Source organism: Oryctolagus cuniculus, chromosome 21 (assembly GCF_964237555.1).
Source record: "Oryctolagus cuniculus chromosome 21, mOryCun1.1, whole genome shotgun sequence".
In the NCBI taxonomy this organism is placed as follows: domain Eukaryota; kingdom Metazoa; phylum Chordata; class Mammalia; order Lagomorpha; family Leporidae; genus Oryctolagus; species Oryctolagus cuniculus.
In genome coordinates this window covers 28,620,519-28,764,697 of record NC_091452.1, presented here as the reverse complement: position 1 = coordinate 28,764,697, position 144,179 = coordinate 28,620,519, and the positions used below count along the sequence as shown (strand labels likewise).

At 47.3% G+C, this 144,179-nt stretch overlaps 1 protein-coding gene and 2 pseudogenes across 1 annotated transcript in view; 1 reads left to right on the top strand and 2 right to left on the bottom strand.

The window, feature by feature from the left end:
- Window positions 1-35,922: 35,922 nt before the first annotated feature.
- On the bottom strand, window positions 35,923-36,721 carry LOC127485152 (GPI transamidase component PIG-T pseudogene; annotated as a pseudogene).
- On the bottom strand, window positions 36,587-135,181 carry LOC127485151 (protein APCDD1 pseudogene; annotated as a pseudogene).
- Window positions 135,182-143,323: 8,142 nt separating this feature from the next.
- LOC138843033 (amyloid beta A4 precursor protein-binding family B member 1-interacting protein-like) overlaps window positions 143,324-144,179 on the top strand; it is a 1,996-nt gene continuing 1,140 nt past the window's right edge. Inside the window, exons 1-2 of the mRNA XM_070065901.1 lie at window positions 143,324-143,693; window positions 144,165-144,179. The exon at window positions 144,165-144,179 is cut by the window's right edge and continues 56 nt beyond it. Of these exons, the coding sequence (XP_069922002.1) occupies window positions 143,465-143,693; window positions 144,165-144,179 (244 nt within the window). The 5' untranslated portion in view covers window positions 143,324-143,464. The remainder of the gene's footprint in view (window positions 143,694-144,164) is intronic.

Sequence of the window (144,179 nt, the reverse complement as noted above, 5' to 3'; positions counted from 1 at the left end):
GTGCACCGCCCCAGCGTCTACGCCAAGCGCTTCTTCAAGTTCATGAGCAACACGGTCTTCCGGAAGAACTCCCTCAAGTCCTCGCGTCCAAGAAGGGGTGCGGCGCGTTGCTGGCCATGAAGCCCGTGGGCCCCACGGCCGCCTTCTTGGCCAGCCAGATCCCCAGCGAGCGGGAGGATGCGCAGTACGACCTGCGGCGGCCCGCAGCTACCCCAAGCTGGAGGTCGAAGGCCGGCCCGACCTCCTGCCCTGCACGCCAACTGGAAGAAGCCACGACGGCCTCCATCGCCACGACCCTGTCGTCCACCTCGCTGTCCATCTCGGAGCAGTCCCCGTCGGAGACATCGGAGCAACCGCGCGGTACAGGCGGCGCACGCAGTCCTCGGGGCACGACGGCCAGCCCCAGGAGGACCCACAGCAGGTCACCGTGCAGGTGGAACCCGCGTGCAGCGTGGAGATCATCGTCCCCAAGGAGGCGGCCGCGGGGGTGGAGGCCGCCTCGGATCCCGCCAGCCAGGCCTCGGACGAGGAGGACACGCCAGCCGCCGACATCTACTTTTAACTTCTATGCACTCCCAGACCCGGAGCCCAGCGCCCGCCGCCGACCGGAGGCGCTGCCCGGCCCCTGGACGGACGCGGACGGCCGAGCCTCCCAGCGCCCACCACCGCCGAGCGCCGACCCGCGTACCCGCTGCTCTGGGTCCTCGCGGAGCGCACGGAGATCTCCACACTGCTGGCCCGCCCCCGCCCCATCAGCACCAGCCCGCCTGGGCCAGGTCCCCGGGGGCGGGGGCGGGGGCAGGGGGACCACAGGGACCAGGGAGGCCGCGTCCGCAGCCTGGCGTCCTCCAGACCCTCCGTCCAGGGACGCCCCCGGCGGCAGACGCTGAGACCCTCTGGGGACCTTGTCTGAGGCTACAGAGCGAGGCCGGTGGGGCGGGGCCTGCCGCCGGGGGCGGGGCCTTTCCAGCGGGGCGTGGTCCGCCGTCTAGGGACGGTCCTGTCGTCTAGAGGCGGGGCTTCTCTGTCGGGGGCGGCTGAGCCGGCTCCTGGTAGGCAACCCGAAGACCCCACTCCCAGATCTGCAAACTCCTTGGTGACACCCCCCGCTCGCTCCTCCCCGTGGCTGCTAGCACGAGCGGTGGGCGGCGCCCGCACTCCTGTGCTGTACAACCTGGGCGAGCTGGGAACTCCCCGCGCCCCGCGCCCCGCGCCCCTGCGCCCCCGCACCTGGCTCAGTGCAATACCCAGTCCCCAGGACCCTGCCACGGTAGTGTCGCCGCAGCCCCTCACCCCCGCCCGCCCCGGCCCCTCTGCTGGTTCAAGTGCATCGCCCGCGCCCACCCTGTCCGAAACCGCAGACCGCCTGCGTCTTGCACATCCTCAGCCCCCGCAGTCTGGGGCGGGACAATGCAGAGCGCGGCTTCCTGGCGGCCGCCCACTCCCCGGCCCTCTTTTTATGCTGAGATGTAATAAACTGGGTATCACCGTCAAAAAAAAAAAAAAGCCTAAGGGCCTTTGCTCTTTTTTTTCAAGTCAAGAACTTTTTTGTTAAAGAGTTATTTATTTATTCCAAAGGCTGAGTTACAGAGAGAGTCTTCCATCCCTGGTTCACTCCCCAAATGGCTGCAACAGCCAGGGCTGGGCCAGGCCAAAGATAGGAGGCAGGAGCTTCTTCCAGGTCTCCCACGCCATTGCAGGGGCCCAAGGACATCGGCCATCTTCCACTGCTTTCCCAGGCCATAGCAGAGAGCTGGATCAGAAGTGGAGAAGTGGAGCAGCCAGGACACAAACCAGCACCCATATGGGATGCTGGCGCTGTAGGCAGTGGCTTACCTGGCTTTAGCACATCATTATCCCCTGAATGGTGACTTTTTAACTGGCATTTTCATTTAATAATATATGGAGACTGTCTTTCCACACCTATATAAACATAGACAGACACAGGTATTTTATACTTATATGCATAGTATTAAATTATGTAGACATTCCACTATTTATGAACTTATTAGGCAATTTAGATCATATGTAATTTTGTTCTATGACAAATATAGCAAGCATTCTTTTTTTATTTATTTATTTTGAGAGTCATAGTTACAGAAAGAAGGGAAGACACACAGAAATCTTTCATCTGCTGGTTCATTCCCCAGATGGCTGCAATGCCCAGGGCCTGAAGCTAGGAGCCTGGAATTTCTTCCAGGTTTCCCATGAGGTCACAGGGGACAAACACTTGGGCCAGCTTCCACTGCTTTCCCAGGTGCATTAACAGGGAGCTTGATGGAAAATGCAGCAGCTGGGACATGAATCGGAACCCATATAGGATGCCAGTGTCACTTTCCCGGGACACCACCACACTGGCTCCTAACAGACATTCTTAATAGTATAAATAACTACCATTCTTCACTTATTAATATGCCTCCTCTAAGGCTTTTGCTTTGTTTGTTGCCTTATATTTTCCCCCGCTAAGGTGTTTGATACATTCATATTCTTTTTTTTTTTTTGACAGGCAGAGTGGACAGTGAGAGAGAGAGACAGAGAGAAAGGTCTTCCTTTGCCGTTGGTTCACCCTCCAATGGCCGCTGCGGCCGGCACGCTGCGGCCGGCGCACCGCGCTGATCCGATGGCAGGAGCCAGGAGCCAGGTGCTTTTCCTGGTCTCCCATGGGGTGCAGGGCCCAAGCACCTGGGCCATCCTCCACTGCATTCCCTGGCCACAGCAGAGGGCTGGCCTGGAAGAGGGGCAACCGGGACAGAATCCGGCGCCCTGACCGGGACTAGAACCCGGTGTGCCGGCGCCGCAAGGCGGAGGATTAGCCTAGTGAGCCCTGGCGCCGGCCACCTATTGCTATAAACTTGCCTCTCAATACTGCTTTTGCTGTATCCCATAAGTTTTGATATGTTGTGTTCTTGTCTTCATTTACTTCCAGAAAGTTTTTGATTTCTCTTTTGATTTCTTGAATGACCCAGTGTTCATTCAGGAGCATGTTGTTCAGTCTCCATGTGTTTGCATACTTTCTGGGTTTTCCTGAGTTGCTAATTTCCAGCTTCATTCCACTGTGGTCTGAGAAGCTGCATGGTATGATTCTAATTCTTTTAAATTTGCTGAGACTTGCTTTATGGCCTAGTATGTGGTCAATCCTAGAGAAGGTTCCATGCACTGCTGAGAAGAATGTGAAGTCTGTAGATGTAGGATTGAAAGTTCTGTAGATATCTGTTAGATCCATTTGGGCAATAGTGTCAATTAAATCTGCTGTTTCCTTGTTGATCTTCTGTCCGGATGATCTGTCTATTTCTGAGAGTGGAGTATTGAAGTCCCCCAGTACTATTGTATTGGAATCTAAATCTCCCTTTAAGTCCCTTAACATATCTTTTAAATAGACTGGTGCCCTGTAATTAGGTGCATATACATTTATAATAGTTACATCTTCCTGTTGAATTGAACCCTTAATCATTATATAGTGCCCCTCTTTGTCTCTCTTAACAGTTTTTATATTAAAGTTTATTTTGTCTGATATTAATATGGCTACACCTGCTTTTTTTGGTTTCTGTTGGCATGGAATATCTTTTTCCAACCTTTCACTTTCAGTCTGCATGCCTCTTTGTTAGAGAGATGTGTTTCTTGTAGGCCATAAATAGTTGGGTTGTGTTCTTTGAGCCAGTCAGCCAAACGGTGTCTTTTAACTGAAGAATTCAGACCATTAATGTTTAATGTGACTATTGATACATAGTGACTTTGCCCTGCCATTTTCCCGGAAATATTTTCGAGTATATGCTTTGAGCTTCCCATGCTCTTTTACTGGTAGGTGTTCTTCCTTTCCCTTCTTTCATATTGATGGCCGTGTTTCTGTGTTTCTGAGTGTAGCACATCTTTAAGTATCTTGCAGGGCCGGATGAGTGGCGGCAAACTCTTTCAATTTCTGTTTGCTGTGAAAGGTCTTTATTTCACCTTCATTCACAAATGAGAGCTTGGCAGGATATAATATTCTGGGCTGGCAATTTTTCTCTCTTAGCACCTGTGCTATGTCTCGCCATTCCCTCCTAGCCTGTAGTGTTTCTGCTGAGAAGTCTGCTGTGAGTCTGATTGGAGATCCTCTGAGAGTAATCTGACGTTTCTCTCTTGCACATTTTAGGATCTTTTCTTTATGTTTCACTGTGGTAAGTTTAATTACCACGTGTTGTGGTGAGGATCTCTTTTGGTCTTGTTTACTGGGGCTTCTATGAGCTTCCTGTACTAGGATGTCTCTGTCCTTCTCTAAACCTGGAAAGTTCTCTGCTAGTATCTCACTAAAAAGGCCTTCTAATCCTTTCTCTCTCTCCATGCCTTCAGGAACTCCTAGAACTCGAATGTTGGTTTTTTTTAATAGTATCCTGTAGATTCCCAACAATATTTTTTAGATTTCTAATTTCCTCTTCTTTTCTTTGGTTTGACTGTATGTTTTCCTGTGCTCTATCTTCTAAGTCCGATATTCTCTCTTCTGCTTCACCCATTCTGTTTTTAAGGCTTTCTAATGTGTTTGTCATTTGATCTATTGAGCTCTTCATTTCATTTTGATTTCTCTTCACTATCACACTTTCCTGTTCTACTAGTTTCTGCGTTTCATTTTGATTCTTCCTTAAAATTTCATTTTCACGAGAGAGATTTTCAATCTTGTCCAATAAGGATTTCTGTAGTTCAAGGATTTGCTTTTGAAAACTTCTAAATGTTCTTATCATAAATTTTTTGAAATCCGTATCTTGCATTTCTTCTATCTCATCATCTTCATACTCTTGGTTTGGGGTGTTTTGTTTATTTGGAGGCATCATAGTGTCATCGTTGATCTTGTTCCCTCGATTGCTGTGTTTGTTACTTGGCATAGTTAATTCTTCTTTCGTCACTGTGCGTTTTTTTTTTAATTTTATACTATGTCCGTGTTAAGTGGACTGCCTGCTGTTGGAGGAGCCTTGGAGGCTTGAGATGGGTGCGGCCTGAGAGCTCTGCTTGGTTCTTCCTGGTTAAGGGTGTGCAAATGTGACACCCTCAGGTTATGCGTGGTAAATCTCTATTTATTTATTTATTTATTTATTTATTTTATTTATTCAGGGGGTAAGTAACACCGCATGGCACAGCTGTGCAGAATTGATGTTATTTAGCTTCCAGTCTCTGGATTCTACCCACAGAGTCTGTTTAGGCTCCTCTGGACTCCCACTGGGTTGCCTAGGCTACTGAATTGTAGTGACTCAGTTCCTTAGCTCTCCCCCGTTGATACGTAAATCCAGAGAGGGGGCCTGCTCTTTGTCTCTTGCGAATTCTTCAAGCCTTGCAGCCTTGCAACCTTTGCAAGGTTAGGGGAAAGAGAAACCCCCAAGCTTTTTTTTTTTTCCTTCTTTCCGGTAGTGAGTTTGCTGCACTTTCCGGCCCCCCTCTAGATTCTGACCCCCGTTTCCCCACTAATGTCTCGGGTTATTGAGCTCACCTCCCCTTCCAGCGCCAATGTGTGGACTCAGAGCCCTGGACGTCCCAAGTCTCCCCGCTGTTGTCTGTGTGGCGTGCACTCCCCTTCGAGCACTGGCGCGCAGACCCTGTGGCTTCCGCGGCTCGGTCCCGCGGCTTGGCTTCCGCGCGGTGGGCGACCTTGTTCTCCCAGTAGGTCCTCCGATTCACAGCCACTCGATCCAGAAGAGTTTCCTCTGCAATGTTTTCCTGGTTCTTTTTTCTGAGGCTACCGTAACTCCCCTTTTATTAAACTAAATTTTCCCGGACTATCGGTGTGCGCCCTCACTATTCCGCCATCTTGGCTCCGCCCCACATGTCCTAATTCTTTATCATTTATGTTCAGAAATGCAAATTCTTTAAAGATTTATTTATTTATTTGAAAGAGTTACACAGAGAGAGGAAAGGCAGAGACAGAGGTCTTCCATCCAGCGGTTCACTCCCCAATGGCTGCAATAGCCAGAGCTGTGCTGATCTGAAGCCAGGAGCCAGAAGCTTCTTCTGGGTCTCCCACATGGGTGCAGGGACCCAAGGTCTTGGGCCATCTTCTACTGCTTTCCCAGGCAATAGCAGAGAGTGGGATGGGAAGTAGAGCAGCTGGGTTTCAAACTGGCGCCCATATGGGATAACGGCGCTTCAGACCAGGGCGTTAACCCACTGCACCACAGTGCCAGGAATGCAAATTTAAATTTCTTCTTTTGTCAGCTACCTAGATACTAGCATTAATACTAAAAACTTTAGGCTGGCGCCGCAGCTCAATAGGCTAATCCTCTGCCTGCGGCACCAGCTCCCTGTGTTCTAGTCCCGGTTGGGGCACCGGATTCTTTCCCGGTTGCCTCTCTTCCAGTCCAGCTCTCTGCTGTGGCCTGGGTGTGCAGTGGAAGATGGCCCAAGTGCTTAGGCCCTGCACCCCTTGGGAGACCAGGAGAAGCACCTGGCTCCTGCCTTCGGATCAGCATGGTGTGCTGGCCACAGTGCGCCAGCCACAGCAGCCATTGGAGAGTGAACCAACAGCAAAACGGAAGACCTTGCTCTAGTTTCTCTCTCACTGTTCACTCTGCCTCTTAAAAAAAGAAAAAATACTAAGAACTTTATATAAATTTTAATTTACATAGTATATCATCTATGAATAAAGAAAAGCTGAATCTTTGTTTCTCTCCTTGAGCCTTTAGCTTCTTTGTCTTTTCTCACGGTGCCAGCTTGGACATCCACATGTAACAACATTAGCTGTAGTCAGAGATGTCAGTACTTCCTCTGGAAGCAACCATGACAGAAAAGTCAGAGCCCTCCAGAATCCAAGCGGTGCAACTAACAGGCTAGGTTATACAGTGATATCAATTTGTGTATCTTAGTTGTATAAAATTTTCTATACCAAGCAAACAAAATATTAACATTCTTTTCAAGCACATTTACATTTTAAAAAATTGGCCATAATTAGGCTATAAAAGAGGTTTTAGATTACTAATCAGTGGGTAGATACCAAACACTGTTCAGACTAATGAAAATTAGAAAGTAAAAGCTAAAGAACAGTTTCTAAAATCGCTTGAATCTGAAAATTAAGTAGCATGTTATTAAGTAGCTTGGGGACTGGAAAATCAAAAGATCACATTTAGAACTGAATGGCAATGAAAACACTGCGTGTCAACTTTTTTTTAAAAAAAAGATTCATTTATTTGAAAGTCAGAGCTACACAGAGAGAGAAGGGGGAGAGAGAGAGAGTGAGAGAGAGAGAGAGAGAGAAAGTCTTCCATCCTCTGGTTCACTCTCCAATTGGCCACAGCAGCCAGAGTTGCTCTGATCTGAAGCCAGGATCCAGGAGGTTCTTCCAGGTCTCCCATGCGGGTGCAGGGGCCCAAGGACTTGGGCCATCTTCTACTGCTTTCCCAGGCCATAGCAGAGAGCTGGATGGGAAGTGGAGCAGCTGGGTCTCGAACCAGTGCCCATATGGGATGCTCACACTGCAGGTGGTGGCGTTACCTGCTACGCCACAGAGCCAGCCCCTGCATGTCAACTTTTAGGGCATATTGCAAACAGTACATTAAATGTACATTTTGGGAGATGTGAAAAGTTAGCTGTAATACGCTAAACATTGAAATCCAGAAATTGCATAAAGAGCGGTAGACCAAAAAAGATTAACAAGAAGACAGATATATAAGGAGAAATAAAATAATAAAGACGATTAGTCAGCTTCTGTTACTGTAATGAAATGCCCAAGGCAAACTAACTGTATGAAGTAAGCAGGTTTATTTAGCTCACAGGTTTGGAGGCTAAAAGCCCAAACAGCATAACCTGACTCTGGTGAGGGCTCCACGGCACATGGGTTGTGGAAGAAGGGATCACATCTCAACAGTGGGAGCCAGAACAAGATGGAGCTTCACAGTCCCTTCTGAGAGTAGTGCCCCCATCTGACCTCGGGACTTCCTACTGGGCCTCGCCTCTTAAAGGTCCTACCTCCCAAACATGCCACAGTGCGGGCCAAGCCTCCGACACATTAATGAACCTAAGGCTGGACGGGGCGGTGGCAGGGGTGGGGATAGTGATAGAGATCAGCAAAGTGCACAGTGAAAAAGTACAGATGGTCAGGAAACCAAGACCTGGTTCTTTCGAGACTGATGAGGTAGACATCTTCTAAGAGAATGGGAGAAAAATGAGATGCTTAAAATACCAAACAGAAAGCAGGGAGCAAAAGCAAAGAATCTTTTAGAAATTACTTTTAAATATTATGAATACATGTGTATTGATACATTTCTTTTAAAAAAAAAGATTTATTTATTTGAAAGGCAGAGTTACAGAGAGAGGCAGAGGCAGAGAGAGACAGAGAGAGAAAAGTCTTCCACCCGCTGGTTCACTCTCCAAACAGCCACAACAGCTGGAGCTGTGCTGATCCAAAGCCAGGAGCCAGGAGCTTCCTCTGGGTCTCCCACCTGGGTGCAGGGCCTGAAGACTTGGGCATCCTCTACTGCTTTCCCAGGCCACAGCAGAGAGCTGGATCTGATGTAGAGCAGCTGGGACTCAAACCAGCGCCCATATGGGATGCTGGCACCACAGGCGGCAGCTTTATGTGCTACACCACAGTTGCGGCCCTTTGATACATTTCTAAACCTATCTTCAATGCATAAATTCCTGGGAAATTATGTATTGGCATTTTGGGCAAAAGAAGAAATTTTGGATGCAAAAATAAAGCAACTAATGGCTAGAAAATAGTAATCAAAGCATCTCTCCCAGAGCTCTAAGCCAGATAGCTTTGCTAATAAAGTCTACTAAATGTCTAATCTTTTACAAGGTGTTCCAGAAAATAAATAAAAGCAAAAACTGCCCATATCATTTCGTGATTCCGGGGTAATCTTGATTCCAAAGCTGTGAGGAAAATACAAGACAGCAAGCCCGGGGGAAACCTCCTGAGCAGGGATCCCCATTCTCTCAGCCTGTGAAAAGCGGCTTTCAATCCATTCACGTCTCCAAATTTCTTAGTTTTGTCCGCTACCTTTAGCAAATGCTCCATTATTTATTTTCTCCTGACAGACGGATAAATAGAGATCTTGCACGCACTGGGGTCCCGGCCCCCACTGAACAGGGAGTCGCCTGCACCGAGGTAGCCGCAGCCCGGCACGGGCCGTGCAAGCAGAGGCACTGGTGAGCGGACTGCAGGCCACTGCTGGGGTCTGGCAAGGGTCCAGTCCAAAAGGCAAGGCCAACAGAGCCTGGGAGGACAGAGGTCAGGTGGGGAGGGTGCTTGCGGAGCCCTGGTGCAGGGAACCTGGGAGAGAGATGGGGACCTGCCTGCCGGGGCTCCCCGGGCAGGCGGGGTCCGGGTCAGCAGCGGCTCCTCAGGGCGCTCGCGGGCAGGGCCGTCACGGGCAGCCGGGGCTGCTCCCTTCTCCCCGGGCGCCGGCTGCAGGCACCGCTGCTGTCAGCGCCCGGCTTCTGGGGCAGCCGGGAGGGGCCGGACACTCAGGCTTCCTGGGCCGGCAGCCGCCGGGTCGCAGGAGCGCCCTCTTCAGGCAGGGAGCTGTGGTGCCGTGCTCCCGCTGCCCCGCATCACTGCGCAGGCGCAGAGAACAACCCGCGCCACTTCTGGATGCTCAGCAGCCGTGGAGCGGCTTGGGGACCGCCCCCAGGGCTGGCCGCCTTTGCGCAGTCGCAAGCGGTCCTTTCTGATTGGTTGGTGCCTTCCACAGTACCCAATGGAAGTGAACCTCTCAGGAGCCCGCATTTGAATAGCGGGGCTATAAAAGCTCTGTCCGGGGCTGCGTCAGCCGTCTTGTTGTGGTTATTTTCTGAGGCGGAGGGTTGTCGCCTGCAGGATGTCCAGCGCGCCCGGCTTGACCTTCAGGACCGGAAGACGCTGTGGAGAGGCCCGAGGGAAGAAAGGGCCGGCACAGGGACACGAGGGCTCCAGGTGCCGGGCGGGTCCGCCTCCCGCCTGGAGAACGTCCCGGTGCCCGGTGCCCGGTGCCGCACGTCGCGTCGCCATCCCCGCGCTGCCCCTGAGGCCCGGTGAGTCCTGTGGTCAGCGTCTGAGGGGGCGTCGCGGGGTGGGGGTCGTGACCGGAGGCCCGGGGCGCTCTCCCGGGGGTGGGAGCCGGGAGGAAGCCTCCAGGACGCTGGGAGTGTGCGTGTCGGGGACTCGGTGCTGCTCGGGGGGCGGCTGGTCTGCTGGGTGTCCTGCTGCGGGTGCTGCCGGGGCGGTGAGGTCCTGAAGTTGGAATAGAGGGAGGAGTTTGTTTTTTTTTTTTTTTTTTGTCGTTGGTCATGGTTAAATTCCACGTGAGAATTACAACCTGCGCTGTTTTCATTAAGATTGTGTGTGTGTGTGCGTGTGTATGTGTGCGTGTGTGTGGTGTGTTGTGTAAGGTTTCTTGCAACGCTTCTGTTTCTCATGGTTTGGGTTTCTCGTTGGGGAAGTTTTGGGTGCAGAATCATGTTAAGTCCTGGGAGATGGTTTTTAGGGTGAATAGCATTCATATTTAGGGCGTGTTCTTGCGGTGTTGGTTTGTATAACTGCGTGGCTACTGAAGGGCGTCCTGTAACTTGGTCCTGTAACTTGCAGTATTTTTCTGTGTTTAGCTTATTTCACTCAACATGATGTCCTCCAGTTGCAGTCTTTTTTAAAAAAAAGTATTTATTTGAAATACAGAGTTGGGGCTGGGGGAGAGAGGCAAACAGACAGACACAGATCTTCTGTCTGCTGGTTCACTCCCCAAATGGCCACAATGCCCAGGACTGGGCCAGTCCAAAATCAGGACCAGGCCCTTCACCTGACTCTCCCATGTGGGTGCAGGATCCCAAGCGCCTGGGCCATCCTCTGCTGCTTTCCTAGGTGCATTAGCAGGTTCTAGACTGAACGTGGAGTACCTGGGACCTGAACCAGTACCCATATGGCATGCCGATGTTGCAGACAGCAACTGTGCTGCTCTACTATGCTACAACGTTGGCCCAACTGCTTTTGCTTTATCCATTTGTCTGATGATGGACACCTTGGTCCATTGGGTATTTTGGCTATTGTGAACACTGTTATACACATGGTGGACACGGCTTTCACACAGTGTGCTTATATCTTTTGGGTATGTACCCAGTTGTGGGATTGCTGGATCATATGGCAAATGCATTTCTGGTTTTTTTTTTAAAGAAATATCTATAAGGCCGGCGCCACGGCTCACTAGGCTAATCCTCCGCCTTGCAGCGCTGGCACACTGGGTTCTAGTCCCTGTCAGGGCGCCAGATTCTGTCCCGGTTGCTCCTCTTCCAGGCCAGCTCTCTGCTGTGGCCAGGGAGTGCAGTGGAGGATGGCCCAAGTGCTTGGGCCCTGCACCCCTTGGGAGACCAGGAGAAGCACCTGGCTCCTGCCTTCGGATCAGCATGGTGCGCTGGCCGCGGCGGCCATTGGAGGGTGAACCAATGGCAAAAGGAAGACCTTTCTCTCTGTCTCTCTCACTGTCCACTCTGCCTGTCCAAAAAAAAAATATCTATAGTGTTTTTCCACAGTGGTTGCTCTAATTTACATTCACACTAACGGTATGTAGGAGTTCCCCTTTCTCCATTGTCTTGCCAGCATTTGTTGCTCTTTTGGATAATAGCCATCTGACAGGAGTGAGGTGATATCTTATCATAGCTGTTGTTGTTGTTTTGAAAGATGTATTTATTTGAAAGGGTTACAGAGAGGCAGTGAGAGAGAGGTCTTCTATCCGATGGTTCACCCCCCAGATGGCGGCAAAGGTCGGAGCTGTGCTGATCTAAAGCCAGGTGCTTCTTCCTGAACTTTCACGCGGGTGCAGGTGCCCAAGGACTTGGGCCATCTTCTGATGCTTTCCCAGGCCCTAGCAGAAAGCTGGATCTGAGATGGAGCATCCGGGAGTTGAACCGGTGCCGCTTTAGCAGCCATGGCACAGAGCCGGCCCCTTATGATAATTTTGGTTTGTTCTCCTGCGAGGCCCGCAGTGCTGGGATGATGGAGCGACAGCATTCTTCAAGAAGCACCGGAGACAAGTTTCGGTGAACTTGTCTGTTTACTGACAACCAATCTCAAGCTTTTAAAGGGCAGGCAGAGGTGGCGTAGCTAATTCAGGGCAACACTGATTCTGTAGGGTAAAGCTGATGTGATATAAGGTAAAGCTGTGCTTCTCCAATCAGCTTGAAAGTCATGTTGCCTTTGTAGACTCCCAGGTGGTCCTGATGGGCCTGGGCCACACCAGGGAGCTGCTTACCTGATTGGCAATTACAAGGCCCTTGAACAGGAAGTGTGGGGTGGGGGAATGTGCCTGGGGCTCCTGCCCCCTGCCAGCAGTCAGGTCATAGGGTCCTTCCTGGGAGGCATGGTGTGCCACGCCCTCTTAACCTCCTGCATGGGCTAGGCAGGCAGTCTCCCAGCCAGGCACAGGGTCACACTGCTAATGATATTGAGCATTGTTTTCATATATTTTTGGCTATTTGTATTTTTTATTTTAAGAACTATCTGTCCAGGTCCTCTGCTCATTCCTTAACTGAAATGGTTATTATTCTGTTGTTCAGTCTTTCATTGTTGTTATCTTTATTGTTACTGAAATTATCTGGGGAATTAGATGGCTACTTATGTGGTTAACAAGGGAAATTAGGAAAGAAGAAATATTGTTCAACAGATTTTTTTAGAATCTTTATTTGAAAGTGGGAAATATTTGGGAGTCACTTTCTCCAGTCAGATTATATACAATAAAAGTGATTTTAGGCTTGTTGAGAGGTTGAAATGTGATAGGTAGTGCATAATTTTCGGGAAGAACTGCACATAATTAGAGAACATGAATGCATGAGAGTAAGATTTGTTTTTGGGAATGTTGATTTGTTGTATTGCTGTGGTCCTAAAATGCTTATGATGGGAGCTGATAGTTTTGCGTAAAATGTTAAGTTATTTGGTAGATGGCTACAGGAGTGATATTGTGGGAGATGAGGAAGCCTGCAGAAAACCCTCCCAATTGCAAGGCATCTGACTGAGTTAATTAGGAACAGGTCATTATAAATAAATTGGATCTGAGAATCAGGGATGTGTCAACAATGCATAGAAAGTGCTGTGAGTGCTGTGGACAGCTGGTCAGGAGGGGGCAATGCGTGTGATTAAGAAGCTTCAGGCGGTGGTTTAGGATGTGTTTGTGGGTTGAATGATTGAGTCTTTAGAGTAGAAGCCATTCAGGAGAGGAATGCCTGTTAGTGCAAGGCTATCAATAATAAGAGATGAATTATTTCTGTGTTTCAGATATCCTGTTCATTGTTAAGGTTGTGGGTCTTATCTCTGGAGCTTATAAATAATACAGCTTTGAGGAATGGGTGTGTACAGATCTGTAGAAATGATAGGCATGACTGGTTACATGCCAGTGGTAACTATTTTTAAACTCAGATGTTTCAATTTTATTCACTTACCACATATATTAACGATTAACTGGAACCACCTGGAAATATGTAGCTACAGTGTGTTCTTGCAGAGTATTAGAAATAGAAGCTGTGAAAGCAAGCTGATCTGGGTTAGAATCCTAACTTTGATTTTCTAGCGTCAGGTCTTAAGCTTGGGCGAGGCAATTAACCACAGAGAATTCTAGAACTGTTAGAGGAGCATGACTCCTAAATGTAATTATAGCTGTTGTGGGGCTAATGAATGTTAAGACTAATGTGGCTAAACCAAGAAGGTGTAAGAATAAGTGGGCCACTGTAATACTGACTGTTAACTAGATGGCTAAGATTGTGGGTTGAAAAAATAGACTAATACAGGAATAAGTGGGACTGGTGTGCCCTGAGGGAATAAATGGGCTGTTGATGCTTTTGTTTTATGGCAGAAGCCAGTAAAGTCTGCTCCTGCTCATGGTGGTATAGCTGTTTCTAAATTTATTGATAACTAGGTTTGGGTGTAAATGATGGAGGTAACAGTGTTGGTAGACTTGTTGAAGCAATGAATATAGTGAGTGAGTAGTACTAGAGGTCCGATTCATCTTTAATGTTGTGTATTGTCTTTAAGAATGAGTTGCATTAGTTACTGTTGAATGGAGACTGATTGCTCTATAGGAGGTTGGGGGAGGGGAATAAAATATTAGGGAATAAGATATTGAGAATTACAAGGGCTAATATTGTTGGGGTAATGAAAGGGGCAAATAAGTTTTGCTTGTCCTAATGGGATTTCATGTTATGATGATGCAATCACTTTTGTTGTGGACTTAATGGTGTAGGTATTTGGAGAACTTCAGTTGGAATAAAATGAATATTGCTACCTACAATCATTGGGATAATAGGGAGAGAGCATGTTGATATATCTAATTGTGGCATTTCATTTTGGAGGTTATTCTCGATCTTTAGCTTAAAACATTAATGCTAACTAGCTACATAATGATGATATGACAAAGGTATTGATCAGTTTTCAAAGTGCTTTTGTGGTACTGAATGTACAATAGGCATGATGTTGCAGTTGGACCCACAAATTAGGGGATGCCGGCCCTAAAGTAGACTGGATGTAGTGAATGGGAGGGTTCCTTGATTGAAATATACTGGAATGGCATCTGTTTTTAGGTTTAATAATGGATGGCTGGTGAGTGCAAAACATCCTTGGTTGAAATTAGTATACAGATTGGCATTTCTTTATTTTTTTTTTGACAGAGTGGACAGTGAGAGAGAGAGAAAGGTCTTCCTTTTTTGCTGTTGGTTCACCCTCCAATGGCCGCTGCGGCCGGCGCACTGCACTGATCCGAAGGCAGGAGCCAGGTACTTATCCTGGTCTCCCATGGGGTGCAGGACCCAAGCACTTGGGCCATCCTCCACTGCACTCCCTGGCCACAGCAGAGAGCTGGCCTGGAAGAGGGGCAACCGGGACAGAATCCGGCGCCCCGACTGGGACTAGAACCCAGTGTGCCGGCGCCGCAAGGCGGAGGATTAGCCTAGTGAGCCACGGCGCCGGCCAGATTGGCATTTCTGTACATAGAACTACTCAATTATCTTAAGCATAGTTCTGATTTTAAATCTGTTTTGGGAATTACAGGAGGCAGAGTTTATCTTCACAGCTTCAGTAACACTGATGTCCTGCAGATTTCATAGTTAGGGAGGGGTTGTTAATTTTATCTGTTATGTATAGAGCTCATGAGGATGGAAGGGCAAATTAAGATTAGTGTAATAACTGGTGAAATGTTCTCGGCTGTTTCTACTTGGGCATTTATGGGACTTGTGTTGTTTACTTTATGTGGGGAGCAGCTGAGACTAGACTAAATTACTGGAACTGCTAAGACTAACTGTGCATCTGATCTCCCATCATATGGCGCTGAGAGAGAGTAAACAACTTCCACACAGCTGCCTCACCAATTCGACTAACAAGCTGCAGGAGCTGATCCTGCCCCTGATTGGAGGAGAGCAGCGTGCTCGGCATGTGGGTAGCAGAGTTGGGATTGGTGGAAGAGGACTATAAAGGAGGAGAGAGACAACATGCAGGAGGAACATCTGAGGAACCCCTGAGAGCCGGCTGGCGGTGTACTGCTCCTCCGTGGAGGAGGAGCCGGGAAAGCGGCGGGGGTGCTGCCCCTCCGTGGAGGCGGGGTGGGGGGGGGCGGGTGAAGTGGCAGCAAACCCGGGAAGGGCCGGGCAAAGAGAACAGCGCAGGATCCGGTGTCGTTCCTCCACGAGTGGGGGAGCGACAACTTTAGTTATTAATATATTGAAATAATGTAAAGAACTAAATTAATTGAGAGATTGTTATTGTGTGATTATGAAATAGAGTAGTTCTGCAATAAGTGATGTAGCATCTCAAAGTCTAGTTGGAATTGGTGTGTCATAAAGAGATAAATGAATTCAAGGTGGGTTAACCTTGGCAAATTTGTATAACATTTTTACTTGCAGCTTTATTGAGAAAGTCACAGTGATATATGGCCAGATTCCAATCAGTTGTAGGGGGTTTGGTTCCTTCCTTATTTTAGGATTCTACATAAATATCTCTTCAAGTACATGATATGGTATTGGGCACTATGTGAAATCATTCAAGGTTCGTGGTTGAGATCAGGAATGGACGCTTCTCATTTTGAGGCAAAACTTTCTCAAATAACAAAAATTAAGACTACCATGGCTGTTAATAAAGGAGCCCATTGTTGATATGGTATTTCATTTTGTATATGCATCAAGATTGTCTTCTGCCTATAATCCCAGAAAATGTTTGGAAAAAATATTTGCAACTACAAATATAACTGCAAAGTGAATTTTAGCTCAGGTAGAATTGAGTGTACATTCTGAAAATGATAGGAATCTGAGTGAATCCTCCTTTGATTGCAAATAGAGCTTCTGTTGGAAAGATGCAATAGAGCTGTGCGTCATGAAGAACAGTACTTAACAGCTGGCTAGCACAATTCCTGTGAACACCTCTGACTGTAAGTAGGAAGATGAAATCCAGGGTTCATAATGTGCCTGGGCTCTTTTGATACTGCCTCCATATATGGTTGCTAGTGAAATAAATGCTTTTATTTCCGTGGGAGTAGCGATAATTATGGTACTTGTGTGAAATATGCTCTGGTGTTAATGTCTGTTCCTACTGTAAGTATATGGGGAGCTAGGAAGTCAGTCTTTAAAAACCAATATTGGGGCCGGCGCTGCGGCTCACTAGGCTAATCCTCTGCCTGCAGCGCTGACACTCTGGGTTCTACTCCCAGTTGGGGTGCCGGTTCTGTCCTGGTTGCTCCTCTTCCAGTCCAGCTCTCTGCTGTGGCCCGGGAGTGCAGTGGAGGATGGCCCAAGTGCTTGGGCCCTGCATCTGCATGGGAGACCAGGAGGAAGTGCTTGGCTCCTGGCTTCAGATCGGCACAGCACGCCGGCCGTGGCGGCCATTTGGGGGGTGAACCAATGGAAGGAAGACCTTTCTCTCTCTCTCTCACTATCTAACTCTCTCTGTCAAAAAAAGAGGCAATATTGGAGCCATTGCTGTGGTGCAGTAGATTAATCCTCTGCCTGCAGGGCCGGTATCCCATATGGACACCAGTTCTAGTCCCAGCTGCTCCTCTTCCAAGCCATCTCTTTTATATGGCCTGGAAAAGCAGTAGAAAATGGCCCAAATTCTTGGGCCCTTGCACCCACGAGGGAAACCTGGAAGAAACTCCTGGCTTTAGATCAGTGCAGCTCCAGCCATTGTGGCCATCTGGGGAGTGAACCAGTAGAAGGAAGACCTTTCTCTCTGTCAGTCCCTCTCACTGCCTGTAACTCAACCTCTTAAATAAGTAAATAAAATTAAAAAAAAAACAATGTTCATTCAAGCTCATACTCTTATTCCCTCAGAACAACAGATTCCAGAGGGTTAAATTATTCCAGAAACAGGTCAGATCAGAGTATATACTTTGGGTTGGCCAAAGAATAAGAATATGTGTTGGTATAAACTTGGGTATTCTCCTCTAGCCATGTCAAAGTATGTGGTGTCTAGGTTCCAGTATGTTGTAATCACTGCTACTCATATAGAAAGAATAGTAGGAGATTGCTGTAATTCATACTGGTCATACAAAGAGTGGTGTTTGATATTGGGATAGCACAGGTGGTTACATTTAATAATTGTGATGATGCAGTTAATGGTTTCAGGAATTGATACGACACCTGCCAGCTGAAGTGAAAAGATGGTTCAGTCTATGGGAGCACCCGCATGTTCAGGATTACAGGCCAGGGGTGGGGAGCTGTCCCTCCTGCTCCCAACCCAGCTTCTGCTATAGGGGAATTGAGTAGGGAAAATGTGTTGTGTGTAATAATCAAAACCTCATGTTATTTATTCAATGAAGAATTATACTTTGGACTCTGATTATAATATCTACTAGAAAGAAAAGGTTGGTGACTGCATTCCCCAAGGGCTGAGAAGGAGGCTTTGTGTGCCTTCTCCAGGACAGTTCTTAGAAATAGCACAGAGGCTTTCATTTTCTCACTCAAAGTTTTAGGAAATTTTACAAACACACTCAGCGGGAAGAATATGCAGAGTGTCGGGATCTTGGCAGTCCTGCACTGGAGCAGGCCAGTGCTCTTGGGACCCAGCCGCAGCGTGAGCTACTGTAACCCTGCCTTCTTTCATTGAAGTTGTTCATTTCCCCTACAGTGTTGAGATAGCTACAGACATCTTTCCAAGCAGGTGTCTTAAAACTCACAACATTATTTGAAATTTGCACTACCAGTATGAACAGTGGTTTTTAACTTTTGACGTTACTGGAATTAGAGAAGGTGAGCTTTTTAAAAAGTAGTACAAGTCATTAGGATGACTCTCCTGCGTGCCTCCTTTCCATGAGGGACAATGACTGTGTGTCACTGATCCTCTTGGCTACAAGAATCAGGCTTCTTGTCCTCATAGGAGGGCAACTTTGAGGGTGGAGTGAATTCAGAAACCATGTGGTTTCCAGAGGCTCCTGAACTCACTCACTGCAGCAAAACCTGCAGACTCTTGAATCCTCCCAGTGTCTGCCTCCTTGATATTTCCTATCATACACAGTATGAAGTATCATAGGTCATTGATACTGCACACAGCCTCAGAGCCATCCATAGCTCAAACCCATTTAACAACAATACCTTCAAAATTATGTGATATAATTACTCTAAAAGGACAAAATCCAAAGTGGGGAGACTGGGCAAAATCCTGGTGGTTGCTGTTAGAGGTTTTTGGGCATGTGACACAGGATGAGGAGCACTGTGATTTCTTTGAGTGATTCAGAAAATTAGAGGGAAAAGTTTGCTAAAGATCTCATAACTAGATTGTCTTGATTGGCTTCAAGTTAGCCAGGGTCTGTCCCTTGTACTGTAGACTGATGTGGTCATGAACTTCATAATGAAGGAGTTCATATACTTGTGATTCTAGAGAGAAAGTGTGAAGGTCTGAGCTCATGAGTGTGCTGACTGCAAAATCATTAGAGAACCAGCCACAGAAGTTTTTCATCTGCTTTGGTTCTTTTGGTTACAGGAGGAAAATTCGTCTGGGAAGATTCAAGCTCCTTTAGTTTGTGATTTCCTTTTAGATCTGCAGATGATTATTAAATCTTAATGCCACCACAGGTAGCAGGCTATTCAGAAGACAGTGGGTTGTTGTTGTGCGCATTGACTTTCTGTGGGTTTATAATTTCCATGACCATTCGAAGGGAAACTTATCTCATGGGTCTGGAGATAACTGTGTTGCAGTTATTCTGTTGGAATATGAGCAAGAGAAAAATAAGCAAACAAGTCAATAAATGCTTTGTGAAATATCAAGACTGAAAGGTTCCAATAAAGACAAGAGAGAAAGGATGGGAGTCTTAGACTGGCAGCATTTTGAGGAAGGGGTCTCTGAGGGATTGACACTGAACCAGACACCAGCATAGTATATTTGGGGTGGGAGTAGGTTGTGGTCATCAGGGTGGAAGTGAATCCCAATGTTAGTTCTCAGTATGAAGAAAACACCCCTTGGTTGTGTTAGTGATGTTCTCAGGGGTTGTGTCACTCATGAATTCCTGGATGTCTGGCGGAGCAGCTATGAAAGACTGGGCGACTGGGGGATGCATTCGTATTTGGGAGAGAAAGTGATGTCTTGGTTTTGTGCTGTAGGAGAATACCTCAAATATTTTGTAAAAGGAATAGATATTGGATGCAGTGGTTAAAATGCCAGTTGGGACTCCCTCACACATCGCAATGCCTAGATTTGATTCCTGGATCTGCTCCAGATTGCAGCTTCATGCTAATAACACCCTGGGAGGCAGCAGGTAACTGATGGCTCAAGAAGTTGAGTTTCTGCCACTCAGATGAGAGAACTGGATTGAGTTCCTGATCCTGGCTTTAGCCTGGCCCAGCCCCAGCTATTGCAAGTTTTGGGGAATAAACCAGCACATGGGAGGGCTCTCTTTTTATGTCTGTTTCTGTGTCTCTGCCTGTGAAAAAAACCCACAATAATTGAAAAAATACACATTGAATACATTTAATTGTAGGGCAGTAGCTGTTCTTATGATAGAAGAGTTAAGCCATTTTAAGGGGGAAATCGCTTTTGATCCTTGTAAGTCAAAACTCGAGGGGAATGTAACTTTTCGGTTTCATTATGAAGGGAAAGACATAGATTACAGTACTGGAGCCTTGGAAATTATTTACGTAGGAGATTTTCTTTCTAGCTAAAGGATGCTTAGTGAGTTGAAGTGATGAGAGCTTGCCTGCTGATGTGATGGAGAAGTTGGTTGTTATTGGTATCAGAAATTCTGAAAAATTTAAAGATAAATGGATAAATTACTTCTAAAACTCTAGAAGGGAGTTACCTAGGATAGATGTGACCTTTCAGATACAATAATGAGTGAAAATTGCAAGTTCATGAAAGACTATTTGAAGGCGGAGCCAAGATGGCGGAATAGTGGGGACGTGCACTGATAGTCCGGGAAAAGATAGGTTGATAAAAGAGGAATTACAGTAATCACAGGGAAAGGCTCGGGGGGGGGAATGCAGAGGAAACTCTTCTGGATCTAGTGGATGTGACGCAGACAATCAGCGGGGAGAGCAGGGACGCCCATGGCTCCGAGACCACACATCGGCACTGGAAGGGGAGGTAAGCTCAGTAACTGAGACATTGGCGGGGGAAACGGTGGTGGACAGAGCCCAGAGGGAACTGGGCTTGAGGCCCCACTGGGGAAAGTTCACCAGACTGACTACAGGAGAGAAGAGAAGGAAAAAAGAGGGGGGGGGACTGGTACGGACGAGTTTGTCTCTCTGCCGACCTTGCAGAGGCGAGCAAGAGACAAAGAGCAGGCGCCATTCTGGATATACGTAACAGGTGTGTGACCTCAGTGCTGTGAGTGACCTCAGGACTGTGAGCAACCTCAGAGCTATGCGTGACATCAGAGCTGTGCGCGACCTCAGGGCTGTGTACAAACTCAGAGCTCAATGTGACAGACCTGTGCCTGCCCTCAGTCAAACGGAAAAACCTGAGTCTGAGGGGGTGAAATATCAGGAGGTTAGGATTTAGTGAAAGGGTATAGCTAATGAACTGAGGCGGGGGGTAGGGAAGGGTGATAGAACTCACGGAGGTCACGTGAGTGCTCTCCAGAGATGCTACAGTTTGGTAACCTAGGCAACCTGGTGGGAGACTGCAGGAGAAATTGAGCCCACACTGAGGGCAAAACAGATTCTTTGGGTGGTCTGTGGGAAAAAGCAGACGAATGATATACACATAGAAGCCAGAGATCAGAAGCTAAATACCATCAATTCTGCTCAGCTGTGCGGTATTACTTCCCTCCAGAATAATAAACAAATAAATAAAAGAGAATTACCACGCCTAACCTGAGTGTGTCACCTTTGGCACACCCTTAACCCTGAAGAACTAAGCAGAGCTCTCTGGCCACACCCATCTCAAGCCTCCAAGGGTCCTCCAACAGCAGGCAGTCCACTTAACACAGACATAGTATAAAAAAAAATAAAACACCACAGTGAGAGAAAAGGAATTCACAATGCCAAGCAACAAACACAAAAACTGAGGGAAAGGATCAATGAAGACACTATGACACCTCCAAATGAACAAAACACCCCAAGCCAAGATTATGAAGATGATGAGATAGAAGAAATGCAAGATACGAATCTCAAAAAATGTATGATAAGAACATTTAGAAGTTTTCAAAAGCAAATTCTTGAACTACAGAAATCCTTATAGGACAGGATAGAAAATCTCGTGAAAATGAAATCTTAAGGAGGAATCAAAATGAAATGCAGAAACTAGTAGAACAGGAAAGTGTGATAGTGAAGAGAAATCAAAATGAAATGAAGAACTCAATAGATCAAATGACAAACACATTAGAGAGTCTAAACAGTCAGTGAAACAGAAGAGAGAATATCGGACTTACAAGATAGAGCACAGGAAAACATACAGTCAAACCAAAGAAAAGAAGAGGAAATTAGAAATCTAAAAAATATTGTTGGGAATCTACAGGATACTATTAAAAAACCCAACATTCGAGTTCTAGGAGTTCCTGAAGGCATGGAGAGAGAGAAAGGATTAGAAGGCCTTTTTAGTGAGATACTAGCAGAGAACTTCCTGGGTTTGGAGAAGGACAGAGACATCCTAGTACAGGAAGCTCATAGAACCCCTAGTAAACATGACCAATAGAGATCCTCACCATGACACATTGTGATTAAACTCACCACAGTGAAGCATAAAGAAAAGATCCTAAAATGTGCAAGAGAGAAACGTCAGATTACTCTCAGAGGATCTCCAATCAGACTCACAGCTGACTTCTCATCAGAAACCCTACAAGCTAGGAGTGAATGGCGAGATATAGCTCAGGTACTAAGAGAAAAACTGCCAGCCCAGAATATTATATCCTGCTAAGCTCTCATTTAGGAATGAAGGTGAAATAAAGATCTTTCATAGCAAACAGAAAGTGAAAGAGTTTGCCGCCACTCGTCCGGCCCTGCAAAAGAAGCTTAAAGATGTGTTACACTCAGAAACACAGAAACACGGCCATCAGTATGAAAGAAGGTAAAGGATAGGTAAAGGCATAGGATGATCAAAGCATATACTAGAAAATATCTTTGGGAAAATGGCAGGGCAAAGTCACCACTTATCAATAGTCACATTGAACATTAATGGACTTAACTCTCCAGTTAAAAGGTACAGATTGGCTGAATGGATTAGGGAACAAAACCCATCTATTTGCTGCCTACAAGAAACACATCTTTCTTTTTTCTTTTTCTCTTTTTCTTTTTTCTTTTTTTTTCCTGCTTGGGACACCTGCATTCCATATTAGAGTGCCTGGTTTGAGCCTTGACTATTCCATACATCTGATCCAGCCTTCTGCTAATGTGCCTGAGAGGCAGTAGGTGATGGCTTAAATGTTGAGTTTCTGCTACCCATGTGAGGAGACCCAGATGGAGTTCTTGGCTCCTGGCCTTTGGCGTGGTCTAGCCCTGGTTATTTTTTTTAACTTTTATTTAATGAATATAAATTTCCAAAGTACAGAATATGGATTACAATGGCTTCCCCCCATAACGTCCCTCCAACCCGCAACCCTCCCCTTATCCACTCCCTCTCCCCTTCCATTCACATCAAGATTCATTTTCGATTCTCTTTATATACAGAAGATCAGTTTAGCATACATTAAGTAAAGATTTCAACAGTTTGCTCCCACACAGAAACATAAAGTGTAAAATACTGTTTGAGTACTAGTTATAGCATTGAATCTCAATGTACAGCACACTAAGGACAAAGATCCTACATGAGGAGTAAGTGCACAGTGACTCCTGTTGGTGACTTAACAAATTGACACTCTTGTTTATGGCCTCAGTAATCACCCTAGGCTCTTGTCATGAGCTGCCAAGGCTATGGAAGCCCCCTGGGTTCACTGACTCTGATCATTTTTAGACAAGGCCATGTTCAAAGTGGAAGTTCTGTCCTCCCTTCAGAGAAAGGTACCTCCTTCTTTGACCCATTCTTTCCACTGGGATCTCACTCGTGGAGATCTTTCATTTAGGTTTTTTCTTTCCCCCAGAGTGTCTTGACTTTCCATGCCTGAAATACTTTTCATGGGCATTTCAGCCAGATCTGAATGCCTTAAGGGCTGATTCTGAGGCCAGAGTGCTGTTTAGGACATTTGCCATTCTATGGGTCTGCTGTGTATCTCACTTCCCATGTTGGATCATTCTCTCCCTTTTTGATTCTATCAGCTAGTATTTGCAGACATTATTGTTGTTTATGAAGAAACACATCTTTCTAACATAGATGCATGCAGACTGAAAGTGCCGGCAACACGGCTCACTAGGCTAATCCTCCAACTTGTGGCGCCGACACACCGGGTTCGAGTCCCAGTCGGGGCGCCGGATTCTGTCCTGGTTGCCCCTCTTCCAGCCCAGCTCTCTGCTGTGGCCCAGGAGTGCAGTGGAGGATGGCCCAAGTGCTTGGGCCCTGCACCCCATGGGAGACCAGGAGAAGCACCTGGCTCCTGCCATCGGATCAGCGCGGTGCGCTGGCTGCAGCGTGCCGGCCACGGCGGCCATTGGAGAGTGAACCAACGGCAAAAGGAAGACCTTTCTCTCTGTCTCTGTCTCTCACTGTCCACTCTGCCTGTCAAAAATAAAAAAAAATAAATAAATAAATAAGAAATAAATTGAACTGTGAAGACATGGAAAACCTAAATAGACCCATAACTGAGACAGAAATTGAAACAGTAATAAAGGCCCTCCCAACAAAGAAAAGCCCAGGACTAGATGGATTCACTGCTGAATTCTACCAAACATTTAAAGAAGAACTAATTCCATTTCTTAAACTATTCAGAACAATTGAAAATGATGGAATCCTCCCAAATTCTTTCCATGAAGCCAGCATCACCTTAATCCCTAAGCCAGAGAAAGATGCAGCATTGAAAGAGAATTACAGACCAATATCCCTGATGAACATAGACGCAAAAATCCTCAATAAAATTCTCGCCAATAGAATACAACACATCTGAAAAATCATTCACCCAGACGAAGTGGGATTTATCCCTGGTATGCAGGGATGGTTCAATGTTCCCAAATCAATGTGGTACACCACATTAACAAACTGCAGAAGAAAAACCATATGATTATCTCAATAGATGCCCAGAAAGCATTGGATAAAATTCAACACCCTTTTGTGGGGCTCCATGGGATGCGCAGCCATGGAGCCCCCACGTCATGCTCAGTCTGATAGCTGTTGCTGTGTCTTTATCACAAGGCGAATGTTGCTAGTTTTGGTTAGGGCAATGCTTTCCCACGGTCGGGACTTTCCAGAGGAGTTGAGAATGTTGTAAACAACAAGATGGCGCCGAGGACCGTGCGGTGAGCCTGCCTGCTGTGTGACACCTCATCTGATTGGCCCAAGGACGCGTGCACACTGCGTGAACAGAGGGCGGATTGGAGTGTTCCGTGCATGGACTTGAGCCCGCTTGCAATTGGCCGGATTTTGTATATAAGCTGTGTGCTGAGGAAGGAGGGGGCTTTTCTTTCCACTCTCCTCCCTTCATTCTTTCTCTGTCGCTGTTATTTTCTTATTAAAAGTCTACTGAAGACCAATAAGCTGCGAACAGTGTCGTTCCTTTGCGGGCAAGGGAGCAACACCTTTCATAATGAAAACTCTAAGCAATGGGTATAGAAGCAACATTCTTCAATACAAGCAAGGCAATTTATGAAAAACCCACTGCCAGCATCCTATTGAATGGGGAAAAGTTGGAAGCATTTCCACTGAGATCTGGCACCAGACAGGGATGCCCACTCTCACCACTGCTATTTAACATAGTTCTGGAAGTTTTAGCCAGAGCCATCAGGCAAGAAAAAGAAATTAAAGGGATACAAATTGAGAAGGAAGAAGTCAAACTATCCCTCTTTGCAGACGATATGATTCTTTATTTAGGGGATCCAAAGAACTCTACTAAGAGACTATTGGAACTCATAGAAGAGTTTGGAAAAGTGGCAGGATATAAAATCAATGCACAAAAATCAACAGCCTTTATATACACAAGTGATGCCACAGCTGAGAAAGAACTGCCGAGATCAATCCCATTCACAGTAGCTACAAAGGGCCGGTGCCACGGCTCAATAGGCTAATCCTCCGCCTGTGGCGCGGGCACACCGGGTTCTAGTCCTGGTCGGGGCGCTGGATTCTGTCCCGGTTGCCCCTCTTCCATGCCAGCTCTCTGCTGTGGCCCGGGAGTGCAGTGGAGGATGGCCCAAGTGCTTGGGCCCTGCACCCGCATGGGAGACCAGGAGAAGCACCTGGCTCCTGCCTTCGGATCAGTGCAGTGCGCTGGCCGCAGCGGCCATTGGAGGGTGAACCAATGGTAAAAGGAAGACCTTTCTCTCTGTCTGTCTCTCTCTCTCACTGTCCACTCTGCCTGTCAAAATATTTAAAAAAAAAGAGAGAACGCATCTGGTACAGTGTTTAAGATGCCACGTGGGGTCGGGATGCCTGCATCCCATGTCAGAGTGCCTGGGTTCAAGAGCCAGCTCCACAATAGCTACAAAAACAATCAAATACCTTGGAATAAACTTAACCAAGGACGTTAAAGATCTCTACGATGAGAATTACAAAATCTTAAAGAAAGAAATAGAAGAGGATACCAAAAAATGGAAAAACCTTCCATGCTCATGGACTGGAAGAATCAACATCATCAAAATGTCCATTCTCCCAAAAGCAATTTATAGATTCAATGCGATGCCAATCAAGATACCAAAGACATTCTTCTCAGATCTAGAAAAAATGATGCTTAAATTCATATGGAGACACAGGAAACCTCGAATAGCTAAAACAATCTTGTACAACAAAAAGTTGGAGGCATCACAATACTAGGTTTCAGGACATACTACAGGGCAGTTGTAATCAAAACAGCATGGTACTGGTACAGAAACAGATGGATAGACCAATGGAACAGAATAGAAACACCAGAAATCAACCCAAACATCTACAGCCAACTTATATTTGATCAAGGATCTAAAACCAATTCCTGGAGCAAGGACAGTCTATTCAATAAATGGTGCTGGGAAAACTGGATTTCCAGCATGAAGCAAGACCCCTACCTTACACCTTACACAAAAATCCACTCAACATGGATTAAAGACCTAAATCTACGACCCGACACCATCAAGTTATTAGAGAACATTGGAGAAACCCTTCAAGATATTGGCACAGGCAAAGACTTCCTGGAAAAGACCCGGGAGGCGCAGGCAGTCAAAGCCAAAATTAACTATTGGGATTGCATCAAATTGAGAAGTTTCTGTACTGCAAAAGAGACAGTCAGGAGAGTGAAGAGGCAACCGACAGAATGGGAAAAAATATTTGCAAACTATGCAACAGATAAAGGGTTAATAACCAGAATCTACAAAGAGATCAAGAAACTCCACAAAAACAAAACAAACAACCCACTTAAGAGATGGGCCAAGGACCTCAATAGACATTTTTCAAAAGAGGAAATCCAAATGGCCAACAGGCACATGAAAAAATGTTCAAGATCACTAGCAATCAGGGAAATGCAAATTAAAACCACAATGAGGTTTCACCTCACCCCGGTTAGAATGGCTCACATACAGAAATCTACCAACAACAGCTGCTGGCGAGGATGTGGGGAAAAAGGGACACTAACCCACTGTTGGTGGGAAGGCAAACTGGTCAAGCCACTATAGAAGTTAGTCTGGATATTCCTCAGATACCTGAAGATAACCCTACCGTTCGACCCAGCCATCCCACTCCTTGGAATTTACCCAAAGGAATTTAAATTGACAAACAAAAAAGCGGTCTGCACCCTAATGTTTATTGCAGCACAATTCACAATAGCCAAGACCTGGAACCAACCTAAATGCCCATCAACAGTAGACTGGATAAAGAAATTATGGGATATATACTCTATAGAATACTATACAGCAGTAAAAAACAGTGAAATCTGGTCATTTGCAACAAAATGGAGGAATCTGGAACACATCATGCTGAGTGGAATAAGCCAGTCCCAAAGGGACAAATATCATATGTTCTCCCTGATTGGTGACAACTGACTGAGCACCAAAAAGGAAACCTGATGAAGTGAAATGGACACTATGAGAAACGGTGACTCAATCAGCCATTACCCTGACTATTGATGAACAACTTAATATGTTATCCCTCTCAGTATTTTGTCTATTCTACTTAATACTATTGGTTTAGTTCTGTAATTAATACAGTTATTCTTAAGTATTGAAACTTAACTGAAAAGTGATCCCTGTTAAATATAAGAGAGGGAATAAGAGAGGGAAGGGATGTATAATTTGGGACTTGCTCAAGCCGACTTGCCCCAAACGGTAGAGTTAGAAACATACCAGGGGATTCCAATTTCATCCCGTCAAGGTGGCATGTACCAATGCCATCTCACTAGTCCAAGTGATCAATTTCAGTTCACAATTGATCATAATGATAGGACTAAGAATCAGAGAGATCACATAATGAAGACTAGTGTCTGAAAATACTAACAGATAGAACAAAAAAGGGAGAGAATGATCCAACATGGGAAGTGGGATGCACAGCAGACTCATAGAATGGCAAATGTCCTAAACAGCACTCTGGCCTCAGAATCAGCCCTAACAGCATTCGGATCCGCCTGAAAAGCCCATGAGAGTATTTCAGGCATGGAAAGCCAAGACACTCTGTCAAAAAAAAAATACACTAAATGAAAGATCTCCACGAGAGAGATCCCAGTGGAAAGAACGGGTCATCAAGGAAGGAGGTGCCTTTCTCTGAAGGGAGGAAAAAACTTCCACTTTGACTATGACCTTGTCTAAATAAGGTAAGAGTCAGTGAACTCAAAAGGCTTCCATAGCCTTGGAAGCTCATGACTGGAGCATAGGGAAATTACTGAGGCCATAAACAAGAGTGTCAATTTGTTAAGTCAACAACAGGAGTCACTGTGCCCTTACTCCACATGTAGGATCTCTGTCCTTAATGTGCTGTACATTGTGACTTAAGGCTATAACTAGTACTCAATCAGTATTTTTCACTTTGTGTTTGTATGTGGGTGCAAACTGTTGAAATCTTTACTTAATATATACTAAACAGATCTTCTGTATATAACGAGAATTGAAAATGAATCTTGATGTGAATGGAAGGGGGGAGGGAGCAGGAAAGGAGAGGGTTGCAGGTGGGAGGGAAGTTTTGGGGGAGGGAAGCCATTGTAATACATAAGCTGTTCTTTGGAAATTTATATTCATTAAATAAAAGTTTTAAAAAAGACCTTGTCTAAATAAGGTAAGAGTCAGTGAACTCAAAAGGCTTCCATAGCCTTGGAAACTCATGACTGGCGCATAGGGAGACTACTGATGCCATAGACAGGAGTGTCAATTGGTAAAGTCAACAACAGGAGTCACTGTGCACTTACTCCTCATGCAGGATCTCTGTCCTTAGCGTGCTGTACATTGAGACTTAATGCTATAACAATTACTCAAACAGTATATTTCACTCTGTGTTTCTATGGGGGTGCAAACTGTTGAAATCTTTATGTATACTAAACTGATCCTCTGTAAAAAAAAAAAAAAGAAATTATCAACTCCCAACTTGAATCTCACTGGGATTAAACATGACAATAGGTCTGATCTGATTTCATCATCATTTAAAAAATCATCTATTATTTTTCACTTTATGTTTCTGGGAGCAAACTGTTGAAATCCTTACTTAATGTATACTAAGCTGATCTTCTGTATATTAAGATAATCGAAAATTAATCTTGATGTGAATGGAAGGGGAGAGGGAGTGGGAAAGGGGAGGGTAGTGGGTGGGAGGGACGGTATGTGGGGGAAGCCATTGTAATCCATAAATCGTACTTTGGAAATTTATATTCATTAAATAAAAGTTAAAAAAAGATAAAGTTACAAAAATGCACAAAAAAAGACTATTTGAAAATATGGCATGACTTAGAGGTATTTTTTTTGACAGGCAGAGTGGACAGTGAGAGAGAGAGAGACAGAGAGAAAGGTCTTCCTTTGCTGTTGGTTCACCCTCCAGTGGCTGCCACGGCCAGTGCGCTGCAGCCAGCATACTATGCCTGTCCGATGGCAGGAGCCAGGTGCTTCTCCTGTTCTCCCATGGGGTGCAGGGCCCAAGCACTTGGGCCATCCTCCACTGCACTCCCGGGCCACAGCAGAGAGCTGGCTTGGAAGAGGGGCAACCGGGACAGAATCCAGTGCCCCGACCGGGACTAGAACCCGGTGTGCTGGTGCCGCAAAGCGGAGGATTAGCCTAGTGAGCCGTGGCGCTGGCTCTCTATCTGGGTCTCTTACATGGTGCAGAAACCCACATACTTATCATCACTGTCCCCCAGAGTGTGCCTTAGCAGGTAGCTGGAATCAAAAGCGAGAGCCGGAACCCAGCCCACCCTGGGCGCTGCAGTATGGGATGTGGCATCCCAGGTAGTGTTACCTGCCAGATGCCTGCCACTCCAATAGGAATCATAGACTGCGGTTTGGCTCATTTTATATTTGTGTTAGAACAAACACCTTGTTTTCTTGCAAAGCTCTTCAGAAGCAGCCAACCCTGTTTCAGTCTGGAGGTGCAGTAGGACATGATGGAGGTTGTTCAGCCTCATGGCTGAGTTTACCTTTCCCCATCTTTCAGTGAGTGTCCAACCCTCTGTCCTTCCAGGAAGGGAGCCACGTGTCCAGCCTGATGCCCAGTCCCCTAATTAAGCCTCTAGTTACTCCTCACAGAAACCACAACTAGGCTAAGTGAGGGAAGGCCAGTTTGTCACTGGGTTTCTCTTCAGTGTGAGTTCTCTGATGGTATGTACTTCTGTGGCAAGACGTGGCATTTTTTGCATTTGTATGGATACAGTTTCTTTCCAGGATGAATTTGCTGGTACTGGGTTATGTGGTGTGTTCCATCACAAAGCTTTTCCACATTGGTCACATTCTGCAGTATAGATCCTTCCTCTTCTGTTGAATAAAGGATTGTCTGTGGGTGTCGGTTTCCCTACATTCCACAGCTGCATAGGGCTTTCCTCCAGTGCGTGGTCTCAGGTGGTAAGAAGATGAATGCTGGGGTAAAGACTTCTGCACATTCTTCACACTCAGATGGTTTTCTCCAGTGTGAATCCTCTAGTTCCAAACATCTGACACTGACTGAAGTCTGGACTAGCTCCACCACCACTATTTTGGCGTTGAGTGAAAACTAAACCGCAGCTAAGCTATTGTCCACACTTCTCACAACTGGCATGGGGTTTCAGTCACATACATTTTCTGATAATTCTCTAGGCTACATGAAAAGCTCTTGTCATCATTGTCTTCTTTATGTACTATTCTCTCTAAAGGAAATTTGTTTTGAGTCACGAAATTTGACTGCAACCCTTATGTTCACAAATATTCTCTCAAGTCAAACTTTTCTTCCAGGTAACTGCCCATTGTGCTAAAATAGCTTTCTACACGGCTAAGAGCTTTGGGACTTTTTTCGTGGAGTAGAAGATTCCACTCCTTTTACCTCTGTTATTCTTTGAGAACACTCTTTAGACATCACTCACGTCAAATTTGACAAGATTCTGACTTGCAGATCTGGTCTTCCGGTCTGAACAAAATAAAAAAATGGAGGTTATCTGATCAGATCAGTTAGAGAGATGAGATGTGTGAGGCAGCCCAAGTCACATGCAATATGCTACTATTGCTAAATTCTTTTGTTTATAAAAATTCTTTTTGAAAGAATTAGAGATCAGACATCTGCTGGTTCACTCCCTAAATGGCCATGGGGACTGTGCCAAGCTGAAGCCAGGATCCAGGAGCTTCTTCCAGGACTTCCATGTGGGTGCAGGGCATCAGGCACTTGGGTCATTCTCCACTGCTTTCCTAGGCACATTGGCAGGGAGCTCCATTGGAAGTGGAATAGCTGGAACTCGAACTGACGCCCATTTGGGAGGCCTGTGTCACAGGCAGAGGCCTAACCTGCTATGCCACAATGCCAGTCCCACTTCTATTACTTTTACAGTGGCAGGATTTCAACGGATTTTAAAAAATTGAACTAAAACTACCTCAACTAAAAATTGAGGTAATTTAGGCTTCCATGCAGTTGTAAGAAATATAACCCATGTTCCCCTTTTCTACTTTATTCCATTTGTAGCATCTTACAAAATGAAAGAACAATGTCAAAACCAGGATATTATCATGGAGAGAGTCAAGATATGGAATTTCCCATCTCCAGAAGATTCTTCAAATTCAGGTTTTACAGGGACACCCATCTCCCTTCTACCTCCACTTCCTACGTAAGTGTTGGAAACCCTCAGCCTGTTCTCCATCTCCATTCTTTGCCACTTAAGGACTGATATCTCAGCAGACATTACAGAGTATATAATCTGAGATCGGCTTTCTTCACTCTGTAGTTTAAACTCCTCCCCCCCCACTTATCATCAATCCATCCCTTTTATTCCTGAGTAGTATAAGGGTGCTTTGAAAAGTTCCTGGAAAATGGAATTAAAAGGTAAGTTTATTTTGGTGCAAAAGTTTTTGAAATCCATGCATTCTGATACTCCATACTATAAGTGTCCACACAGTTTATTTAACTGTTCAACTGCTGACACATATCTAGACTGCTCAGGGTTTTCACTATAAAAAAAGCAGCTACATATATCAATGTGCTGGATTAGAATAAATTAACAGGGGCCGGCACTGTGGCATGGCGGGTAGAGCTGCCAACTGTGATGATGGCATCCCATATGGACCGGTTAGGGTCCTGACTACTCCACTTCCAATCCAACTCCCTGCTGGTGTGCCTGGGAAAGCAGTGGAGAATGGCTCAAGTCCTTGGAAACCCTGTGCCCACATGGGAGACTTAAAGGAGGCTCCTGGCTTCAGCCTGGCCCAGCCCTGACTGTTGTAGCTATTTTGGGAGTGAACAAGCAGAAGGAAGATCTCTCTCTCTCCCTCCTTCTGTCTTTCTCTGTAACTCTTTCAAATAAATCTTAAAAATGAAACAGGTTTGCTGGCGCTGCGGCTCACTAGGCTAATCCTCTGCCTTGCGGCGCTAGCACACCAGGTTCTAGTCCCGGTCAGGGCACCAGATTCTGTCCCGGTTGCCCCTCTTCCAGGCCAGCTCTCTGCTGTGGCCTGGGAGTGCAGTGGAGGATGGCCCAAGTACTTGGGCCCTGCACCCCATGGGAGACCAGGATAAGTACCTGGCTCCTGCCCTCAGATCAGCGTGGTGCGCCAGCCGCAGTGCGCCGGCCGCGGCGGCCATTGGAGGGTGAACCAACAGCAAAGGAAGACCTCTCTCTCGGTCTCTCTCACTGTCCACTCTGCCTGTCAAAAAAATAAAATAAAATAAATAAAACAGGTTTGTTGAGATATAATTCCCACCCCTCACAATTTATCCATTTAAAGTGCACAACTCTTTTTAGTATATTCATGGAGTTGTAAAAAAAAAACCATAAACAATTTAGTACAGTTTTTTGATTCATTTTGTATTTAATCCCTAAGTTATAAGAGAAACAGGCAATTTTGTAGAAATCAGAAGACACCAGTATCCTTGTGATCCCATCTCAGATGTTTCTGTGGTCATCTGGACTCACTCTACAATAGAAAGGGTGCACTTTTGAACTCCCAGAATAATTTTGAAAACCCAGAATAATTGTGTGGGTGCATAGTTACACATATTGCTTCACTGAATCATGCCATGTGTATGACCACACACCCCTCATTTCCCACGTGATGATCATTGTCGTGAATCCCTTGTGATTTTAATATCCCTCTTTTCAAGCATTATATGCGTATGTATATAATGTCTATGAGAAAAGTGATATGGCAAAATGTTAAAACTTGTTGCATCTTAAAACTGAAAAAAAATTCATAGAAAAGAAAGGAAAGCAGCAGGTAAGCAGTGGGCCTGTCTGTTTTGGATGTGTCGGCAGCAAATAGGCAGGCTTTGGTCCAGGAAGACTTTGTCATAGAAAGGGGGATGGTGCCATTCACATCCCATTCTGCCTGCTTATGCTCTTGAAGCTTTCACAGTGACCATCTTCAGTGGCCTGCTCACTATCAGGACGCTTAGGTCAGGTGGTTCAGAGGAGACCTCCTGGGGCTCTGGCTGCTAGTTCACTCCCCAAGTGGTGACTACAGTCAGGACTGGGCCTGGACAAAGCCAGGAGCTTCTTCCCAATCTCTCACATGGGTACAGGGGCCCAAGTTCTTGGGCTATCTTCTGCTGCTTTCCCAGGTACCTTGGCAGGGAACTGGAAGTGGAGCAGCCGGGGCACAAACCAGCATCCATATGGGATGCCGGCATCACAGGCAGAGGCTTAACTTGCTATGCTACAACACCAGCCCCGTTCTGAACCATTTTTAAACTTGATTTTTATTGACTTAAATGGGCGAGGGCGAGGGCGAGGGCGAAGGAGAGAGAGGGAGGGAGGGGGAGGGGGAGGGAGGAAAGGGAGATGAAGAACAAGGGTGAGCAAGTGAGCAAATGAATGAATGAATGAATGAATATCTTCCATTTGCTGGATCATTCCTCAAAGGCCCACAGTAGCCAGAGATGGCACAGGCTGAAGCCAGGAGCCCAGAAGTATATCTGTTTACCATGTGGGTGACAGGAATCAACTACAGGAGTCAACTACCCTGCCTCCTAGGGTGCGCATCAGCAGGAAGCCAGAATTGTGAGGGGAGCCGAGTTCCTGATAAGAGATGTAGGCATCCTTGGCTGGCACCATGGCTCAGTAGGCTAATCCTCTGCCTGCGGCGCCAGTACTCTGGACTCTAGTCCCAGTTGGGGCACTGGTTCTGTCCTGGCTGCTCCTCTTCCAGTACAGCTCTCTGTTGTGGTCCAGGAAGGCAGTGGAGGATGGCCCAAGTGCTTGGGCCCTGCACCCGCATGGGAGACCAGGAGAAAGCACCTGGCTCCTGGCTTTGGAACGGCGCAGCGCACCAGCCGTAGCAGCCATTTGGGGGGTGAACCAACATAAGGAAGACCTTTCTCTTTCACTGTTTAACTCTGCCAGTCAAAAAAAAAAAGATATGTAGGCATCCTAAGCAGCCTGCCTCCATATGCATATAAAAAGTCATCAGCGGGGCTGGTGCCATGGCTCACTTGGTTAATCCTCCACCTGCAGTGATGGCATCCCATATTGGCACCAGGTTCTAGTCCCAGTTGCTCCACTTCCAGTCCAGCTCTCTGTTGTCACCCAGGAGGGCAGTGGAGGATGGCCCAAGTGCTTGAGCTCCTGCACCCACATGGGAGACCAGGAGGAGGCAACTGGCTCCTGGCTTCGGATCGGCACAGTGCTGGCTGTAGCGGCCACTTGGGGGGTGAACCAACGGAAGGAAGACCCTTCTCTCTGTCTCTCTCTCACTGTCTGTAACTCTACCTGTCAAATAAATTTTTAAAAAAGTCATCAGAAAGTTCATGAAAAAATGTGGTTTTATGAAAAAAAAAAACTACATGCACGTATTTAAAAATATTTTGCACCAAAGTAAACCTTTAAATAATCATTTATTTAAAATGCAGAAAGCTACACATAGACAGAACTCTTCCATCACTGGGTACTTCTCTAAATGCCCACAAAGGCCAGGGCTGGACCAAGCCAAAGTTGGCAGCCAGGACCTTAGTCTACCCAAATGAGGATGGACTGGGTCCGAGGAAAGGTAAGTGCACCACTCACCTGTTCCCCAGCCTCCCGATCCTGGAGACAGACACAGAGGGAAGTCAAGTCAAGCAAGAACTTGTTTATTGCACGCATAACAAAGCCTTTTGAAGCACAAAACTGCAGAGTCATTGGGGCAGGGCATAAGGACCAACCAATCACTTAAAAGGTCAGTTTACAGGCCGTTTTTTTATAGGACTAGCCATATGTCTATACACTCATCATCAGTTGTCGTCACTTCCCCTGATGTTGTGTAGCCAATTAGCTTTGGTGGTAAACAACTTTGGGTTCCGCCCACCTTACTTCCTTTGGGTGCCATCTTTGAATTGCCTCATGTGTCTAATTTCCCCGCAGGTCCCTCCTTTTTTGTTTCAGCCGATCGCCCACCTCGTTTGAGGTTCGAGCATATGGACACCTCCATTAGGAAGTACGTCCTGGCTACACAGAGGTTTTATTATTATTATTATTATTAATTTTGTCATACTGACCTGTACTTCCTGGAGCCCCTCCTTTTTTGTTTTATTAAAAATGAAGCTCCTACGCCAACCCCTGTGGCACCCAAACCTATGAGTGTGGTTACTGCCACAGCGGTCATAACCTCTCATTGCTGACGCCGGTGTAGGCACACTGCCACTTCTTCATTTGGGTGATACAGTACGTGGGGGATGAGGATCATTAGCATGCAGGAATCATTGCTGTGTACCAATACCCCTGTCAAAATACAAAGTGTGAGTCCTGTAGCCCTGCATGGCCAAAACATCCCTCCCTTCTGGGGTGCCACCCATTGGCCTAAGGTCTCATTAACAATTTGACATCCGTTCCAGATATTTTCCTGAGACCCTTCTGACTAATCCAGTGACCCATCCCTGTAGTCTCACACCCCCATTGAGATGGGGGCTGGTCCCCCCTTTTTGTTTTAAAAGTTTTTCATTTAGGCCAGCCTCTTGGCCAGGCTGCCGGTGCTAGGCTCCTCAATGTGGAAGGTTCTGGTGAGGAGGTTGTAGAAGGAGCCGTAGCACACAGCCACCACAGTGCATGTGAGGCATATCACATTGTAGGGCATGCTGAAGTCCGGCGTTGGCAGGCTCACCAGCAGTGGCTCCATGTACAGTGTCGCACAAAGTAGCTGGGGCCATTGAAGACCGGGAATAGGGTACTGAAGAGGGGGCTCTCTTCCCAGTCCACTGGTGTGGCTGCCACCAAACTGGGCACAATGGCACTGAGGATGGGTGGGCTGACAGAGAAGCCGTGGTTGGGGTCTGGAGTGTACTCGGTCCACGTGAGCAAGGCTCACTCAAACTGGATGGAGATCTTGGTGACTGAGCTGGCGGGCAGCTGAATGAGCATCTCCAGGAGGTGGGGCTGCAGGCAGTCCTGGGCAGGCTGGTAGTGGATGTAACTTGGTTTGTTCTCCTTGCCCTTGGATGTGATGGTGAGCGTGTGCACGTAGAGCCGCAGGTACCAGGGCACAGTGTCCAGCAGCAGCACGGGGAAAACGCGGTATGGGTGGGTGTTGTACAGCAGGGTACTCAGCTGCCCCTTCTGCAGCCCGTAGCCACTCACATAGTGCTGGGCGTGCAGGAAGGGCACCGGTGGGGCCTTGCTCTCTGGGGTCTCTTCCACTTGAGCTGGAGGCTGAGAGAGCTGTTGATCAGGGCTGTGTCGAGCAGGTAGACTGCATAGGTCTTTCAGCTGTCCCGGATGACATCCTGGTACGTGGTAGTGGGTAATGGTGTGCATCAGCGGTGTGATCAGGGCCTCAGCCTGCAGGTGGAAGTGGTCCAGTGTGGCCCATGCTAGGGTGGTGGCGCACAGTGGCAAAGGGAGATTTGGCTCCATGGAGGAGCAAACAAGGCCAACAGCGGGGTAGGTGTGGTGCTAAGGGTGAGGCCCTGAGATGACAGGGGCAGCCAGTTTCCAAAGGTGGGGTCCCAAGCTCAGCTCCTACAGGGGAAGCCCTCCAAGGGGACACGGGGTCTGGGCTGACTTTTAAGAGGCAGCGGGCTAAGAAAAAGACCACCTGGGAGTCTGAAAGAGAAAGGGGAGGAAGATGATGCGACGGGCTGTGCAGGCATGGTCGTGGTTCTTAGCATTCTGCAGCAGAGGCTGGTAACTGGATGGCCAGTAGAACATTCACTGGGCGGTATCGGTGTGGATATGGCCAAGAAAGAGCTCCTCCACCAGGTGGTCCAGGTTGTGGTGCAGGTACTGCTTCTCCACCCAGACCAGCTGCAGCTCGTGCATGTGAAGTTCAAGGCTTTGGTGTACTCTCAGCCATTCTCCTCCCACCACAGGTTGTAAGCCACGTCCTGCACCCAGGGGTCCCCGTGGCCAGGAAGCCCGGGCATGTGTGGTTCATGCACTGGCTGAGCTGCTCAGTGACTGCCTCCAAGTGGCAGATGACCTGCATGGTGTGCAGCTGGCAGTCAGCTTCGCTGCCACCACGGATGATCCAGGAGGCCTGGCGGAGGTGGATCTTGCCTCAGATGATGAGGGTGTAGGTGGGGTTTGTTGCTGCCATAATAAAACTGGTAGACCTGAAAGTTGTTGTTGTCGTAGAATCTGTAAGACTGGGTGATGAACTCTGGACCCGATTTGACTTCGGGTCTGACTCCACCTGGCCCATGGAGACCCAGTGGCCCTCAGTGGTGGGTGGCATCTGCACGGTGATGTGCACGCCATTGTGCAGATGTTTCAGCATGTGATGGCACTGGGATTCCTTGAAAGCCCTCCAGGCGCTCTTGTCCAAGGACCTAGGATGGGTCCTGCTGTCTAGATGAGGGAGAGCAGAACCCTCTCCCAGCCTGTGCAGCAGGAGGGCCGGGAACAGGTATCTGAACAGGAGGCGACACGGCCAGGACATCTCCAGTGCTCCTCGGGGCGCGCCCGCTCGCCACGCTCCAAACTGGTGCTTGTGCAGCCCCGCAACTCGGCGCGCACCACCCTCCGCCTCCAGCTGGGTCCAGGAGTGCTCAGGCATGGGGCGTGTGCCGACACCACTCCTCGGCTGTAGCCTGCAGGCAGCCAGAATAGACCCTGGCCTCAGGCGGCTGCAGAGCACCCCATACCCAGTGGGCACAGTGCAGTGGTGCGAGGCGCACACTTGCTCGGCACTGTCAGGCCAGGGTCCATGGCCGGCCCGCGTCCACATCATGGCCTCTTGGCGAGCCACCCCGGCCTCTCCTCGCCCGGCCCTGCGTCCCCTGCTTTGTTCGGCAGTGGAGAGAGGGGCCCGGAGCTGCAGCCCTCCCCTTCCCCCGCCCAAGCTGCCAGCCCCAGCACTTACTGCCATCATCCTCTGGGTCCGCGCTGCCGCTCGACCCAGCAGGTGGCAGCTGTCGGCCCCATGCCGAGGCCACTGCTGGCCCGGGGCCACCCCTACCACTGCCACTCCAGCTCCTGTGGTCCCCACTGGGCTCCATGCGTGGTGATCCTCCCGCACAGTGTCGTGTGGGGACTCTGCCTGGCCCCAGCCGCCTGGCCCCAGGGTCAGCAGCACCAGCAGAGAAAGTGGCATAGCTGCTGCCATGCCAGTGGCTGCTCCCACATAGGTCCTCTCATTTCTCCTCCCTCCTCCTGAGCAATCGCAAGGGTCCAGATCACGTAGCTCCCTCCGTGGCTCTACATAGGGGGAGGCCACCTCTGCCCCCGGGAGGTATGGGGGGGGGTTCCGGTCCCTCTGGGGCAGATGGGTTAGGTGGAGTGACTTTTACTTTCGTTTTTGCTTCCTGATTACTCTTAGCCCATTCTCTTTCCCTGCCATCTTCCTCTGAGTCTTTGGGCTCTCCCAAGTCCTGTAAGGCCTTTAAGGTCTTGTCCTCTTTGGATGAAACTGCATTACCCATACTGAGGGTTTCACTTACCCTGGGAGACTGCTTAGCCTCAGCCGAAAAGTTACGGTTCGAGCCCCACGTTGGGTGCCAGATGCAGGGTCTTAGTTCACCCGAACAAGGATGGACTGGGTCCGAGGAAAGGTAAGTGCGCTGCTTGCCCGTTCCACAGCCTTCTGATCCCGGAGACAATCAGATGAAGAGGGGCGTCAAGTCAAGCAAGAACTCGTTTATTGCACGCATAACAAAGGCTTTTAAAGCACAAAACTGCAGAGTCATTGGGGCAGGGCATAAGGACCAACCAATCACTTAAAAGGTCAGTTTATGGGGCAGTTTTTTATAGGACTAGCCATATGTCTATACACTCATCATCAGTTGTTATCACTTCCCCTGATGTTGTGTGGCCAATTAGCTTTGGGTTCCACCCACTTTACTTCCTTTGGGCACCATCTTTGAATTGCCTCGTGTGCCTAATTACCCGCACATAGACAGAACTCTTCCATCCACTGGTTCCCTCTCTAGATGCCCACAAAGGCCAGGGCTGGACCAAGCAAAGCTGGCAGCCAGGAACTCAATGCAGGCCTCCCATATGGGTGGTAGGCACCCAACTACTTGAGCCATTTAACCTGCTGACTCTCAGGTGTGCATTAGCAAGAATGCTGGAATTAGAAGCAGAGCTGAGACTCAAAACCAAGTGCTCTGATACGTGAGGCAGTGATTCCAAGAGACATCCTAACTGCTATGCCAAATACCTGTCCCTAAATTTATCTTTTTTTAAAAAAGATTTATTTACTTGAAATAGTTAGGCAGAGAGAGAGAAAAGTCTCCCATCTGTTTGTTCACTCCCCATTTGGCCACAATGGCCTGTACTATGCCGATCTGAAGCTAGGAGCCAGGAGCTTCCTCTGGGTCTCCCATGTTGGTGCAGGGTCTCAAGGACTTGGGCCATCTTCCACTGCTTTCCCAGGCCAGAGCAGAGAGCTGGATCAGAAGTGTAGCAGCCGGGACTTGAATTGGTGGCCATATGGGATGGCGGCACTGCAGGTGGATGCTTTACCCGCTACGCCACAGCACTGGCCCCCGCATTGATATCTGAGGTTGATAACACACCCTGTTATCAAACAGTTTTGTCATCTACCTGTTCCTTAGCCCCTACCTTCAACTCCTGACTTGCAGCCCAACCTGCTCTTTTGCACTTCTTAAGACCTCCAGACCACCCCTTGGAGGATACTGCTACCCTCCTCATCCACTGGTAGATAATTAAACTTGCTCTTTCTTTCATCCTCCAGCTTTGTCCTCGTTAATCTGTCACTGTTGATGAGGACTTAGGTTTCAGTAACACTTCCACTAATGAGAGTCCATGCTCCACATGTTTAGACTTCTCTCAGCCAGACAGGACAGACCTGATGTCAAAGCTCACACACGAGGAAGAACAGGGAAAGAACACTCAAGGCTGCCTGGTGCCCAGGCTTTAATTCTAGGATGCCACTTATTCCTATTTTTCAAAAATTGAACTCTTCCTGGTACATCACTTCCCTTTTGTTCAGGAAAAGGGATGATAAGAGACCACCTGCTGGTGAAACAAGCAAACCTAAATTTCCATTATTTAAAACAAAAAGGACAAATAGATTTCCAGGATGTGGGCCAATGTAGGAAACATGGGGCTTGGCACTCACAGCTTCAAAACAAGAGAAAAGCTTAACAAACTGAAAATTAACTTTCCTTGGATACATGAGAGATGAGGTCACAGACAAAACATTCCTCCGAAAACGGATGTGACTGGCAGATCAAAGAATCACAGCTTTACCCAGGCAGAGGCCCCTGCTGGAGGTAGAACATGGGTGGGAAATCACAAATGGTAATAGGTGAATCCTGGGGGTCAATGTGGACTAGCTTAAGTGTTGAAAACTCCTGGGGCTGGCATTGTGTGTAGTGGGTAAAGCTGCTGCCTGCGATACCAGCATCCCATATGGGCACCGCTTTAAGTCCCAGTTGTTCCACTTCTTCTCCAGCTCTCTGCTAGTGTGCCTGGGAAGGCAGCAGAGGATGGCCCAAGTCTTTGGGCTCCTGTGCACACCCACATGGGAGACCCAGAAGAAGCTCCTGGCTCCTGGCTTCAGATTGGCCTAGTTCCAGCCGTTGTGGCCATTTGGGGAGTGAACCAGTGGATGGAAGACCTCTCTCTCTGTCTCTCTCTCTAACTCTGCCTTTAAAATCAATAAATTGCATGTGCAAAGGAAGTAAAATCACCCCTAGATGAGGTATTTGCAGTCCCAGGTTCATTGACATGTTAGTCACCATTGCCCAGCCAGAACAATTAGAGAAGAAAAAGAAACTAAAGGACCCCAGCTGGAAAGGAAGATGTGAAATTATGTTTGCATTAGGTGTGATCATGTATGCATAAATTTTTAAAATGAATGATCTACTTGCCTATTTGAAAAAGAGAAAGAGGGAGGGAGAGACAGAATCTTCCATCTGCTGGTTCACTCCCCAAATGTCTACAACAGCCAGATCTAGGCCAGGCCAAAGCCAGGGGCCAGGAACTCCATCTAGGTCTCCCACATGGGTGCAGGGGCCCAAGCACTTGGACCATCTTCCACTGCTTTCCCAAGACCCTTATTAGCAGGAAGCTGGATTGGAAGTGGAGCAGCTGGGATTCCAACCAGTGCTCTTAACCCACTTTATCCACTGCACCACAACACCTGCTCCACAAAAACTGAAGCCTCAACAAAAGTACTAGATAGGCTCAGGGCCAGCGCTGTGGTGCAGTGGGTTAAAGCCCTGGCCTGCAGTGCTGGCATCCCATATGGGCACCGGTTCAAGACCCAGCAGTCGAAGATGGCCCAAGCATTTGATCCCCACACCCACTTGGGTGACCTGGAGGAAGTTCCTGGCTTCACATCTGCCTAGCTCCAGCCATTGTGGCTATTTGGGGAGTGAACCAGCGGATGGAAGATGTCTCTGTCTCTCTCTTTTTCTCTTTCTGTAACTCTTTCCTTCAAATAAACAAATCTGAAAAAAGCTATCATATTTCTACACACAACAATGAACTGTCCAAAAAGTAAATTAAGAGAATCTCACTCAAAATAGTGTCATCGAAAATAAAATTTTTTAAGATTTAATTATTTATTTTAAAGTCAGAGTTAGAGAAAGAGAAGGAGAGACAGAGACAGAGAGACAGAGAGAGGGGGGGGGTCTTCCACCCACTGGTTCACTTCCCAGATGGCCCCAATGGCCAGAGATGCGCCGATCTGTAACCAGGAGCCAGGAGCTTCCTCCAGGTCTCCCACATGGGTGCAAGGGCCCCAGGACATGGGCCATCTCCCACTGCTCTCCCAGGCCACAGCAGAGAGCTGGATCGGAAGTGGCAGCCGGGACTTGAACCGGCGCCCATATGGGATGCTGGCACTGCAGGCAGTGGCTTTACCCACTATGGCATAGTGCCAGCCTCGAATAAAATTCTTAAGAATAAGCTTAACCACAGAGATGAAGAGTTGCACATGGATAACAATTCAGAAACAAAGAAGATCTAAGTAGACAGAAAATAACCCCAAGATCAGGGATTGAAAGGCTATTAAGGAGACACTATTACCTGTCTCCTAACTCCCAGCACTTGTGAAGGTGGCATCATTTGGAAATAGTCTTTGTGCATATAAGTAAGACCAGGTCATAGTTGATTGTGATGGCCCATAATATAGGACTGGTGTCTTTTAATAAATTGATTTATTGATATATAGCCAAGATGGCGGAATAGTGAGGGCGCGCACCGATAGTCTGGGAAAATTTAGTTGAATAAAAGGGGAATTACGGTAGCCTCAGAAAAAAGAACCAGGAAAATATTGCAGACAAAACTCTTCTGGATCCAGTGGGCGTGAATCGGAGGACCTACTGGGAGAACAAGGTCGCCCACCGCGCGCGAAAGCCGAACCGCAGGACCGAGCCGCGGGACTGAGCCGCGGAAGCCGAGCAGCGGGACTGAGCTGCGCAAGCTGCAGGGTCTGCCCGCAAGTGCTCGAAGGGGAGTGCAACAGCGGGGAGACTTGGGAAGTCCAGGGCTCCGAGTCCACACATCGGCGCTGGAAGGGGAGCAGACCTGCGTGGAGAGCGTGGGAGCCCACAGTTCGGGACATCAGCGGCAGACTCAACACACCAGCGCTGGAACGCGAGGTGAGCCGAACCTCAATAACCCGAGACACCGGCAGGCAAGCGGAGAGAGGAGACTAGAGGGAACGACCCCCGGGGCGGGGGGGACTTCACCAAGCTAACTGGAAGAGAGAGAGGGGGAAAAAAAAAGGTGACTGGTATGGACACGGGTTTCTCTCTCTCCGCTCACCTCTCAAGGGCGAGCAAGACAAAGAGCAGGCGCCATCTTGGACATACGTCATAAGCAGAGCGACCTCAGGTCTGCACCGGCCCTGAGCCTAGCAGAAAAACCTGACTCTGGGTGGGGTGAATTAACAGGAGATTAGGACTTAGTAAATTTATGGTGCTACTGAACTGAGACTGTGGAAAAAGAGACGGTGGGGGAGAGAACTCACGGAATTCACGTGAGCACTCTCCAGAGACGCTACAATTCCGTAACTTTGGCAACCCAGTGGGAGACTGAAGGAGAATTTGAGCCCACTCTAAGGGCCGAACAGATTCCCTGTGTGGTCCTTGGGAAAGAGCTTCTGATCTCTGGCTCCTGTGGGTATATCATTCGCCTGCTAACTACCTCCAACTTTGTTCAGCTGTGCAGAATAACTTCCCTGTTGAATCAAAAAAAAAAAAAAAAGAGAGAGAGAGAGGTTTACCACGCCTAACCTGGGAGTGTCACCTTAGGCACACCAAACAGAGCTCTCAGGCCACACCCATCTCAAGCCCTAAGGCTCCCTCAAAAACAGATAGTCCACTTAATCTAGAGTCGTAGTATAACAAGAAAAAGCACCACAGTGAAGAAACCAAATATCTCCAATATGACAAATAACAAACGCAAAAACCAAGGTAATAAAAACAAGGAAGTCACCATGAAGCCCTCAAATGAAAAAGACACCCCAATTCAAGATTATGAGGATGATGACATAGAAGAAATGCAAGAAGCAGATCTCAAAAAATTGATAAGAACATTAAGAAGTTCTCAAAAACAAATTCTTGAACTACAGAAATCCTTAATGGACAAGATAGAAAATCTCTCTCGTGAAAATGAAATATTAAGGAGGAATCAAAATGAAACGAAACAACTAGTACAACAGGAAACTGGGATAGTGACTGAAGTGAAGAATTCAATAGATCAAATGAAAAACACAATAGAGAGCCTTACAAACAGAATGGGAGAAGCAGAAGAGAGAATATCGGACTTAGAAGACAGAGAACAGGAAAGGATACAGTCAGACCAAAGAAAAGAAGAGGAAATTAGGAATCTAAAACATATTGTCGGGAATCTTCAGGATACTATTAAAAAACCCAACATTCGGGTTCTAGGAGTTCCTGAAGGCATGGAGAGGGAGAAAGGATTAGAAGGCCTTTTTAGTGAGATATTAGCAGAAAATTTCCCAGGTTTGGAGAAGGACAGAGAAATCCTAGTACAGGAAGCTCACAGAACCCCTAATAAACACGACCAAAAGAGACCCTCACCACGGCACGTTGTAATTAAACTCTCCACAGTGAAACATAAAGAAAAGATCCTAAAATGTGCAAGAGAGAAACGTCAGATTACTCTCAGAGGATCTCCAATCAGACTCACAGCTGACTTCTCATCAGAAACTCTACAAGCTAGGAGGGAATGGCAAGATATAGCCCAGGTACTAAGAGAGAACAACTGCCAGCCCAGAATATTATATCCTGCCAAGCTCTCATTTGTGAATGAAGGTGAAATAAAGACTTTTCATAACAAACAGAAACTGAAAGAATTTGTTGCCACTCGTCCAGCCCTGCAAAAGATGCTTAAAGATGTGTTACACACAGAAACAAAGAAACACGGTCATCAATATGAAAGAAGGTAAAGGAAGGAAACCAAGGAAGGAAAGCTCACAGCTAAAGATCACAGGGAATTCAAAGCATATATTAGAACTTATCTTTGGCAAATGGCAGGGCAAAGTTACCACTTATCATTAGTCACATTGAACGTGAATGGCCTGAACTGTCCAGTTAAAAGACACCGTTTGGCTGATTGGGTTAAAAAACAAAACCCATCTATTTGCTGCTTATAAGAAACACATCTTTCCAACAAAGATCCATACAGACTGAAAGTGAAAGGCTGGAAAAAGATATACCATGCCAACAGAAATGAAAAAAGAGCAGGCGTAGCCATCTTAATATCAGACACCATAAACTTTACCACAAAAACCATTAAGAGAGACAAAGAGGGACACTACATAATGATTAAGGGATCAATTCAACAGGAAGATATAACAATTATCAATGTATATGCACCTAACTACAGGGCACCGGTTTATCTAAAAGATTTGTTAACGGACTTAAAGGGAGACTTAGACCCCAATACAATAGTACTGGGGGACTTCAATACTCCACTCTCAGAAATAGACAGATCAATAGGACAGAAGATCAACAAGGATACAGTAGATTTAAACGACACTATAGCCCAAATGGATCTAACAGATATATACAGAACTTTCAATCCTACAGCTAAAGATTATACATTCTTCTCAGCAGTACATGGAACCTTCTCTAGGATTGACCACATACTAGGCCATAAAGCAAGTCTCAGCAAATTCAAAAGAATTAGAATCATACCATGCAGCTTCTCAGACCATAAAGGAATGAAGTTGGAAATTAGCAACTCAGGAATCCCTAGAGCATACGCAAACACATGGAGATTGAACAACATGCTCCTGAATGAACAATGGGTCATAGAAGAAATCAAAAGAGAAATCAAAAACTTTCTGGAAGTAAATGAGGATAACAGCACAACATACCAAAACTTATGGGACGCAGCAAAAGCAGTGTTAAGAGGAAAGTTTATATCAATAGGTGCCTACATCAAGAAATTGGAAAGGCACCAAATAGATGAGCTTTCTATTCACCTCAAGGATCGAGAAAACCTACAGCAAACCAGACCCAAATCTAGTAGGAGAAGAGAAATAATTAAAATCAGAGAAGAAATTAACAGGATTGAATCAAGAAAAACATTACAAAAAATCAGCCAAACGAGGAGCTGGTTTTTTGAAAAAATAAACAAAATTGACACCCCATTGGCCCAACTAACTAAAAAAAGAAGAGAAAAGACCCAAATCAATAAAATCAGAGATGAAAAAGGAAATGTAACAACAGACACCACAGAAATAAAAAGAATCATCAGAAATTACTACAAGGACTTGTATGCCAGCAAACAGGGAAACCTATCAGAAATGGATAGATTCCTGGACACATGCAACCTACCTAAATTGAACCAGGAAGACATCGAAAACCTAAACAGACCCATAACTGAGACAGAAATTGAAACAGTAATAAAGGCCCTCCCAACAAAGAAAAGCCCAGGACCAGATGGATTCACTGCTGAATTCTACCAGACATTTAAAGAAGAACTAACTCCAATTCTTCTCAAACTATTCAGAACAATTGAAGAAGAGGGAATCCTCCCAAATTCTTTCTATGAAGCCAGCATCACCTTAATTCCTAAGCCGGGAAAAGATGCAGCACTGAAAGAGAATTACAGACCAATATCCCTGATGAACATAGATGCAAAAATCCTCAATAAAATTCTCGCCAATAGAATGCAACAACACATCAGAAAGATCATCCACCCAGACCAAGTGGGATTTATCCCTGGTATGCAGGGATGGTTTAATGTGCGCAAGACAATCAATGTGATACACCACATTAACAGACTGCAGAAGAAAAACCATATGATTCTCTCAATAGATGCCGAGAAAGCATTTGATAAAATACAACACCCTTTCATGATGAAAACTCTAAGCAAACTGGGTTTGGAAGGAACATTCCTCAATACAATCAAAGCAATCTATGAAAAACCCACAGCCAACATCCTATTGAATGGGGAAAAGTTGGAAGCATTTCCACTGAGATCTGGGACCAGACAGGGATGTCCACTCTCACCACTGCTATTCAATATAGTTCTGGAGGTTCTAGCCAGAGCTATTAGGCAAGAAAAAGAAATTAAAGGGATACAAATTGGGAAGGAAGAACTCAAACTATCCCTCTTTGCAGATGACATGATTCTTTATTTAGGGGACCCAAAGAACTCTACCAAGAGACTATTGGAACTCATAGAAGAGTTTGGCAAAGTAGCAGGGTATAAAATCAATGCACAAAAATCAACAGCCTTTGTATACACAGACAATGCCATGGCTGAGGAAGAAATTCTAAGATCAATCCCATTCACAATAGCTACAAAAACAATCAAACACCTTGGAATAAACTTAACCAAGGACGTTAAAGATCTCTACGATGAAAATTACAAAACCTTAAAGAAAGAAATAGAAGAGGATACCAAGAAATGGAAAAATCTTCCATGCTCATGGATTGGAAGAATCAATATCATCAAAATGTCCATTCTCCCAAAAGCAATTTATAGATTCAATGCAATACCAATCAAGATACCGAAGACCTTCTTCTCAGATCTGGAAAAATTGGTGCTGAAATTTATATGGAGGCACAAGAGACCTCGAATAGCTAAAGCAATCTTGTACAACAAAAACAAAGCCGGAGGCATCACAATACCAGATTTCAGGACATACTACAGGGCAGTTGTAATCAAAACAGCATGGTACTGGTACAGAAACAGAAGGATAGACCAATGGAACAGAATTGAAATACAAGAAATCAACCCAAACATCTACAGCCAACTTATATTTGATCAAGGATCTAAAACTAATTCCTTGAGCAAGGACAGTCTATTCAATAAATGGTGCTGGGAAAATTGGATTTCCACGTGCAGAATCATGAAGCAAGACCCCTACCTTACACCTTACACAAAAATCCACTCAACATGGATTAAAGACCTAAATCTACGACCTGACACCATCAAGTTACTAGAGAACATTGGAGAAACCCTTCAAGATATTGGCACAGGCAAAGAGTTTCTGGAAAAGACCCTGGAGGCACAGGCAGTCAAAGCCAAAATTAACTATTGGGATTGCATCAAATTGAGAAGTTTCTGTACTGCAAAAGAAACAGTCAGGAGAGTGAAGAGACAACCGACAGAATGGGAAAAAATATTTGCAAACTATGCAACAGATAAAGGGTTAATAACCAGAATCTACAAAGAGATCAAGAAACTCCACAAAAACAAAACCAACAACCCAATTAAGAGATGGGCCAAGGACATCAATAGACATTTTTCAAAAGAGGAAATCCAAATGGCCAACAGGCACATGAAAAAATGTTCAAGGTCATTAGCAATCAGAGAAATGCAAATCAAAACCACAATGAGGTTCCACCTCACCCCGGTTAGAATGGCTCACATTCAGAAATCTACCAACAACAGATGCTGGCGAGGATGTAGGGAAAAAGGGACACTAACCCACTGTTGGTGGGAATGCAAACTGGTCAAGCCACTATGGAAATCAGTCTGGAGATTCCTCAGAAACCTGAAGATAACCCTACCGTTCGACCCAGCCATCCCACTCCTTGGAATTTACCCAAAGGAATTTAAATTGGCAAACAAAAAAGCGGTCTGCAGCCTAATGTTTATTGCAGCTCAATTCACAATAGCTAAGACCTGGAACCAACCTAAATGCCCATCAACGGTAGACTGGATAAAGAAATTATGGGATATGTACTCTTTAGAATACTATACTGCAGTAAGAAACAACGAAATCCAGTCATTTGCAACAAAATGGAGGAATCTGGAACACATCATGCTGAGTGAAATAAGCCAGTCCCAAAGGGACAAATACCATATGTTCTCCCTGATCGGTGACAACTGACTGAACACCAAAAAGGAAACTTGTTGAAGTGAAAGGGACACTATGGGAAACGGTGACTTGATCAGCATAGCCCTGACTGTTAATGAACAACTTAATACATTATCCCTCTTAGTAGTTTTTTTGTCTGTTCTACTTAATATGACTGATTTAATTCTGTAATTAATACACAGTTATTCTTAAGTGTTGAAATTTAACTGAAATGTGATCCCTGTTAAACATAAGAGTAGGAATAAGAGAGGGAAGAGATATATAATTTGGGACATGCTCAAGCTGACTTGCCCCAAATGGTAGAGTTAGAAACATACCAGGGGACTCCAATTTAATCCCATCAAGGTGGCATGTACCAATGCCATCTCACTAGTCCAAGTGATCAATTTCAGTTCGCAATTGATCATAATGAAAGGACTAAGAGTCAAAGGGAGCACATAAGCAAGTCTAGTACCTGCTAACACTAACCGATAGAATAAATAAAGGGGAGAGTGATCCAACATGGGAAGTGAGATACTCAGCAGACTCATAGAATGGCAGATGCCCTAAATAGCACTCTGGCCTCAGAATCAGCCCTAAAGGCATTCTGATCTGGCTGAAAAGCCCATGAGAGTATTTCAGGCATGGAAAGCCAAGACACTCTGGCAAAAGATCTCTGTGAGTGAGATCTCAGTGAAAAGAACAGGTCTTCAAAGAAGGAGGTACCTTTCTCTGAAGGGAGGAGAGAACCTCCACTTTGACTATGACCTTGTCTAAACAAGATAAGAGTCGGAGAACTCAAGGGGCTTCCATAGCCTTGGAAACTCATGACTGGAGCATAGGGAGATTACTGATGCCATAGACAGGAGTGTCAATTGGTAAAGTCAACAACAGGAGTCACTGTGCACTTACTCCTCATGTAGGATCTCTGTCATTAATGTGCTGTTCATTGAGATTTAATGCTATAACGAGTACTCAAATAATATATTTCACTTTGTGTTTCTATGGGGGTGCAAACTGTTGAAATCTTTACTTAATGCATACTAAACTGATCCTCTGTAAAAAAAAAAAAAAAAAAAAAAGAATAGAAACTATCAACTCCCAACTTGACTCTCACTGGGATTAAACATGACAATAGGTCTGATCTGATTTCATCATCATTAAAAAAAATCATCTATTATTTTTCACTTTATGTTTCTGTGTGGGAGCAAGCTGTTGAAATCCTTACTTAATGTATACTAAGCTGATCTTCTGTATATTAAGATAATCGAAAATGAATCTTGATGTGAATGGAAGGGGAGAGGGAGTGGGAAAGGGGAGGGTTGTGGGTGGGAGGGACGGTATGGGGGGGAAGCCATAGTAATCCATTATTCGTACTTTGGAAACGTATATTCATTAAATAAAAGTTAAAAAAAAATAAATTGATTTATTTAAGGAATTTATTTGAAGGACAGAGAATAGAGGGAAAGGGGGAGAGAGAGTAGAAGGGAAGAGGGAGAGGGAGAGGGAGGGAGAATAGAGGGAGAGGGAGGGAGAATAGAGGCAGAGGGAGCTCTCCCCACCATGGTTCCCCCCTCAGATGCCCACAGTGCTGAGGCTGGACCAGGCTGAAGTCAGGAACCAGGAGCTCCATCCAGGTCTTCCACAGGGGCAGCAGGGACGGAAGCACTCGAGCCATCGCCTGCTCCCTTCCTAGACGTGCGTATGCAGAAAGCTGGGTTGGAGGCAGAGGGGAAACTCGAACCCGTGCACTCTGAGGGGATGTGGGTGACCCGAGGTGGGGACTTGGCCCCTGCACCCCACGCCCACCCATCCAAGCGCGAGTTCAGAACACACGATTTCATCATCATTTAAAAAATCATCTATTTTTCACTTTATGTTTCTGTGTGGGAGCAAACTGTTGAAATATTTACTTAATGTATGCTAAACTGATCTTCTGTATATAAAGAGAATTGAAAATGAATCTTGATGTGAATGGAAGGGGAGAGGGAGTGGGAGAGAGGAGGGTTGCGGGTGGGAGGGACGTTATGGGGGGGGAAGCCATTGTAATCCATAAGTTGTACTTTGGAAATTTATATTCATTAAATAAAAGTTAAAAAAAAGAACACACGTGTCCCCTCGGCTTTGGGGAGCACACCTGCATTTTCCAGGGTCGGCCCTGTGTCTCGGATTCAGTCTCTGGCTTTGAACTTGGACCTCTTCCTTGGAGTTTCTCCTCAAGCCCTGAGCCAGGGACTTTACCTCCTGGAAGGGCAGGTGACACCTGCACAGCAGGTGCTTGGGGGGCAACGTTCTTTTTCCACCACGATGCCAGAAAAAGCCCCTCTGCTGTTTCCGGTGAGCGCGAGAGCCTGCACTGCTGAGGGTTTCCTCTGTCTGCTTCCCTCTCAGAGAAGCCGCATTAGTCTTCTGCCCATGGCTGCTTTGGAGCCAAGAGTCCTTCACGTCCTGGCCATCACCACTGCCTGCAGGGGTCTTCCTGCCTCTCACTCCCACCATGGATTTCCAAGGCCATGCTCCTCATTGGAAATCATGGAAAAGGAGTTTTATTAACCATGTATTTATTTATTTGAAAGGCATAGAGAGAAATAGAGATAGAGACAGAGATACAGAGACAGAGAGAGAGGTCTTCCATCTGGTGGTTCACTCCCCAAATGGCTGCAATGGCTGGAGTTGCACCAGTCTGAAGCCAGGAGCCAGGAGCTTCTTCCAGGGGCCCAAGTACTTGGGCCATCTTCTACTGCTTTCCCAGGCCATAGCAGAGAGCTGCATTGGAAGACGAGCAGCTGGGACTTGAACCGGCGCCCATATGGGATGCTGGCACTGCAGGGAGAGGCTTAGCCCATTATAGCACGGTGCTGGCTTCTGGCCTCTCAGATTCCTTTTCATGACATCGTCTTTCAAGATTGGCTCAGACCCTTCCCCAAGCCCTGTTTCCTGTGCACAATCCACCCCCCCCCACTCCTCACCTTGTTTCTGCCTACTTAAGCTGATGACAACTGATCAAACACCGATTCCCTTGGTGGCCTTCCAACTTCCGCCCAACTGCTTACTTGGAGGAAGGACTTGGTGGTCCTTGGCAGCCACTGACACAGGGTTCCACCATCCTTTCAACCCTCACCTCTTGGGCAAGACCCCGAGAGGGAGCAATGATTGGCTTTCTCTGGTGTGCTAACAGCACATTTTCCTACCTCGATCTAGCCCATCCACCACACCTCTACATCTGTCTAGCAAGACTACACACACACACACCCTTTTGATTGATAGGCAAGTTTGAAACAGGTTAATGCAGAGAACTTTCTGAACTGTAAAGGGGGGAACAGGTGTCAGGAGAGGGGTTCCCAGATTGCCAGGGTCCACCCACTAGCAAAGACCCCTCCAGGTGCCCACAGGGCCTGAACAGGCTGAAGAAGGGCATGGGGGTACTGAGAGTTCCCGCTGTTACCTGGAGGGGGCAGGCAGGGGGTTCCTGGCTCCCGGGCCCAGGTTAGGAAGATGGAGATGAGGCCCACCTGGAAGCCCCTCCTGGTGCCCCCTGTCTGCACACTTGCTCCTGGGATTGTGTGCACCTGCTGCTGCCCTGCCTGCCATGGCCCCGACACCCTACCTCCCTCTTCCCCCGTAGACACTGGGGCTTTTGTTGTGTGTTGACTGTGTCTGGACCCTGGGAAAAACCGATCTGGAGAAAAACAGATCAAAGGTTCTAGATTTTTCTATCTTTTGGTTACTTTGGTTAAAGGTGGTGCATTTTTATAAATGATTGAGACTATATTAGATATAATTACAGACAATAGCTTTAAAAATTCAACACATCTTTTGCATTGTGGCCATTTTTTTAGATTTATTTATTTACTTGAAAGGCAGAGGTCTCCAGAGAGGCAGAGGCAGAGAGAGAGAGAGAGAGAGAGAGAGAGAGAGAGAGAGAGAGAGAGGCTGACTTCCATTCACTGGTTCACTCCCCAATTTGCTGCAATGGCCACAGCTGAGCTGATCTGAAGCCAGGAGCCTGGAGCGTCTTCTGGGTCTCCCATGTGGGTGCAGGGGCCTGAGGACTTGGCCCATTTCCTTCTTCCCTCCCTCCCTCCCTCCCTTCCTCCCTCTCTCTCTCTCTCTCTCTCTTTAGATTTGACTAACTTGGTTTTTAATGATTTACAAAGGCTTTAGGTAGAATTAGTTCTCTTTGAATACAGTAACTTTTAAAAATTACCTCAACTCAAAGCTTAACATTCCCAAAGTTTAAAATAACCTAGTGTGCAATCCAAATTAAAATAAGCTGACCCTTCTCTGCAAACCGGCAGAGGGGTCAGTGTATCCAGAGAAATGCACCATCCATCATGTGTTAGTGTTAGGATAAACACTAACACCAAACAGGTCAATTTTGTATAAGCACTGCGCAAACAGTGCATTTACTTAGCAGTTGGCTGACAACCTTAATTAGCTGGCAGATAGCTGGGAGCAAGGCAGTAAGGACAGATAGACAGAGGTAACAGAGACACAGGAGAGAGCCAGCGAGCGAGCCAAAACCCGGAGTGACAAACAGAACATCAACTAAGAGGCTGCGAGGCCCCACTCAGAGCTTATTTTATAAAATCCAAATAAAGTCATATTTTATCTACTTCTAAAGGAAAGAGTTGAGAAATTTCCTTCAAAGATGGTTAGAAATTTTTTTAAAATATAGGTGGCTTTGGAATGAAATTTTCAGTTATCTAAGAAAACATCTAAAGTGATTTCACCTGTAGTGAAACGTTGGGCCATTTTCCACTACTTTCCCAGGCCATAGCAGAGAGCTGGATCAGAAGTGGAGCAGCTGGGACTCGAACCGGTGCCCATATGGGATGCCGGCACTGCAGGCAGCAGCTTTACCCACTACACCACAGTGCTGGACCCACCTGATTGCATTTAACAATGAAAGTCAGGTGTTTAGTTGTATCGTGTGTATCTAGTCATGTCTTTGGGCTGTCTAAATGACTATAGGCAGGGACAAAGTAAGACTGACTTGAAGGTTTTTAGAGGAACGGTCTGTGTTGTGGTGCAGTGGGTTAAGCCACCGCTTGCAACACCAGCCCCCTATGTTGGAGTGCCGGCTGGAGTCCCAGTTGCTCCACTGCCAATCCAGCTCCCTGCTAACGCACCTGGGAAAGCCAAGGGTAGATGGCTCAAGTAGTTGGGCGCTGTTACCCATGTGGGAGACCTGGATGGAATCCTGGCTCCTGGCTTCTCTAAATCTGTTTTAATAAACCTTAAAAAAATTCAGAGAAGAGACTTGGAGGGGTTGGTGTTCTATGGCCAGAGGGCATTGACAGCAGCCAGAGCAGGGGATGAGGGAAATAAGTGCCTCTCTCTGAAATGTGAATTAAGGAAGAAAAGGGTCTGTGTGTGTGTGTGTGTGTGTGTGTGTGGTTGGGTGGATTTCTGGGGAAAACCTTCCAGAAAAACCACAAAAAGCAAGCACACAAGACAGAATTGTAAAAAGGTGCAGTCATTGGAGGGATTCTGGGAACCGAGTCTGGTGGGAAAACAGACTGACTGCTTTGTTGGCCAAGGCGACATCGACAAACTGGAGATGACACTGTGGATTGAGCCCTGATGTGCAACGTGGGAGACAATTAAAAAAAAAAAAAACAAAAAGGTAGTGCAGGGAGCTACTGGGGGCATTACGTCAGCCCCACACCAGCTCACAGCTGATTGGCCTGGGGGCGGGCACCTACTCAGCGTGACCAATGAGAGGCCTCGGCGGCTCCTTCATAAGCACAGGGAGGTGGTGGCGACAATAGGTGCAGCAGCTTTCCCACCATCCTCTGCTTGGTGCCGGCGTGGCTCAGGGCTCGAGGTGTCATGCTGCAGGGCTGTAGGTAGGTTCTGCTTCTCACCTTTGAGTCCAGGTCTACTTCATCTCAGTCCTTTGTTCTTGCTTGGTTTGCCTGCTTTAAGACTTATTTGAAAGGCAGCATTACAGAGAGGCAGAGAGCTCTTCCATCATGCTGGTTCACTCCCCAAATGGCCCCAATGACTGGGGCTGGGGCTGGGGCTGGGCCAGGCCAGAGCCAGGAACTTCTTCCAGGTCTCCCACATGGGTGCAGAGGCCCAAGCACTTGGGCCATCTTCTACTGCTTTCCCAGGTGCATTAGCAGGGAGCTGGACTGGAAGTGGAGCAGCTGGGACTCAAACCGGCACCTTTGTGGGATGCCAGTACTGCAGGCGGCAGCTTTACCTTGTGCCACAGAGCTGGCCCTGCTTTAGGTTGTTTTTAAACGCTGCTGAGATAAATGTATTCTGACTGGTACTCCAAAGCATGGCCTAAACTGTAACTAGCTTGATAGTCTAAAGCTGGAGATGTTAAAACCCAATTCCTGAAGATTCTGCGTGTTTTCCGCCCTTTGCTTCTACCGCCCATTGTGTGTCCATGCTGTCTCCAGGTTGAAGCTCCGTTCCTCCTGCAGGTACTGCTCACACACCATTAAGGCTGTGATGGAGCACAGGAGTATACTTGGTTCTCCTCACCACTTATTTCCGTGTTATTTGAAAGGCAGACAGACACAGTGAGCGCCTATCCCTGGTTGACTCCCCAAATGCCTGCAACAGCTGAAGCTGGGCCAGGAGCCCCTGACTCCACCTGGGTCTCTGACGTGGGTGGCAGGGACCCAGGGACTTGAGCCATCGCCTGCTGCTTCCCAGGTGCAGGTCCGCAGGACGCTGGAATTGGGAGCGGAGCTGGGACTGAAGCCCAGGTGCTCCCATATGGGATTTGGGGGGTCTATGGAGGCTGCACCAAATACCCACCCCTCTATCACTACTGACTAATAGGCTGTTGCTGGTATGTGCTGGCAGATTCCTTGACCAAACTCCCAACCGGGCTTCCCTGAGCCCTCTTCAACCAGGCCTCCAGCCGACTTGAACAAATGCGAAGGGTTCCTAACAACTGTAGGCTGCAGCCTTCATCTGCCTGCTGAGAAGACTCAAGATGGCCAAGCAGGTTCATGGCTACAGCCAACACCTGGAGGAAGGGCCCCCACCTCCCGGCTTCTGGGAGGGCAGGAGCTGACATCAGTAAGCACCTTAGCTAACACGGATGGGTTTCACGTGGTCCGAAAGTCCCCTTGCTGCTGTTCCTAAGACTACACTTGCTTGGCTGAACTCGGCCATGTTTACCGTCTTCCCCATGCTCTGCTTGAGTGCCTGGATTCCAGAACTAAGTTCCAGATCAAGTGAGGACACAGTGACTCCCTCTCTGAATTGTCCATTGATACACTTTGCTCGTTAGGGGAAAATCCCACTTCTGGGGTATCTTTCTCGTGGTTAATATAATTCTTAATTGTGTTAGTACGTCAACTACAGCCACTGAAAAGGTCTCTTCCTAGCCTGTGGCTCCTCGCCCCCTCTTTTTTTTTTTTTTTAAAGATTTTTTTATTTACATGAAAGAGTTACACAGAAAGGAGAGGCAGAGAGAGGGCTTCCATCTGCTGGTTCACTCCCCAAGTGGCTGCAGTGGCCGGAGCTGCGCCGATCCAAAGCCAGGAGCTTCGTCTAGGTCTCCCATGCAGGTGCAGGGGCCCAAGGACTTGGGCCATCTTCTGCTTTCCCAGGCCATAGCACAGGGTGGGATCAGAAGTGGAGCAGCCGGGACTCGAACTGGTGCCCATGTGGGATGGCAGCACGGCAGGCGGCAGCTTTACCTGCTACACCACAGTGCCAGCCCCTTGTACACTGTTAATGCTAATGAAGATGCTGAGAACCATCTCGGTCAACTAAGCCAGGAGCAAGGGTGTCTTGTGACCAAAAACTGGAGCAGCCAAGAGCTACCGCTTACAGGGCTTGTTTTCAGGGAACTTCTACCTACTCATGAAGTTCTGGGATGGATGACGTCTATTCAAAGGGTGGTGGATGCATATGCCCACGGAGTTATTGAGGTAACACGAGTTTCTCGTTCAGTTGAGGGTGGAGAATGAACAGTGAGGGGCTCGGGCTTCCTGTGTTAGGTGAGTTAGATGAGGCTGCTGCTCGGGCATGGGGTCCTTCAGCCTCAGCTGGGTCCGGCTACTATGGCGCATTCACCGCTAGATGGTCTCGAGCCAACTCATGTCCACATACAAGGACATCAGGTTGGTTTTAACCAGCATCGAAACAGGATTGGGCCACTTATTTTTACAGATGTATTTGAAAGGCTGAGTTAGGGAGAGGTCTGCCATCTGCTGGGTCACTCCCCAAATGTCCGTGAAGGCTGGGCTGTGCCAAGTCAGATCCAGGAGCCTGGAGCTGCTTCTGGGTCTCCCACGTGGGTGGCAGGGGCCCAGGCTTTTGGGCCATCTTCAGCTGTCCTGAGCACTTTAGCAGGGAGCTGGTTCAGAAGTGGAGCAGCTGGGTCTCCAATGGGCGCCTATATGGCATGCAGGCATCACAGGTGGCAGCTTAACCTTCAGTGCCACGATGTCAGCCCCGGGTCATTTTCTTTAAGTAGTGGGCTGTGCTGTTAGTTCCACTTCTTGGCTGCTGATCCCGTGAGGGTAGAAGCTCGCATCCCGATCCTGGGCTCCCAGCTCGGAGCTGACATCCCCTCCCGTCCCGCTCACTCACCCTTGGCCCCTGTTATCTCCAGTCAGCGGTGACTGGTGCACCCTTGCTCCTTGCTTTGTGTTTGGTTGGTGGTCCAGCAAGATGAGATCCTGTCCCGGGGTCTATCTCACTACCTCTCAACAGCCTGTGCTGTGGCAGAAGCAGATGGGCAGTAGGGGGCTGTGTTTTCCTTTTTTATTTTAAAAGCCATGAGTAGTACCGTGGGATAGGATGGTAATGAAAGTAGTCCATCTGCCACCCCCATTCCCACTCCAAGTGGTAGTGGCTTCTTGGCACAAGTTGTTGGTCTTATACTAATTTCTGTGTTACTACCTGGTCTCCACATGATGCACACTGTTAAGTCCATGTTTTCCCCCCTAGGTTTGTCAATTTCCTGCTTTTTCCTGTCCTGAAACAGGATTATCCATTTATTTAAGAGATTTTTTATCTATTTGAAATGCAGAGTTGGGAAGACAAGTCTTCCATCTGCTGGTTCATTCCCCAAATGGCTGCAACAGCCAGGGCTGGTCAGAGTTGGAGCCCGAATCCTGGAACTCTGTCCAGGTCCCTGTGGAGGTGGCAGGAGCCCTAGCACTTGAGCCTCTGTTGCTCTCCTGGGCACAGGAGCAGGGAGCTGGATGGGAAGTGGAGCAGCCAGGACTCAAGCCGGTACCCATATGGGACACTAGTGTCGCAGGCAGCAGCTTAACCCACTATGCCAGTCCCTGGGATTATCCATTTTACCTCTTCATTGACACACCATTCCTCTTACCCTCATATCAGTCCTTTAAGTTGACTAACAGCCACAGTATTTTTCTCTGACTATTTACCATTTGCCTGTCTAAACATCCATCAACATAGAGGGAAGATATTTTGGTCTCCATCCCTGCCTCCTGGCCAGAACCCCTGGAGCCCTTGTGGTTTCCCAAGTGATGAGGGCATACGAGCACCTGTTAAATTTTCATTACCCATCCACCCCCCCCCCCATTGCTGAGGTCATTCAGGCACAAGTAAGGTGAATAGAACCCTTTATTGGCAATAAGCCCCTTTAACCACACCTCAGTCTAGCCTGGTGTGGCCACTGGGAAAGCTGTTGCCAGAGCAACCAGCTACAGGACTAGAGTTCCACCCCCTGACCTCCCGGGGAGCAGGGCGAGGCTGGAAGTGGAGTTTAGTTGCCTGTGGCCAGTGATTCACTCAACTGTGCACATGGAACGTGACCTGAGGGCACTGGGTCTGGAGCACTCCAAGGTGGGGAACGAGCTGGCGGCAGCTTAGCCCACTGCACCGCAAGGCGGCCCCAGCCACGAGGGTGTGCACCTTAGCTCCTTAGCTCCGTGCATTTAAGGCCAGGCAGTGGGAAGGCGGTGCCTAAGCAGTTGCAGATAGCGCTGTAGAGTGTAGCCTTTGTGCCTGGCTGTTCGCTGTGAGAAATCTCCCAAATCGATGCACTTAGGCTCCTGGTCTGTCACCTGGCAGACTCCTGGGCTGAGGGCCATTGTGCTTAGAGGCTTGGATTCCTGGCTGGGAAAGGAAGCTGGGCCTGCCCATCAGTCCGCTTTCCTGGGGCCATGCCTAGGCCACCTGCCTGGTTTGATTCTTGGTGGCTTCCCTGTCCCCTTACAAGCTGAGCTCTGAGCTGCGGTCTACACAGAAGTTAAGCCCTCAGTGCACCTTCTCTCTGGCTCCTGAACCTGTGCATGTGCTGATGGGAATTCCCTGGGGGGGGGGTTGGCAGGGGACACAAGCTCTCTCCACTTAGACCTGTTAAGGAACAGCAGATATGCTGAGATGCCTGTCTTCCTGCCAGCCCCCGAGTGTCCAGGACTGGAAGAAGCCCCTGTGGCTTCTCTTGGGCAGAAAGGGAGCTGTGGGTCTCTGCTCGAGGCATGAGCAGGGGTGGGTGGTGAGGATGCTGCTGTCAGCGGGGAGGCCTGGGCTGCCCTTGCGTGACATGGGAAGAGGCTGAGCGGTGTGGGATTGCTTGAGGGTTCCCCCGTCTTGTTCTCGGGTTGGTGGAGATGCACAGACCAGTCCCCCTCTCGGTGTCTTGTATCTTGCAGTGCGGAGCCTGTGAGTGCTGAGGACTCGGCTGTGTCCTGTCCCTGGAGAGCTCCCTCTTCCTGACCCTGCCCTCGATGAGGGCCGCTCGAAGATGGACAGTGATGGCACAGGCCTGGCCCTCTCCTTGCCTCCAGCTGGCATCATCGAGTAGCCATGGCTCAGGAGTTGTGGTCCCGCTGCTCACCCAGGTAAGGCTGGAGCAGGGGGAGGTGCGGGCAGAGGCACAGTCAGTGTGCTCACCCAGGTAAGGCTGGAGCAGGGGGAGGTGCGGGCAGAGGCACAGTCAGTGTGCTCACCCAGGTGAGGCTGGAGCAGGGGGAGGTGCGGGCAGAGGCACAGTCAGTGTGCTCACCCAGGTGAGGCTGGAGCAGGGGGAGGTGCGGGCAGAGGCACAGTCAGTGTGCTCACCCAGGTGAGGCTGGAGCAGGGGGAGGTGCGGGCAGAGGCACAGTCAGTGTGCTCACCCAGGTGAGGCTGGAGCAGGGGGAGGTGCGGGCAGAGGCACAGTCAGTTAAGGCTGGAGCAGGGGGAGGTGCGGGCAGAGGCACAGTCAGTTAAGGCTGGAGCAGGGGGAGGTGCGGGCAGAGGCACAGTCAGTGTGCTCACCCCAGGTGAGGCTGGAGCAGGGGGAGGTGCGGGCAGAGGCACAGTCAGTGTGCTCACCCAGGTAAGGCTGGAGCAGGGGGAGGTGCGGGCAGAGGCACAGTCAGTGTGCTCACCCAGGTAAGGCTGGAGCAGGGGGAGGTGCGGGCAGAGGCACAGTCAGTGTGCTCACCCAGGTAAGGCTGGAGCAGGGGGAGGTGCGGGCAGAGGCACAGTCAGTGGGAGTCACCCCGGGGTGGGAGCCTCCGTGGACGTGCACCTGTTGGGTGTAGGTCAGGTCTGCCTGAGGTGGGCAGGAGTGGGGACGGCCCTCTGACAAAGGGCTGCGTGCGAGAAGGGACGAGAGGCCTGCAGGGAAGCATTGTGTGGACAAACCCCAGTGCCTGGGGTGGCAGGTGGGGTGGGGCAGCTGGTGGCCTGTGGAGGGACGGGGACCAAAGGCCTGTTGCATCCCAGGGCTGCGGCTGCTTGAAGGAGCCTGTATCCTTGCCCATCTTCACAGAAGGCCAAAGCTGAGGGTGCTGGGCTTTACCTAGGAGGGAGATGTGCTGGGAGATCTCTCATCCCTTTTGTGTCTTGCACACGCATATGCACATGCACACGCACTAGCCAAGGCAGGGCCGGCCTCGGTCGTGGCCAAGGCCAGGCTAGTAAAGAATCCAAGGGCGGAGCCTCCATGGGTCCCAGAGCTGGGGGACTCTTGCCTTGCTCTCATCTTCAAGGGCAGAGGGGCATGGTCTCCTGCTCTGACAGGAAGTCGCCACTTCCTGTCCTGTCTCCTCCATGCCCGGGGAGGGTCTCCATGCCTCCAGGGCAGGAAGCTGCTCGCTCATGGAGTGCCCTGCCCCCTGTGGTGAAGATCCTGGGGAAAGGGGAGCCGATGTTGGCAGCCACAGGCTGCAGGGTCAGCCAGACCCGACCTGGCTCCTTCCCCCTCCCCCACCCCAGCAGGAGCAGACCTGCTCACACCACGGTGCATCTCCAGGAACTCCTGTGGCCTTCTTCTCCTGGCTGGATAAGCTGGACTACCTCCGTAAGCTTTGCTGTCTCTTGGGCCAGCCACACAGCTGCCAGGTGAGCACGTGGGAGGGTTGTTTGAATACGAAATGGCCTGTGTAGTAGACTCCCAGGGGTCCCTTCGTAGGATCCCAAGCTGGGTGGCTGAAAACATGGTAATGTATTCCCTTGTGAGTGAAGGCTGGACGTCGGAAGTCAAGGTGTGGACATGGCCGTGCTCCCCCCAAAAGCTCCGGGGGAGGAGTTGTTGCTTGATGTTCTACCTCCTGCTGCTTGCTGGTGATCCTTTGTGCTCCTTGGCACGTCAGGGCAGTCTGCCTCTGCACATGGCTTCTTCCCCTGTGTGTCTGTGTCTCTAAGGGACTGCAGTCAACAGACTAGGGGCCCACCCTCTAGTCTAACCTCACCTTGACCTGATCACATCTGCCAAGACCCTATTTCCATTCAAAGACTCCTGTTGGACATGCACTTGGGGGTGGGTGGTGACACTGTTCAATCCAGGACAGCAGGGAACCCTTGAATCCCCCATGAGCAGGGCTCTGGAGTTGGAAGCTGGAGCTGGGAATCAAACTAGCACCACTTTTGTGCAGTGCTGCTGTCTTCACGGCTAGGCTAGGCACCCCTCTCACAAATGGTGAGCTTGTGGAAACTCCAGTAGGCCTTCTGCTCAACTAGGAAGCTAGCGGTTGGGGGAAAAGGGGTGCAAAAGAGGGGGTGGAGCATCTTCCCAAACTCGTCACCTAGGAACAGATCAGCCCTAGTGTGCAGAGATCTTTCCAAAGCTTGACCTCCATAGCTTCCGTGGCAGAAGTGAGGCTCACGTGGGTAGCACTGGCCCAGTAATGTGTATGTAGCATCCATGGTAGGTATAGGAGACCACCTGACTCTGAAGTCCTCTCGAAGTGAGGAGATGGTCTCCTATGGTCGTCTTAGGGTGTGGGGGGGCAATGGAGCTGTACCAAGCTAAGAGCTCTGGCCTCAGCTCCCTGGGAATAACTACTTGTGTTGCCTTAGTGACATGCAGAGACCACTGGAGACCTTAAGATGTGGACTTCTGGGCACCGATATTACCCATCTGTCCTACAGACTTCACACTGCCCACCTGCAGAACGTGGGCGTGGGCAGCAACAGCCTGCTCCACGTGATGCCTGTGCCCTGGAGACTGCTGGGTGGGGGTGGTCTTGAGCTCCTGCTGCCACCTGAGTTCCTGCTGCCAGCCCTGTGCTGCTGCCCCCACCCCGGGGTGGTCATCTCCCACGACCTCCTAAACTGCCCCTCCTACAGATAAGACGGTGTGTGGAATGCTCGAGCTGAAGAATGTTGAAGTATCCTATCCTTGTTGAATGCTCTGGATATGTGGATGACCACCCTGGATTAACGCTGCTTTAGAAGCCAAACCATGGCTAAGCTAAGCTGGACAGCATTGGATCATATGGGGGAGGGGAGACCCACAAACTGCGTAGCACTGAGGGCTGAAAGCCGTGCAGAGCTCCACCGTGCAATAGTGCGCGCACAGCCAGCCAGCAGAAGTGCCGTGGTTCAGTGTCCTTACTTGCACGTGTCTGGGTAGCTTCTAGTCGCTGGCCGAGACTCCGGCTCCTTGTTGCAGGAGGTGTTCTGGCACGATGGGAGAGGCAGGGCCCAGCTGATCTGACTTGTGAAGAATATTTTAACTTTCAACATAAAGGATGATCTCATGCTCATCTCTATCTTACAACATCAACTGTACTCGGGTCTCAGGGATTTGAGGCTTCAACTTGAACTTAGATGTTCCTCTGCTGTGTCCTAGACTGTTCTAGATGCCTGGTATAAGGACAAATGAGACACTTAAAAAAATCCTTCCTTAAACTTATTTTATTTGAAAGGGTTAGAGAGGTAGAGCAAGAGAAAAGGCTTCTATCCACTGGTTCACTCCCCACATGACTGCAACAGCCAGAGCTGAGGTGATCCAAAGCCAGGAGCTTCTTCTGGGTCTCCCAGGCAGGTGCAGGGGCCCAGGGACTTAGGCCATCCTTTGCTTTCCCAGGCCATTAGCAGAGAGCTGGATTGGAAATGGAGCAGCCGGGACTTGAACCAGTGCCCAGATGGGATGCTAGTGCTGCAGGCCAGGGCTTCAACCCACTGTACCACAGCACCACCCCAAATGAGACTTTTTGTGAAGGATCTCTAGATACAGGTGTCCCTTTTGTCTGGTTTTCCATTTTGTTTTTTCTGCAGTTTTCAATATTTGTTTTTTTTGGGGGGTGGGTGGGCATGTAAAAATGGTTGAGTTAATCTTCATAAACTTCAGTTCCTCACTTGTAAAACTGAGGGTTTTTTTTTTAAGACTTATGCATTTGAAATGAGGTAGAGACAGAGTCTTCCATCTGCTGGCTTACTCCCCAGATGGCAGCAATAGCCAGAGCTGTGCTGATCCAGGAGCCAGGAGTCTCCTCCAGGTCTCTCATGTGGGTGCAGGGGCCCAAGGACTTCGGCCATCTTCTGCATTCCCAGGCCATAGCAGAGAGCTGGATTGGAAGAGGAGCAGCCAAGACTAGAACTGGTGCCCATGTGGGATGCTGGTTCTTCAGGCCAGGGTGTTAACCCACTGCGCCACAGCACCGGCCCCTCTTTTTTGTGTGAAAGCTGTCAGCATAGTGCATTCACTTATGCAGAAGGTGTTTGAGGCTCTGCCCTTCCCTGGGCTGAGTGCTGGGGGCAGGGGTGGAAAAGACACGCGTGGTTCTCATGTTTCTAGGAACTTGTACTGAGATGGGTGACTCGGGCGATCGGCAAGTTACATCAAGAAGCAGGACAATTTCAGACAAGAGGCACGGAGACAGGATGCAGTGGAAGGTCACTGGGGTGCGGGGGGGGGTAGCATCATATGTGTGGGTGGCCCGGGAACGGTGCCTGAACACTGAGGCCGGGAGTCACAGGACATGGAACAGGAGCCTAAGCAGAGGAAATGCAGGTACGGAAGCCTGAACGGGCTGATGAGGCTGGAGGTTAAAACAGGAATAGGTTAAGCAATCGGCTGAGGGAGCCACAGTGAATGGATCACTTAGTGAACATGGGTATGTTTGTGACCATGTTATCAAAAGGAACCACTTCCACTGGTGCCGTGGTACGAAGGTATCCCCCAAACTTAGTGTGTCGATCACCAATGTGAAGCATTTTAAGAGGGGCTGCCTTGGGGGCCGGCACTGTGTTGGAGGCTTCAGCTGTTGTCTATAGAGCCAACATCATATATGGATGCCAGTTTGAGTCCTGGTTGCTCCACTTCTAATCCAGCTCCCTGCCAATGTGCCTGGGGAAAGCAGTGAAAGGTGGCCCAAGCGTGTGGGCCCCTGCACCCATGTGGGAGGCCTGGAGGAAGCTCCTGGCTTCAGTCTTGCCCAGCTCTGACTATAGTGGCCATTTGGGGAGTGAACCAGTGGATGAAGGACCTCTGTTTCTTCCCTCTCCATGTAACTCTGATTTTCAAGGTTTTTTTTTTTTTTTTTTTCCAAAGAGGGGCTGCCTTTAGGAGAGGATCAAATCATGAAGAACCCTCATGAACGGGACTGATGACCTTATAAAAGGACCACAGGGTCCCAGCTGGGCCCTTCTGCCATGTGGGGATGTGTTGGTTTCCTCTGGGGCACACGGCGAGGTGCCATCTTGGAAGCAGACTCTTCAAAGAGGCAGTATCTCCTGGTGCCTAGATTGGGCTCCCCAGCCCCCAGAACTCAGATTTCTGTTCATGGATCATCCTTCTAAAGGCTTTTTGCTACAGCAGCAGGTGTAGATTAAGTTGGCTGATGCTATGGTACGAATTCCACTGTGTCTTGGGCTCTCCAAGTCGATGGCTTAGTGAAGCCCTGCCCAACAGGTGAGGACATGGAGAAATAGTAGAACCCAGGAAGCCACAGAGGCAGAGCAAGTTTGGTCCATTTATGTGTGCTTTCTGGTTTATCTTACTTAAAATACTATCCTCTATTGGGGCTGGTGCTATGGCATAGCAGGTAAAGCTGTCGTAGTGCCGGCATCCCATGTGGATGCTGGTTCAAGTTCTGGCTGCTCCACTTCTGAGCCAGCTCTCTGCTGTGGCCTGGGAAAGCAGTGGAAGATGCCCCAAGTCCTTGGGCCCTGCACCCATGTGGGAGACCCGGAAAGAAGCTCCTGCCCTTGGATCAGCGCAGCTCCAGCTGTTACAGCCATCTAGGGAGTGAACCAGTGGATAAAAGACCTCTCTGCTTCTGCTTCTCTGTGACTCTGCCTTTCAAATAAATCTTAAATATGATCATCTGGGTTCATTCATGTCACAAATGACAGGATTTCCTCCCCCCCTTTCTTAAAAGGCTGATTATTGCACTTTGTGTCTAAACCATTTTCTGTTTCCATTTGCCCACTGATGGACATCTGGGTTGTTTGCACGTCTTGCTCACTGAACAAAACTGCTGTGCATAGGGCAGGGTGCGCATCTCTTCACGACGCCATCCGCAATGCCCTCGCGTGTCAACCCAGAGTTTTGACTGCTGTATTTCATTTAGTTAAATCTGTTTGTAGTTATTTTGTCATCTTTATTGATATCTTTTTTAAGATTTACTTGAAAGAGTTACACAGAGGAATGGTAGAGAGAGGTCTTCAATCCACTGGTTCACTCCCCAGTTGGCCGCAATGGCCAGAGCTGTACCAATCTGGAGCCAGGAGCCTCTTCCGGGTCTCCCGCATGGGTGCAGGGGCCCAAGGACTTCGGCCATCTTATTCTGTCCCAGGCCATAGCAGAGAGCTGGATCAGAAGAGGAGCAGCCAGGACTAGAACTAGCGCCCAAATGGGATGCTGGTTCTTCAGGCCAGGACGTTAAACCACTGCGCCACAGCACCAGCCCCTTGATATCTTTGTGATTTGATTTTTTTGTAGTGATATACTTGATTAGCCTTATCTTTTTTGTATCTAGTATAGGTTTCCATTTATGATTATCACAAGACTTGGATAGAGCAACATATTTTGAGCCAATTATAACCTCATAGAAAATAAAAACTTACCCCACACCACATACTTTGCTATTAGTATCAGAATTCATTTTATATTGTTTCTATTAACCAGTTTTTCTGGTAATTTTTTAAAGTTATTTTAGCTGCCAACTACAGGGTTGGCATCCCATATGGGTGCTGGTTTGAGTCCCAGCTGTTCCACTTCTGATCCAGCTCGCTGCTAATGGTTTGGGAAGGCAGTGGAAGATGGCCCAGGTGCTCGGGCCCCTGCAGCCATGTGGGAGACCTGGAGGAAGCTCCTGGCTCCTGACTTGAGATTGGCCCAGCTCTGGCTGTTGTGGCCAATTGGGGAGTGAAGCAGCAGATGTCTCTCCATCTCCCTCTCTCTGTAGCTCTGCCTCTCAAATTTTTAGAAACATATAATTTAAAAATCATTAATATGAGAATGGGATCTACTTAAGGCACTTCAGAGGAAAGCTGAACATTTCAAAATTTTCACAAAACAGCATTTTGAGTCACATATTTTAGTGAGTCTGTCCTCCATGGATTTCAGCCAGAATGCCCCTTTAGCTGCTCACAGCTTCTTTAAGGGAACAAAAGACGAAAGGCTTTGTCAGTCCATCAGTGCTCGTGTCACATGATCTGGAGCTGTAGCGATCAGAAGGCAGCAGCAGCCCCCGTCCGTCTGTACAGGTTATTTTTAGGTACATGAAAGGTAGAAGAGAGGGAGAGGGAGAAAGTACCTTCCATCTGCTAGTTCACTCCTCAGATGTGCACAACAGCCAGGGCTGGGCCAGGCTGAAGCCAGGAATTCAGCCTGGGTCTCCCCCGTGAGTGGTGGTGGTGGTGGGGCCCAAACACTGAAGCTGTCATATGCCGCCTGCCTTGAGGCTTCAGCCTGCGGCTGGATCAGAAGTGAAGCAGGCAGGACTTGAGCTGGTCACCCAAGTGACAGCTTAACTCACCGCATCACAAGTTCCATGCCTCTCCTTCAGTGTTTTGTTTAAGATTTTGAGAGGTAGAGTTAGAGATGGAGAGAGAGGTCTTCATCTTCTGGTTCACTCCCCCAGATGGCTGCAATGGCTGGAGCTGCGCTGATCTGAAGCCAGGAGCTTTATCTGGGTCTCCCACATGGGTGCAGGAACCCAAGCACTTGGGCCATCTTCTACTGCTTTCCCAGGTCATAGCAGAGAGCTGGATCAGAAGATGAACCGTAGGGGATGCCGGCGCCGCAGGTGGAGGGCTATCCTACTGCACCACAGCACCAGCCCCATCTCCTTCAGGTTTCAAGGATGGTTTCTTTCAGCAGCTTCAATGTTTCCTCTCACCGCTGGCCTCCAAGGCTTTTGCTGGGAATCTGCCAGTCTTGTGGCATCCCTGCTCGTGTGGTGACTGCAGGGGACAAAGGTGCTCTGGAGAAATCTGAAAGTGGGTTTGGGGCCGGCACTGTGGTGCATCAGGTAAAGCCGACACCTGCAGTGCCGGCATCCCATGTGGGCAGCAGTTTGAGTCCTGGCTGCTCCACTTTTTTAAAAATTTGACAGGTAGAGTTGTAGACAGAGGTCTTCTTCTGTTGCTTCACTCCCCAAATGGCCATCATGGCCAGCGCTGCGCTGATCTGAAGCCAGGAGCCAGGTGCTTCTTTGTCTCCCATGTGGGTGCAGGGGCCCAAGCACTTGGGCCATCCCCCACTGCCCTCCTGGGCCACAGCACAGAGCTGGACTGGAAGAGGAACGACTGGGACTAGAACCCGGTGCCCATATGGGATGCCAGCGCTGCAGGCAGAGGATTAACCAAGTGAGCCACGGCGCCAGCCCACTGTTCCACTTCTGATCCAGCTCTCTTCTACGGCCTGGGAAAGCAGTAGAAGATGGCCCAAGTCCTTGGGCCCCTGCACCCACATGGGAGACCTGGAAGAAGCTCCTCACTCCTAGCTTTGGATTGGCGCAGCTCTGGCTGTTTCAGCCAACTGGGGAGTGAACCAGTGGATGGAAGACCTCGCTCTCTCTGCCTCTCCTTCTCTCCCTGTGTAATTCTGACTTTCAAATAAATAAATCATTTTTATAAAAAATGGATTTATTTTGGTTTATAGTTTGAGAGATGGCAGCAGCACAAAGAAGGTCAACAGAGAAAGGAAAAGAATATTCCAGATGTCTGCAATGATTGGCATATCGCTGGCACTGAGGTGGCAGCTGTGGGTCAGGGGCAGGGGAACATCTATTCAAGTGAGGGAGCACTGGCTGCACGGGGCCTGCTGACACCACAGTGGGGCAAGCAGGAAGCAGCTACTGGGACAATACATACACAGGGCCAGGTGCACCTGTCCCCGCCTCTGGTCCCCAGGGCCAGCGGTGTCCCCCAGGAGGGCAGGAGGCTGCTTTCAGGGACCCTGTGGGGACACCTGGGGCTGGCTCACAGGGCTCACATCCAGCCACAGGGCCAGGCTTCCATCTCTCCCTGATGAATTTCTTCGGCTGTCCATGTCCCTGGTGAGCTGGACACCACTGTAAGAAGTGCCTCTCCTAGGACGTAGCGGATTTCTCTCTTTGCACCTGTATGTTGCTAAGGTCCCCTCACTTTGGGTTTATGAATGCACTTGTAAAATCCCTTTTGTTGGGGGGATGGCATTTGGGGCAGCAGTTATGCTGTCTGCCTTCCATATGTGGGAGCATGGTGTTCAAATCCTGGCTCCTTTATTTCCAATCCAGCTTCCGTTTAATGTGCACCACGGGAGACAGCAGGTGATGGCTCAAGTGGTTGGGTTCCTGCCATCTACATGAGAGACTGGGATTTCATTGTGGAATCCTGGCTTTGGTCTGGCTCAGCCCCAGCTATTGGTGGGGTGGGGTGGGGTGGCAGGATTTGGGTGTGAACCAGTAAATGGAAGCTCCCTCCCTCTCTCTGCCTTTCAAATAAAATACAGATATTTAAAGGCAAACTTCAACATTCCATTCATTTCTATTTCTTTGGCTTTGTTATTAGCATGTGTCTGAAAACCCATCGCATATGGTGGAGGTGGGCAGCTGAGTATTTTTTCCCTTAAGGGACACAGGACAAATAGTTAAGAATGTGGGGACCGTGCCCCTTGCCCTGGGTGGGGGAGGCCTGTACGTTGTGAGGCTACAGAAACTGAACGATGAAGGAAACTCCTACTCTGTTAGGTGAACGCTACGCTAGGAGCAGCTGGGCAGGCTGCAGAGGGCACTGCCCCTGAGCCTGGGCTTTCTGGGGGATGCCATACTCCAGAAGAGCCTGCAGGGGGCAGACGAGAGCCGGGCAGTCCAGGCGCTGAAAAGGCACGCACTGCAGGAATGTTCTGTGTCCAGGCGCTGAAAAGGCACGCACTGCAGGAATGTTCTGTGACCAAAGGGACCTGTAGCTTGGAGGAAGAGCGGGGAGAGTGGTCCAGGGGGCCTGGGAGCCTGCTAAGGTCTTGGGCTTTTCCGTCCAATAGCAGAAAGGTCAACACGAAGTTTTATTTGTCGTGTGCTTGTGTTTGCTTTTAATGCTCACATTCTGACTTAAACACGGAGATCTTGCTCTGGTTGAAGGCACCAGCTGTCTGGGACCGCTGGGGTGCAGGAGGGTCGGGGTTTAGGCCAGGGCCATGCATACCGCGTGTGGCCTGTGCATGTGTGTGTGTCATGGTGGCTCCTGAGATGGGCACCTGGGAGACCTCGGCTCACCCTCTGCAGGTGGTCTCACACACAAGGGTGCCACAGATGTCTCTGGGGCTTGTGCTTTTAGCTCTTTGCAGGCCAGACCCAGGTTTAGGCCACAGTCAACTGCTGTCAGAGGGATTAGGGTGGCACTGAGGGTCGTGGTCTCTTCTTCCCTGGGGGCGGGGGGTCCTGGCAGGGCCCAGGGGAAGTTGGATGAGGCTGCTTGGGTCACTGTGGGTCTCCTGGAGTTCCATTCCCACCCCACCCCCCAGGCCCATTCAGGCTCTGCAGGGGGTGGGGCTGGGAGGGTCAGCCTTGACTTCTGCCTGAGAAAGTCATCCTAGAATCGGCCAGAACTGAAGGAGCACAGAGGCCCTCCACCCCCAGCATCGCCCTTCCACACACACACAGCTGAGCAAGGTGGCCCCTCGCTCCCCAGGGTCTTGCTGCATGAGCGTGAAGCCGGGCCAGCCAGCGCTGCCAATCACGTGTCCTCTCGGGCAGCACGGACACAGCTCCCCCGTCTCTGTGACGCTGCGATGCCAGACCCCGGTCAGGCCTTTCACGTTAGGAGGCCCCACGCTGTAGGCATCAGAAACTTCGGTTTCCAACAGAAATTTTCCATTGGGGGAAAGCAACCCTCATCTGGGGTCACAGTTCCCCAAAAGCAATGAGGTACGTTTGGATCAACAACATGCACTTTGCGGTACCAGGTAAATTACCTTCAAGTTCTGCAACCTCTGTTATTATTGATTTCTTTATCTGAGAGGCAGATGGAGCGAGAGAGGGAGAGAGCTCTCACCTGCTGGTTCATGCCTGCAACAGCACCCAGAGCTCAATCCAGGTCTCCTAAATGGACAACAGAACCCCAACTACTTGAGCTATCACCCCTGGCCCAGGGGTCTGCATTAGCAGGAAGCTTGGGCCTGTGAGGTGGAGCTGATGGGCAGGGGCTGCTGTGACAGGGGAGCAGGGCAGGAGGTGCGGGTGCCAGAGGGACCTGGGAGGCTCTGGTGAGGTGGCAGGGACCCTGCACAGAGGCTCAGGACCCATCTTCCTCTGTGTGGGTCTGGATATAGCCCTTGGCACAGCTTGCGCCAGGGGGGCGAGGGGCCTGGGCTGCCAGAGCTGTGGCTGCACCAGCCTGGGGAGGACTGGTCTGGCCCTGGAGGTTCTCCAGGACCCAGCCAGACTCAGTTCTGTTTTCAACCAAGGGAGGATGTGGCTTATGGTGGTCACGTCTGCCCGAGATGCCATGGCAGGCAAGCACAGGGGCATCAGAGCAGCCAGCAGTGCTGTTTAGGGCCGGCCCCTTCTTCTCCCCAAGACTGGGGGTTGTCCTGGCCTTGAGAGGTGTGGGGAGGCAGGGATCATGGCTCCCATGCTGTGGGCAGTGGTATCACACCCACATGGGGGTGCAAGTGTGGGAAGCAGCTTCAGCACAGACCTCTGGGGGCAACCCTGCCCCAGGCTCCAAGGCTAAGGTCAGAGTCAGGAGTGGGCCAGCACTGCACTGCGGGGGGGGGGCTGGGTCACGAGCCTCCTGGAAGCTCTCCCCGCACCCCATAGGATGTCTCTGAGGGCACCCACACACTGTTACTGGTCAGTACCTTGCCCATCTCGCTGATGACGGCAAACCCTCCAGGATGCAATGCCTGGCCCTCAGTCAGGGTTTGTGGGACACAGGGATCCAAGCACAGTCCCATCAGCCCATGGGTTCTGACTTTCCTTGTGGTCCTCAGGATCCACATGTGGTTAACAGGGATTTGTCTGTTACAGCATCCAGTGGTCATGGCTGGACATGAGCCAGGGGATATCTGGGATGGCTGCCCCACTAGGGGCATGTGGGATGCACAGAATTCATTCTGGGTGTGGGGGCTGGGGAGAGCTTCAAAGGGACAGATGAGCCTTTGGGACAGCATTGCCCTGAGTGGACGGGGACAGACAGAACCTCAAGTGGTGGGGGTCTCAAGGATGCACTCCAGATCAGTCAATAGTAAAATACAAGGGCACTTCAGAAAGTCCTTGGGCCAGTGCCACGGCTCACTAGGCTAATCCTCTGCCTTGCGGCGCCGGCACACCGGGTTCTAATCCCGGTCGGGGCACCGGATTCTGTCCCGGTTGCCCCTCTTCCAGGCCAGCTCTCTGCTGTGGCCCGGGAGTGCAGTGGAGGATGGCCCAAGTGCTAGGGCCCTGCACCCCACGTGAGACCAGGAGAAGCACCTGGCTCCTGCCATCGGATCAGCATGGTGCACCAACCGCAGCGCACCAGCCACGGCGGCCACTGGAGGGTGAACCAACGGCAAAGGAAGACCTTTCTCATGAGACTGTCTCTGTCTACTCTGCCTGTCCAAAAAAAAAAAAAAAAAGCCCTTGGAAAGTGAAACTCAAAGGTAAGTTTATTTTGGTGCGAAAAACAACAAAACCACCCTGAAACCCATTCACCCAAGGGAGCCTCACAAAATTCATGAAAAAAGCTTCATAGGAAAAACTGCTTGGGCTTCAGTGATTTTGTGTGTGTTTGTGTGTATGCCACAATAAACTTATCTTTTAATTGCATTTTCCCGTGAACTTTTTGCTCATACAAGAGTGGATCTGCAACCAGTTTGGACTCTTAAGGGTAACTGAGCTAGCCTGTCCCAGGACAGTGTTTTTTTTTTTTTTTTTTTTTTTTGCCATTTCCTTTTTTTTATTTAATAAATGTGAATTTACAAAGTGCAACTTTTGTATTATTGTGGCTTCTCCCCCCAACCTCCCTCCCTCCCTCCCTCGGCCCTCCCCTCTCACACTCCCTCTTCCCATCCCGCCCTTCATTGAGTTTCATTTTCAATTACCTTCATATACAGAACATCAACTTAGTATATACTAAGCAAAGATTTCAACAGGCTGCACTCACACAACCATACAAGGTATAGGGTATTGTTCGACTAGTAGTGTTGTCTTTAAGTTTCATAGTAAAACACATTAAGGACAGAGATCCTACATGGGGAGCATGTACCCAGTGACTTCCGTTGTTGATTTAACAGTTGGCACTCTTATTTATGACATCAGCAATCACCCAAGACTCTTGCTATGAGCTGTCTAGGCTATGGAAGTCCCTTGAGTTCACCAACTCTGAACTTGTTTAGTGAAGGCCATATCACAGTGGAGGTTCCCTCCTCCCTTCAGAGAAAGGTGCCAGGACAGTGTTCTACAAAAGATTTTCCTCTGGAATATTCCCAGTTAGGAGGCAGGCGTTTAGCTCAGTGGGGCAGACACCTGCCTCCCCCATTGGAAAACCTGGATGCAACACCTGGCTCTGGCTCCTGATTTCAGCTTCCTGCCAGTGAAGATGGCTAAAGACATTGGGTGCTGGGGTCATTGTTATGGCACAGGTGGTTAAGCATCCACCTACCTGTGACACTGGCATCCCCTGTGAGCCCTGGATCGAGTCCCGGCTGCTCCACTTCCTATCCAACTTCCTGCTAGTGCACCTGGAAAAGCAGCAGAAGATGGTCCAAGTGCTTGGGCCCCTGCCACCCTGTTGGAGACCTGTGCAGATGGAGTTCCTAGTTCTTGGCTTTGACCTAGTCCAGTCCTGGCTGTTGCAGCCATTTGGGGAGTGAACAGCAGGTGGAAAAAAATCTCACTTTATTTCTCTTTCTCTGTTACTCTGCTTTTCAAATAAATAAAAAAAAATTCTAAAGAAAATTGGGGCAGGGCTGGTGCTGTGGCACTGTGGTAAAGCCGATGCCTGCTGTGCCACATCCCATATGGGCACCGGTTTGAGAGCTGGCTGCTCCACTTCCAATCCAACTCACTGCTATGGCCTGGGAAAGCAGTAGATGTTCCAAGTCCTTGGGCCCCTGCACCCGCTTGGGAGACCTGGAAGAAGCTCTTGGCTCCTGGCTTCAGATCAGCACAGCTCTGGCCATTGTGGCCATCTGGATTGTGAACCAGCGGATGAAAGACACTCTCACTCTTTCTCTCTCTCTCTCTCTCTCTCTCTCTCTCTCTCTCTCTCCTCTCTCTGTGTAGCTGTGACTTTCAAGTCAAATAAATCTTACATATTAAAAAAAAGAAAATTGGGTGCCTTCCACCCACATGGAAGACATGGATTAAGTTTCCTGCTTTGGCCCTGGCCCAGCCCCAGCTGTTCTGGGCATGCAGGGACTGAACCAGTAGACAGGAGAGGAGTGTCCCATCAAAATCAAGAGCCAACCAACCAACACAAAACTAACAGCCAGTAATAAACCCACATCCCAGCCCCTCTATGTATTTAGACAACTGGAGCCACATCCAGCGAAGCAGCCCTTGCTACCAGGGACCTACTTTTCTGGTTGCAACCAGCCTGAGCTGACTTCACAACCTTCTCTGAGCTGCAATGCAAATGTGAAGAGTGGCACTTGAGGTGTCACTGGAGATCCATTCATTTGCTGGTGGCTAATGGTTTCACCTAAGCTACACCAGCCACACACCAGCTGGTTAAAATCATCATGGGTGGCTCCTGTCTGTGATATACATGCAGCACTTTCAATGGACAAACCGTGCATGCTTCCATTTGTACAAGGGGCTTGAGCCACCAGCTTCATAACGTGACAGAGGGGGGAACGGTGGCCAGGGAACGGGGAGCTGGTGTTGAGTGGGTCCAGAGTTTTAGCTTCACAGGAGGAAAAGTTCTGGAGGTTGGTGGGGGTAGTGGTTGCCCAGTGATGTCAGGGGACTTAATGCCATTGAAGTGCAGGCTTAAAAAATGGTCAGGATGGGGCTGGTGCTATGGTGTTGTGGGCTAAGCCTCTGCCTGCAGCACTGGCACCCCATATGGGTGCCGGTCCAGTGGGCTAAGCCTCTGCCTGCAGCACTGGCACCCCATATGGGTGCCGGTTCAAGTCCCAGCTGCTCCACTTTCAATTCTGCTTTCTGCTATGGCCTGGAAAAGCAGAAGATGGCCCAAGTGTTGGGACCCTGCACCCACGTGGGAGACCTGGGAGAAGCTCCTGGTTTTGGATCAGCTCAGTTCTGGCTGTTGTGGCCATTGGCAGAGTGAACCAGCAGGTAGAAAACCTTAGTTAGTTTCTCTCTCTCTCTCTCTCTCTCTCTCTCTCTCTCTGCCTCTAAAATAAATAAATATTAAAAAATGGTCAGTGGGGGCCAGGGCTGTGGTGTAGTGGGTAAAGCCACCACCTGCAGTGCCGGCATCCCATACGGGCACAGGTTCAAGTCCTGTCTGCTCCATTTCCAATTCAGGTCTCTGCCGTGGCCTGGGAAGGCAGTAGAAGATTGCCCAGGTCCTTGGACCCCCCTTCATCCATGTGGGAGACCTGGAAGAAGCTCCAGGCTCTTGGCTTTGGATTGGCCCAGTTCCAGCCATCAGAGTCACTTGGGGTGTAAACCAGCAGATGGAAGACGTCTCTCTCTCTCTGCCTCTCCTTCTCTCTGTGTAACTCTGAATTAACTCCTGAATTTATTGTAAATAAATAAATAAATCTTTAACAAAATGGTCAGGATGGAAATTTTGTCACCTATGCTTGATCACAATTGAGAAAGAAACTTAGGAAAACTTGCTGACAAAAAGCCCACTTTTACATCCATTGTATTGCACCACCAACCATGGTCCTGGGGAGTGAGCAGAACTGGCAGCACTTCCAATCTCACCTCCAGGGGAAGACAGGGAGCTTGGAGATTTCCAGTGGCCTGCGAGGTCACTCCTGGCCCCCCTCCTCACTGCCTGCCACCCACCCGATACCAAAGTACAGGGTCCCAGGGCCCAGGGGCTCAGCCTAGGAAGAGGGTGAAGGGGCCTGGCCTGTGCTCCCAGTGGTGACTCCCCTACTGGCCCCTGGATGAAATCCATGATAATGAGTTTGCGAGAGCTACTGCACAGCACGGAGACTTCAATGAGGCCCAAGGTTTCTGGGGCATGATGGATATGTGACTTCCTTGATGTAATCACTCCACAATGTCTGAATGTATCAGAACATGGCACTGTATACTGTAAATACATATTACTTGAGTTTGGATCCTACTTTAATACAGCTGGGGAAGGGCAGGCAGAATTGATAAGAATGTGTGTGCATGTGTGCGTGTGTGCATGTGTGTGTGAGAGAGAAGGAGGGAGGGAGGGAGAAGCCTGTGGGGTGCTGTGTGTGGTGCATTGAACACCGTTCTGTTCTTTAGATCATGAGTCTGGACTACAACAGTGGCCATGTCTTGGGGAGTGAACCAATGAACGGAAGGAAGGTGTTTCTGTGCCTTTGAGAAATTGATTTTGTATTATTTTTAAATAGGTTGTAACTTGTTAAGTGTTATATCACTTAATAAACAATTTCATGAATAGATACTAAAAATGTCAAAAATCTGCTATAATATGAATAAAACTTGAAGACACTATGCTAAAAGAAATGAGCCACACACAAAAAGACAAATACTGTATGACTGCACTTACTTGAGTTCCCTGAGTAGACAAGTTATGGAGGCAGAAAATAAAGTAGAGGTACCAGGGCTAGAGGAAGAGGAATGGGAAGTTATTGTTTAATAGATGCAGACGTCCTGTTTGGGAAGATGGAAAAATTCTGGAGGCAGATGGTGGTAACAGTTGCGCAACAGTGTGAATGTACCTAATGCCACTGACCTGCACTTTTAAAAAATGGGCAAAAGAGTACATTTTATGCTCTGTATATTTTACTATAATTAAAAAGTAGAAATAGCATTATATAATAGGAGAGAGATGGAGAGATAAATATGTATTGCCCTTTAAAAATACATTTCTATAGTGCTTAATTTTATTATGTTATATTCTTATAAGTTTAAAGATTTTTCTTAACAGCCCCAGAAAAGCCTTCCATTTTCATTACAAAACCAACCACCTCTCACTGGCCCATCGTCTAAGCTGGAACACAACTAATCTGATGTCCCCAATAACTCAATGCTATATTCCTATGTGAAACAGCAAAGGTAATGCCCCAGGCTTCTTGTGGTTTTGGGATAACAGAAGGCAAGTTTGTTGTTTTTTAATGATTCTGTGCCTGTTTTAACTTAGTGAGGAATGCTCAGATGCAACCGTCTCAGACATAGAAACCATTTCATTCTGGAGGTGAGGTGACTCAGTCTAAGGTGACCCCAGGATCCCCCCAAAGTGAGTGCCCTATAACCAGAGGAAGACAAAGACCTGAGTGGGGCAGGTGGCCAAGTTTGAATGAGAGCATTCACCGCTTTCCAGGTGGAGATGGGCAGTAGGCAATTTAGGAGGAGCTGAGGAGGGGCCTGCAGCTGGGAGAGACTAGATCTCACCACACAGGCAGAGTGGGGGTCCACAGCACGGCAAGATGGCAGAGGAGGACCCAGGGTGGTGGTCTGGGACCCAGGGGGCAGGGGCTTGAGAGAACGGGAAGCCAGGGAGGAGAAGAGTGGGTAGTCTCAGATACCAAGGGGAAGAGAAGCACTAGAAAAGGGGCAGACCCTGTGTCGCATCCTGGAGAGAACTGGAGAGGAACCTCAGACTTGACCCTGACAAGGACTTTCTTGACCTTGACCTGAGATATTTCAGAAAGAAACAGAGATGAGAGCCAGGGGCCATTGCCCTGTCTCCAGGGTGAGAAGACAGTGCCTGGTGCAGGCAGCATGGATGTACAGATGACAGGTGGATGGAAGGACAGATGACTAAACATGTAGACGTTTAAGCAGATGCATGGACAAGTGGATGAAGGGTGGCTGCGTGAATACACAGATGCTGGACAAATGGATGGACGTCCTGGGCACAGAGCAATCAACAGCTGCAAAGTATGGTCTGAGGAGGCTTCATGGATGAGGTGGGGTGGATCTGCATCTCCATGAGCAGACACCAAAGCAGGGGTGTCTCCATAAATGCTTTGAGTCAGACATGGCCCTGTGTCCTTAGGTCTAGGGATATGAGAAAACTTACAGACCCTAAAATAAGGCCACATCCCTTGGTCAACTGAGAGGGATACATCACTGTGATTTTCTGAGCTCCTGCTGTGTACAGCTGCACAGTCAACACAGTTTGCAGGAAGGACACACTGGGGTCACTCCAAGGCTGCCTTGGACAGGGTGACAGAACTCGGGGGAGGGGGGCTGGCCAGCCACCTGCACTGTGCCGAGAATGCAGCCCTGCCTGCTGAGCCTGTGCCTGTAATGCCCCACAGGTTGCTGCTCCAGCCCGGCCCCCAAGAGGCAGGCCCCAGGTGCTGGCCCCACGGGTTTTGGTCTGAGTCTCAGTCATGGTGGTATATCTTTGGCAGTGGGACCCAGCTCTCAGTCACATGTAAGTGGCTCTCCAAGCCTCTCCCTGCCATCCCACCTCCTGCTGTCTGTGCAAAGTCTGTTTTCTCTCCCTGGGGGCTTTGCCCTTCTGCCCATTCCAGCTTTAGGGTCCTTGCCTTTCACCATGGGTTCTGGGAGAGGTAGGTGGTGTCAGGACAGCTCACAGAAAGGATCCCAGCAGCAGGAGCCTTCCTATCCCAACACTCGGACATGGCCAGGTCTGGGGACCTGGGCGAGGGGTTGCTCAGGGACAGGGGCTCCTTCCCTCTTCTAAGGCAGGTCCCTGAGAAGGGGCAGAGACTGGTTCTGATCAGAGGTTCTAGCAGGCATTAGAGACAGCCCCTGACTCTCCAGGGTCTGGGTTGAGGGCCTGAGGTCCATCTAGGCTGGGAGAAGCACCCAGGAGGCCCAGGGGCATGGCCGGGGCTGTGACCCCAGCACCCAGAGGCACGGGATCCCTCTGAGGGAGGGCCAGCAGAGGGTGGAAAGGGCTCTGACTCTTGCTAGGCTGTGCTATCTGAGCCTCTGCTGGGCCATGAGGACACAGGGACACTGAGGGACAGGACAGACTGGGTGAGGTGACCAGAGCCCAGGGCTAGTCACAAAGGAGCAGATCTGGAGCCCCTGGGGTCCATGTCTCCCCTGACCATGGCCTGGCCTCCTGCCTTCCCTGAAGGGCACAGTAGACCCAGTGGCCCAGGAAGGGGGAGCAGAGGGCAGCTCAGAGAAGCTCTGGCTGCTGGGTGGAATGAGAGGCTGCTGGGGCAGCCATGGGGGTCACTCTGCCCTGGTTTGGGGAGCATTCCCAGGAGCCAAAGCAAAAGTGAGTCACTGGGGGGGGGAGGGGGGCCTCACTGGGACAGAGCCTGAGGGGGCAGGAGGCTTCAGGACCCTCCCTCACATGCCGAGCACAGGCTGGGGCCGTCCCCACACAGCCCTGACTGTGCTGCTGGGAGGGTGGGACCTTTGTTCAGAGGAGTCTCCAGGCACTGAAAGAATGAAGTGAAGGCCATGGCTGGGGCTGGGGTTCAGCAGGTCAGGGCCAGATTCCAATCTCAGCCTCTGGGGACCGGAGAGGAGCAAGGCTGCCCAGTTATGAAGGGAAGCTGAGGCTGCAGAGGGGATGAGCAGGGTCTACTCAACTGGGAGAGACTTGGAAGGGCTTTGGGAGGGGGCAGGACTGTTTGTTCCCTAGGCAGCTGATGGGCAGGAGGGGAAGAGAAAGGAGCATGGTCCCTGGCGGGGGTTGGGGGAGGATGGGGACAGATGGTTGCATTGTGAGAGAGCTCCCCAACACCCAGACCCATCTCTGCTATGTCACATCCCTCTGTCCCTGCAGGTCAGCCTGTGGTCGCCCCCTTGGTCACTCTGTTTCCGCCCTCCTCAGAGGAGCTCAAGGCCACCCTGGTGTGTCTGATCAGTGACTTCTACCCAGGCACAGTGACGGTGGCCTGGAAGGCAGATGGAGTCACCATCACCCAGGGTGTGGACACCACCCAGCCCTCCAAACAGAGCAACAAGTACATGGCCAGAACTTCCTCAGCCTGTCACATGGACAGTGGACATCGCATAGCTGCTTCACTTGCCAGGTCACCCATGAGGGGAAAACCACGGAGAAGAGCGTGGCCCCTGCACACTGTCCTTAGGGACCAACTCTCATCCACCTATGGGGTCTGGAAGCTGCAGGACCCCAGGAAAGGGCTTCTCCTTCCACCCCTTCCCTGATATCCTGGCCCTCCCCACCCCTGCATCCAATAAACTCTCAATAAACATCTTCATTGTCAATCAGACATCCTGCTTGGTCTCATTTTTTTAGTCTCTTATTTAATCTGCAACCTCCCTGGAGTTCTCTGGTTGGGGGAGTTTCCCACACCCAGTGAGGAGGCAGCCCAAGGGGCGAGACTCGGGGTCTTCTGAGGACGTCACACAGGAAACACCCCAGGAAGGAGAAGTTTGGTCACTGACATCAGGGCCTCTGACCTCTCCTTTCTCCCCTTCCTCCTCCCAGGAGAGGGCCCCCCACTCCTTGCCTCTCTCTTGGGTGGAGACGTCCTTGACTGACCTCTGCATCCTCCTACCCCATGCCTTCTTTCCTCAGCCTGAACCTCCTCTGCCCCTGGCCCCTGCCCCCTGGAAAGTACCCACCTCCTCTTCCCTGCTCAGCTCCTGCCTGCCTGCCTCCATTCCCATCACCCCTGGTGATCTGGACAGCTCACAGGGCACACAATGCTTCAGAGCTACTGGATTCATGGGCTTTGAAATTCAGTGGCTGCCTTGAGTCCTCACTCCATGGCAGCTTCAGAGGCAAAGGGGAACAGAGAAACCCAGGAAAGAAACTGTCTCACAAAGGGACTGCCAGGAGGCAGGCACCTGAGGGGTCTGGCCAGGCAACAGGAACTCCACAGGAGACTCAGCCACCAGCTAGGGAAGGAGCTGGAGGAACCTTCAGAGAACTGGGTCAGGATCTCCCCCACAGCCAACCTGAGACTGATGGGGAAGAGAAACCCGAGAGACCCCCCAGGCTCAAGAACGTGTCACGTGGTCCCAGTGGCACATCAGAGCCTCTGTGGGATCAGGCTGAGCGGGACCCACGGCCATGCTTGAGCCTTTCCTGCCATAACCACTCTCAACCGCCACAGCTTCCTCCTGAGAGCACTGCTCATACTGCAAGGGTCTGTTGTGGAAAATTTCCTACTGGGGCCCTCAGAAAGCCCTGGGATTTCCCAGAAACTTCTGGGGGATATGGGTGGAGTTGTCATTTATTCAGGTAGGGAAACAGCCCAGAAGTGGGAGCAGGAGGTACCACATGTTTCTCTTAGAAAAAAAGTATTTATTGGAGGGATACAGACAGAGACACAGCTAGACAGAACTCCCATCTCTTGGTTTCTCTCCTCAATGTCCACAGTGACAGGGACTGGACTGATGCTGAGACCTGGGAGCAGGTCTCCCATGTGGGAGGCAGCAAACAATTACTCAGCCATCACCACTGCCTCCTAGGGTCTGCATCAGCAGGAAGCTGGGGTCAGCAGCTGGAGCTGGGAATGGAACCCAGGTATTCCAATGTGGACACCAGGCTACATGGCCCCTCCCTACAACACACCTGTGCTGAGCACCTTCTGCTTCCAGGAACTGTCTAGAGTGTCAGGATTTCTTTTATGCATGCAGCGTGAAGGAGTGAGAATCTTCCATGAGGACTGCAGGTTGGAAAAGCATTAGTACATTTTTGTGTGTATAGTCATGTACAAATGGCAATAACCATAGAAATCTTATCTTGTATGCTTATAATTACTTATTGAAAATGACAAATTTGCCAGTGCCACAGCTCACTAGGCTAATCCTCCACCTGCAGCGACAGCACCCCAGGTTCTAGTCCCGGTTGGGGCACCGGTTTCTGTCCCTGTTGCTCCTCTTCCAGTCCAGCTCTCTGTGTGACCCAGGAGTGCAGTGGAAGATGGCCCAAGTCCTTGGGCCCTGCACCCTCAAGGGAGACCAGGAGGAAGCACCTGGCTCCTGGCTTCGGATTTGCAAAACGCCAGCAGCAGTGTGCCGGCCATAGGGGCCACATGGGGGGTGAACCAAAGGAAAAAGGAAGACCTTTCTCTCTGTCTCTATCTCTCTATCTCTCTCTCTCATTGTCTAACTCTGCCTGTCCAAAAAAAAAAAAAAAAGAAAATGACAAATTTAATGAGACATTTATTAATTTCTTAATTCTTAAATAATTTGAAATTTCTGTCTTGCAAATCACCTGAACATACAGTTTGATATTTGAATGTAGTACTCCTGCAATTATCGACTATCATCATTCTCTGTCCAGGAACAGTCTGACTTTTTTTTATTTTTGTGAGACAAAAAGGTAACACGACATCCACTATCTAGACAACATAGTCAATGAAAATATATGCTCAGGAGAAGATATTTAGGATTCTCATTTCCTGTGTATCTGAAACTATTTCTGGTGAACACCAAATCTCCATGTCCATCCCCAGCTCAGAGCAAGACCCCTCTTCTGTTTCTATGAGATTGGCAGCTGGAACACCACCTGTGTGTCTAAGTAGAATCACAGAGGACTGGTCCTCCTTTGACTGCCTTATTTCACTGAGAACAACCCAGCATCCCGATTCTGGACGAATCGCGAGAAGAATTGAAACTGGGATGGAAACATCTATATGCTTCCATGTTTTCTGCAGCACTATCCCTACCAACTGAGACATGGAAACAAGTTCGGCATCCACTGACGGATGAAGGAATAAACAAACGGTGGTGCATGGACACAGTGGATCATCCTCCTCCTTTCAGAGGAGGAAATCTTGTCCTGCAGGAAATGTAAATATGTATGAAAGTAGCTGGAACACTTGGATGGGACAAGATGGAGAACTCCATATAACCTATCACTCACACAGATGAAAGTGAAATCTGAGCAGAGGGCACATTCTTCAGCACTCTTAGAAGGCCACAATGAGAGGCAGATTGGATTAAGTGCAAATCTCAACAACAGCCTGATGGGGGTCAAGGTGGGTTTCTCACTTCACTTTCAGCCTCCTCCAATGCAGGTGAAGTCTGGGTACCACTAAATGGAAAACCAAGGGTGAATCCCTGTCTCTCTCCAGAAATGTGAGAAGGAAAATTTGGGGTATCAAGGAGAGGATTATACCAATTTGCTTTGTTCATCTCACTTCACTGACAAAGCTGTCCTAATGTCTCTACAGTGGTTAAGGGATAACCTTGAAAATTACTATATTTCGATTCTCAGGGCGGAGCCAAGATGGCGGAATAGTGAGGGCACACACCGATAGTCTGGGAAAATTTAGTTTAATAAAAGCGGAGTTACGGTAGCCTCAGAAAAAGGATCAGGAAAAAAATTGCAGAGGAAACTCTTCTGGAGCTATTCGCTGTGACTCAAATGACCTACTGGGAGAGCAAGGTCGCCCACCACGTGGGAGCCGAACCGCGGGAGCCGCAGAGTCTGAGCACCAGTGCAGGAAGGGGAGTCTGTGTGACAAAGACACCAGCGGGGAGAGGAGGGACGCCCAGGGCTCCGAGTCCACACATCGGCACTGGAAGGGCAAGTGAGCTCAGTAACTGGAGACATTGGCGGGGAAACGGCAGACAGAATTTTTGAGGGACGCGGGTTTTGAAGCGGGAAAGTCCAACAGACTGACGACAGGAGAGAAGGAAAAATAAATAAATAAATAAATAAATAAATAAATAGTTGGAGGCATACTGGTACAGACAAGTTCCACTCTCCGCCAACCTTGCAAAGGCAAGCAAGAAACAAAGAGCAGGGATATACATAATAAAAGGGGAGAGTTAAGGCTACAATTCAGTAGCCTACGCAACCCAGTGGGAGTACGCAGGAGAAACTGAGCCTGCACAGACTCTTTGGATAGAAGCCAGCGGAAGCTAAATACCATCCATTCTGCTCAGTCTTGCAGTATTACTTACCCCCTGAACAAAAAATAAAATAAAATAAAATAAATGAATAAATAAATAAAGAGAGATTTACCACGCATAACCTGAGGGTGTCACCTTTGCACACCTGTAACCCTGAAGAACCAAGCAGAGCTCTCAGGCCACACCCATCTCAAGCCTCCAAGGCTCCTCCAACAGCAGGCAGTCCACTTAACACGGACATAGTATAATAATAATAAAAAAAAACCTCACAGTGAGGGAAACAGAATTAACCATGCCAAGCAATAAACACAGAAATCGAGGGAACAAGATCAACGATGACATTATGATGCCTCCAAATAAACAAAACACCCCAAACCAAGATTATGAAGATGATGAGATAGAAGAAATGCAAGATATGGATTTCAAAAAATTTATGATAAGAACAATTAGAAGTTTTCAAAAGCAAATCCTTGAACTACAGAAATCCTTATTGGACAGGATTGAAAATCTCTCTCGTGAAAACGAAATTTTAAGGAAGAATCAAAATGAAACACAGAAACTAGTAGAACAGGAAAGTGTGATAGTGAAGAGAAATCAAAATGAAATGAAGAGCTCAATAGATCAAATGACAAACACATTAGAAAGCCTTAAAAACAGAATGGGTGAAGCAGAAGAGAGAATATCGGACTTAGAAGACAGAGAACAGGAAAGGATACAGTCAAACCAAAGAAAAGAAGAGGAAATTAGAAATCTATAAAATATTGTTGGAAATCTACAGGATACTATTAAAAAAACCAACATTCGGGTTCTAGGAGTTCCTGAAGGCATGGAGAGAGAGAAAGGATTAGAAGGCCTTTTTAGTGAGATACTAGCAGAGAACTTTCCGGGATTGGAGAAGGACAGAGACATCCTAGTGCAGGAAGCTCATAGAACCCCCAATAAACATGACCAAAAGGGATCCTCACCACAACACGTTGTAATTAAACTCACCACAGTGAAACATAAAGCAAAGATCCTAAAATGTGCAAGAGAGAAACGTCAGATTACTCTCAGAGGATCTCCAATCAGACTCACAGCAGACTTCTCATCAGAAACACTACAGGCTAGGAGGGAATGAGACATAGCACAGGTGCTAAGAGAGAAAAATTGCCAGCCCAGAATATTATATCCTGCCAAGCTCTCACTTGTGAATGAAGGTGAAATAAAGACCTTTCATAGCAAACAGAAATTGAAAGACTTTGTGGCCACTCGTCCGGCCCTGCAAAAGATACTTAAAGATGTGCTACACTCAGAAACACAGAAACACGGCCATCAATATGAAAGAAGGGAAAGGAAGAACACCTACCAGTAAAAGAGCATGGGAAGCTCAAAGCATATACTAGAAAATATCTCCGGGAAAATGGCAGGGCAAAGTCAAACGTGAATGGCCTGAACTGTCCAGTTAAAAGACACAGACTGGCTGACTGGCTTAAAGAACAACACCCAACTATTTGTTGCCTACAAGAAACACATCTCTCTAACAAAGATGCAGGCAGACTGAAAGTGAAAGGTTGGAAAAAGATATTCCATGCCAACAGAAACCAAAAAAAAGCAGGTGTAGCCATATTAATATCAGACAAAATAAACTTTAATACAAAAACTGTTAAGAGAGACAAAGAGGGGCACTATATAATGATTAAGGGTTCAATTCAACAGGAAGATGTAACTATTATAAATGAATATGCACCTAATTACAGGGCACCGGTCTATTTAAAAGATATGTTAAGGGACTTAAAGGGAGACTTAGATTCCAATACAATAGTACTGGGGGACTTCAATACTCCACTCTCAGAAATAGACAGATCATCCGGACAGAAGATCAACAAGGAAACAGCAGATTTAATCGACACTATTGCCCAAATGGATCTAACAGATATCTACAGAACATTTTACCCTACATTAAAGACTTCACATTCTTCTCAACAGCGCATGGAACCTTCTCTAGGATTGATCACATACTAGGCCATAAAGCAAGTCTCAGCAAATTTAAAAGAATTAGAATCATACCATGCAGCTTCTCAGACCACAGTGGAATGAAGCTGGAAATTAGCAACTCAGGAAACCCCAGAAAGTATGCAAACACATGGAGACTGAACAACATGCTCCTGAATGAACACTGGGTCATTCAAGAAATCAAAAGAGAAATCAGAAACTTTCTGGAAGTAAATGAAGACAACAACACAACATATCAAAACTTATGGGATACAGCAAAAGCAGTATTGAGAGGCAAGTTTATAGCAATAGGTGCCTATATCAAGAAATTGGAAAGGCGCCAAATGAATGAGCTTTCAGCGCATCTCAAGGACCTAGAAAATTTGCAGCAAACCAGACCCAAACCTAGTAGGAGAAGAGAAATAATTAAAATCAGAGAAGAAATTAACAGGATTGAATCCAAAAAAACATTACAAAAAATCATCCAAACGAAGAGCTGGTTTTCGGAAAAAATAAACAAAATGGATACCCCATTGGCCCAACTAACTAAAAAAAGAAGAGAAAAGACCCAAATCAATAAAATCAGAGATGAAAAAGGAAACATAACAACAGACACCACAGAAATAAAAAGAATCATCAGAAATTACTACAAGGATTTGTATGCCAGCAAACAAGAAAATCTATCAGAAATGGATAGATTCGTGGACACATGCAATCTACCTAAATTGAACCAAGAAGACATAGAAAACCCAAACAGACCCATAACTGAAAGAGAAATTGAAACAGTAATAAGGGACCTCCCAACAAAGAAAAGCCCAGGACCGGATGGATTCACTGCTGAATTCTACCAGACACTTAAAGAAGAACTAATCCCATTTCTTCTCAAACTATTCAGAACAATCGAAAAAGAGGGAATCCTCCCCAATTCTTTCTATGAAGCCAGCATCACCTTAATCCCTAAGCCAGAGAAAGATGCAGCACTGAAAGAAAATTACAGACCAATATCCCTGATGAACATAGACGCAAAAATCCTCAATAAAATTCTCACCAATAGAATACAACACATCAGGAAAATCATCCACCCAGACCAAGTGGGATTTATCCCTGGTATGCAGGGATGGTTCAACATTCGCAAATCAATCAATGTGATTCACCACATTAACAGACTGCAGAAGAAAAACCATATGATTATCTCAATAGATGCAGAGAAAGCATTTGATAAAATTCAACACCCTTTCATGATGAAAACTCTAAGCAAATTGGGAATAGAAGGAACATTCCTCAATATAATCAAAGCAATTTGTGAAAAGCCCACAGCCAGCATCCTATTGAATGGGGAAAAGTTGGAAGCATTTCCACTGAGATCTGGCACCAGACAGGGATGCCCACTCTCACCACTTCTATTGAACATAGTTCTGGAAGTTTTAGCCAGAGCCATCAGGCAAGAAAAAGAAATTAAAGGGATACAAATTGAGAAGGAAGAAGTCAAGCAATCCCTCTTTGCAGATGATATGATTCTTTACTTAGGGGATCCAAAGAACTCTACTAAGAGACTATTGGAACTCATAGAGGAGTTTGGCAAAGTGGCAGGATATAAAATCAATGCACAAAAATCAACATCCTTTGTATACACAAGCAATGCCATGACTGAGAAAGAACTGCTAAGATCTATCCCATTCACAATAGCTACAAAAACAATCAAATACCTTGGAATAAACTTAACCAAGGACGTTAAAGATCTCTACGATGAGAATTACAAAATCTTAAAGAAAGAAATAGAAGAGGATACCAAGAAATGGAAAAATCTTCCATGCTCATGGATTGGAAGAATCAACATCATCAAAATGTCCATTCTCCCAAAAGCAATTTATAGATTCAATGCAATCCCAATCAAGATACCGAAGACCTTCTTCTCAGATCTAGAAAAAATGATGCTGAAATTCATATGGAGGCACAAGAGACCTCGAATAGCTAAAGCAATCTTATACAACAAAAACAAAGCCGGAGGCATCACAATACCAGATTTCAGGACATACTACAGGGCAGTTGTAATCAAAACATCATGGTACTGGTATAGAAACAGATGGATAGATAGCCGGCGCCGTGGCTCAATAGGCTAATCCTCCACCTTGCGGCGCCGGCACACCGGGTTCTAGTCCCGGTTGGGGCGCCGGATTCTGTCCCAGTTGCCCCTCTTCCAGGCCAGCTCTCTGCTATGGCCAGGGAGTGCAGTGTAGGATGGCCCAGGTGCTTGGGCCCTGCACCCCATGGTAGACCAGGAAAAAGCACCTGGATCCTGGCTCCTACCATCGGATCAGCGCGGTGCGCCAGCTGCAGCGGCGGCCATTGGAGGGTGAACCAACGGCAAAAGGAAGACCTTTCTCTCTGTCTCTCTCTCACTGTCCACTCTGCCTGTCAAAAAAAAAAAAGAATAAAGTTTAAAAAAAAAAAAAAACAGATGGATAGACCAATGGAACACAATTGAAACACCAGAAATCAACCCAAACATCTACAGCCAACTTATATTTGATCAAGGATCTAAAACCATTTCCTGGAGAAAGGACAATCTATTCAATAAATGGTGCTGGGAAAACTGGATTTCCACGTGCAGAAGCATGAAGCAAGACCCCTATTACACCTTACACAAAAATCCACTCAACGTGGATTAAAGACCTAAATCTACGACCTGACACCATCAAATTATTAGAGAACATTGGAGAAACCCTGCAAGATATTGGAACAGGCAAAGAATTTCTGGAAAAGACCTGGGAGGCACAGGCAGTCAAAGCCAAAATCAGCTCTTGGGATTGCATCAAATTGAGAAGTTTCTGGACTGCAAAAGAAACAGTCAGGAAAGTGAAGAGGTAACCAACAGCATGGGAAAAAATATTTGCAAACTATGCAACAGATAAAAGGTTAATAACCAGAATCTACAAAGAGATCAAGAAACTCCACAAAAACAAAACAAACAACCCACTTAAGAGATGGGCCAAGGACCTCAATAGACATTTTTCAAAAGAGGAAATCCAGGCCGGCGCCGCGGCTCACTAGGCTAATCCTCTACGTTGCGGCGCCGGCACACCGGGTTCTAGTTCCGGTCGGGTTGCCGGATTCTGTCCCGGTTGCCCCTCTTCCAGGCCAGCTCTCTGCTGTGGCCAGGGAGTGCAGTGGAGGATGGCCCAGGTCCTTGGGCCCTGCACCCCATGGGAGACCAGGAAAAGCACCTGGCTCCTGGCTCCTGCCACTGGGTCAGCGCAGTACGCCAGCTCCAGTGCGCCGGCCACGGCAGCCATTGGAGGGTGAACCAACGGCAAAGGAAGACCTTTCTCTCTGTCTCTCTCTCACTGTCCACTCTGCCTGTCAAAAAAAAAAAAGAGGAAATCCAAATGGCCAACAGGCACATGAAAAAATATTCAAGGTCACTAGCAATCAGGGAAATGCAAATCAAAACCACAATGAGGTTTCACCTCACCCCGGTTAGAATGGCTCACATACAGAAATCTACCAACAACAGATGCTGGCGAGGATGTGGGGAAAAAGGGACACTAACCCACTGTTGGTGGGAAAGCAAACTGGTCAAGCCACTATGGAAGTCAGTCTGGATATTCCTCAGATACCTGAAGATAACCCTACCGTTCCACCCACCCATCCCACTCCTTGGAATTTACCCAAAGGAATTTAAATTGGCAAACAAAAAAGCGGTCTGCACCCTAATGTTTATTGCAGCACAATTCACAATAGCCAAGACCTGGAACCAACCTAAATGCCCATCAACGGTAGACTGGATAAAGAAATTATGGGATATATACTCTTTAGAATACTATACCGCAGTAAGAAACAATGAAATCCAGTCATTTGCAACAAAATGGAGGAATCTGGAACACATCATGCTGAGTGAAGTAAGCCAGTCCCAAAGGGACAAATACCATATGTTCTCCCTGATCGGTGACAACTGACTGAACACCAAAAAGGAAACCTGTTGAAGTGAAATGGACACTATGAGAAATGGTCACTTGATCAGCATAGCCCTGACTGTTAATGAACAACTTAATACATTATCCCTCTTAGTAGTTTTTTTGTCTGTTCTACTTAATATGACTGGTTTAATTCTGTAATTAATACACAGTTATTCTTAAGTGTTGAAATTTAACTGAAATGTGATCCCTGTTAAACATAAGAGTGGGAATAAGAGAGGGAAGAGATGTACAATTTAGGACATGCTCAAGCTGACTTGCCCCAAATGGTAGAGTTAGAAACATACCAGGGGACTCCAATTCAATCCCATCAAGGTGGCATGTACCAATGCCATCTCACTAGTCCAAGTGATCAATTTCAGTTCACAATTGATCATAATGAAAGGACTAAGAGTCAAAGGGATCACATAAAGAAGTCTAGTACCTGCTAATACTAACCGATAGAATAAATAAAGGGGAGAGTGATCCAACATGGGAAGCGAGATACTCAGCAGACTCATAGAATGGCGGATGTCCTTAACAGCACTCTGGCCTCAGAATCATCCCTAAAGGCATTCTGATCTGGCTGAAAAGTCCATGAGAGCATTTCAGGCATGGAAAGCCAAGACACTATGGCAAAAAAAAAAAAAAAAAAAAACAAACCTAAATGAAAGATCTCTGTGAGTGAGATCCCAGTGGAAAGAACAGGTCTTCAAAGAAGGAGGTACCTTTCTCTGAAGGGAGGAGAGAACCTCCACTTTGACTATGACCTTGTCTAAACAAGTTAAGAGTCAGAGAACTCAAGGGGCTTCCATAGCCTTGGAAACTCATGACTGGAGCATGGGGAGATTACTGAAGCCATAAACAAGAGTGTCAATTTGTAAAGTCAACAACAGGAGTCACTGTGCACTTACTCCTCATGTAGGATGTCTGTCCTTAGCGTGCTGTACAGTGAGACTTAATAACGAGTACTCAAACAGTATATTTCACTTTGTGTTTCTATGGGGGTGCAAACTGTTGGAAGCTTTACTTAATGTATACTAAACTGATCTTCTGTAAAAAAAAAAAGAAGAAGAAATTATCAATCCTCATCTTGACTCTCACTGGGATTAAACATGACAATAGGTCTGATCTGATTTCATCATCATTTAAAAAATCATCTATTATTTTTCACTTTATGTTTCTGTGTGGGAGCAAGCTGTTGAAATCTTTAGTTAATGTATGCTAAACTGGTCTTCTGTAGATAAAGAGAATCAAAAATGAATCTTGATATGAATGGAAGGGGAGAGGGAGTGGGAGAGGGGAGGGTTGCGGGTGGGAGGGACGTTATGGGGGGGAAGCCATTGTAATCCATAAGCTGTACTTTGGAAATTTGTATTCATTAAATAAAAGTTAAAAAAAAAAGAAAATTAGTATATTTCAGCTAAAAAGAACCAGAAAGAATAGTGTTCTCCAAGTAATAAGAGGAAAATCTCTGGTTTCTTTTTCTCATACTATTTCACATTACAGGTATTCTTGTCGGTGGATCTGGACCACAGCATGAGCGTAAACACCACTGAGAAGAACATGCAAGAGCAGCACTTGCAAAATTCAGGAGAACTGTGCACATCAGAGAGCTGCAGGGGACAAATAGTCTGCAGATGAATCAGCACAAGATGTGAGATCCCTCTGACTGCACATACACAGGCCACACACCAGAGGAGGAAAGTTGCGGAGCTGAGCCCCCACAGAACCAAGCAATTGACTTCCAGGTGACCTCTGAAGGGGACAAGGTCTGAGTGGACACAGCTCCATGAAAATGAGTTGAAAACTGCACAAAGGGGCACCACTGTAGGACATGAGCCAAAACACCAAGATCAGTTAGATGTGCGCTATGTGGTTTGCTTCACAGAGCAACAGAGAAGGAAAATGAGCATCCTCCTGAGAGTTTTTAGTCTCCCACACTGTCCAGAATACCACGGAGCAGTACACAACAAAACATAGAGATGACTAGGACAGTCTGATCAGCTCTCAAATAAAAAGACCACCGATTGGCTCTGAACCTGTCCTCATAGAGGAATGACTAGGGACAGCATCTCCTCTAACCATTTCCAAAGAAGGAAAGGCAAATGCTCTTGAAATTAATGGCAAGAAAGTGTTCTGAGCAGAGGAAGAATTACATGAAAAACACAAGCTGGCAATGTCAGGCCTGAACGTACAACATTCATATCAAAATGCAATGGATGGAATCAGGACCAGAGTGTAGAAAAAGAGGAAGGATCAGATTACATGCCAATCAACAGAAAGGTACAAGTTGAAGAACAAAGAGAAGGGAAGAAGGTGGAGGCTAAGTGAATGGAGCCTCAGAGATGTGTGAACCAGAGCAAGAGTCCTAATGTTTGGGAGCCTGAAATGGGGGGGGGAGAAATGGGGGAGCAGTGAACAACAAAATCTATAAAGAATCCAATGGCCAGGAAGATCATCCTTTTGGGAATACAATCCAAGTAGCTCAGAAGCATTACAGAGACATGTGAACAATCCACAAAAAAAAAAGGGGGGGGTCTTGAAATTAGAGCCAATGGCATGCTCCCAACAAGGGAATACCCACATGAGAGGGTTTGACTTCTCATCAGAAAACACAAAGTCCACAGGATACTAGAACCCTGTCCTCCAAGTGCAGAAAGAAAAGATCTCCCAGGATTCTTGAGGGAACCAAGACACCCTGAAGGATCTCAGCCCCCTATGCAGAAAAAGGAGGGGTGATGAACAAGAAGGAATACTAAGAGCAGTCATCAGAAGACCACTTGCCATCAAAATAGCACCAAGTGGATGGAATTCTTCAGGCTAAAGTGAAATCCTGCCCACAGGAAGTCTGGTACATCAGGAGTAATGAAGAGCAGGAGAAACGTTAAGGATTTAAATCACTGCTGGCTGTGTTTTCGCCCTTAAATTCTCTAAACGACATCTGCAGAACCCAAAACAGAAAGCACAGACTCAGAGGGTGAGGCTACATTTGTACAAAGGTCACACCAAGGGGAACAGTCACAACAGAGCAGAAGGTCAAAGAATCGTGCGGCCCTAAGGTTTCATTACTCTGCTGAACAGGAAGAAAAGGGACCCTAATCAGATGAGAAAAGCAACAGGACCCACAGTGCTATGCCCAGAACAACTGAAACACAAAGACACGCTCTAGGAAAGCTGGATGTGGGCCGGCATCATGGTGCAATGTGCGATCCCACACCCTGAGGCACTTGCAGCTCCCTGCTAATGTGCCTGAGAAAGCAGCAGAGGACGGCCCAAGTCCCTGCGCCCCTGTACATGTGAGAGACATGGAGGAAGCTCCTGGCTTTCTCCTGACCTGCCCTGACTGTGGTGACAACATGGGGAGAGAACTGGCAGGTGGAGGATCATTCTCTCTCTAATTCTGTCATTCATAAATAAAAAAATTTTTTTTTACGTAAGAGGATGAAGTTGGGTCACCTCAGGATCTAGATCTGGGAATGGAGCAGCAACAGATTGATAAGCAGGTCTTTGTGGAAATCCAACTTCGAGTTTCCCCAGAGAACCCCCAGGAATGGAATCTCAGTTATATGGTCAGCATGTCTCTCCCAGCCTACCTGGCCCAAAACTATGCTGCCAGCACCTCAGGCTCTGAGGGGCACATGCATTTCTGCTCTGAGGGCTCTCTCCTCAGTGTTTCCAGGACAAGGGAAGGAGGACCCACACTTGGGGACACCAATGCGGCCATAGCCTACAGGACCTGCTTGTCAAGAGACTGCTCCAAGCACTCACCCACCTGAGGGTTAGGGATTGGGCAATGGGTCCTGCCCAGTGCCCTGAGGGCTCTAGGCCCTGGAAAAGCACTGAGGGGGCCACTGCACTACCAATACCTCACGATGCTCAATACAGACACCCTCTGCCCTCAGTAGGAGCCTGGAGGGACACAAGAGTCCAGAGGGGATCGGCAGCCTTTGCTGGGGCACTTGCATCTGTGTCATCTGCACAGAGAGCAACTCCTGAGTTGGAAAACTCCTTGGCAAACTCCATCCCTAGCCTGTGCCCTTGACACACCCATTTCCAGGCCCTGCTCTCTCTATAATGCGCACCCCTAGCAGCAGATTTTGTGCCAAGTGCCCATTCTATGATGACTAATCTATAGATGTGGCCTTTTGGCCTTAGCCCTTCGGAGCGATAGCAGCCAAAAGTGCTTTGGGAAGTCTAATATTAGACTCTCCAGCTTATTGTCAAAAACTTTGGGGAGCAAATTTTGCCACCTCTCCAGCCCCAGCAATTGGGCCTGAACACTGACCTAAGGGGCCCCTAGGTCCAGGTGGGGGTCACAATCCCGCATCTGGCCCTGGACCAGTTGGTCCACGGGCAATATACCATAGGTCTTACAGACCAAAAATCAGAAAACCCAGTCTGATGATGAGAAAACTCAGGGCCATCGTGGCACTGCTGACCACTGTCTGTGGGCTTCAGACTCAACAATATGTGTCCTCCAACAGAGTGAACATCAGCAAGGCCAGGATGCCACCACCCCCTGAGCCAGGTAACCTGATCATCATGGAAATCTGAAAGCTTTGTAGGGGAGCACGTGTGTGTGCAGTGCTGTGGTGCAGTGGGCTCAGCCACTGCCTGCAACACCAGCATCCCAAAGGAGTGCTGGGTTGAGTCCCAGCTGCTGCACTTCCAACCCAGCTGCCTGCTAATATACCTGGGAAGGCAGTAGAACATGGCTCAAGTACATGGCCATTTTGGGAAGCACTGGTGAAGTGCCAGGCCCTTGTCTGGCCAGCTACCATGTCATCTGTGGTGGCCATTTCAGGGTCAAATCAGCAGATGGAAGCTTCTTTTCAATTTCTTACTCCCCAAATCAACCTTTACACATAATTCATTTGTAACAGAAAGCAAAAGCACTTTGGGAGGTGACGCTGAGGTCACCCAGGTGCACAGCAGTACACATCGTTCCTGCTTTTTCCCTTCTTGGACCTGTACTGAGTACACCTGATCCTACCAGATGAACCAGCAATGGGAGGTGGAGGAAGCAAGCCTGCAAAATATATTATCCATTCATCCAGGATATGGACACTTTATCCCCTGATACTCTTCCACAGGAGGAAGCCATGGACATCTCTCCCCCTATACTCCCCAAGGAAAACATCACCCCCATATGTTCCCTGAAAAGAGAGAGCTATAAACAACTCATCCCTCTCTGCTCCCCTACAGGAAGAAGTCATGTACACCACTCCTCCATATACTCCACCTCGGGAGGAGGAGCCCATGGACACCACGCCCCATAAGAACCATCTTCTTGGCTGGAACCGATGGACACCATGCCTCCGTATGAACCATTTTGGCCAGAACCTATGGACACCACACCCCGCTATGTACCATCTTGGCCAGAGCCCATGGACACCACATCCCCTTATGTATCATCCTGGCTGGAGCCCTGGACACCACAACGCCTTATGAACCATGTAGGCCAGAACCAATGGACACCCCACCCCCATATGAACCATCTTGGCCAGAGCCCATGGTCACCAAACTCACATAAGAACCATCTTGGGCAGATCCACACCTCCCCAAGTTCCACCACGGGAAGAGCCCAGGGATACCACAGTCCCAACATTCCACCATGGGAGGAGCCTATTGACCCACATCCTCCTTTGTTTCCCCCATGGGAGGAGTCCCTGGACATCACAACCTCCTAAGCTCCACCAAAGGAGGAGCCAATGGACACCACAATGCCATAGGCTCCTCCTCCAGAGTACCACCTGGACACCACACCATCCTATACTCCACCAAGGGAGGAACCAATGGTTACCACTATCCTCCTCCAGAGGAGCCCATGGACACAACACCAACCTACACTCGCCCTCCAGAGGAGGCAATGGACCCTTCACCCCCTGTTTCCAGCATAGTCCATGGAAATGTCAACTGCATCTCCTGCCCTCTGTTTGCCTCCCACTGGTCCCAGGGGCAGTTTTATGCCTGGCCTTCCCACCTTTCCTTGCATCTTCATACCCAGTTTCCCAGCACCTATGGATATAGACCCTCCCGCGTGACCCTTCCTCCCTCCCCTCCAGGACATGGCACAACTCTGCCCCCAGGCAGCTCCTTTCATGGCCTCCAGCTGGCTCCTCGCCACACAAGAGTCTTATTTAATATTAAACACCATAATCGTTTTGTTTTTTGTGTCTGTGCTCTGTAGATCCAGTGTGAGAAATGCTGGCTTGTGTGAGTGCTGACAGGAGGTCAGATCCTAGGGGAAAATGTTCCTGTGGTGCAAGAAACAGGGGCTGGAGGGTTGGGGGCTAGGGAGTAGAAGGAGCCAAAGGCCATAATGACTCCTCCTGAGCAGAAAAGCTGTGGCTGATGGGCCAGCACCTGTGTCAGCATAGTGGGTGAAGCTGCAGCCTGCAGTGCTGGCATCCCATATGGGTACTGGTTCAAATCCTGGGAGCTCTACTTCTGATCCACCTCTCTGCTATGGCCTGGGAAAACAGTAGAAGATGGCCCAAGTCCTTGGGCCCCTCTACACATGTGGGACACCTGGAAGAAGCCTCTGGCTTCTGGCATTGGATCAGTAGAGCTCCAGCCTTAGGAGTCAATTGGAGAGTGAACCAGTGGATGGAATTTCCCTGCCTTTCCTTCTCTCTCTCTGTAACTCAGACTTTTCAATATATGAATAAATCTCTAAATGAAGGAAAAACAAAAACGAAAGCTGTGGCTGAACTTAAGGGATGGGGCCCAGGATCAATGAGCCCAGGAAGGGAGGAGACAGGAAGGGTCATTCTTGCTGTGGTAGCAACCACTTCTCACCTCCTCTCTGGGCTGAAATTGGCCGGATCACTCCTCACACACACCAGCAGTCTACACTCTACACATTCACACCTGGTCCCTTAGGGAAATCTACACTCACAGCTCAGCCAGAAAGCACACATCTGGCATCGAAGCTCGCAGGCCATGAAGAACAGAGGAAGAAAAATTGCTCCACAATAACCAAGGATAACCATATCTCTAGGATGTCACTGATGCCCGGGTGATCTGATTGTCAACATGCAGAGATGTCCTCCTTGCCGCTCTTCCATTCAGATCTGGAAAGGGAAAGCAAAGAGACGATTTGCAGGGGAAACAAGCTAAGTTAGAGTCCCATTTTACAAAAAGGGATTAATTGATTTATATCTTTTAACCCACATGTACAAAGCATATCAACAGTCACTCCCAGCCATGCCACAAGACAAAAGCTGAACACCTGAAGTCACCAACTCGTCTTATATCCTACAGAAAAGTGAGGTCACTGACAAAACATGCCTCCAGAAATTGCCTTGACTGTCAGATGCAGAGAATCCCAGCTTAACTGAGCACAGGCCTCTGCTGGGGCTCAAATGTGGGTAGGGAACACAGACTGTAATAGGTCAACTGCTGGGGGCACAATGTGCACATGCTAGAGAGGAGAAAACTCCGGGGGGGCAATCTTTGCTAAAATAAGGGCTAACAAAGTTTTTAAAAACTTATTTTCATTTTAATTATTAGGAGAGCTGCAATAAGAGATGGAAACAGCCATACTCAGATCTTCTTTCCTATGGCCCACTTCCCACATGCCTGGAATGCTGTCATCTTCCTTCTTGCTCTCTCTCACACAAATCAAACCCCAAACCATGCTGCATAACCTGGACATATCTAGGAAATACCTAGTCCCACATACATGCCAGGGCAGGTGCATCCATCAATCTGTGGCCTGGACTTCTCAAGACATCAATCTCATCATAATCAAGTCAGGTCTAAGGAGATAGGCATTGCAGTACAATAGATTTGCCATCTGCTTGGGATGCCCCCATTCCATATTGGATTTCCTGAGATAGAGTCCCACCATTGCTTCTGATCCAGCTTCCTGCACATGTGCACCCTGGGAGGCCCAGGTGATGACCTCAGTGCTTGGGTTCCTGTCATTCATGTGGGAGCACAGGATGGAGTTTCTGGCTTTAGTCAGGCCCAGTCCCACCTTTGTATTTGTATTAGCAGATAGAAGGTCTTGAGATCTCTCTCTCTCTCTCTCTCTCTCTCTCTCTCTGTGTGTGTGTGTGTGTGTGTGAGAGAGAGAGAGAGAGAGAGAGAGAGAGTGTGTGTGCATGTGAGTGGGTGTGTGTACATTTCAAAGTAGGAAATGGATTCTATAAGAAAAACATGAAGAGTCTGAGACTAAATTCTGGATGTAGTGTTGGCACAGAAAACAGACGTGGGTACAGCTAAGGAATTTGAATAAACTGTGGCCTTTAGTGAATAATAAAGCATCAGTATAGGTCACTGATGGCAATGAACACACCACACTAAGGAAAGATGTCTATACGAGCTACTTCCAGCAGTTCCTTTATGAAGGGACTTCAAAAGGTCATGGAAAATGCATATTATGAGTAAACTGACACATGGACTTAAATTCTTTCTGCAACAAGGTAAATTCAGCTTTTCCCTCATTTCCTCCCCAAGGAGTCTGAAGTTTTCTCACCTGGTTTTACATTTTGATCTTTTGCTTGACACTGGGATGCCCATTCACCAAACCACCTTCAGGGCAAATATCTATCAAGACCGAGGCTGGACCTCTCAGGGCACTCCCTGAATTCCTTGTCACTGCACATGCATCCCACTCACAGGAATTACTACTGTGCTCAGAGGATTCAACCTTCTCTCTCATACTCCCTATTTTCTAGTCCCTGGAATAAAGACCTAAGGACTGAATGCTTTAAGCCTCGGACAACCGCACTGAATGATCCTGGGTACAGACATGGTGACATGTCAAAAACAAAGCACCACCCAGAAAAGCAAGGGCCTGGCTTCACCAGCAAGACACAGGGAGGTCTTAGCTCAGCCCTAAGCACTCGATTCTGTCCATCATCTAGAACAGGTTCGCACCTCTGCACATTTGTCCAAACTCACCTCTACCAGGGCCAACCACTGCTCTCCAGAGCACACAGGAAACAACCTGACAGCAGACAAGGGCCACACCTCAAGGCAGCTGTCATTCCTCAGCAGCTCTTTATGTCAAGGCTTTGCCGGCAACACCACATTCAGTTCCTCCTCCCTCCAACCTCACTGACAGGAGGGTGCAGTTACAAGTTCAGCTGAAAGCTAAGAGTATGGATTGCAGACCCCCACCATGAGAGAGGTACTTGATGGGTCTGGGCCTCAGTGTCCAACATGTCAACTGGGGCTACTAACAGTCTCTGCAGTACAAACAGCTGCTGCCTGAGCTCTGCTGCTCCCATTGCTATTCCCATCCCATCCCCATTTGAAAGAGGAAGGAAGGAGAGGTCCTAAGATCCCAGCTCATGGCTTCAGATCAGCCCAGCTCTCACAAGTTTAACCATTTGAGAAGGGAATCAATGGATGGAGCATCTCCAGTAGATGGAGTATCTCGAAAACAACCCCCCACCCCTTAATATTACTGTGCCTCTCAGATAAATAAATAAAATCTTTAGAAAGAGATCAAGATGCATCTTTTCTGTAGGTTCACCATGCAAATGTCCACATCAGCCTGGTTGAAGCCAAGCCACAGCCAGCAGACAGGAAGGCACTCTGGGTCTCTTACCTGAATCACAGGCAACCAACAGCACCCAGTATCACCTGCTGCCTCCCAGGGTGCACATTAGAAGAAAATTAATCAGAAGTAGGACAGGAAATCAACCTCAGGCACTCTGACAAGGGATGTGCATGTCCCAAGCAGCATCGGGTGCTGTGCTGAAAACCTGCCTCTTCCAATATCTGTGAAGGTGACCGATTTTTCTTCAGTAAAGAAGTGTAAGCTGGCGCCACGGCTCACTAGGCTAATCCTCCACCTTGCTGTGCCGGCACACCGGGTTCTAGTCCCGGGCGGGGCACCGGATTCTGTCCCAGTTGCCCCTCTTCCAGGCCATCTCTCTGCTGTGGCCAGGGAGTGCAGTGGAGGATGGCCCAGGTGCTTGGGCCCTGCACCCCATGGGAGACCAGGATAAGCACCTGGCTCCTGCCATCGGATCAGTGCGGTGTGTCTGCCGCAGCGCGCCGGCCGCAGCAGCCATTGGAGTGTGAACCAACAGCAAAAGGAACACCATTCTCTCTGTCTCACTCTCACAGTCCACTCTGCCTGTCATAAAAAAAGATTTATTTAAAAAAGAAGTGGAAGAACTGAGCTGGCACTGTGGCATAGTGAGGAAAGCTGCCACATGTGGTGCTGGCATCCCCTACGGGCACTGGTTCAACATCTGGCTGTTCTATTTCCAATGCAGCTCCCTGCTATTGCACCTGGGAAGGCAGCAGATGACAGTTCTGGTACTCGGGCCCCTGCACCCACATGGGAGACATGGAAGAAGCTCCTGGCTTCAGAAAGGCACAATTCCAGCCATTGTGGCCATTTCAGGAGTGAACCAGTGGATGGGAGACTGGATTCTCTCTCTCATTCTCTAACTCTGCCTTTCAAATAAATACATAAATAGATCTACCTATCTTTTAAAAAATACAAACTGGAAGACTCCATGGATGTGGCCAAATTGCCAAGATTCTTAGTTATTGAGGAAAGAACTAAGTGTTTGTTTTATCACAAAAATGTCTGGAACTTTAACTACCTTCTATTGACAAAGTATATATTTCAGGTGTATGTTTAAATCCCACTGTCCTTGAATTCTAAATTTCCTCATATCACCAGCAGTGGAATTGCTAGGGGACATAACTACTCTATTATTCAGAGGACAATACTAGGCACATTTATCCACCTGTCTTTGTGCTACTTAGAACTATTCTTGCTGTGTGCATGGTTGTCAATACAAATGTCTCTCCTTCCTCTAACTACCTTCTTAGTATGCCATTTCCTACATGGATCTTCTTTTTCTAGCACTGTATTACTGAGCTGATGTATTTCATACAGCAACACACACACACACACACACACACACACACACGTGCATGTAAAGCCGGTGAAATCCTGATGAGGCTGAGGGATTTTTAGGGTCAATTTCTACAGAATCACCTGTGTGTTTCTGAAAACAAAGGAGCTGCCAAAGAGAACAGAACACTCACCAACTCATCTAGCCTATAGAGCTGTCCAAAGCTGATGGAACCTCTGAAGAGAGCAATGAAGACAGAGATCAAAGACATCTCCACTGGTCGTGGAAGGCACTGGAGAAAGGCAGAATGGGAGAAGCCATGACTCAACCCCATGGGCCAGTGACCCCTGTCCTGCCCCTCCCAGCCCCTTCTCTCCCCCTCCTCCACCTCCTTTGCTCTCCTCAAGATCTTGCACAGGACGTGGCTGCTTAGGTTCTTCACTGTGCCCTCAGCCTCACTGCTGCTCTCATCCACTTCAGCCTCTGCACTTCCAAGTTAGGCTGGGACCATGACGTCTCAACATGGCACCCATGTCCTCTGTCATTGTCTGAGGGAGTCCACAGCCCTTTAGCAGCTCCACACACACCTAAATATCTTCATCACCTGAGCGCTCTGGCCCTTCACTCTGAGAGAGAATTTACAGCATATTCTGACAGTCACAAGCTCCCAAGGGTAGTCAGTTATGTGCTATATCCTTACAATTGCCACAAAAAGGAGAAGTAGATGACTGTATAGTAAACAGCAGCTGAAAGCCCTCCAATTCTCCCCTCCAATAAATCAGTGAGAAACCTGCCAAAAACAGTCACCATTAACATTTTGTAAGTTTTTAATCTTTTGATTCAGTGGGAGAAATGCATAGGAGAGTGAGGGCCCTATCTAAAAAAGACAGAGAAATCTGGATTCATACCAAACACCACTAGCCACCATGTGGAGGAGTATGCAGGCCAGGAAGCATGGAGCAGGTGGCCTGAAGACCACACGCCCAAAGGTGCAGGGGCAGCAAGCCCATCCAGCACAAAAGGGAAAAGGGCCAAAAGGCCATTAACATTTCAAGAATCCTGGAAACTAACCCAACATCTGCAGGAACCCAGGCAGTACCGAGCACAGAAAAACAAAGCACAGCTGACTCTCAGGAAGAACAGGGGGTTGGTGGCAGTCTCCCTGTCCCGAGTACAACCTGCTGCTCTGCAGTTCCACAGGAACACAGAAAACGGAAGCCCACGTTCATGGTGAAAACCAGCAGTGGGCAGCCACTGCCGGGAGCACAATCAGTCTGTGGCTTCCCCAAAGCCTTATTCATAGAGAATGAGCACTCTCTGAGGAGTCTGCTGCCTTTGGGAAGAACCCACTTTCTAGGCTGAACTTGACCTGACCTTGAGCTTGTCCAAGGTGATAAGAACAATGGTCCCCAGGGGGGCGGAGCCAAGATGGCGGAATAGTAAGGGCGCGCACCGATAGTCCGGGAAAATTTAGTTTAATAAAAGGGGAGTTACAGTAGCCTCAGAAAAAGAACCAGGAAAATATTGCAGAGTAAACTCTTCTGGATTGAGTGGCTGTGAATCGGAGGACCTACTGGGAGAACAAGGTCGCCCACCGCGTGGAAGCCGAACCGCGGGTGCCGTGGAAGCCGCAGGGTCTGCGCGCCAGTGCGGGAAGGAGAGTGCATGAAAAAACATAGACAACAGCGGGGAGAGTTCCGATGTCCAGGGCTTGGAGTCCACACATCAAGCTGGAAGGGGAGGTGAGCTCAATAACCGGAGACATTCGCGGGGAAACGGGGGTCAGAATCTAGAGGGGGGCCGGAAAGTGCAGCAAACTCACTACCTGAAAGAAGGAAAAAAAAAAGAGCTTGGGGGTTTCTCTCTCAAGGCTTGAAGAATTCCCAAGAGACAAAGAGCAGGCCCTGTCTCTGGATTTACATATCAACAGCGGAGAGCTAAGGAACTGAATCACTACAATTTAGTAGCCTAGGCAACCCAGTGGGAGTCCAGAGGAGCCTAAACAGACTGTGGGGAGAAGCAGTGCCGTGCAGTGTTACTTACCCCCTGAATAAAATACATAAATAAATAAATAAATAAATAAATAGAGAGAGATTTACCATGCATAACCTGAGGGTGTCACTTTTGGACACCCTTAACCAGGAAGAACCAAGCAGAGCTCTCAGGCCGCACCCATCTCAAGCCTCCAAGGCTCCTTCAACAGCAGGCAGTCCACTTAACACGGACATAGTATAAAATAAAATAAAAATTTTAAAAAAAACGCACAGTGACGAAACAAGAATTAACTATGCCAAGCAACAAACACAGAAATCGAGGGAACAAGATCAATGATGACACTATGATGCCTCCAAATAAACAAAACACCCCAAACCAAGATTATGAAGATGATGAGATAGAAGAAATGCAAGATACGGATTTCAAAAAATTTATAAGAACAATTAGAAGTTTTCAAAAGCAAATCCTTGAACTACAGAAATCCTTATTGGACAGGATTGAAAATCTCTCTCGTGAAAATGAAATTTTAAGGAAGAATCAAAATGAAATGCAGAAACTAGTAGAACAGGAAAGTGTGATACTGAAGAGAAATCAAAATGAAATGAAGAGCTCAATAGATCAAATGACAAACACATTAGAAAGCCTTAAAAACAGAATGGGTGAAGCAGAAGAGAGAATATCGGACTTAGAAGACAGAGAACGGGAAAGGATACAGTGAACCCAAAGAAAAGAAGAGGAAATCAGAAATCTAAAAAATATTGTTGGGAATCTACAGGATACTATTAAAAAAACCAACATTTGGGTTCTAGGAGTTCCTGAAGGCATGGAGAGAGAGAAAGGATTAGAAGGCCTTTTTAGTGAGATACTAGCAGAGAACTTTCCAGGTTTGGAGAAGGACAGAGACATCCTAGTACAGGAAGCTCATAGAAGCCCCAATAAACATGACCAAAAGAGATCCTCGCCATGACACGTGGTAATTAAACTTACTACAGTGAAACATAAAGCAAAGATCCTAAAATGTGCAAGAGAGAAACATCAGATTACTCTCAGAGGATCTCCAATCAGATCCACAGCAGACTTCTCAGCAGAAACCCTACAGGCTAGGAGGGAATGGCGAGACATAGCACAGGTGCTAAGAGAGAAAAATTGCCAGCCCAGAATATTATATCCTGCCAAGCTCTCACTTGTGAATGAAGGTGAAATAAAGACCTTTCATAGCAAACAGAAATTGAAAGACTTTGTGGCCACTCGTCCGGCCCTGCAAAAGATACTTAAAGATGTGCTACACTCAGAAACACAGAAACACAGCCATCAATATGAAAGAAGGGAAAGGAAGAACACCCACCAGTAAAAGAGCATGGGAAGCTCAAAGCATATACTAGAAAATATCTCCGGGAAAATGGCAGGGCAAAGTCACTACCTATCAATAGTCACATTGAACATTAATGGTCTGAATTCTTCAGTTAAAAGACACCGTTTGACTGGCTCAAAGAACACAACCCAACTATTTGTTGCCTACAAGAAACACATCTCTCTACCAAAGAGGCATGCAGACTGAAAGTGAAAGGTTGGAAAAAGATATTCCATGCCAACAGAAACCAAAAAAAAAGCAGGTGTAGCCATATTAATATCAGACAAAATAAACTTTAATACAAAAACTGTTAAGAGAGACAAAGAGGGGCACTATATAATGATTAAGGGTTCAATTCAACAGGAAGATGTAACTATTATAAATGAATATGCACCTAATTACAGGGCACCGGTCTATTTAAAAGATATGTTAAGGGACTTAAAGGGAGATTTAGATTCCAATACAATAGTACTGGGGGACTTCAATACTCCACTCTCAGAAATAGACAGATCATCCGGACAGAAGATCAACAAGGAAACAGCAGATTTAATCGACACTATTGCCCAAATGGATCTAACAGATATCTACAGAACATTCAACCCTACATTAAAGACTTCACATTCTTCTCAACAGCGCATGGAACCTTCTCTAGGATTGATCACATACTAGGCCATAAAGCAAGTCTCAGCAAATTTAAAAGAATTAGAAACATACCATGCAGCTTCTCAGACCACAGTGGAATGAAGCTGGAAATTAGCAACTCAGCAAACCCCAGAAAGTATGCAAACACATGGAGACTGAACAACATGCTCCTGAATGAACACTGGGTCATTCAAGAAATCAAAAGAGACATCAGAAACTTTCTGGAAGTAAATGAGGATAACAACACAACATATCAAAACTTATGGGATACAGCAAAAGCAGTATTGAGAGGCAAATTTATAGCAATAGGTGCCTATATCAAGAAATTGGAAAGGTACCAAACAAATGAGCTTTCAGCGCATCTCAAGGACCTAGAAAAACTGCAGCAAACCAAACCCAAATCTAGTAGGAGAAGAGAAATAATTAAAACCAGAGAAGAAATTAACAGGATTGAATCCAAAAAAAAAAAAAACACTACAAAAAATCAGCCAAGCGAGAAGCTGATTTTTTGAAAAAATAAACAAAATTGACACCCCATTGGCCCAACTAACTAAAAAAAGAAGAGAAAAGACCCAAATCATTAAAATCAGAGATGAAAAAGGAAACGTAACAACAGACACCACAGAAATAAAAAGAATCATCAGAAATTACTACAAGGATTTGTATGCCAGCAAACAGGAAAACCTATCAGAAATGGATAGATTCGTGGACACATGCAATCTACCTAAATTGAACCATGAAGACATAGAAAACCTAAATAGACCCATAACTGAAACAGAAATTGAAACAGTAATAAGGGACCTCCCAACAAAGAAAAGCCCAGGACCGGATGGATTCACTGCTGAATTCTACCAGACATTTAAAGAAGAACTAATCCCATTTCTTCTCAAACTATTCAGAACAATCGAAAAAGAGGGAATCCTCCCAAATTCTTTCTATGAAGCCAGCATCACCTTAATCCCTAAGCCAGAGAAAGATGCAGCACTGAAAGAAAATTACAGACCAATATCCCTGATGAACATAGACGCAAAAATCCTCAATAAAATTCTGGCCAATAGAGTACAACAATACATCAGGAAAATCATCCACCCAGACCAAGTGGGATTCATCCCTGGTATGCAGGGATGGTTCAACATTCGCAAATCAATCAATGTGATTCACCACATTAACAGACTGCAGAAGAAAAACCATATGATTATCTCAATAGATGCAGAGAAAGCATTTGATAAAATTCAACACCCTTTCATGATGAAAACTCTAAGCAAATTGGGTATAGAAGGAACATTCCTCAATATAATCAAAGCAATTTATAAAAAACCCACAGCCAGCATCCTATTGAATGGGGAAAAGTTGGAAGCATTTCCACTGAAATCTGGCACCAGGCAGGGATGCCCACTCTCATCACTGCTATTGAACATAGTTCTGGAAGTTTTAGCCAGAGCCATCAGGCAAGAAAAAGAAATCAAAGGAATACAAATTGAGAAGGAAGAAGTCAAACTATCCCTCTTTGCAGATGATATGATCCTTTACTTAGAGGATCCAAAGAACTCCACTAAGAGACTATGGGAACTCATAGAGGAGTTTGGCAAAGTGGCAGGATATAAAATCAATGCACAAAAATCAACAGCCTTTGTATACACAAGCAATGCCATGACTGAGAAAGAACTTCTAAGATCAATCCCATTCACAATAGCTACAAAAACAATCAAATACCTTGGAATAAACTTAACCAAGGACGTTAAAGATCTCTACGATGAGAATTACAAAATCCTAAAGAAAGAAATAGAAGAGGATACCAAGAAATGGAAAAATCTTCCATGCTCATGGATTGGTAAAATCAACATCATCAAAATGTCCATTCTCCCAAAAGCAATTTATAGATTCAATGCAATCCCAATCAAGATACCAAAGACATTCTTCACAGATCTAGAAAAAATGATGCTGAAATTCATATGGAGGCACAAGAGACCTCGAATAGCTAAAGCAATCTTGTACAACAAAAACAAAGCCAGAGGCATCACAATACCAGATTTCAGGACATACTACAGGGCAGTTGTAATCAAAACAGCATGGTATTGGTACAGAAACAGATGGATAGACCAATGGAACACAATTGAAACACCAGAAATCAACCCAAACATCTACAGCCAACTTATATTTGACCAAGGTTCTAAAACCAATTCCTGGAGCAAAGACAGTCTATTCAATAAATGGTGCTGGGAAAACTGGATTTCCACATGCAGAAGCATGAAGCAAGACCCCTACCTTACACCTTACACAAAAATCCACTCAACGTGGATTAAAGTTCTAAATCTACATCCTGACACGATTAAGTTATTAGAGAACATTGGAGAAACCCTTCAAGATATTGGCACAGGCAAAGAATTTCTGGAAAAGACCCAGGAGGCACAGGCAGTCAAAGCCAAAATCAACTATTGGGATTGCATCAAGTTGAGCAGTTTCTGTACTGCAAAAGAAACAGTCAGGAGAGTGAAGAGACAACTGACAGAATGGGAAAAAATATTTGCAAACTATGCAATAGATAAAGGGTTAATAACCAGAATCTACAAAGAGATCAAGAAACTCCACAAAAACAAAACCAACAACCCACTTAAGAGATGGGCCAAGGACATCAATAGACATTTTTCGAAAGAGGAAATCCAAATGGCCAACAGACACATGAAAAAATGCTCAAGGTCATTAGCAATCAGGGAAATGCAAATCAAAACCACAATGAGGTTTCACCTCACCCCGGTTAGAATGGCTCACATTCAGAAATCTACCAACAACAGATGCTGGCGAGGATGTGGGGAAAAAGGGACACTAACCCACTGTTGGTGGGAATGCAAACTGGTCAAGCCACTATGGAAGTCAGTCTGGAGATTCCTCAGAAACCTGAAGATAACCCTACCATTCGACCCAGCCATCCCACTCCTTGGAATTTACCCAAAGGAATTTAAATTGGCAAACAAAAAAGCGGTCTGCACCCTAATGTTTATTGCAGCACAATTCACAATAGCCAAGACCTGGAACCAACCTAAATGCCCATCAACGGTAGACTGGATAAAGAAATTATGGGATATGTACTCTTTAGAATACTATACCGCAGTAAGAAACAATGAAATCCAGTCATTTGCAACAAAATGGAGGAATCTGGAACACATCATGCTGAGTGAAGTAAGCCAGTCCCAAAGGGACAAATACCATATGTTCTCCCTGATCGGTGACAACTGACTGAACACCAAAAAGGAAACCTGTTGAAGTGAAATGGACACTATGAGAAATGGTGACTTGATCAGCATAGCCCTGACTGTTAATGAACAACTTAATACATTATCCCTCTTAGTAGTTTTTTTGTCTGTTCTACTTAATATGACTGGTTTAATTCTGTAATTATCACACAGTTATTCTTAAGTGTTGAAAATTAACTGAAATGTGATCCCTGTTAAACATAAGAGTGGGAATAAGAGAGGGAAGAGAGGTATAATTTGGGACATGCTCAAGCTGACTTGCCCCAAATGGTAGAGTTAGAAACATACCAGGGGATTCCAATTCAATCCCATCAAGGTGGCATGTACCAATGCCATCTCACTATTCCAAGTGATCAATTTCAGTTCACAATTGATCATAATGAAAGGACTAAGAGTCAAAGGGATCACATAAACAAGTCTAGTGCCTGCTAACAATAACCAATAGAATAAATAAAGGGGAGAGTGATCCAACATGGGAAGTGAGATACTCAGCAGACTCATAGAATTGCAGATGTCCTAAACAGCACTCTGGCCTCAGAATCAACCCTAAAGGCATTCTGATCTGGCTGAAAAGCCCATGAGAGTATTTCAGGCATGGAAAGCCAAGACACTCTGGCAAAAAAAAAAAAAAACCCTAAATGAAAGATCTCTGTGAGTGAGATCCCAGTGGAAAGAACAGGTCTTCAAAGAAGGAGGTACCTTTCTCTGAAGGGAGGAGAGAACCTCCACTTTGACTATGACCTTGTCTAAACAAGATAAGAGTCGGAGAACTCAAAAGGCTTCCATAGCCTTGGAAACTCATGACTGGAGCATAGGGAGATTACTGATGCCATAGACAGGAGTGTCAATTTGTAAAGTCAACAACAGGAGTCACTGTGCACTCGCTCCTCATGTAGGATCTCTGTCCTTAATGTGCTGTACATTGAGACTTAATGCTATAATGAGTACTCAAACAGTATATTTCGCTTTGTGTTCCTATGGGGTTGCAAACTGTTGAAATCTTTACTTAATGTATACTAAACTGATCTTCTGTAAAAAAAAAAAAGAAGAAATTATCAACTCCCAACTTGACTCTCACTGGGATTAAACATGACAATAGGTCTGATCTGATTTCTTCATCATTTAAAAAATCATCTATTATTTTTCACTTTATGTTTGTGTGGGAGCAAACTGTTGAAATCTTTACTTAATGTATGCTAAACTGATCTTCTGTGTATAAAGAGAATCGAAAATGAATCCTCATGTGAATGGAAGGGGAGAGGGAGTGGGAAAGGGGAGGGATGCGGGTGGGAGAGATGATATGGGGGGGAAGCCATTGTAATCCATAAGCCGTACTTTGGAAATTTATATTCATTTAATAAATTTTTAAAAAAAGTGCCAGGGAATTCCAATTCCATCCCGTCAAGGTGGAATGTACCAATGCCATCTCACTAGTCCAAGTGATCAATTTCAGTTCACAATTGATCACACTGATAGGTCTAAGAGTCAAAGGGATCACATAAACAAGACTAGTGTCTCCTAATACTAACTGATAGAATAAAAAAGGGAAGAGAACGATCCAACATGGGAAGTGGGATACACAGCAGACTCATAGAATGGCAGATGTCCTAAACAGCACTCTGGCCTCAGGATTAGCCCTTAAGGCATTCGGATCTGGCTGAAGAGCCCATGAGAGTATTTTAGGTATGGAAAGCCAAGACACTCTGGCAAAATTAAGGACCTAAATGAAAGATCTCTGTGAGTGAGATCCCAGTAGAAAGAACGGGCCATCAAAGAAGGAGGTACCTTTCTATGAAGGGAAGAGTGAACTTCCACTTTGACTATGACCTTGTCTAAATAAGATAGAAGTCGGCCAACTCAAAAGGCTTCCAAAGCCTTGGCAACTCATGACAAGAGCCTAGGGAGATCACTGATGCCATAAACAAGAGTGTCAATTTGTTAAGGCAACAACAAGAGTCACTGTGCACTTACTCCTCATGTAGGATCTCTGTCCTTCATGTGTGGTTCAATGTGAATTCATGCTATAACTAGTACTCAAACAGTAGTTTACACTTTGTGTTTCTGTGTGGATGCCAACTGTTGAAATTGTTACTTAATATATACTAAATTGATCTTCTGTATATAAAGATAGTTGAAAATGAATCTTGATGTAAATGGAATGGAAGAGGGAGTAGGAGTTGGGAGGGTTGCGGGCAGGAGAAGTTAAGGGGGGTGGGGAGAAGCCATTGTAATCCATAAGCTGTACTTTGGAAATTTATATTTGCTAAATAAAAGTTACAAAAAAGAAGCCAGAAATGGGCCAGTTACAAATTAACATTTACTCTTATGATGAACAGGCCCTGATTATAGAACACCCAAGCCAAATAACTTATACTCTATAACCACCTGGGTGTGCTACAGCTTGAAGACAGTTTACACTTTTGGGTCACCTGTCACACTCTTGCCCCAACCACTTCCAATCCCCACAGCTTCTTCTTGAGAGCACTCCTCACATTGCAAGAATCTGTTGTGGAAGATTTCCCTCTGGGACCCTCAGGAAGCCCTGTGTTGTTCCAGATACTTCTGGGGGATATGGGCTGAGCTGTTCCCCAGTCAGGAGGTGAGGCAACAGGAAGTGGCAGCAGGAGGTTCCCCGATGCTTCTCATAGAAAAAAAGTATTATGGAGAGATACAGAGAGACAGGTAGACAGAACTCCCATCCACTGGTTTCTTCCTAAATGCCCACAGTGACTCTGCCGGGTGAAGCCAGGACCTGGGAACTTAATCCAGCTCTCCTGTGTGGGTGGCAGGCAATTAATCAGCCATCACCACTGCCTCCCTGGGACTGCATCAGCAGGACGCTGGAGTCAGCAGCTGCAGCCTGGAAGGGAACTCAGGTATTCCAATGTGGGACTCTCGGCTACAGGCCTGCTCCCAACAGTGCACTTCTGCTGAGTGCCTTCTGTTTCCAGGCACCCTGTAGAGTGCCTGCACTCCTCTTATGCATGGCACCATGAAGGAGTGAATTCTTTCCATGAGAACTTCAGGTCGGAAAAGCACTAGTACAATTTTTTTCTGTGTATAGTCACATAAAAATAGCAATAACCATAGAAACTTTCTCTTGGGTGCACTTACAAGTTCACTGATTGAAAATGGCAAATTTTATTAGACATGTATTCATTCCTTAATTATTAGATAATACTAGTTTTTATATTCTGGAAATCACCTGATCATACAGCTTGATATTTGATTGCACCACTCCTGCAATTAAATGCTATCATCACTCTCTGATCACCAGGAATGGCATGACTTCTTCATTTGTGGGAAGAAAATTTGACAAGACATCCACCATCGAGACAACATGGTCAAAAAAGATATAAACTCTGGAGCAAATATTTAGGACATTCACTTCCTGTGTATCTGAAACTCTATTTCTGGTGAACACCAAATCTCCATGTCCATCCCCAGCTCAGAGCAAGATCCCTCTTCTGTTTCTATGAGATTGGCAGATGGAATACCACCTGTGCATCTAAGTAGAATCACAGAGGACTGGTCCTCCTTTGACTGCCTTATTTCACTGAGAACAACCCAGCATCCCGATTCTGGACGAATCGCAAGAAGAATTGAAACTGGGATGGAAACATCTATATGCTGCCATGTTTTCTGCAGCACTATCCCTACCAACTGAGACATGGAAACAAGTTCGGCATCCACTGACGGATGAAGGAATAAACAAACGGTGGTGCATGGACACAGTGGATCATCCTCCTCCTTTCAGAGGAGGAAATCTTGTCCTGCAGGAAATGTAAATATGTGTGAAAGTAGCTGGAACACTTGGATGGGACAAGATGGAGAGCTCCATATAACCTATCACTCACACAGATGAAAGTGAAATCTGAGCAGAGGACACATTCTTCAACACTCTTAGAAGGCCACAATGAGAGGCAGATTGGATTAAGTGCAAATCTCAACAACAGCCTGATGGGAGTCTGGCTAGATTGCTCTCCTCACTTTCTCCCAGGTTCCTCAAATGCAGGCGGAGTTGAAGTAACTCCGAAAAGGAAAACCATGGGTGAATCCCTGTATCTCTCCAAAAAATGAGAAATGGTGTTAAGAAGAGGGTTATACCCATTTGTTAGTTCCTCACTTTTCACTGACAAAGCTATGCTAATGTCTCTGCTAAGGGATAACCTTGAAAATTACTATATTTCTGCACAAAAGAACCAGAAAGATGGTGTTCTCCAAGGAATGAGAGGAAAATCTCTAGTATCCCTTTCACATACTATTTCCCCTCATGGGTATTCTTGTCTGTGGAACTGCACAACAGCATGGGGAATAAACACCACTGAGAAGAACATGTACGAAGGTCAGGAGAACTGTGCAAATCAGAGAGCTAAGGGGACAAACAGAGTCTACACAGCTTAGCTCTGAAACTGCCTTCATACAGGAATGATCAGAGACTCCATCTCCTCTAACCATCACTAAACCCAGAAAGACAAATACTCTTCAAATTATAGCTAAGAAGTTCTCAGCAGAGGAAGAAATACATGAAAAACACAAGCTGGAAACGTTGGGCCTGAACGTACATCATTCATATCAAAAGGTAATGGATGTCTGGGCTGGCCTTAGCTCAGTGGTTCCTTCATCTACTGAAAATGTAACAGATGGAATCAAGTCCAGAGTGCAGGAAAAAGTGAAAATATCAAGTTATATGCCAATCAACAGAAAGGTACAAGTTGAAGAACAATGAGAAAGGGAAGAAGCTTGAACCTAAATGAATAGAGCCTCAGAGACGTGTGAACCATAGCAAGAGCCCTAACTCATAGGAGCCTGGAGGGGGTAGGAGGGTGGTGAAGTACAAAATATTAAAAGGAACAGAATGGCCAGGAACATCACCCTTTTAGGAATACAGATCCAAGGACTCAGAAGCATCTCAGGGACATGTGAACAATCCACAAGAAGAGAAAAAGAGAACTCTTGAAATCAGAGCCAATGGCATGTGCATACCCACATGAGCAGGGATGACTTCTCATCAGAAAACACAAACACCACAGGATACTAGAACCCTGTTCACCGTGTTTGGAAAGATAAGACCGCCCCAGGATTCTCCAGGGAAAAACATACCATGTAAGTTCCAAGCCTTCTATGCAGAAAAACTAGGATGGTGGAGATGAAGGAATACTAAGAGCAGTCATCAGAAGACCACTTGCTATCAAAACGGCACCAAGTGGATGGAATTCTTCTGGCTGAAGTGAAATCTTGTCCAGGGAATTCTGGGACATCAGGACTAATGAAGAGCAGAGACACATGAAGTATATCACTGCTGGCTGTGTTTCCCCCCATAAATTCTCTAAACAGTGTCTGTAGAACCCAAAACAGAAAGCACAGACTCACAGGGTGGTGCTCCATTTATATAAAGGTCACACAGAGAGGGACAATCAAAACAGAGCATGGGTCAAAGAATCAGTGTGGCTGTAAAGTTTCATTACTCTGCTGAACCGGAGAGAAGGAACTCTAATTAGACAGGGAAAGCAACAGGACCCACAGTACTATTCCCGGAACAACTGAAACACAGAGACACTCAAGAAAAGCTGGATTGGGGCTGCTGTCAAGGAGCAATGTGCAATTTCCACCATGCGGCACTTTCATGCCATATGGGTGCCAGTTCCAGTCCCACATGCTCTACTTCTGATCCAGCTCCCTGCTAATGTGCCTGGGACAGCAGCAGAGGATGGCTCAAGTCCCTGGGCCACTGTAATAGTGGGAGAGCCAGGGGAAGCTCCTCACTTTCTCCTGACCTGCCCTGACGGTTGTGGCCATTTGGGGAGGGAATCAGCTGATGGAGGATCATTCTCTCTAATTTTGCCATTCAAATAAAAAAAATCTTTAAAAAGGGGCCGGGGAGATGGATCACCTCGGGATCTAGATGATGGGAATGGAGCAGTGACAAGATTCACAAATAGGTCTTTGTGGAAATCCATGTTGGCTTCCTCCCTGAGAACTGGCAGGAATGGGATCTCAATCATGTGGTCAGGATGTGTCTTCCAGCCTGCCTGGCCTCAGTCCAAGCTGCCAGCCCCACAGGCTCTGACGGGCACCTGCATTTCTGCTCTGAGGGTGCTCTGCTCAGTGTTTCCAGGACAAGGGAAGGAGGATACACACAGGGTGACACCAATGCTGCCACCTCCTGCAGGACCCGCTCGTCAGGAGATTGCTCCTCAGCAATCACTCACCTGCAGGGTGGGGAATGGGAAACGAGTCCAGAACAGCACCTGAGAGCTGAGGCCCTGGAAAAGCATTGAGGGGGCCCCCACACTACCAACGCCTCATGGTGCTCCATCCACATACCCTCTGCCCTCAGCTAGAAACTGGGGAGACACAAGAGTCTGGAGGGGACCGGCAGCAGCCTTTGCTGGTACCACTTCCTCCCATGTCATCTGCAGATGTGCCACTACCGAGGTTCCACAGATGCAGCATTTTGGCCTTAGCACTTCTGAGGGACAGTGGCTAAAAGCTGTTTGGGACATCTACTGTTGTAGAGAGAATCTCGCTGTTTAAGAAACACTTTGGGAAGTAAATTTTGCCCCCCTCACCTGATCGCAGCAATGGGGGTTGACCACTAACCAAAAGGGATCCCATGCCCACATTGGGGTCACACTGCTGCCTCAAGCCATGGACCAATTGGAAGATGGCCAAAGTATCATAGGTATTACAAACCCTGCGTCAGACAGTCCTTTTTGATCCTGAGCAAACTGAGTGGCATTTTGGCACTGCTTTACTCTATCTGTGGGCCTCAGACATGGCATGTCCTCCAGCACAGGGAGCACTGCCAAGAACAGGATGCCACCACCTCCTGAGCCAGGTCACCTGATCATCATGGAAATCTGAAAGCACTGGGGTGGTGGTCGGTGTGCGGCGGGCATGTGTGTGCGCAGTGCTGTGCTGCAGCAGGCTCAGCCACTGCCTGCAACACCAGCATCCCATTTGAGTGCTGGGTTGAGTCCCAGCTGCTGCACTTCCAGCCCAGCAGCCTGCCACTGTACCTGGGAGGGCAGCAGAACATGGCTCAAGGACTTGGACCTTTGGAAGACTCTGATGAAGTTCCAGGGCCCTGTCTGTAAGTGACTATGCCAGCTGTGGTGGCCATTTCACGGTGAAATCAGCAGATGGAAGCTTGCTTTTTTTCTCACTTCCCAACTCGACCTTTCACACAAAATACATTTGTAACGGAAAGCAAAAGCACTTTGGGAGGTGAGGCTGAGGTCGTCCAGGTACACAGCAGTACACAGCCTTCTGGCCTTTTCCCTTCTGCAGCACCTGTTCCAAGCACTCTTGCTCCTAAAGACCAACCAGCCATGGGAGGCAGAGGAAGCAAGCCTGCAAAGTACATCATCCCATCATCCAGGATATGGACACTGTACCCCCGATACTCCACAGGAGGAAGCCATGGACATCTCTCCCCCATCTTCCCCAGTGGGGGGTAGCAATGGACACATCACCCCCATATTTCCCTGAACTGAGAGAGATACAGACAAATTATCCTCCTATGCTCCCCGAACAAGTGAAGCCATGACACCACACCATCCTATGATCCAACACGTGAGGAGGTCATGGGCACCACACTCCCCTACTCTCTCCCTCAGGAGGAGCCCATGGACACCACACCACCCTATGCTCTCCCACATGAGGTGCCAATGGACGCCACACCCCATATGCTTCCCCATGGAAGGAAGCTCTGGACTCCGTACTACCCTGTGCTCCTGCACTGGAGGTGGCCAGGGACACCACACCCCCATACACTCCTCCACGGGGCATGAGAAAAGCAAAAATCACCACTCTATGAGCCCAGAATAGGGACAGTCAAGTCCCTATGCTCCCCACAGAAGGATGCCATGGACACTTCACCCTGCTCTGTTCCATCACGGACAACAGAAATGTCAACTGCACCTCCTGCCCTCTGTCTCCCTCCTGCTGTTCCCAGGGGCAGTTTTGTGACTGTTCTTCCCACCTTTCCTTGCATCTTCATACCCAGTTTCTCAGCACCTATGGATATAGATCCTCCCGCGTGACCCTTCCTCCCTCCCCTCCAGGACAAGCACAACTCTGCCCCTGGCCAGCTCCTTTCATGGCCTCCAACTGGCTCCCCACAAGATAACATTCACTTATTTAATATTAAACACCATATTCTTTCTTTTTCTTTCGTGTCTGTGCTCTCTAGGTCCAGTGGGAGAAATGCTGGCTTGTGTGAGTGCTGACAGGAGGTCAGATCCTAGGGGAAAATGTTCCTATGGTGCAAGTAACAGGGGCTGGAGACCAGAGTGAGTCAATGGCCATAATGACTGCCTCCTGAGCAGAAAAGCTGTGGCTGAGGTGCTGGCACTGTGGTGTAGTGGGTGAAGCCATGGCCTGCAGTGCTGGCAAGCTTATGGGCCAGGTTGAAGCCCAGCTGCTCCACATCTGATCCAGCTCTCTGCTATGGCCTGGGAAAGCAGTAAAAGATGGCCCAAGTCCATAGGCCCCTGCACCCATGTGGGAGAGTGGGAAGAAGCTCCTGGCTCCTGACTTTGGATCAATGCAGCACTGGCCATTCCGGCCAATTGGAGAGTGAACCAGCAAATATATGACTTCTCTCTCTCGCTCTCTCGCTCTCTCTATCTCTATCTCTATCTCTATCTCTCTGCCTCTCCTTTCTCCCTGTGGAATCAGGCATTCATGTAAATAAAATCTTTAAGAAAAAAAAGAAAATCTGTGGCTGAACTTTAGGAATGGGGCCCAAGATCTAGTGAGCTCAGGACAGGAAGAGACAGGAAGTTTCAACCTTGCTGTGGCAGCAGCCACTTCTCACTTCCTCTCTGAGCTGTGGTCGGCTGGATCACACCTTGCACACACCAGCAATCTACACTCCACACATGCACACTTTATCTTTTAGGGAAATCTCCTACACTGACATCTCAAGCAGAGAGCATGCACCCAGCATCAACACTCACAGGCTAGGAAGAATAGAGGAAGAAAACACATCACTCCACAATAACCAAGGACAACAGTAATTCTAGGATGTCACTTATTCCTGGGTGATCTGATTGCCAACATGGGGGGAAGTCCTCACTCCATCTCTTCCATTCTGATCTGGAAAGGGGAAGGGAAGAGAGTATTTTCATGAGAAACAAGCTAAGTTACAGTCCCATTTTTTAAAGAAGGATTGATTGTACATGTGAGCTAAAAGATGTAAAAGTGTATCAAAAGTCACTCCCAACCACACCACAAGACAAAACTTAACACCTGAATTCACCAACTCATCTTGTATCCCACAGAAAAGTGAGGTCACTGGCAAAACACACCTCCAGAAATTGCCTTGATTGGCAGAGGCAGAGAATCCCAGCTTAACTGAGCACAGCCCTATGCTGGAGCTCAAACGTAGGTAGGAAACACAGACTGTAATAGGGCAATTCCTGGGGGCACAGTGTTGACACACTTCAGAGGTTAAAGCTCCAGGAACAGGGCTATCTTTTCTAAAATAAGAGCTAATGAAGATTTTAAAGACTTATTTTCATTTTACTTGTAGAGAGAGCAGCACAAAGAGAAGGAGATAGCCAGACACAGATCTTCCTTCCTATGGCCCACGTCCCACACACCGGCAAAACCCTGTTGCTACCACCTCGAATGCTATCTTCCTCCTTCTTGCTCTCTCTCACACAAATCAAACCCCCAACTGAGCTGCATCACCTGGAAATCTCTAGGAAATACCTATTCCCACATACATGCCAGTACAGGTGCATCCCTAAATAGCTGGCATGGACTCCTCAGGATGTCAATCTCATCAAACCCAAGTCGCATCTGAAGTACCTGTTGAGGCAGAACTGGTTTGCCATCTGCTTGGGACACCCCCATTCCATATGGAGTTCCTGAGACAGAGTCCCACTGTTGCTTCTGATCCAGCTTCCTGCACACTTGTATCCTAGGGGGCCCCAGTGATGACCCCAGTGCTTGGGTTCCTGACACTCATGTGAGAGCACAGGATGGAGTTTCTGGCTTCAGTCAGGCCCAGCCCCACCTCTGTATTTGGGAAGTGAAGCAGCAGTCAGAAGTTCTTCATATTTCTCTCTCTCTCTCTCTCTCTCTCTCTCTCTGTCTCTCTTTTTCTGTGCATGTGTTTTTGTGTACATTTTTTAAGAAACAAACCACCACCCCTGAGCTTCTCATCTCCTCCTCCTTTTGGGAGGATTCTGACCATGACAGTTTTCAGAAGGAAAATGTGTAATGTCATATATTCTGCATTACTCAGCAAATATGGAGCCAGGGTTATGTGAATGGCTTAGTGGTCAAGTCTGGATTTAACCCCTGCTCTGAATACTTATGCCAGCTTCCTGCCTATGCAACCCTGGAAAGCAGCAGTGATGGCCCAAGTAGCTGGGGTCCTGCCACCCCACGGGAAATCTGGATTGAGTTCCCAGGCCCTCACTTGTGTTCCCTGTCCACAGCAGGCATTTAGGTGTCATTCGGGGATGAAGCAGTAGATGGGAGCTCTGTGCCTCCATCTCTTTCTCTGTCACTCATATCAAATTAAAGCAAGGCAAAAGCTTCAATGAACTCCAAGTAGTACCCATTCACATTATATAAAGTGCAGTTTTTCCCCTCTAATCATTCCAACCATGGAGGGTTACCATTGACCAAATAGGCTCACATGCCAATGTCAGGGACATGCTCCTGCCTCCTGCCCTGGAATATTGGTCGATGGCCAAATTATCACAGGACCTTAACAGCCCGCTATGGTTTCATCAGCCCTCAACCAGGAGATTCAATCTAACTCTCAAATCCCTGATTGCCAACCTGGCACTTCTCACCTTCACCTGTGCATCTCAGAACACCCACGCTTGTGGTCCAGTCCAGGTAACACAGCTAAGAATGGGACTCAGCAACTACCTGAGCCAGGGAACCAAAACCCCTAGGAAATCCAAACCGCTGAGGTGCGAAGTAGGTATGTGGAGTTCTGGTGCCATGGGTTAAGCTGCTCCTTGTGATAGGAGCTTCCACTGGGTTGCATCCAGGCTGCTCCAATTATAATACAACTCCTGCTAACAAACCTGGGAAGGCAGCAGAAGATGGCTCAACGACTGGGGCTTCTGCCTCCCAGGTGGAAGACTCAGAGGCCTAGGCTCCTGGCTTCAGCCTGTCCCAGTGCAAGCTGTTCCAGTCTCACACCTCTCTCCCTAGCTCTGCTTTTGAAACAAAAAAGGCACTGGGTGTGAGGCTGAGTCAACCAGGAACTCAGCAGTGCACAGCCTTTTCCCTCATCTCCATGCCTTCTGAGGAACTGTCCATGAGACACCTGTACTGTTCAGTACCAACCAGTCATGATCTGAAGACTGAGATCAAGACATCTGCATTGGTCATGGAAGGCACTGGAGAAAGGCAGAGTGGGAGAGGCCATGTCGCAGCCCCCTGGGCCAGGGACCCCTCTCCTGCCCCTCCCAGCTCCATCTAACTCTCCACCTCCTTGTTACTGCTGAAGGCCTTGCACAGGACACAGCTGCTTAGGTCCTTCACTGCACCCTTAGGCCCCACTGCTGCTCTCACCCCCAGTAACTTCAGCCTCTGCATTCCAAGTTAGCCTGGGACCATGGCATCTTTACATGGGATCCATGTCCCCTGTCATTGTCTGAGGGAGGCCACAGCCCTCTAGCACCTCCAAACACACACTTCAGTATCTTCCTCACTTGAACTCTCTGGCCATCAAGGAGTTTTCACACTAGTAAGCAGAGAACTCTTTTTCAAACTCAAATTGGTTCTTGCCACTCCCCTACTCAAAGTGCTCTATTGACTCTCATTTATAGCGAGAACTCTGCAAGCAACATTAAAACATCCAAAATTACCCCAAATTATTGTCCTGGACAACGTTATTTTCCAGTACACAATTAAGTCTGTCAAAACAAGCCAGAGTTTGCTTTGACCATGAGCTTGCCCATGGTGGTAAGTACAATGGTCCCAAGCACAAATGTCAAAACTATCAAGGCAACATTTAACTTTGTTGATACGTGAAGTGGCTGACAACTTCCCTTAGATAAAAGACAGACTAACCCAACAGCATTACAGGAGAGCTGGGTCATGAGGGAAGTTCTGACACACTCCTGGGAATCCAGAAATGCACAGGTGCACCCTTCTCTGATGAGAGAGACTCACGGTGCTGGACTTCTCACACACATAATGACTAAAGCCAAACATCCAGTTCCTCCTGGGGTACTAGAATCTACCCATGTGCTGGGAAGATGGCACCAATGAACACCTTGAGCAATCAGGCTCTTATGAGCTTGTCTGGCAGACATCTCACTCATGTTGTGCCACCTTGTTGTGAGCCCAGGGGGGCCTCCAAAGGAATCACTGACCCTGGGAGTGTACAGGATCAGGATCTCCCAACATAAGCAGAAAATCAAGGGAAAAAAGCAGCCAGTTGACACTATCTCTGAGGAAGTACAGACATGGATCTCACTAGTTCCTGGGCACTCAGCTTTTACAATATACTCAAAGAAATTCAGGAAAGTATGCAAACAGAGTTCTGGAATTCAAAATCAGAACAATTGAAAGGCTCACCAGAGGGGCCAGTATTAGTTTCCTAGTCACCATACCTCTTTATTGCAATCTGTGTGGCATTAAAACTGGAAGCTGGACCATGGTTCTGGAGGGCAGAGCCTGAGGTCAGGAGCCTCCTGCCCTCTGCTCTACCTGCATGCTCCAGGCTAGGACCCTTCATGGTCTCTTCCTAGCTTCTGGCAGTTGCTGCAGTCATTGGCTTGCTTGCTTTGCAGTGCATGCTTCCACTCTCTGCCTGGGTCATCCCAGAACAGCCTTCTTCCTTCCTTGTCTAAGAGGCCACATTTCTCTGCCAATGGAAGGACAATGGCATTTAGATCAGGACCCACTCTAATACAGGATGATGTATCTTCACTGATTCTACCTGTGAATACCTTTTTTTTCCAAAAAAAAATGCATACACATACCCTGAGGGCTAGGACTTGAACATAGAGGACATAACTCTACCTATAATAGGCCTTTGAGGAGGCAAAAGCATCAGTGAACTTGTGGATTAGTCCCTTCAGATGACCCAGTCTAATGAATAGTTAGCAAATAAATAGAGTTCCAGAGACCTGTGGAACACTACTAAGAATACCACATAGTCACTGAGTCCCACTGAGAGATGATAGAGAGAATAGGATGGCAAGACTACATAAATTATATCCTAAGCTTCCCCCAGTGTTTTTAAAACCTGCAACCACAATATGCAAATGTTGGGTATTAGCCCTAGTCATTAAGCTAATGCTTAGGACATCTATGTCCCACATAGGAATTCTTGCATTTGATCCCCTACCTCTGTCTCTAGTTCCCGCCCATGTGCATCCTGGGAGACAGTGGTGATGGCTCAAGAAGTTGGGTGCTTTCCAGCCACATGGAAGACGTGGATCAAGTTCTCAGTTCCCAGCTTTGGCTCCTGTAGTTGTAGCAAGCATTTTAGAAGTGAACCAGCAGAGGACATCTCTTTGATTCTGTCTATGCAATTAAAAAATAACCAGGAAGTTCAATGTGCCCTGGCATTATAATTTCATATCATAATAAGCTGAAGGCCAAAGAGAGACTCACAAGAGTGAAACACTATGTATAAAGGACCTGAGAGATCAACACTAGGATGCCTGCAAATTGTTCAGAAAAGTGCTGCCAGTGAGGTCGCAAAATTGGGAACTTCAAACACTGCTTCAGCTAATCCCCCCAGAAGTGTGACACTTTCTCAGAAAGTTAAACACAGGGCTGCTGTGTGGTCCAGATATTCTGCTCAGGGATATCTAAGCAGGAAAAAAAAATCTTTCCTTCATGTAACAATCTGAAGCAAATGTTCATAGTGGCAGTATTCACAGCAGCAACAAAAGTGGAAGTGGCCCACTTTCACATGTGGAAATGTTGAAGGGCCTGTGTATTAGGATGACTGTGAGGTTAAAAATAAGTTAATTCAACGCCTGAAAAAATTGGCTGCTATGTCATAAGAGCCATTGACATAAGTATTCACTTCCCAAGTATCCAGTAGAGTTAAGGAGACCTGAGTGCTAGTGTCCTCAGAGGAGGGTCCTCACAGGTGACAAATCAGAAAATAGGGCTTTCTCTTCCACACTGGCATGGGACTGATTCTTCACAGCTCACGAACAAAACCTATGGTCTTGAGATGTAGTGTAGGCAGAATAGCGGCTGTGTCTTCTGATGGTTTCAAGGCACTGAAATAAATGAGATTAAATGACTTCCCCAGATTTACTTCACTGATGATTCGTGAATCTTAAGGTGAATGTACAGCTGGATTCCCTAAGCATGGAGATCCCTGAACCCTGAGACCACAGATGCTACCCTGGCCATGGAACCAAGGACTGTCCTCCCACACTTTCCAAAAATCTCCTGGGGGGTTGCAAGACACAGCTGATGTCCTTGAAGATGTACATGACCCCAAATCCCAACTAACCTCATGGCTCAATATTTCAATCCCTGACCAAAATGCAAATACTTCCCTGACATGCAGCCACGCTGAAGAATCAGGGGGTCCACACAGTGTCCATCCCACCATGGCACATGGCTCAACCTACCACTCTGCATTGAGGCATCGCTGTGGTCAGGGACCACCTGGAGTGACCAGTACACTGCTCAGTTCCCAACAGTCAGAAGCCAGGACATTCCAAACCAACTGCCCATGTGACAGGCAACAGAACTTGGTGAGGAGCAGTGAGGAGGCATCAACTTGGATGGGGGCCTGCAGGGCTGCTGCTCAGCTGCTTCAGTGATATCCACAAGCCTCTGGGTCTCAGAGTGAGGGCTGGACTTGGGTTCACATCTAATCATGGTTGGCACAAGGTCTAGAATGGGGGAGGGGTCATGGACACTGCCTACTCCTCCAGGATATGACCAGGCCATCTCTGGGACCTCAAGGGAATCAGCCCTCACTCACAATATGGTCCTACCTATAGCTTTTGTCCAGAAGATCCCCAGGATTGTTCACTTAGGTTTTGGCAGAGTTCCCAGCCAAAGGTGAAGGGTGAGAGTTTAGCTGTCTATCCAAGCACCCCATGTGACTCCACATCCCTAAGGGAGTTCCCCATGCAAACTCTGTCCTCACTTCTGCCCTTGACCAGAGAGCTCAGCTGCTTTGATCCCATTCACTCAGCCTGCCAAGTTCCTCTGTCAGGTCGGGGTCAGCACCTGTCCGTGGTCCTGCACTGATGGGTAGGACATAAGGGAAGGGCCCCAGGATCTTTCTGCAGGGGTGCAGGTCTCTCTGATCACCACCCTGAGTTCACTGTGCCACCCTGAGGTGCGGCCTTTGATTCAGGTGCTCATGACCTCTGCGCAGGCCTCACTGGCAGAACAAACTCACCACCATCCCTGCAGCTCAGTGAACACTTCCAGCAAAGTGCAACCACTAAGTCCCCACCAAGACAAGTAACAGGGTCACCAGGAAAGACCATGACAGGGAGAAGCAACAGGGCTGTGGAGCATCAAGAGCATGTTGGGGGTGAAGCAATGGCCACCCAGAGCAGAGCAGCACACGGCCTCCTCCTTTAACCCTGTGCCAGCTGTAGGAATTATTCATTTGACTGCTGCCCTTCCAGTGTCCAGCAACAAGGAAAGCAGAGGACACAGAAGAGGAAACAGGAGACACCAGCAGGGCCACTGCCCAGGGTGCAGAAGAACCACCCGTGGATATTGGGGCAGGTGCTGTAGCGCAGTAGATTAATCCTCCATCTGCAGTGCCAGCATCCTATATGGGTGCCAGTTTCAGTACCAGATGCTCCTCTTCCAGTCCAGCTCTCTGCTATGGCCTGGAAAAGCAGTAGAAGGTGGCACAAGACCTTGGGCCCTTACACCCACATGAGAGACCTAGAAGAAGCTCCTGGCTCCTGGCTTTAAATGGGCTCAGCATTGGCCATTGCAGCCATCAGGGCAGTGAACCAGAAGATGGAAGACTTTTCTCTTTGTCTGTCCCTCTCAAATAAATAAATAGAAAGAAAAATCTTTTTTAAAAAGCCCATGGGTATTTCTTTCCATGCCAGTCTCTCCTCTTGGGGCTTACAGCTGTCTCCGGGGGACCATTTTGCCTGCATTCCTGCCTTTCCCTGCACCTCTTGGCCAGATTATCTAAGCTCTAGGGATGTGGACCCTCATAGCTGCTGCTGTCCTACCGCCCAGGCAGTGTCTGACGAGGGACACATGGCCATGGATGCAGGACCCCCTTGCCAACCTGCTTCCTGCCTTTCTCTGGCCTCCAGACCTGATTCCCTAGTCTCTTCATCTGGAGACCCTCCCGTCTGTCTGATCCTCTCCTCCGCCCTCCAACCTGTGGCACACCTCTTACTCAGGAGAACCCCTCGTCTTGTGGCCTCCAGCTGTCTGAACATTGAAATTAGATGGCAGTGTTCAATACAAAAGCCTCCCTGTCTCTTGTGCTCATGTGTCTGCTCTGCAGATCCTGTGTCAGAAAGCATTGGACTGTGTGACAGCTACCAGGGAAGGACTAATCCTATTGGAAAGTTTCCATCATGTGGGCCAGGGGGCTGTGGAGCCCAACACACTGGTGTCCACAAGGACTGACCCCTGAGCAGGAAGCCTGTGGCTGAACTGAAGGGATGGGAGCCCAGGATTCTCTCCTGGCTGAAAAGAGTGGCTGCTTCTCCTTAACCAATTACAGGATGGGGGCCTCTCAGCTGCCATGCCCTGCCTGTGGTCCTTGTGGGACAGAACAGAGTCTTTCCTCCTGGCCCCACTCTCTGGCCCACCCACTAGAGCTGTCTTGCAGGAAGGTTGTAAAGCCCTCACCTGTCTGCACCGCTGGCTGCTTCCTTGAAAGAATGCTGTGGCTCAAATGTCCTCCCAAAATACCTGTGCTGGAAACTTAGCCCCCAGTGCAATGGCATTGGAAGGAGGGACCTTTTAAAAAAAAGGCTTATTTCTCTGGAAGACCAGAAACAGAGAGAGAGATTTTCCATCTACTGGTTCATTCAGCAAATGACTTCAACCATCATGGTTGGGCCAAGCCAAAGCCTTGAGTTAGGAATTCCAGCTGGGTCTCCCACATAGTGGAAATGGGGCAAGCATTTGGGCCAAATTCTGCTGCTTGCCAGGTGCAAAAACATCAGCCTTGCCTGGTACCACCAAAGCCTGACCGTACTCAATCATTTGAGCATACTTTACTCCACAGTGCCCCCTGCCAGACAGCAGGGACCTAGTAGGTTCAGCCTGTAACATGTCCATGTGCCAGCCTGTAACATATCCTTGGCTGGCGGGCTCCCTGTCTTCCCCCACCACTGGGGCAACTCCAGTGTTCTCATTATGCATTTAAAAGATTTTTAACGTTATTTATTTTGTGGTGACAGCATCATGGCACTATGGTTTAGGCTGTCAACAATGACACTGGCATCTCATGCTGGAGTAATGCTTTGAGTCCTGGCTCCTCCACTGCATATCTGCCTTCCTCCTAATGTGCCTGCAAAGGCTGAAGGCACCCCAAGTGCGTGGGTCCTTGTACCACATGTGGGAAATCATGATGGAGTTCCACACATGGCTGCTGTGGCATTCTAGGAAGTGAACCAGTGGATGGAAGATCTCTCTGTGTCTCCCTCTCTGTCACTCTGCCTTTCAATAATGAATACATCTTCAAAGTCTTTAAATTTCTGGAGAGGCTGAGACACAGATGGTACTCCCATTTTTTGGTTCATTCCCAAAATTCTTGCAACCAACTGGGATGAACAAGGTAGGGACTGAATCTGGGAGCTGGAAATGCAACGAAGGATTCCCATGTGGCTGTGGCTAGCAGGAATTGACTTACTTGAGCCATCACTGGTGCCTTCTAGAGTCTGCATTAGCAGGAAGCTGGAATCAGGAGCTAAAGACAGGAAGAACTGAACCTAGGTACAATGAGGTAGGTTTCTTTTTTTTGTAAATATGCGTTGTATTTATTTGAAAGACAGAGTCACAGAGAGAGAGAGACAGAGAGAGAGGTCTTCCATCCACTGGTTCACTCCCCAGATGGCTGCCATGGCCAGAGCTGTGCCAATCCAAAGCCAGGGGCCAGGAGCTTCTTCTGGGTCTCCTATGTGGGTGCAGGGGCCCACGAACTTGGGCCATCTTCTACTGCTATCCCAGGCCATAGCAGAGAACTGGATCAAAAGAGGAGCAGCCTGGACTAGAACCGGTACCCATATGGGATGCTGGCCCATCAGGCCAGGGCTTTAACCTGCTGCACCACAGCACCGGTCCCGATGTGTGGGTCTCTTAATGAGCATCTTAATCACTAGGCTGAATGTCCTTCTAGTGATTCTTACTATTTTTTGATCATCAGCTTTGCCAATAACAATGTGCACTGGAAACACAGCAAATTTGTTGCCACAAAAATTAACAAGATGCTTTTCTTGTATAACATTCTATCAATGTAGGCAGAAACTGAAAATCACAGGTTTCATTTTTTAAAATAAGTTGGTCCATGCCACTGAGATCTGGTACCAGACAGGGATGCCCACTCTCACCACTGCTATTCAACATAGTTCTAGATGTTTTAGACAGAGCCATCAGGCAAGAAAAAGAAATTAAAGGGATACAAATTGGGAAGGAAGAAGTCAAACTATCCCTCTTTGAAGATGATATGATTCTTTACTTAGAGGATCCAAAGAACTCTACTAAGAGACTATTGGAACTCATACAAGAGTTTTGCAAAGTAGCAGGATATAAAATCAATGCACAAAAATCAACAGCCTTTGTATACACGGGCAATGCCACAGTTGAGAAAGAAATTCTGAGATGAATCCCATTCACAATAGCTACAGAAACAATCCAATACCTTGGAATAAACTTAACCAAGGACGTTAAAGATCTCTACGATGAGAATTACAAAATCTTAAAGAAAGAAATAGAAGAGGGTACCAAAAAATGGAAAAATCTTCCATAGCCATGGACTGGAATAATCAACATCATTAAAATGTCCATTCTCCCAAAAGCAATTTATAGATTCAATGCAATCCCAATCAAGATACCAAAGACATTCTTCTCAGATCTGGAAAAAATGATACTGAAATTCATATGGAGGCACAAGAGACCTCGAATAGCTAAAGCAATCGTGTACAACAAAAACAAAGCCGGAGGCATCACAATACCAGATTTCAGGACATACTACAGGGCAGTTGTAATCAAAACATCATGGTACTGGTACAGAAACAGATGGATAGACCAATGGAACAGAATAGAAACACCAGAAATCAACCCAAACATCTACAGCCAACTTATATTTGATCAAGGATCTAAAACCATTTCCTGGAGAAAGGACAGTCTATTCAATAAATGGTGCTGGGAGAACTGGATTTCCACGTGCAGAAGCATGAAGAAAGACCCCTACCTTACACCATACACAAAAATCCACTCAACATGGATTAAAGTCCTAAATCGACAACCTGACACCATCAAATTATTAGAGAACATTGGAGAAACCCTGCAAGATATTGGCAAGGCAAAGACTTCCTGGAAAAGACCCTGGAGGCACAGGCAGTCAAAGCCAAAATTAACATGTGGGATTGCATCAAGTTGAGAAGTTTCTGTACTGCAAAAGAAACAGTCAGGAGAGTGAAGAGGCAACCGACAGAATGGGAAAAAATATTTGCAAACTATGCAACAGATAAAGGGTTGATAACCAGAATCTACAAAGAGATCAAGAAACTCCACAACAACAAAACAAGCAACCCACTTAAGAGATGGGCCAAAGACCTCAATAGACATTTTTCAAAGGAGGAAATCCAAATGGCCAACAGGCACATGAAAAAATGTTCAGGATCACTAGCCATCAGGGAAATGCAAATCAAAACCACAATGAGGTTTCACCTCACCCCGGTTAGAATGGCTCACATTCAGAAATCCACCACCAAGAGATGCTGGTGAGGATGTGGGGAAAAAGGGGCACTAACCCACTGTTGCTGAGAGTGCAAACTGATTATGCCACTATGGAAGTCAGTCTGGAGATTCCTCAGAAACCTGAATATAACCCTACCATTCATCCCAGCCATCCCACTCCTTGGAATTTACCCAAAGGAAATTAAATTTTCAAAGAAAAAAGCGGTCTGCACCTTAATGTTTATTGCAGCTCAATTCACAATAGCTATGACCTGGAATCAACCTAAATGCCCATCAACGGTAGACTGGATAAAGAAATTATGGGACATGTACTCTATAGAATACTATACAGCAGTCAAAAACAGTGAAATCCGGTCACTTGTAACAAAATGGAGGAATCTGGAAAACACTATGCTGAGTGAAATAAGCCAGTCCCAAAGGGACAGATATCTTATGTTCTCCCTGATTGGTGACAACTAACCGAGCACCAAAAAGGAAACCTGTTAAGGTGAAATGGACACAATGAGAAACAGTGACTTGATCAGCCCTTTCCCTGACTGTTGATGAACAACTTAATACATTATCCCTCTTAGTATTTTTTTTGTCTGTTCTACCTTATACTATTGTTTTAATTCTGTAGTCATTACACAGTTATTCTTAAGTGTTGAAACTTAACTGAAAAGTGATCCCTGTTAAATATAACAGTGGGAATAAGAGAGGGAAGAGATGTACAATTTGGGACATACTCAAGCTGACTTGCCCCAAACGGTAGAGTTAGAAACATACCAAGGGGTTCCAATTCAACCCCATCAAGGTTGCATGTACCAATGCCATCCCACTAGTCCATTTGATCAATTTCTGTTCACAGTTGATCAGAATGATAGGACTAAGAACCAAAGGGATCACATAAACAAGACTAGTGTCTGAAAATACTAACCAATAGAACAAAAAGGAAAGAATGAACCAACATGGGAAGCGGGATACAATGCAGACTCATAGAATGATGATGTCCTAAACAGCTCTCTGGCCCCAGAATCAGCCCTTAAGGCATTTGGATCCAGCTGAAAAGCCCATGAGAGTATTTCAGGCATGGAAAGCCAAGACACTCTGGCAAAAAAAGGACCTAAATGAAAGATCTCTGCAAGTGAGATCCCAGTAGAAAGAACGGGTCATCAAAGATGGAGGTACCTTCCTCTGAAGAAAGGAGAGAACTTCCACTTTGACTATGACCTTGTCTAAATATGATAAGAGTCGGTGAACTCAAAAGGATTCCATAGCTATGGCAACTCATGACAAGAGCTGTGGGGAGCAGGGTCCATCTCCCACAACATGGCGGGGCGCCCGGGAGACAAGTAAGTACTGAGACTGTGGACTGAAACTAACTCTATGCATCTGATCTCCCACCATATGGCACTGAGAGGGAGCAAACAAATCTTACACAGCTGCTTTGTCAATTAGCTGATTCCTGACACAACCTCTAATTGGAGGAAAGTGGCGTGATCAGTACGTGGGCAGCGGAGCATGGATTGGTGGGAGAGGACTATAAAAGGGGGAGAGAGACAACATGCGCGGCCCCCTGAGAGTTGGTCGGAGAGCTCATTGTTGCCGCTCCTCCACGAAAGCGGGTGAGCGGTGGGGATGCCGCTCCTCCGCAGAGGCAGGGGAGTGGCAGCAAATCCGGGAAGGACAGGGGAAAGAAAACAGTGTCTGGTGTTCTTCCTCCGTGAAAGTGGGGGAGCGACAAAGAGCCTAGGGTGATTACTGATGCCATAAACAAGCGTGTCAATTTGCTAAGTCAACAACAGGAGTCACTGTGCACTTACTCCACATGTAGGATCTCTGTCCCTAATGTGATGTAAATTGTGATTTCATGCTATAACTAGTACTCAAACAGAATTTTTCACTTTTCCCAGGCCCTCACTTGTGTTCCCTGTCCACAGCATGCATTTAGGTGTCACTCGGGGATGAAGCAGTAGATGGGAGCTCTGTGCCACCATCTCTCTCTCTGTCACTCATATCAAATTAAAGCAAGGCAAAAGCTTCAAAAACTCCAACTAGTACCCATTCACATTATATAAAGTGCAGTTTTTCCCCTCTAATCATTCCAACCATGGAGGGTTACCACTGAACAAATAGGCTCACATGCCAATGTCAGGGACATGCTCCTGCCTCCTGCCCTGGAATATTGGTTGATGGCCAAATTATCACAGGACATTAATGGCCCACTATGGTTTCATCAGTTCTGAACCAAGAGATTCAATCTAACTCTCAAAACCAGCTGATGGAAGAACTCTCTGTCTCTCCCCCTCTCTTTCCACCACCCTGCAACTCTTTCAAATAAATCAATAAACTTAATCAAAAAAAAAGTTAGTGTGGGTCATAGGAGAGTGTGAGGGATGGTCAGGTAGTTAGGTGCCTGACACCCATGTGGGAGATCTGGATTAAGCTCTGATCTGAGCTACTAACTGGACACAGCCCAGTTGAAAATATAATAAGTCAATCTACACAGAATACACTCTCATGACTAATCAGATCCCAGAGCAAGTATGGGAGCACCTCAAGATTACTCTGTGTATATTTTTTTCTGGCTCCTGCATGGCTGAATACTTCCTTAAAAAACTTTATTTACTTTTTTTAAAGGAATACAAGTTTCAAATATACAACTTTAGGAACATAGTTATTCTTACCACCTAATTCCAATCCTACCACCAACACTCCCACGTTTCCCGTTCCTCCCACTCCACTTCCCAATCCCATTCCCCATTAAGATTCATTTTCAATTAACTTTGTACACAGAAGACCAATACTCTGCTAAGTAAAAGATTTCAACAATTTGCATGTACACACACAAACACACAGACACAAACTATTGAAGAAGTAGTTTTACAGTTAACTCTCATAATTCAACTCATTGAGGACAGCAGACCTGCATGAGAGTTAGTGTACAGTGTTTCCTGTTGTTAATTTAACAATTAGCACTCTCATGTAATGATGTCAGTGACCACCTGAAGCTGTTGACATGAGTTATGGCTGAATACCTTATAATTTTCTTAAATAACTGACAAGTGACACTGAAATTTTTCATCTCAAAAGTCACACAGTTTTATTGTACCTCACCCTTTAGCAAACAACTCATGGGACACTTCAACAAAAAAAAATTCTCTAATTACTGACGTTAACAGGAGCCACTTAAATGGAAAGGAAACAGACATCATACAGCATTTGCTATAAACCACAGCAAAAACTGAGATGCATGCAGATCCCTCCACACCACCTATTCCTGGAAAAGATTTATACTCCACTGAAGACATGGGATTATAGGGGGAAAAAGTGTTTTTCTAGACAACTTGCTGACTCCTTGAGACAATGGAATGCACGTGGGGAACTGTGACATTAACTTGATCCTTACACCAAGGACGATGGTAAGAAAGGGGGCAGCTCACACACATCACAGCCTCACAGAGACTTTCCCCCTGTCACTCAGCCATGCAACAGGCCCCACGCCACGGGTTAGGCTAACACTATCAACACATTCTCTTTCATTCCAAGAGCTCCATACTCCACAGTTGTAAATGTTTCTAGGAAGAAAGAGAACAAGAAATGCAGGGAGATGCACTGCTTCCAGGCTCCGGTCCCACAGAAGGTCATCCCCTCCAAGCCCATCCCAGAGACATCGCATGATGTACCCAGAGGCAAAGAACTTCTGGGACACAACGGGCTTGAATGACTCATCCAGGGTTGTTCAACTTCCCACCCCTGGGACGCTGACACATTTTCAGTGACCTCCACATCACAGGTCCAGGGCAAGTTCCCTGTGTCACCCACCAAAGTTCTCAGTGCTCTGCCCTGGAGGTGTCACCTCCACAGTCCACAGGGCCCCATGGCCACTATGCACATACTTTAAATATGATTATCCATTTTGCCTATGCTTTGTAAATGTACATAAAGAATGGATTTTAAGTTTTCTATTTATGTTATTTGTTTTAAACCAGGGTGATGACAGAGAGAGAGAGAGGAAACAGACAGAGACAGGGTGAGAGAGAATTCCCACAGTTAAGGGGTATGGAGTGAGAGGGGAGAGAGAGATCTATCTTAAACCCACTGGTTCACTCCCTAGATGGCAACAATGGCCAGGACTGTGCTAGGTTGAAATCGGGATCCAGGAGTTCATCCATGTCCCTGATGTGGGTGGCAGAGGCCCTAGCACTTGGGCCATCTTCCACTGCTTTTCCCAGGCCATAAGCAGGGAGCTGGATTGGAAGTGGAGCGGCTGGGAGGGCATAAACCAACCCCCATATGGGATTCTGACATTGCAGGTGGTGGCTTTCCCTGCTGTGCCACAAAGCCAGCCCCAGCTTTGCACTATTTTTAAATATGAGATTCCCTTTTGCCTATACTTTAGAAATGTCAACAATGAAACTAAAATAAATTCAAAATTTAAATTATTTGTTTTAAAGGCAGAGTGACAAGAGTGAGAGAGATTTCTCTTCAGCTGGTTCACTCCCTAAAAGCTCACCTCAGGAAGAGATGGGGCAGAGTGATTCCAGGACCCAGGAACTGAATCCAGGTCTTCCACAAGGGTGTCAGGGACCCTTGCAGTTGCGCCATGACCTGCAGCCTCCCAGCAGTCACAGTAGCTGGAAGCTGGAATCAAAAGCAGAGTCAGGAATCAAATCCAGGCACTATGATACAGGACGTGGGTGTCCCAAGTGGCAGTGCAACTACTGTCCCAAACACCAGCCCTGAGGAGACTTCACAATGCAGCAAGTGGTGTGCATATTCATGAATCCTGAGACCTTAGAGAATTAGTCATCCCCAAAGACAGCCAATCCTTATTCCTGATGGATACTCTCAGGTGTAAGACAACTCTGTGCCAAAACGTGCAAGAACAGAGCAACAAGGAATGTTGTGCACAAAACACCACACACCAACACTCACATGTCACCCGTGGATACACCGATATCTGTGTCTTTTACTATGTCACTCTAAAATATCACTGTGGCACCACACTACTGTATCAACATCTTCCACACTGTACTCCACCAACTACTGTATATCACTATCACAATATGTCAGTATAGGGCTATATTGGCCATATCTGTTTATCACCATATCTGCCACCATACATTTGATTTCACTATATAACACTCTGTCTCTATGTATCACTGTCACTGTGTATCACCGTATCTGTCCTTATGTATCACTATATCACTACACATCACTATATCTGCCACTATGCATCACCATATCTGCCCTATGTATTACTGTATCTCTCACTATATATCACTATACACCTATATTTGTCACTGTACATCACCATCTGTCACTAAATATTGCTCTGACACTCTATACCACTCTACCTGTCTCTGTATGTCACTATTGTATGTCACTGTATATTGACATATCACCAGATATGACTGTATCTCTTGGTGTATCTCTGGGTCACTGTATTACCGTCACTGGCATCACTTGACCACTGCTATCACTAAATCCATCACTATGCACCTCTTGGGACACATCACAGTGCACTGCACAAGTGTACTATACATCTCTGATTTTATTGATTTGGGTCTTTTCACTTCTTTTTTTAGTTAGTTGGGCCAATGGGGTGTCAATTTTGTTTATTTTTTCAGAAAACCAGCTCTTCGCTTGGCTGATTTTTTGTAATGTTTTTTTGGATTCAATCCTGTTAATTTCTTCTCTGATTTTAATTATTTCTCTTCTCCTACTAGGTTTGGGTCTGGTTTGCTGCAAATTTTCTAGGTCCTTGAGATGCGCTGAAAGCTCATTTATTTGGTACCTTTCTGTTGTATTGGAATCTAAGTCTCCCTTTAAGTCCCTTAACATATCTTTTAAATAGACCGGTGCCCTGTAATTAGGTGCATATACATTTATAATAGTTACATCTTCCTGTTGAATTGAACCCTTAATCATTATATAGTGCCCCTCTTTGTCTCTCTTAACAGTTTTTGTATTAAAGTTTATTTTGTCTGATATTAATATGGCTACACCTGCTTTTTTTTGGTTTCTGGTGGCATCGAATATCTTTTTCCAACCTTTCACTTTCAGTCTGCATGCATCTTTGTTAGAGAGATGTGTTTCTTGTAGGCAACAAATAGTTGGGTTGTGTTCCTTAAGCCAATCAGCCAGTCTGTGTCTTTTAACTGGACAGTTCAGGCCATTCACGTTTAATGTGACTATTGATACATAGTGACTTTGCCCTGCCATTTTCCCAGAGATATTTTCGAGTATATGCTTTCAGCTTCCCATGCTCTTTTACTGGTAGGTGTTCTTCCTTTCCCTTCTTTCATATTGATGGCCGTGTTTCTGTGTTTCTGAGTGTAGCACATCTCTAAGTATCTTTTGCAGGGCCGGACGAGTGGCCACAAAGTCTTTCAATTTCTGTTTGCTATGAAAGGTCTTTATTTCACCTTCATTCACAAGTGAGAGCTTGGCAGGATATAATATTCTGGGCTGGCAATTTTTCTCTCTTAGCACCTGTGCTATGTCTCGCCATTCCCTCCTAGCCTGTAGTGTTTCTGATGAGAAGTCTGCTGTGAGTCTGATTGGAGATCCTCTGAGAGTAATCTGACATTTCTCTCTTGCACATTTTAGGATCTTTGCTTTATGTTTCACTGTGGTGAGTTTAATTACAACGTGTTGTGGTGAGGATCCCTTTTGGTCATGTTTACTGGGGGTTCTATGAGCTTCCTGTACTAGGATGTCTCTGTCCTTCTCCAATCCCGGAAAGTTCTCTGCTAGTATCTCACTAAAAAGGCCTTCTAATCCTTTCTCTCTCTCCATGCCTTCAGGAACTCCTAGAACCCGAATGTTGGTTTTTTTAATAGTATCCTGTAGATTCCCAACAATATTTTTTAGATTTCTAATTTCCTCTTCTTTTCTTTGGTTTGACTGTATCCTTTCCCGTTCTCTGTCTTCTAAGTCCGATATTCTCTCTTCTGCTTCACCCATTCTGTTTTTAAGGCTCTCTAATGTGTTTGTCATTTGATCTATTGAGCTCTTCATTTCATTTTGATTTCTCTTCACTATCACACTTTCCTGCTCTACTAGTTTCTGCGTTTCATTTTGATTCTTCCTTAAAATTTCATTTTCACGAGAGAGATTTTCAATCCTGTCCAATAAGGATTTCTGTAGTTCAAGGATTTGCTTTTGAAAACTTCTAAATGTTCTTATCATAAATTTTTTGAAATCCATATCTTGCATTTCTTCTATCTCATCATCTTCATAATCTTGGCTTGGGGTGTTTTGTTTTTTGGAAGCATCATAATGTCATCATTGATCTTGTTCCGTCGATTTCTGTGTTTATTGCTTGGCATGGTTAATTCTGTTTCCCTCACTGTGAGGTTTTTTTTATTATTATTATACTATGTCCGTGTTAAGTGGACTGCCTGCTGTTGGAGGAGCCTTGGAGGCTTGAGATGGGTGTGGCCTGAGAGCTCTGCTTGGTTCTTCCTGGTTAAGGGTGTTTAAAGGTGACACCCTCAGGTTATGCGTGGTAAATCTCTCTTTATTTATTTATTCATTTATTTATTTTATTTTATTTTATTTTATTTTATTTTATTTTTTGTTCAGGAGGTAAGTAATACTGCAAGGCTTCGCTTCCAGCGCCAATGTGTGGACTCAGAGCCCTTAGCATCCCTCCTCTCCCCGCTGGTGTCTTTGTCACATAGACTCCCCTTCCCACACTGGCACTCAGACTCTGCGGCTCCCGCAGTTCAGCTTCCGCGTGGTGGACGACCCTGCTCTCCCAGTAGGTCCTTTGGGTCACAGCGAATAGCTCCGAAAGAGTTTCCTCTGCAATTTTTTCCTGATCCTTTGTCTGAGGCTACTGTAACTCCGCTTTTATTAAACTAAATTTACCCGGACTATCGTTGCGCGCCCTCACTATTCCGCTATCTTGCCTCCAACCAAAATGCCCATCAACGGTAGACTGGATAAAGAAATTATGGGATATGTACTCTTTAGAATACTATACCGCAGTAAGAAACAATGAAATCCAGTCATTTGCAACAAAATGGAGGAAACTGGAACACATCATGCTGAGTGAAATAAGCCAGTCCCAAAGGGACACATACCATATGTTCTCCCTGATTGGTGACAACTGACTGAACACCAAAAAGGAAACCTGTTGAAGTGAAATGGACACTATGAGAAATGGTGACTTGATCAGCATAGCCCTGACTGTTAATGAACAACTTAATACATTATCCCTCTTAGTAGTTTTTTGTCTGCTCTACTTAATATGACTGGTTTAATTCTGTAATTAATACACAGTTATTCTTAAGTGTTGAAAATTAACTGAAATGTGATCCCTGTTAAACATAAGAGTGGGAATAAGAGAGGGAAGAGATGTACAATTTGGGACATGCTCAAGCTGACTTGCCCCAAATGGTAGAGTTAGAAACATACCAGGGGACTCCAATTCAATCCCATCAAGGTGGCATGTGCCAATGCCATCTCACCAGTCCAAGTGATCAATTTCAGTTCACAATTGATCATAATGAAAGGACTAAGAGTCAAAGGGATCACATAAACAAGTCTAGTACCTCCTAATACTAACCGATAGAATAAATAAAAGGGAGAGCGATCCAACATGGGAAGCGAGATACTCAGCAGACTCATAGAATGACGGATGTCCTAAACAGCACTCTGGCCTCAGAATCAGCCCTAAAGGCATTCCGATCTGGCTGAAAAGCCCATGAGAGCATTTCAGGCATGGAAAGCCAAGACACTCTGGCAAAAAAAAAAAAAAAAAAACCTAAATGAAAGATCTCTGTGAGTGAGATCCCAGTGGAAAGAACAGGTCTTCAAAGAAGGAGGTACCTTTCTCTGAAGGGAGGAGAGAACCTCCACTTTGACTATGACCTTGTCTAAACAAGATAAGAGTCAGAGAACTCAAGGGGTTTCCATAGCCTTGGAAACTCATGACTGGAGCATGGGGAGATTACTGATGCCATAAACAGGAGTGTCAATTTGTAAAGTCAACAACAGGAGTCACTGTGCACTCGCTCCTCATGTAGGATCTCTGTCCTTAATGTGCTGTACATTGAGACTTAATGCTATAACGAGTACTCAAACAGTATATTTCACTTTGTGTTTCTATGGGGGTGCAAACTGTTGAAAGCTTTACTTAATGTATACTAAACTGATCTTCTGTAAAAAAAAAAAAGAAGAAGAAATTATCAATTCCCAACTTGACTCTCACTGGGATTAAACATGACAATAGGTCTGATCTGATTTCATCATCATTCAAAAAATCATCTATTATTTTTCACTTTATGTTTCTGTGTGGGAGCAAATTGTTGAAATCTTTACTTAATGTATGCTAAACTGATCTTCTGTATATAAAGAGAATCAAAAATGAATCTTGATGTGAATGGAAGGGGAGAGGGAGTGGGAGAGGGGAGGGTTGCGGGTGGGAGGGACGTTATGGGGGGAAGCCATTGTAATCCATAAGCTGTACTTTGGAAATTAATATTCATTAAATAAAAGTTAAAAATAAAAACAAGTGTACTATACAGACATTATAAAACATAGAGACAGTGGGTAGTGTCCCACATACATGTGGACAACATTCCCCCAGGAGGACACAGGTGATGACATTTTCTAATCAGGTCACAAAGAACCAAGATACTCAAGAAAATACTATTCATCCACAGATGATTATTGCATCCTGCAAACTCCCCCTATATCTGCCTGAGTCAGCCCCACTCACAGGATCAGGTGTCTGAGTTGAACCTATGGAAGTCATTACTGAGAACCTCTGGGTCACCTCCAAAGCAAAGCCACTCTGAAGGAGTCTGCTTGCCAGGCCTTGTGACCAGGCTTTGCCCCAGGCCCCACCTGAGACAGAGGGTGAACCCAGCAAACCCACTTGTGAGAGCATGAACTGGATCTACCCCCATGCCATGCTCTCCCTAGTGCCCACTCTGGCCAGGCTGAGTGATGAGATGGGAAATGCAGGCAAGTATGAGTTAGGGGTGGAGAAAGAGGCCAGGGCCACCCCTCCTCTGACATAGAGCTTCCCCCACTGAGCCCTGGACTCTGCTAATTCCCAGAGTTCAACCCTGTACTGTTGACTCCCCAAGTCATCCTTGATCCCTACACACCCTCCCAGCATCACCTGGCCTCCTCTCTATCACTCTCTCCACATTTCTAGCACACCGTGACAGCCCCAGTCTGAGCCACACCCAGGAACCACCACAACTACACATTGTCTCTTTTGTCCACCATCCTGCACAAGTGAGGAAATAAAGCACACAGGGGCTTTCCCTCGCTTGTCCAAAGTCCCACAGTCCAAGCCTGAAGAGCAGTCACCAGAGATTTCTCTTTGCCACCTTAGACTTATCTTCCATTACCTGTGACATACATGGTCGTAATAATAATATCAACCTCAGAGAGAGTTTGAAATACTTAAATCCATTCGTGTTTCTTAAAAAAAAAATACTTCTCAAAACACACGACTAAATCAAAACCCATAGGAAAGGGGCTGGTGCTGTGGCATAGCCGGTAAAGTGCCACTGCCTGCAGTACCAGCATCCCATATGCATGCTGGTTCAAGTCCTGGCTGCTCCAATTCTGATCCAGCCCTCTGCTATAGCTTGAGAGAGCAGTGGAAGAAGACCCAAGTTTTGGGGCTTCTGCAACAAACAACGTGGGAGACCCAGAAAAATCACCAGGATCCTGGCTCATGGTCTTTGCTTTGCATTGGTGTAGCTCCGGCCATGGCAGCCAACTGGGGAGTGAACCAGTGCCTGGAAGACTCTCTCTCTCTCTCTCTCTTCATCTTCCTCTCCCTCTCTCTCTCCCTCTCTCTCCCTCTCTCAACCTTCCTCTCTCTCACCCTCTCACCCTTTCTCTCTATTTCTCTCTCTCCCTCTCTCTCTCTTTCTGTCTCTTTCTGTCTCTCCTCCCTCCATGTAACTCTTTCAAACAAACAAATACATCTTTTAGAAAAACCAAAGGAAAACACACATGAGGTGTGTGCAGGGAGACAGAGTTGAGGAGAGAGGGAGACAGACCTCAGATGGCTGTCTTCAGCCCAGTGAGAGTGCACCAAATCTGCACTCAGTCATACAAACACTTGTCCACTGTCTGCTAGGATCAACAGCAACCTGTGAGTTCTGAAGCCCATCCTTGGGGAGTGGGACCCCTACAAATGTTTACTTCCTTAGGTGCTCTTCCCGAGCCCTAGGACACCTATTGGAATTCTCTATACAAGAGAGTTACTCTTCTATCATAACTTAATAACTCTTTGTTACACTGTCCTAATCAAACTATTTTCTGGCTTCCTAGATGGCCCAAACTGAGTGATTATTTTCTCTTCATGCTCATTTTATTTGTATTTCTTGTACAAAAGTTATTAATAGCTGATGGTGCTTTCGCATAAAAAGTAAAGCCTCCACATGGTAGGGTCTGCATCACATATGGTTTGAGTCATGGCTGCTGCACTTCTGATCCAGTTTCCTGTGAATGGCCTGGGAAAAGCAGCAGAAGACAGCTCAGGTACTTGGGCCCCTGCACCCACATGGCAGACCAGGATGAAGCTCCTGGCTCTGAACTTCAGCCTGGCCAAACCCCAGCCATTGCAGCCATCTAGGGGTGAACTAGAGGATGGAAAGTCTCTTTCCTTCTCTCTCTGTATCTCTGCCTTTCAAATAATTAACATCTGTAAGAAAAGTGTTACTAATATCCACTCTGAAGGAATTCAGGAAATGAATTACCACTTGCTTTACCAAAACAATTTAGAACCATGGTTCCACAAAGTTGGATCATCATCAGGTTTGCTCAGCAATTACGATGTACCAGGTCTAAAATGAGGGAGAACACGTCCAACCATCATTTCTCTCTTATGGATCACCTCAGTCCTATGGCTGATCAGTGATTAGCAGGAATAAGGTTTTTGTTGGCTCAAATGATCCATTATTTAAATGGGAAACAATTCACATGCAACAGTAACATAGTTGAACTTCCTGTTATCCCCCCAACCAGCTGACTCCTTTCCTGTTGCCAGCCATCATTTATACACAGTAAGGGCTGCTCCATGTCTGTCCAGTCACAGCTCCTTCCCCTGGATGACTACATATGAACTGTACACTCTCCTGGGACACATCAGGGCTAATGGCAGAGAGAAAAAACTGAGATGCATCCATGGGGAACGGGAGCCTGCAGGGATCAGCCCAATGCATTCAAAGGGGCAAGGAATGACACTGGGACAGGCTCATGCTCAATATCAACTTCTGTGCTTCCTTGAGGAGTGTCAGGTTGATCATTTCTATTCTCCACTAAGTACAGTCATCACTAACTCCAGAGATTACAAACCAGTCATGATAGGGAACATGGACATGACTGAAATGTGGACACACTTGGCCCTCCCCTGGGGTTCTCTCCATGGCTGGCAAACTCAGCTGTGCACAGGGAACACAGCGGCCAAAGAACCATGGACCTGCCAGGCTGACAGGCCAGCCTGTCATGGAGATAAAGGGAGGGTCTTCCTGACCGGGGCTGCAGTCAACATAAAACTGATGGGGAATAGGAATGTTATAACCATTTGTTTTGTTCCTCTCCCTTCACTGACAAAGCTGTCCTCTGTCTCTGCAGTAGTGAAGGGAAAACCTTGGAAATTACTCTATTTCTGCTTAAACAAATTAGAAACAATGGCATTCTCCAAGGAAGAGGAGGAAAGTCTCCAGCGATCTTTCCTCAAACAATCTCACCTCACAGGTATTCTTGTCGGTGGATCTGGACCACGGCACGAGGGTAAACACCACTGAGAAGAACATGGAAGAGCGGCACTTGCAAATGTCAGGAGAACTGTGCACATCAGAGAGCTGCAGGGGACAAATAGTCTGCAGATGAATCAGCACAAGATGTGAGATCCCTCTGACTGCACATACACAGGCCACGCCCTAGGGGAGGAAAGACTGTGGAACTGAGCTCCCACGCAACCAAGCAATTGACTTCCAGGTGACCTCTGAGGGTACAAGGTCTCAGTGGACACAGCTCCATGAAAATGAGTTGAAAACTGCACAAAGGTGCACCACTGTAGGACATGAGCCAAAACACCAAGATCAGTTAGGTGTGCGCTATGTGGTTTGCTTCACAGAGCAACAGAGAAGGAAAATGAGCAACCTCCTGAGAGTTTTTAGTCTCCCACACTGTCCAGAATGCCACGGAGCAGTACACAACAAAACATAGAGATGACTAGGACAGTCTGATCAGCTCTCAAAGAAAAAGACCACTGATTGGCACTGAACCTGTCCTCATAGAGGAATGACTAGGGACAGCATCTCCTCTAACCATTTCCAAAGAAGGAAAGGCAAATGCTCTTGAAATTGATGGAAGAAAGTGTTCCGAGCAGACGAAGAATTACATGAAAAACACAAGCTGGAAATGTCAGGCCTGAACGTACAACATACCTATCAAACTGCAATGGATGGGATGGTGCCGTGGCTCAACAGGCTAATCCTCCACTTTGCGGTGCTGGCACACCGGGTTCTAGTCGCAGTCGGGGTGCCTGATTCTGTCCCAGTTGCCGCTCTTCCAGGCCAGCTCTCTTCTATGGCCCGGAAGTGCAGTGTAGGATGGCCCAGGTCCTTGGGCCCTGCACCCAATGGGAGACTAGGAGAAGCACCTAGCTCCTGGATTTGGATCACCACGATGCGTAGGGCGCCAGCCATGACAGCCATTGGAGGGTGAACCAAGGGCAAATGGAAGACCTTTCTCTCTGTCTCTTTCTCTCTCTCACTGTCTACTCTGCCTGTCAAAAAAAATGCAATGGATTGAATCAGGGCCAGAGTGTAGAAAAAGAGGAAGGATCAGATTACATGCCAATCAACAGAAAGGTACAAGTTGAAGAACAAAGAGAAGGGAAGAAGCTGGAAGCTAAATGAATGGAGCCTCAGAGATGTGTGAACCAGAGCAAGAGTCCTAATGTTTGGGAGCCTGAAATGGGGGGGGAGAAATGGGGGAGCAGTGAACAACAAAATCTATAAAGAATCCAATGGCCAGGAAGATCATCCTTTTAGGAATACAATCCAAGTAGCTCAGAAGCATTACAGGGACATGTGAACAATCCACAAAAAAAAGGGGGGGGGGGAGAATCTTGAAATCAGAGCCAATGGCACACTCCCAACAAGGGAATACCCACATGAGAGGGTTTGACTTCTCATCAGAAAACACAAAGTCCACAGGATACTAGAACCCTGTCCTCCAAGTGCAGAAAGAAAAGATCTCCCAGGATTCTTGAGGGAACCAAGACACCCTGAAGGATCTCAGCCCCCTATGCAGAAAAAGGAAGGGTGGTGGAGAAGAAGGAATACTAAGAGCAGTCATCAGAAGACCACTTGCCATCAAAATAGCACCAAGTGAATGGAATTCTTCAGGCTAAAGTGAAATCCTGCCCACAGGAAGTCTGGTACATCAGGAGTAATGAAGAGCAGGAGAAACGTTAAGGATTTAAATCACTGCTGGCTGTGTTTTCGCCCTTAAATTCTCTAAACGACATCTGCAGAACCCAAAACAGAAAGCACAGACTCAGAGGGTGAGGCTCTGTTTGTACAAAGGTCACACCAAGGGGAACAGTCACAACAGAGCAGAAGGTCAAAGAATCGTGCGGCCCTAAGTGTCGCTCCCCCTCTTCGTGGAGGAGCAACACAGGACCCTGCCTAGGCTTCATATCCGAGTCACGGCACCATTATGTTGCTCCCCCTCTTCATGGAGGAACGACACAGGACCCTGCGCTGTTCTTTCGTCTGCTTGGCCCTCCCCGGGTTTGCTGCTGGTTCTTCCCGGGTTGGCTACTATCCCTTCCACCTCCGTGGAAGGGCAGTTCCCCCTGGCCACATTCCCCACTTCCGCAGGGGAGCGGCACACCGCCGGCCGGCTCTTCTCGGGGGCTGCACAGGTGTTCCCCTTAGATGTTCCTCTTAGATGTTCCTGGTGCATGCCATCTCTCTCCTCCTTTATAGTCCTCCTCTGCCAATCCCAACTCGGCTGCCCACACGCCGAGTACGCTGTTCTCCAATCAGGAGCAAGTCCTACAGTTTATTGGTTGAACTGGAGGCAGCTGTGCGGAAGCTGTTTACTTCTCTCCCAGCGCCATATTGTGGGAGAGCAGATGCATAGAATAAGTCTTAATTCCAGTAACTCAGTCTAGTCCGGATTGCTCCCCAAACCTAAGGTTTCATTACTCTGCCGAACAGGAAGAAAAGGGACTCTAATCAGATGGGAAAAGCAACAGGACCCACAGTGCTATGCCCAGAACAACTGAAACACGAAGACACGCTCTAGAAAAGCTGGATGTGGGCCGGCATCATGGTGCAATGTGCGATCCCACACCCTGAGGCACTTGCAGCTCCCTGCTAATGTGCCTGAGAAAGCATCAGAGGATGGCCCAAGTCCCTGCGCCCCTGTACATGTGAGAGACATGGAGGAAGCTCCTGGCTTTCTCCTGACCTGCCCTGACTGTGGTGGCAACATGGGGGGAGAACTGGCAGATGGAGGATCATTCTCTAATTCTGTCATTCAAATAAATTAAAAAAAATTTTTTTTTAAATAAGAGGATGAAGTTGGGTCACCTCAGGATCTAGATCTGGGAATGGAGCAGCAACAGATTGATAAACAGGTCTTTGTGGAAATCCAACTTGGCGTTTCCCCAGAGAACTCGCAGGAATGGAATCTCAGTTATATGGTCAGCATGTCTCTCCCAGCCTACCTGGCCCAAAACTATGCTGCCAGCACCTCAGGCTCTGAGGGGCACATGCATTTCTGCCCTGAGGGCTCTCTCCTCAGTGTTTCCAGGACAAGGGAAGGAGGACCCACACTGGGTGACACCAATGCGGCCATAGCCTACAGGACCTGCTTGCCAAGAGACCGCTCCTAGCACTCACCCACCTGAGGGTCAGGGATCGGGCAATGGGTCCTGCCCAGTGCCCTGAGGGCTCTAGGCCCTGGAAAAGCACTGAGGGGGCCACTGCACTACCAACACCTCACGATGCTCAATACAGACACCCTCTGCCCTCAGTAAGAGCCTGGAGGGACACAAGAGTCCAGAGGGGATCGGCAGCCTTTGCTGGGGCCACTTCCTCCCATGTCATCTGCACAATGTGCCACTCCTAAGGCCATCTTGGCAAACTCCACCCCTAGCCTGGGTCCTGGACACACCCATCTCCAGGCCCTGCTCTCTATGATGCGCACCCCTAGCAGCAGGTTCTGTGACACGTGCCCATTCTGTGACCACTAAGGTTCTGCAGATGTGGCATTTTGGCTTTAGCCCTTCGGAGCGATAGCAGCCAAAAGTGCTTTGGGAAGTCTTCATAGCATAGAGACTCACCAGCTTCTTTTCAAAAACTTTGGGGAGCAAATTTTGCCCCCCTCACCTGCCCCAGCAATGGGGGCTGACCACCGACCTAAGGGGCCCCCAGGCCCAGGTCGGGGTCACACTCCCGCCTCTGGCCCTGGACCAGTTGGTCCACGGGCAAAATACCATAGGTCTTACAGACCAAAAGTCAGACAATCCAGTCTGATGATAAGAAAACTCAGGGCCATCGTGGCACTGCTGACCACTCTCTGCGGGCTTCAGACTCGACAACGCGTGTGCTCCAACAGAGTGAACATCGGTAAGGCCAGGATGCCACCACCCCCTAGGCTAGGTAACCTGATCATCATGGAAATCTGAAAGCCTTGTAGGGGAGCACGTGTGTGTGCAGTGCTGTGGTGCAGTGGGCTCAGCCACTGCCTGCAACACCAGCATCCCAAAGGAGTGCTGGGTTGAGTCCCAGCTGCTGCACTTCCAACCCAGCTGCCTGCTAATGTACCTGGGAAGGCAGTAGAACATGGCTCAAGTACGTGGCCATTTTGGAAGGCACTGGTGAAGTGCCAGGCCCCTGTCTGGCCAGCTACCTTGCCAGTTGTGGTGGCCATTTCAGGGTCAAATCAGAAGATGGAAGCTCTCTTTTGGTTTTCTCACTCCCCAACTCAACCTTTACACATAATACATTTGTAACAGAAAGCAAAAGCACTTTGGGAGGTGATGCTGAGGTCACCCAGGTGCACAGCAGTTCACATCCTTCCTGCCTTTTCCTTTCTAGGACCTGTACTGAGCA